At 37.8% G+C, this 141,223-nt stretch overlaps 1 protein-coding gene across 1 annotated transcript; it reads left to right on the forward strand.

Moving 5' to 3' along the window:
• Window positions 1-38,220: 38,220 nt before the first annotated feature.
• Window positions 38,221-106,219, forward strand: LOC149806229 (palmitoyltransferase ZDHHC6-like). The gene is made up of 9 exons (XM_089951182.1): window positions 38,221-38,786; window positions 45,025-45,116; window positions 46,624-46,780; window positions 66,155-66,286; window positions 74,991-75,044; window positions 77,450-77,611; window positions 89,380-89,567; window positions 92,177-92,223; window positions 98,463-106,219. Exons 1-9 carry the CDS (start codon window positions 38,550-38,552, stop codon window positions 98,561-98,563), a joined length of 1,170 nt encoding a protein of 389 aa, XP_089807308.1. The 5' UTR covers window positions 38,221-38,549; the 3' UTR covers window positions 98,564-106,219.
• Window positions 106,220-141,223: the final 35,004 nt, after the last annotated feature.

The raw sequence follows: 141,223 nt of genomic DNA on the forward strand, positions 1-141,223 counted from the left end.
AGCAATTGCTGTTATACTCAGCGATAAGGCAATGTTACTTGAAGGTGTTGGTGGCCGAATGAGATTCGTTAACGCACCAGTGGAAAACATGTAGACAATTAGATCATTCTTATCTAAATAAATGTCGTCCAATTATGTTAATGTCACTCTGACTCCTGGTCAGGTGAAAAAATTACAATCGAAAAACGCTAGCGCAGCCGGGGCAAAAATAACTTTGAAACAAGATCAAATCGCTAATGGTGGCCCAAACAAGTTATCGCTGACTAAAACCCAACTAAAACATTTCAATAAAGCGAAGCAAGCAAAGACTGGTGTTCAACTTGATTTCGCTCCAAAAGCCATCAAGGATATGGTGGTATATTTCCACTTCTCGCAGCAATACCAGCACTGATAGCTGCTGCCGCCCCAGCTGTCGGAAAAGCAGCCGCGTTAGGAGCTGTTGGAACAGCTGCTGAAATGGCATTGAAAAAGGCGACTGGGCGAGGATACAAAAAAAAGGACACGGCCTAAGACTTCCAGGAACTCCGCCCTCATGGTACCCCAAACGGTTTTGAAAACCAGTGGTTTTACACCGATGTCAAATTTTGATTTACTCGATGCCGATAAACAATTAAATATAACAAATTTCAGAGGCTTTCTGCGAGATCAATTATCACAACAACCGAATAATCCAGAAACTGGAATTATTAATCTCGATAACAACTATGGTCCAGGAACTCACTGGGTTGCTTACGCGATACATCCACGTGGAATTATCTATTTCGATTCGTATGAGTTAGCACCGCCAGTTGAATTTCTAAAATACGTACAAAATACTCCATCCACAGTTTGGTACTCAACGCTACCAACACAAACACTAACCGATCCGCCAATATGTTGCCGTGAAGTAATTAATGTACTTGACGCGATATCAAAATCAATCAAACCACCTCACAAAGTCGTGCACGAGTATACCGCGGGTCGATTTAAACAATCGTTAAAGAATAATGGTTGATATTTACGGAAGATCTCTTCTCAACAGAAAAGTGAAGCGCACCGATATAGATTTATCAAAATATGCGACCAAGGATGAAATCGACAATCTTTTATCGTTATCCGCGATAGACCCAGATGAGGTTGTTATTTTTCAGGACAGACACGGAAAACTAAAAACCAGCGATATCAAATGGCATGAAATAATTCGTAGGGTTATTGGAGCTACTCCGGGTAACATCCCTGTGTTCACTGACAGCGGAAAAATCAAGGATTCGCTGATATCAATCGCGGCGTTAAGAGATGATACGCAGAAAGCTGCAGGGGAACGCGTAAAAAAGACTGGTGATACAATGACAGGTGAACTCAGCATGAACGGAAACAAAATAGTGGTTTTAAGAGATCCAACATCCCCGGAAGATGCCGCGACAAAAAATTATGTTGACACCGTTGACGGTAAATTATCCACGTTGCAGGCCGAGTATGACGTTCACGTCAACGCGTTTGCAAATCTTCGCAGAAACTTTAGAAAAATTAATGAAACCGCAGAGGAATTCTTTGGTACTCCGCCCACCTCTGATATCAAACTTTCTGATATCAAAACTAACATCGACACGATCAAAGAAACACAGCAGGATATCGTAAGTGGGATTCCTGATATCGTTAACAAAACCAGTTTGATTAAAATCCCATCTGGAGTTACTCCCGGGCATATTACCAACATAGTATACACGGTATCATCTGGATTCGCAACATGGTCTAAACAAAATAATACCATCAAATATACCGCAACAGTCACTGGTGTGTACAGGTTGTCTGTGTTCAGTGCCGCTAAATTTGAGATATTTACAACGTATCCCTGGCGACATTCCACCGACAAGTTTTCCGGGGTTGTGGCTATCATATTAAACAAGGAAACCGAAGAAACATTTATACTGGAAGCAGCTGATAAGAAATTAACCGCAACGTCTTACTGGTGGTGTTTGGAATTTGTAGCTGAAACGCCTCAACTGGTTACCGCGTAATGTAAATAATGGCGTTAAAAGTAAAGTCAGAGTCAACGACAACATTAGATGCGCAGCAATATAGATACGATCAAGTACGCGAATGGCAGTCAGAGTTAAAAAATACCACTGACAAATGCACCATAAAAGTAAAAAAATACAACCGGCGTGTAATCGTGTTGGATGCTATAGTATACTCAGTATCCGCGACAGTTTTATCCGCCGCAGTAGTATTATCAGCGCTAACACCAATAATCGCAGTAACAATTACCGTTTCATCATCAGCGGCAATTGCATGTGTTTTTAATATAATCGTGAAAAAAATATCTTCATGCGCGAGCACAAAATTAAACGAATATGACAGGTTAAACAACGCGGCCACGAGCGCCTACTCGAAATTATCGTCGCTGATACCATCAAGCCTCGACGATACAGCAATATCAGATTCCGAATTCGCGCTAATGGTTAAGTTGTACGAAGACTACACCAGTCATTTGAAAAGACAAAAGATAAATAATGACAGAATTACTTCAACAGATAGCTGCAAATACATATCAGACAGTCGCGAATACAAACCCCGTGAAAACTTCTTTGATAACAGTAATCTCGACTGAACCAGAATTTAGTATTAATTTTCCAACTGCGATTCCAGTAAACGAGATCGCATTAGCACAATTACGAATATATTACAGTTGGCCAAATATTAGATCAAAATCGTTCGGTGGATTACCAGCAAATAATTCGTTTGTGTTTGCGTGGAAAAATAAACAAGATGGCACTCCCGACTGGAACGTCATTTGGTTACCAACCGGGTCTTATCAAATCAAAGAAATCAATGAGGAATTACAACGTCGAATAAAAAATATCACAGGAAAAGAATCCAAGATAACAATAACCGTTCATGAACCAACACTGTCTTCTGCCATCGAAATAAACTCTCCAGACTATATATATCAGCTTGATGAACTTCATTTGGCACACTAACATTGAAATGTGCAAAATTAATTTTCTTAGGGCGCGGTAGATAAATTTGCCATATTGCCTCTTTGGATAACAAATCTGCTGCAGTATCACGTGTGACTTTTGCTGCTTCAGCGAGTTTACTAATTGCTGCGCTACCCCTCCAGTATCCTCTTGGGGAATAATAAATCGACTCCATTATAATTAATTACCAGCACCTAGCGCTAATTTACCTTTCATTGCGGATTTTATTAACCAACTAGCTAACCTCTCCTTGAAAGATTTATCAGTGATGGAATTTAGCGCGTGAATTAATTTAACATCCGAGAGATGCCTATCTTGTAGATTTTTACTTTATAAGCTACATCATGCGCGTGACACGCTTTATCAATATCGTTTATCGGATACTCACCTGGTTTTGGTTGATCTTGGTCATCAAGTCTGATATCAAGTCTGGTTCCAGGACCACAGTAATTATATCCTGGAAGATGTTTTTCTCCTGGATATTTAGCCCATGGAGTCCCTGGTAATTTTGTTAATTTTGCTGCAATATCACCTCCTCGTTTTGTTTTTTACTTGGCTTTGGTTTATCACCTGACTGCACTGACTTGTCAGTGGAGATAAATTTAAATTTCTTTGTACCGCATCGTTCACACTTGCCTGTAAGTGCGGATCTGTTATTTTTTGTTGTAACAGTTGTTGTATCTGTTGTTGGGATACGTGCTCTACATTTTACACAATATAGATCCATATTTATATTATATTATATCTAATGGAAATCACTGACTTTTGTGCAACAAGGAAACGAGAACCAGTTAAGCATCACGCAGCGCTACCAAATTCAGTCCGTGCAATTATAATTGGACCATCTGGAAGTGGTAAGACACAGTTGTTACTTAATTTAATAATGAAGTGGATGAAGTGGGATAAGTTGTATTTGGTAGCTCCATCTGTGGACGATCAACGATGCTACAAAGTGTTAAAAGATTTTAATGAAAGTGCAAAATCGTTAAATGAATGCGGAGATGATGTTGTTGAATTTATAACTGACATTAATGAAGCGCCAAGTATTGATGATATTGATGGATTTATTAATAATTTAGTCTTGTACGATGATGTCATGTTGGATAAACAATCGAATCCTGCCAGGATATTTTCCAGAGGCAGACACAAAAACACAGATGTGATTTATGTAACCCAGCGGTATACACAAATTCCTAAAGTGATCAAGGATAACTGTAATATTCTTACTGTCTTTAACGGAGTTGATACTCACACGTTACGAAATATTCATCAGACCTGGTGTAGCGGTGTTATGGACATGAATAAATTTTAAAATTTCTTTAGTTGTGCTCAATCAACCCCACACGGATTTATAACAATAAATTTACACTATCCTAGAACACGGTATCGAATCGGGTTAGATAAAAATTTTGGATAATAGCAGCAGGGAGGCGCGCCTCCAAATTGTCACCGACGATCGCGTATTTTTCCTTCGAAAAACATACCGGCGATAACAGGTAAACCAATTTGTCATCGACGGAGTTGTTTTACGTTGGATATCGCATTTTTTTAAACGATTTTTGCGTTCTCGTAGGAAGGCTTAATTTGCGAAAATACAGGTGAACCAATTAGAGGTTGTTCGCATTCCCTGCTGCTCAGTGACAGACCATACAAAAAATACTTGGCACACCTATCCATAACCATGTGTAAGCATCACGAGCCAACATGTAAGCAAAGAACAGTTACGAGTATATATACAACATTTAGGCAATCAAAAGCTACAAGCACTTGTTGCATATATTTAATTAGTATGTTGTTGCTTTTTTTTGGGGGGGTTTCCATATATATATATATATATATATATATATATATATATATATATATATATCCTCTTCAACTGCATTGGTCTTTCTATTTCCTCCTTCTAAAGCTGGACATTATTTAATTATAATTATATTTCTTTATGCTAGAGCCTGATATAGACTTATTCAGAACATTATTTTCTACCAAATATTGGACCAAACTATTTTTTTCTTGCTTCGTTAAATATGGCGTCGCCTCAGTATGTTCATATGGTCTGGCAAGATGAAGTAATTCATCCTTTTTCAAAGACTCTAACCTTTCTTGTGTAGGATTTAAAATAAAATTCGACACTTTTGATGACATTGTGAAAGTTTGTTGGTCTAACTATTTATTTTTCAAAATAAGTGAGATAATACATGGGGCTTAGACAGTTCTGAAACAAAGTGAATTTAAATTTCAAAATAAAGTTTTCTGAAATAGTTTAGAGATATTCTGCCCGAACTCTAGGTTGTATGCACTGTGTGCGACTCCTCTCCAGTGACCTACCTCATCGGTAGAGCTAAGACCTCCCTTCACGGATGCACAATGAGTGGCTTCCTACCTCATCGGTAGAGCTAAGAACTCCCTTCACGGATGCACAATGAGTGACTTTGGTAAACTCAGGAATGTTATCAAGGGTCATAATCATGTCTGCGGGCCAGGAGAGCTTTTGTGGAATCCAATTTGCCGTTGTTGTTGTTGTTGTTGTTGTTGTTATATGGTTTAAAGACATTTTTCAGCACAATATAGGCTATACATGGCAGCAAGTATAAATGGAAGAGGAAGAACCCAGGAAAACCCGGAAAGAAGAACCGACCCACGAGGAGCTACTGGCAAGCTTTCTCGTGTACCCACGTCGAATTTGCCGTAACTTCGAGCGATTTAATATACATCTCAAATGAGTCCTGTCCGTGGTATAACATTGGCGGCTCATCTGCTCCATCACATCATATATACATGTAGCAAAACCTGAATGGAACCTATTCGGCAACTTGTGTTGTTTTACATTTAACCTATGGACTGGCGTCGGGCAGTGAAATTTTCACCGACGACCTCTGCTCGTTAACGGGAACACTTAAATATTCGAAATCAGCATACATAATATTAGGGATACACATCTTCTGCTTCACCGTGGTGACTTCAAAAACATTCTTACCAGGGTCTGGCATGACGCCGCTGTGACTTCTCAATGACTGGTCCGCAGTGAAAATCATACTTGTCGAGCTACTCCTGGATGCTAAATATATGCAGGAGCTGTCGACATGGAAACGTTTACCCTTGTGCTTGTTTTGCCTGCAGACATTTCGGGGAAATTCCTTTATCCACACCTAATAAAGCTGCGCCTATGAACTATCCATGTTACTCAGTAACAGCAGATCAGTCTTGATCCGCCCGTAAGTGGAGGCTTTGCTTGCCACGGTGAGTAATCGTTTCACACAAAAGTCTTTGTTCCAAGGGAACGCATTAACGGCGAGACTGGAGTTGAGTTCTTAAATGTTTTCAGTGTGGGGTCAGAAATTTGTACATGGAATGTTACCCAACACGAGTTCATCCAGGTGCTGTCGGAATTGTCCAGGCTGATTTGTATGATCTTCCGTAAGATACATCGCCGATAAGACAGGCCCATTCAAAAAGCCGACTGTCATCATTTCTTGCGTTTGTCAACGACCGGTTTGAACATACTTGAACCTTCTGAGCATATAAGTGTCAAGCTGCCCACGGATTGATGCAGAACCATTATAGATTCAACCATTGATGGCCCCTGTGTCTTCATGGTTCAAGACAACGCGGACACCAGTGCGAAAAGTCTGCACAGCCGTTCAAGCCCATTGTTGGATCATAATATTTTCGCGGCGGAAAACGGCTTAGAAAAAGTCTGCAACGAGAGGAATGTTCATCTTGCATACGGAGGTGACCGAGTGCTGTAATTTTAATACGAATACCGGATGCATATTTGAGAGACTCTTCGCATCATCTTTCCTAAGTTTGTATGCGCATGGAATAATTGCCTGGTGATCTTCGAAATCACCATAGCGCCGGCACAACTTGAATGTGGAGGTTTGGGCTTATTGATGTACAAACGCGGAAGCGATACGATGATTGTCTTGTTCATCACCGACAATCCGAGTGGTGTAGGCACGCTTGGCTTGTAAAATAATTTCAATTCGTAACTGCGCTGCTGTTTACCGAAGTTGCCTTACTGTTGGACACTGCTCATCTAGAGCAATACCCAATAGTGTAAGTACACCTGCCTTTGAATAAACTCTCGGTATCCTTAGTCCACGTTCTCACGCGGATTATTTAAGTTGACTTACAGTAGGCATAGCCATATATAGTGGAGAAACCATTGCCTAATTGCTTATTCTGGCATTGAATTACTTTACTAGAATAGAAAACCGCAGTTGTTTTAATCTTGGATATTATCTCATTGATGTCATTGTCCTTTTCCTCGAAGACATCGTTGCGCTTTTTTGCAACGCAGTTTCACATTCGTGCTGGCAAGACTTCGCTGCCAACGTGATAGTAACGAGCAGATGTGATTTACAATGTTCATCGTATCACATTCTTCCGCAGAGTTCACGTTTTCCAAGTCATATGTCTTTGTGTTAATTGCGTTGCAATGTCATTGAACTTCATATATTCACACAACGTTATTTAACTGGTTGCTTTTCTGAGTTGTCTTCAATTTGTCTTTTCTTATATACAGAGTGGTATCAGAATCCGGAGGTCCAAATCATAATTATAGAATAGAATTTCACGCGACATAAAATATGTTTTAGTTATGGTAATAAGAATATCTAGAGCAGGCTTTTGCAAAGAAACATTCTTGTTTTTTACTTAATCATAAAATTCGCTTGCAAACATGTGTAAAAATTTTCTCAAGCTAGACTCCGCCTAAATGAACTCAAAAAATACATTACCATCTATTGCACAATTACAATGAGGCCAGATTTTGTACGTTTTTAGCCAACAATATCAAATGTCTTGAAATGTATGTATATCTCGGCTATAAATTTTGCTTCATCGGACTTAGAAATGGCCTGGGAGAATTTCCCCCATTGATTGTGCTGCTTCGTTTCTTCAGCGTTGTGGATGAATTGGTATACCTTACGTAAGTCTGGTATGGATTTTATTGCTATATTATTATGAAAATTGGTATACCTTATGTAAGTCTGGTATGGATTTTATTGCTATATTATTATGAAAATTGGTATACCTTATATAAGTCTGGTATGGATTTTATTGCTATATTATTATGAAGATCATTTTTCCAATGGAATCGACCATTTCTTTATTATTCACGGGTCATTTTGATCTCGCTGCCTTCACTGATCATTTCAATGTCGTCGCTGGGTTTGCTCACATTCGACTCAATCAACATCAGCTTAATGCTTTCTTGCATAATATCATATAATAACTTTTCATGCTTTTTGCTCCACCTTTCGCTAAGTTTCCTCGTGCTTTATCCAAAACCATCCCTAATTCGATTAATTGATCAAGTTGTTTCGGATACGTATTTGAAAAATCACTCATCTTTTGAGCCTCTTTGACAAATCAGTATGACACATTTAGGTGAAATAGTTGTTGTTGTTGTTGAGTATAACTGGTGGAGGAAGAACCCGATAAATATCCCGGTAAGAACCACCGACCCACGAAAAGCTGCTGGCGAGCTTTCTCATATATCCACATAAGCTGAGCCGTAGGCTCGAACTCACGCAGAGACGAGATTGCAATGATATGTAAAGGCAATCGCTTTAGACCACTCCGTTACCCGGGTTTGTAAAATAACAATTTAATTTCTTCATGGCATTACACACATACCACTGCACTGGAAATTTAATTCCCGCATTAACTACATTACGAATCGTTTCAAAATAATATACGTGTCAATCGGCAAAACATTCAACATGGTATTTATACCCCTGCAGTGCACTGATATAATATTCTCTCGCCATAGGAAACATTATCCGTTCAAGTTGTGGTTGTGAAGCATATTTCTTTGAGAATTATTGGCCCTCTGCTATCTAAGATTTTGAACATTCATTTCTGAAAGCCATTAGATGTGACCTAGTCAATGTTGATTACTGCAGAATTGATTTGCAACATTGAATAAGCAATTAGAGTGTCAAGCAACGTCCTAGAAAGTTCAGATCTTGCTTTAAACTAGATCACGTCTCCAAGAATTCGAAGTTGTAATCAACATTGATAGTTGATCATCAGATTTTATTTTCATATTATATACAGCTCAACATAAACAACAACTTGTCCTCAACATGTCGAGTGAATGGATACAAAGATATGGTCAAAATATCAAATCGAAAAATATATGAACGCGTTCAACAGATAGTGTGGCAATTGCAACCTTGTTAGAGTATACAACGAAATAACAGTAGCAGAAAAAGGGCTGTAAAGCACTGGCGTATAGAAACAAGCACTACAAGCAATATTTCAGACACAAATACCACAGTGATGAAACTTAGACGAATTCATTTGACGAGGACGGAATCTTAGTCCTGCATAGTACGCCTGATATAACATAAACAATTGACTGTATTCAGTTCATATAAGTATTTCGTACATGGTTGAAATATACAAATTGAATTTTTTCATTATAACGATTTTGAAATTATTCAAATTGAATTCCTTCATTATAACGATTTTGAAATTATGCAAATTGAATTTTTTCATTATAACGATTTTGAAATTATGCAAATTGAATTTTTTCATTATAACGATTTTGAAATTATGCAAATTGAATTTTTTCATTATAACGATTTTGAAAGTATGCATCCTTTGCTTTCTTTGATCCAGAATATCAGACGAAATTCTTTTACCGGACTAATACAAGACACAAGAGGCAAAGCGAGATCAGATATAAAAAAACGACAAGATTCGATCAAAACAACTAATTAGGAAACACAAATGGAATTCGGTGATTTCAAAGCAGTTCATTTCATTTTTGCTAAGGTACTCAACCATATTTTCCACTTTCAATGGATTATTTCTACAGATTGTACAGCTTGTAGATTGTCTCTTTTTTGGTTTCTCGTGCACCTTACAAAACATGAGACAACTATACAAAAAGCAATGCCATTTACAGGTGCAGTTTTGATTAGCGCTAATGAATTTATCGCCTGGTAGTTGGTGCACCTTTATTATTTGTGCGAATTGTAATGGGGGTGGGGTGGGGGTGTACATAGGGATGTATCTTAGAACTGCGTCGTAAGTATGTGAAGTCTCCAGATATGTCTCCAAGGATTTTACATTTGTTCTTGTCAATATCTTAACATCGCAGATAGCGACAGATCATGTAAATTGTTCTTGTCAATAGATCAACATCGCAGATGGCGACAGATCATTAAATTGTTCTTGTCAATAGATCAACATCGCAGATGGCGACAGATCATGTAAATTGTTCTTGTCAATAGCTCAATATCGCAGATAGCGACAGATCATGTAAATTGTTCTTGTCAATGGCTCAACACCGCAGATGGCGACAGATCATGTAAATTGTTCTTGTCAATAGCTCAACATCGCAGATGGCGACAGATCATGTAAATTGTTCTTGTCAATAGCTCAACATCGCAGATGGCGACAGATCATGTAAATTGTTCTTGTCAATAGCTCAACAACATCGCAGATGGCGACAGATCATGTAAATTGTTCTTGTCAATAGCTCAACAACATCGCAGATGGCGACATATCATGTAAATTGTTCTTGTCAATAGCTCAACATCGCAGATGGCGATAGATCATGTAAATTGTTTTTGTTAATATATCAACATCGCAGACGGCGACAGATCATGTAAATTGTTCTTGTCAATAGATCAACATCGCAGATGGCGACAGATCATGTAAATTGTTCTTGTCAATAGATCAACATCGCAGATGGCGACAGATCATGTAAATTATTCTTGTCAATAGATCAACATCGCAGATGGCGACAGATCAAGTAAAGGATTTGGAAATGTATGAAAAGCATAAAGACGTTGATTCAGAAACTTCTTGAACTTTTACAACTGATTCGTTTATGTCAATATCGAACGTATCTCAATTGAAAATTTATCTGAAAACCGAAATGAAACGAAAAAAGCTATTTGATCTTCGTCATTGCCAAAATTACATTACACGACTTATTTAGTAAGTACTGTAGTACTGCATTTAAACTGCATGGGGAAATAAGCATTTGGCTGGAACTAGAGAGAAGAAATGGTGAGGACAAAAACAAATGATTGACGCGATCTCTTAAAGGGAAGCCAAAATGAAGTTAGCTGGTAGTAAGTACTTCTTAAAAGGTCTTTCAAAGACATTCTGAAAATTAAAGGCAAAACTAGACAAATAGATAACCCACCACACGAAGGTGACAACAAAGAATAAATACATTCTTAATATCCATTATAACCCGTTCTTACACAAATAGATAACCCACCACACGAAGGTGACAACAAAGAATAAATACATTCTTAATATCCATTATAACCCGTTCTTACACAAATAGATAACCCACCACACGAAGGTGACAACAAAGAATAAATACATTCTTAATATCCATTATAACCCGTTCTTACACAAATAGATAACCCACCACAAAAAGGTTACAACAAAGAATAAATACATTCTTACTATCCATTATAACCCGTTCTTACACAAATAGATAACCCACCACACGAAGGTGACAACAAAGAATAAATACATTCTTAATATCCATTATAACCCGTTCTTACACAAATAGAGCAAAGTTGGAGATTTCAATGCAGCTAGTTCCATTTTAAATATTTTAATTTTTTCACGCTTCTTGTGTTGGGAGACTTTGTCACTAAGGTTTACAAATTAGAATTGGTGATTTGGTATTTCTGCTATCTATACTATTCAGATATACATGAGTAGTATATGGGGCACTTTAGCGACAATGGGACCTTAATGTTAAGGGGGGTGGGGAGCACTTTAGCGACAATGGGACCTTAATGTTAAGGCGGGGGTGGTGTACTTTGACGAGAATGGGAAATTTAACATGGGAAAGGCACCTGGTGGTCAATTGGAATTCAACATTGGTGACGTCGTGGGGTTTATAGGGTAAAAAAACTATATGGTGAACTGCATTTATAGGGGAAAAGGTTTATAGGGACATAGAAATACAGAAACAAACCAATATACATCCAAATAAAGAAGATGGAAACACATAAAAAGAGGACAGAGATATTTCAAAGAAAGACAGATAGAACAGAGACTCTAAAACTAAAAGTCTATTGTATGGGTAGAAAACATTTATTCAAGTATATACATGGGCTCTCTGGCCTGTGCTTTGGTCTAAGCACTATCCATTTAATACATAAAAATTTGGACATAAAGCAAACCTGTTTACAAGTTATTTAATCCTTGGTTCTAGTAAACTACTTTTTAAAATTAAAGTTAATGCCTTTGAAACAGCACTTCATATACAACGTATTTTCATTTCATAAAAGAATGCCATTTTCATTCACGCCACATTAAAAGTCCATTTTTAAGAAAAAGCTAAAACAAAATAAGAAACCGACAATTAAATAGGAAAAGTTAATGTTTCTCTCTTTATTCATCATACACGTTATTTAAAATCTGGTCAGCTACCACTTGTGTCGCAGCGTAGATGTTTCGCATCACGTACTCCCCTTTCGTTCGTAAATCTGCTGTTGTCAATCTTGCTAGGTACACTTATCGTAAGCAGATCAAGTGCAGTCATTGCCTTCTTCTCATGGAGGTACAACGTATGCCTTTTGAATGGTCACTTTTCCATCGGTGATGCAACATTTTTCTCTCAACGTCTGCACGTTTTCAATAACCCTTAAAAGTTTGGAAGAAATTAATTCTGCAGGTATACTAAACCCAAAACGTACAGGAGAGTTCAAACTGTCGTGATACATGGAGAGGTTCAAACTACCTCGACCTTTGACTTGGCACTGACGCTTGAGTTCCTCTAACAGTGAGTCAAATAAGTCCTTAATAAAACCTGCTGCTTCCTCGGGTGGAATGTCGGATGCGAAGTCTTTAAATTTCACCGTGTAGGTGTAAGTTGTCCTAAATTGTCTCGAAATCGCTGTCCGAGTCATTTGGATACTAAAATACTCCTTTAGGTCTACTGAATACTTTTCAGTCTTGGACGCACATAGTTGGAACGGTACGTTGGTGAAAGAGGTCAATGCTGTTTGTTATTTCTCTTTTTTCATCTGCTTAGAGTGATTCATCTTCTTCGGTGTTTATCCTCGCAATGAAGTGTTGTTCTTGGAAGTCGTCCCGTTTTTATACTGGGTGATATCAGCGTGTCCATAAGGAAAAGTCTTGTAGTCTAGAAGTCGCACTGGTTGAACATAGTTTTCTATGGCGTTAGTAAATAAATAAGATGTGGTACTGCATTAATGATGTAATCGTGAGGCACAATATCACACTCGAGTTTCTCATTGGACTTGAGTCTCTGGCTCGATACTTGTTGTGTGGAGTGATTCATCTTCCTATCTTGGCGTTTATAGTCGCAATGAAGTGTCGGTCTTTGAAGTTTTCCCCTTTATATGCTGGCCAATATCGGCGTGTCCGCACAGTAAAGTGAAGTAGTTGGGAATTCTCATTTGATACCGGTTTTCCAACGGTTGACTGACGATTTGGTGTGTGGGTAATTTTGTGCGGTTCGTAAGTGGTCACTCTAAAGTGTTGATCCTCTCCAGATTGCAAGGCTTCTTTCAGCATGCTAAAGTTCACCACTGGACTCCTTCGATAATTTAGAGTCAATCCTTTTACTTTACACTCGGCGTGCACCTCTCCTTGTTGGTTCCAGTATTTTTAGCCGCAATTTTTAGGACCGCCGCTAGCAAAACTTACAATCTTGTCGTCGGGGTGTTCTCCGTTCCAGGCTCCTAAACGGTCTCGAGAATGGGCTGTAACGTAGGCTGCAATAATGATATTTCCAAATTCGTCGGCTTCCATAAACTCGAGTCTTCTTCGTAATTGACTAAGATCAAGTCTTCACGAACGACGTCCTCATGTTTCATGTATTTGTTTTTGTCGTGAATCAACTAGAAGTAACGGGAAGGTTCTAGGTAAGTACGATCGTTGTGCCATTTTTCTTCACAAGCAAATCAACATCACTTTGGCCAACGATCGTCCTATTTCGTTTTTCTCGACGTAGTCTAAAGTGATGGCTTCACGGTCAAAGTAATTCTCTTTGAATTTCTCTTGATCTTCGGGAGTTTGACACCAGGAAAGATAGCCGCTGCCATGAACGGCAAGTGGGGCGACCGCCCCAGGCCCCGCTCTTGAGGGGGCCCCGCGCTTCAGGCCTAAGGTCGTCCTTATGAGTTTGTCAAGCTATATTCTCCGGAAATTTAGAAACGCTTATACGGGCCGCACGTAATGCACGCGAAAAACTAATTTCGTGCGCCAAATTTTCAAAATAGGTAAACTATGCAGCACACACGTCAACGCCGAAATATGACTGGCTCAAAAGGTTACACTTGAATGTGCACTTTCATTAATTTAACACATTCAAATGATTCCTAACATGATGCGATCATGTTATTACCTATTTTTGCTGGGATACAATAGTCTTTATCGTGAAACGATTCTCTGATCCATGGATGTTATTTAAGTATACCCTTTTGAACCAATCATATTTCGGCGTTGACGCGTGTGCCGCATATAGAGTCGCATGTATACAATGTATGTGCAGTGAAGAAGACAATGTTTAAGTCTTGCATGGAACAGGATTCCTAAAGTTGAATCGAGTTAATGGTAAGTGAAAAACTTACTTTTGCATCTACCGCTGTTCTTTAGTAGTTCAAGAAGGGATGCACCATAAAGTTGTAAACATTGTCCATATAGTTCTTGTCACCGGTTTTCACATGTGCACGCAAGTGTCCACAATGATAAAATTCGCGAAGATCGCACGTTTTGGAACCCATAACTTCAGTCTGTACAACGCAGAAAAGTCAATGATGGCTTGATGGATAGAAAAATCTCAGGAGTAAAACAAGCCATATAGTATGGTCGTGTGCCTTTAAAGACGGAAATAGCAGAAGGAAATCGAGGGTGATTGATGGAACGAAGTATTTGGAAGTTCCGTATCTTCTCTCTTATATATTATGATAGAGAGGGTCCTAATTCAGAACGGGTCATGTGGGTAATCTAAGGTATATTTTGTCAATCTGTATGACTTTTTTCCTTCAGATTATTGTTTTTTTTTTCCTCAACATCAAGCTAGCGTCGAGCACCTGTGGAAAATATCTGAGTCTTGTCGCCCTTGTGGTACTGTTCTATTTTGGGAAAGTGGTACATTTCGTCTGACCATTGGTCTAGAGATTTAAACAGTTCTACGCCGACTCATGTTCCTGTCAATGCTCGTTCTTCCTGAGTGCGATGACAAGGTTGGTCTTGGTTATATGTTTCGACATAGGTGCGACACAAAGGAAACATCATATTTCATTAACATAATTTTGAACACTGGCCAGTACTTTAATATTTGTTGATTCTGTGACATTTGACCTTAATATATGACCTTACCCCTAACATTCTATTTGCACCGTAGACCACTAGCCATCAAAATTTATGAAAACATCATAAGAGATGGCCTTCAAATTCAGTTGTTGCAACAAACAGTACCCGTGGTCATCAACATTTTACAACAACTAGACCACTTAATCTCAGGCTGATTGTATGTCACTAGTCTTCAGACTTGTTCTTCTTCTGCTTCTGGGTCATTTAACATCGACCTTCCTTTAGAATGGTTTAAGCTCACTTCTTCCACACAACGAACACCACCTTCAGCGAACACCTTTAAGTTTCTTTTAAAAACTATCTTTTGTTTGTAGAAATAATTATCATATTTGTAAGCATAGTAAAATAAACAAAAATGTTGTACAAGGTAGAACTGGCAAATGAAGAACTACCTATATCAACGGAAGGGCTGGAAGTCTATTTAGTACCTAAGGAGCGTTATGCGGTAGTAGTAAGTAGGGGCACCCTACGTACAATGGAAATTAGCATTACAGACCCCCCTGGGCAAATCTACGTACAATGGAAATTTAACATGGCGAAAAATCGTGGGCAAATCTACGTACAAGGGGAATTTAACATGGGAATAAATCGTGGGCCACTTTACGTACAAGGGGAATTTAACATGGGGAATAGAGTTTGGGCTTGTTTAGGGACAAGGGGAATTGAATATGGGATTTTTTTTTATTTTTTTTTAAATTTTTTTAAAAAAAGGGGTAGGCAATTGAAAAGTCATTCTCTTTTCGAGAAATATGGCTGGCCCTGAAAAGGGCCTTTGGGTTTTTCTTCTTCTTCTTTTAACTTCTTAACTTCTTCCACCATCCTCTTATTTTGTCCATCATTCCTTTCTTCTTCTTTTCTGTTTCCGGCATCCAGTCCGGGTGTCCCATGGCCCGGAACTTCTCTTGGATTTTCATCCAGTTTGAGTTCAGTTTTTCTAGTTCTTCCTTTTTTTTCTATTTTCTTCTTCTTTTCTTTCCTTTGACCACTTTTCTTTGATCTTCTTGACTTCTTCGGTCAGCACATTCCTCATTACTTCTTCCGCTTTCTTAAGTTTGTCTAACCCCCACTTCGCGAAAGACCAATCTGTCCATTCTACAATGTCTTCTAGAAAGCACCTTGCACTCGTCACATGAACTATCGCTTCTTTTAACTTACCCACTTTCACATACGGTGGGTTAAATAAACCTCTGATTCTCTTCTCCTCATCCTCTATCATTTCTTTTACAATATTTACGGATAAGTGGAGGCTGGTTACTTGTCTTGAGACGAAGTCTTTTGTCACTGCATACCTCCATTCCTGTTCAACCCTTTCTGCTACACTCAATCCATCCACCATCCAATACCAACTTCCCATAAGATCGTTGTATAAAGCTGAAGCTGCTGGCATCTTCTTGTTTGCTTATTCCGTAGAATGGGCTCCAATGAATGAATGAATATTGAATTATAGACGCTTACGTACTAGTACTTTTGCGTCTTGTTAATGCCTGATGACCAGGCTATTTATTTGATCGGGTTTGTAGGAATGGTGCCACTACATCCCCGTGTTTATATGCGATGACCGCATTACTTAATTAAAATGTCTGTCCGTGGCAAAGGAGGGAAGGCATGAGTCCAGGAGGAGCCCGACGTCACAGGTCCATGTTGTTAGAAACGCCAAAGCCTATTGTTCAAATCGAGTCCAGTTGTACTAGTGCACGTTAAATATATCAATGTCGTGTTAGCCACTGTAATTATCCTGATCTTGATAGTTGTTAGATTTGTTTATGTTAACCTATAGCAGTTTTCTTTTCTTTTGTTTATGTACAGAGTGTACTTTTGTGTATGTATATAAAAAAAAAAAAAACATAAATTATACCAATCAATTAGGTGTTTGTCACCCGTTACTTTCAGTTCTTGTATTGTAATTTTTAAGTTTTGAATTTTGATGGCGGTGTCCAAAAATGATCATATTGAATTAGGGCCACAAAAATTTGGTATGTCTGAAGAGCCCTCTAATAGCCAATGTGAGAGCTTCTTTTGAGGCAATTGACCGATGTCTGTGTCTTCTTTCTGTCATCGTTGTTGTGAGTTGCTGGTCTTTTCTTGTTGGAGTCCCCTTCTGCTCAACTGCCACACACCATTATCTTAATTATCATTGTGCCTCAAACTCTAATATAATAATAATATTTTTTTTTTTTTTTTTTTTTTTTTTTTAATAGTTAAAATTGTCAGCACGTGGTCTGAAAAAAGTCCTGTGCTCCCTGTGTAGTGTGTTATTAATGATAAGTTTTGTTGTGACTTTAGTTTAGTTCCGCCTTGTGCGGAGGGTCCTGATGACTGGGCTTATGTCACCTTATATATCTAAATTTAGGGAGTTAATGTATTCTGTTCTTGTTGTCAGACCTTGGCCAACACTGTTAGTTTTATACTGAAAGCGCGGACGTGAAGGAAAACATCCCCTAAAAACATAACATTCATCTTACCTAGATCATGACCAAGCAACGCGCGGACGTGAAGGAAAACATCCCCTACTTTTTTCATTTCATATAATAAAACCCAAACTATACTCTCCACATACGCTAAGAAACCCATAATCTACTATTCACACAAACATACCTGAGCTCTTACAAACACTAACACACAAACACATACCCTCAAATTTTTTTAAAAAGAGTTAGTGTTTATATTCACACTACTCTACCTACACACATTGGCAAATTGATGGTTATTTCTTTTCTTGAGTATTGGGTAGCCCTTAAAAGGGCTGGGTTTTTTTAACTCCAGATGCACCTATCTAATGATGGCACCTTCCTGGCCTGTCGCCACACACGCATCTTCTTTCCCAGTCTCCTTTCACCTTTCTTCTGGGGAGCGCAGAGGGAGGATGATTCGCTTCAGCACCCCAATCCTCTGTCTCGGGAATATTGTACGACATCCTCTCTCCTATTTTCGTTTCCTCCTCTTCCCTCTGTCTTCTCTCCTCCTCTTCCTTCTTTATTCTTTCCTCTTCTACTATAGCCTCCGCGGCCAGTTCATTTAACAGGCGCCTGACATATTCCAGATGTATCTGGAGTTCAAGAAGTTTGCTTATTCTGCTATTCATTCTTGTGTTGATCAATCAACAAGGGTAGCTAGACTGCCCAGCGAGTTTCAATTTATAGTGAAAGCGCGGACGTGATGGAAAACATCCCCCTAAAAACATAAAATTGATCTTACCTAGATCATGACCAAAAAACAACGCGCGGACCTAAAAGAAACACTCACTCACATTTTATGCTACCCATTCCTATTCTAAAATTTTTTCATGAATCACTTCAATAGACTATCCACATACGCAAAGCAATCCAATCTAACCCCAAATATACACCTCAAACAGCCAAAAAAACAAACATCATTTTAATCTACTATCCATACCAACGTACGTGAGCACTTACAAACACAAACACATACCCTCACATTTTTTTAAAAAGAGTTAGTATTTATATTCACACTACTCTACCTACACACATTGGCAAATCGATGGTTATTTCTTTTCTAGTGAAAAGGGCTTTTTTTTGTTTTTTGTTTGCTATGGCAATCTTTTAGTTTCTAAGAATCCGATGTCCTCTGAGGATAGACTTTCTGGCGATAGGTCTGCTTCTTCGGAAAGAGAAGAAGAACTCTTTGGTGTCGATACGACAATCGACAAAGCCTCTGTCAGGTTCAGGTTGCTGCTGCTGTTGTTGTTGTTGTTGCTGCTGTTGCTGCTGCTGCTGTCTCTGAAGTCTGTACTTCTCTGTCCATTCTTCTTTCTCTCTGTTCACTTCTTCTCTGAAGAGCTCTTCTATCAGGTCTTCAGTGACTTTTAACATTCTCACATTCTCTATTTCTTCTGGCTTCGGTATCAGACTGTGTCTGACCCTATGCAAATTCACGTAGGCTTCGTTGAGCTTAGCTAGTTTGGAGCACATCTTCGTAGGAGGATGAGTCGACAATGGATGGTTAGACTGGAAACAACCCCCGGTTCTTAAAGTCAAAGCGCGGACGTGAAGGAAAACATCCCCACACGGTTTTCGAGCCGCAACGTTCAGTGAGTGTCATGAGAGGGATAGTAAGAAATGAAAGAGCATGAATCCAACATTCTTATAGCTAAACAAACCACAAAGGCATTTTTTTCAAAACACAACATTTTTTATTCAAACATCACTTAACACTAACCAACAACAACTCTAACATATTTTAAACAATAATCCAACATGATAACATCAAACATTTTTTCTTCAAATACAGTCTACTTTAAACAGGGCTGACAACGTTGTGAATGAAATTGTGATTTCCACTGTTGGAAATCATTAGGCCATTGATGGACACTACGTTTCCTAGCTTGAGACAAAAGAAGCATAATGGTCACAAAACCATCGATCTACTTTCACATCGTTTCTAGTAGAAGAACGAGGATCAAAATGAGTCAATAAATGTTCTAAGGAATAGCCCAGGCTGCGATGATGCAGAAAATACACACAGTACTGTCCACACACCAAGGAATCTGTGCCTTGTAATTTCACATTATTGAATCGGGTGGTTTGAGCATTTCTTCTCATAAAGTCGATGATATCGTCTTCCAAAGGGGGCAATCCGTACGAATCGAAATATTCCACACATCCTTCTTGAGGAAAGTAGACGGCTATCCAGTGGGTTCCTGGGAGATGACTGTCGTCCGTGTTGATCACGTAAGCTAGATGGTCTTGAGGTTTGCGATGAGGAAGTTCATCTTTAGCACAGACAACAGGATTCCAAGAAGCCATATACGAAATGTGGTTCAAAAGGTAATAAAGTTCCCAGGTATCCATGTTTTGTGTGTTGTTTTCTTCTTCACAGATAATAATAAGTCGTCAATTCGATCCTGACTTTTTGCTTGAAAATGTCTGACAAATAACCGTTTCTTCGTTTCGTCTCCTCACTCTGATTCAGGAGAGCTTCGATACGATGGATCTCTTGAGTGGTTAATGGTGGACAAGAATGTTCACGCAAGTCTTTATACCAGTGATGCAACACGTCTTCGTCCGAGATGAGACTCCAAGCTTCGTCCAGGTACTCGTCCAATTTTTCTTCTTGACTTAACATCAGGCATTTATCGTGTTGAATTTGACTGGGATGAGCGTTTTGACATCCATAGCAATTTTTCTTGATCAATTCCGTCATTTTTTCCACCAAGTGTTTGGCAAAACAGGAGACTAAATGGGCTTCTTGTTCTGGCCATCTCGACTTCATCATGACAACTTCTTCGTCTTTGTCTTGAGATTCCTCTCCTTCCACGGTCTCCTCACATTCCATCTCCAACGTTTCTCCACTAGGTAAAGAGGGATAACAGTCTTCCATGGCTTCTAATAATCTAGAATGACTTCTCTCAAACTGTTGATTTCTATGGTATTATCGAATTCTGCATACAGGATGACGTTCACTGTTGTTGACAGTTCTTTTGCAAACTGAAGTTCCACACGAATCTGGCCAGATTTTATAGGGTGGAAATGTCCCTCGTCGCTGCCTTGGTCTGGAGTGAAATCGAAAGCCCACAAAGCATAGCCTCCTGCGTAAACTTCGTACGTAATGCCGTGACTGGTGTTGGTTCCTAACTATCCGGTGGCTTCGTACAGGGACAAGTACGATCTCAAGTAATTCATCTTATTCTCGTCGTCACTAAAGACAGGTTCGAAAGGTCGGGTACACAAGGTCTTGCCATCGCGACTGACTTCGATTTTCTTCACATAAAAGTGTTGAAAGTTGAAAGGATTTTGAGCGAAGGCTCCGTTGAAGGATGAATTCGAGACCATACCAAGGATTAAACGCTTGGGTAACTGTCCTTGAAACAGATGATCTTCGATCATGGAATGCTGTCCAGCAGGAATGGTGAACGTTTTCACTTCCACGCGTCGTATGGGATACTTGGCGGTCGTTCTGTTCAACGTCTGACTGATGTCGTTTCCCACTTTAGGTAACACTTCCACGCGTCGTACGTAGAGTTTGGCCTCCTCGATTTTGCTTTTAGGATTGCCAGCAGCAATATCAGCCAACAAATGGAAAGCGGCACTGCTACGATTCAGTCTCAGGCGAACATTGACACCGTTCAGCAAATATTTCTCTTGCAACCACATGTCCAAATGCAAACGATCCATCAGTTCTAAACTCTTTCCATTTGTGATTTTCTTTCGTCTTTCCTCAAAGGCGTCATTGTCAGTTGCGTCAAACGTGCTCGCTTCGTCAGGTTCCCATAGCACACAAGCATTGAGATGAGTATTCTTGGCATCTATTCCGTACGTCAAGAGATTTTCCAGGTAGGTACGGTAAGGGTAAGTATCCATGCTGCTGCTGACCAGTTTGTTGTTCAAGTACAAGTCCACTGAGCTGAACAAGGAATGCATGAAATTGTTGACGGGAGCTATATTCTCACTGTCTTCTACTGTTTTATTTTCCTTATCTAGAACTTTGACTTTCAGGTACAAGTAACTGCTATTCAGATCGATGTAATCTTCGGGTTGTCCTTTGATTTCAAACTCGATGGGAGCGGAATCGGTCAATGAGGAGACGGGGTGAAATTCCACCCACTGGGATTCTTGCATCGTCATCATGGTGGGGGCATGGCAAACAGATCCAGTTCCGTCTTGGAACAAGCGCAAGATTCTCGGTGCATCATTTTGTTCTGTTCTTTCTCAATAATCGAAAACGTCTAAGTCTCGAACGGTTCTTCTTTTCTTGGCCTTTCTCGCTTGAAATCTGGTGAAAGGGTGTTTTCTTCGTCGTCGTCGTCTCTTTCTGCCTTGTCCTTGCTGAATGCTTGACTCGGTAGCGTGCAGGGCATTTATAGGTGTGTCTCGTCGGCCCAAAAGGTCTTTGCCCGTTTGCAGCAAAACATTTTTGCCTGTCCTCATGAAGGCTTCTTTAGGGTTTTGTTTGTCGATGATGACATTTTGGAGAAATTCTTTGCCTTGCGTCAGTGCCGCATCTTTCAAAGCGTGCAATCCGCGTGTCACCATCGGTTTCAACACCGGGGCCACCGAACGAAAGGCCGATTTTAACATATCTCCTAAACCGTGTCCTCGCTGTCGAGCAACACCTCGGTACACTGGATACATGACTTACGAGTCGTGAGAAAACCGTTTTCGAAAATGGAGTTTCACCGTGACTTTTCCTTTGGTGAATGAAATATTTTGTCCCAAATCTCCTTTTATAGCAATGTTGACCGTGTCCAAATACGACTTGCTGACGGGTAAATAATGAGGATGGACAAATTCGCGGTGGACGTGGTAAGTGTTCCCACCTTCCTCGTCAGTGGCCGCGGCAGAATTTACTTTGAAAGGAATGACACGCAGTAATGGTACGGAGGTGTGTCCCACCACGTTGTACTCCACCACATCGGAGTACACGAAGATCAAATTCAGTCCTTGGTTCAGTTCTACCGGGTAACGAAAATACCTTGCAAAATGCATGTCGTTCTCAATATCTGCCATTTTAATTTTTTTGGTGTCCCTATCCGTGACCATTTTAAGGTCTCCACCCAAAATGTCATACAATTCAGGGCAAAATTTAATACGTATACTTCTTTCCTCACTTTGAAATTTGATGAGTAGACGGTGAGACAGTTTGTGGTACTCGATGGTGACACGTTTACCTTCTTTGGTCAGAACTTTGTCAAAGGTTGCATAGAATTTGTCAGCGATGGCTTCCACCAGATGTTGACCACTAAAATAATGGCCTGGGTTAATTTTAAAGCGATAAACGAAAAGAGGAGGAGAAGAAGAGTCACTGCTGCGGGGTAATAGGTCCTTTGCAAGATGTGAGTTATGTTGAGGACTGCCCGTCATCTTTTGCTTCAGTGCTGGGTCCAGAATTTCGACGTCAAAATTGTTTTGAGTATCAGTGATGTTTTTGATTTGTGTTGGGTGAATCATTTCTACCAAAGCCACTTCCCAATGGGCTTCGTGATCTAAGGGGATGGCCTGAGGTAATTTGGCCGTGTAACAGCACAACGTGTTGTTGGGAAACACCTCCATGGAACTGTCACTGGGTAAGGTTAAGTAAAATTGGTTTTGGTGACTCATAATTCCAGAGTTCTGTGGCTGTCCGAAGGGTTACTGGACGTCAGAGGCGTGTCTCCGTCTAAAATGGGGTTCTGGTTGTGGTTGGACTGGTGACTGGCAGTGTCACTGGACACAAAGTTCCCGTGGTTCCCGTTCGAGGAGAATTTCAGGGAGGGATTGGGAAGTAGGTAACCGATGCAACTGCTCAATAAAATGGTCCACAATTGTTTGTCTCCTTGTTGCAAACTCAAATTGGCAATGGCTGCCCCGATGACACAATACACCACGAAGATTTGGCAGAAAAAGACAATTTGCGTTTTAGGCACACGTTCTCCGCACCACACCCACAAGGGTTGTTTTTGTAAATCTTGCACAGAAGAACTAGGTGAAGGAGGAGTGGTCGACGTAGCTGCGTCTGCTGTGTGAAAGGGCATGATGGTCACTTCTTTTTATAGTCGATGACTTGCGAAGCGTCGATCCAAGAATCAAAACTGGGTGGATATCCTTTCCAACGTACTTTGACTTCTTTGACACGTCGTTTGCCCACTTTACGGGTTCTGCGTTCGAGAATGCTTTCGATGTCGTACACGTCGTCTTCTTTTTTGGTCACACGTTGTAACTCGGGCAAATAAAACGTTCCTTTGAGCACTTCTCCGTTCATGTCTTCCAATTTATAGATGGCAGGATGACGGCCATGCACTCGTCCAGTGACGCGAAACAATTCGGTCGTCCAGTTAGGTAAGTAACCTTTGTCGAAAGTGCGTTTGGTTTTGCCAATGCGCACCCAATCTCCTACGACCAACTCTCCACTTTTCTTGGGGACAGCCCTCGTCGGGGACGTACCAAACAGGCGCTCAAACACCAACACTTCGTTCTCGGGAGTCACGTCTTGCGGGGCACGTCCTATGCTTCGATGGTAAGATTGGTTGTACGCTTGCACCAGGTGCGGTAAGATGTCGATGTACTTCAGAGTGTGGTGATGCGTAAAATATTTCCACATGCGTTCTTTCAAAGTGCGTTGAAAACGTTCCACGATGCTGGCTTTGGTTTCGGGATTCTCGGTGGTAAAAAAATGAATGTCACGTTTCTTTAATTCTTTTTTGGAAAGCTTGGTTCAAAAATTCGGTGCCTTTGTCCGTTTGCCATCGAAGAGGGTGACGACCGCTTTGTTTCAGCACTCGTTGCAGGGCTCGTACTAACTCGCTGCTCGATTTGGAAGTCAAGGGCACGACCCAGGCAAATTTGGAAAAGACGTCGATGACACAAAACAAATATTTGTAGCCACGATTGTAGCTGGCCAAATGAGAGACATCGGCTAAATCGGCTTGCCATTGATGATCGATGCCTTCCACTCGGGTGCGACTTCTGGCAAACTTGCGTCGAATGGGTGTGTGCAAAGTGTAGGTAGCTTGTTCTTGTAACCATCGTTACACTTGAGGTAAACGGAGACTTTTCAGTCGAGTTTTGGCAGCACGATACAATTTTTGAACTCCTGCGTAACCTGCAGGATGGGAGGGATCGTAGTAAATGCTGGCTAAGACTTTTTCCATTTTTTATTTTTTTGTGTTGGTTGGTTGGTGTGTTAATAAGGCACCCACTCTTCGAAGAGGCTACTCTTTTTCTCTTGGGGTATTTTCTTGGATTGCAATGCTTTGCGTGTGCGACCGGCAATAGGTTTGAAGAGGAGGAGGATGTCTGAGCGGGGGATATCGGTTCTTGTTTCACTTCTGTCTTCACTTTCTTTTTCTCTTGTGATGAAGAAGGGGTGGCCATCATCTTTTTAATCCATCCAATTCTGGAGGTAGGTGGTGTTGTTAACTTGCGTACTTTTTCTGGTGGAGTTTGAAACCCTTCTTCTTCTTCTTCTTCTTTTCCTTTTTCTGTCTTGGTCACTGGTAGTGGTGGGACTGGTACTGGTACTGGTGATGGTGCTGGACTTTTCATCAAGGTCTTAAAATCTTTCAGAGTGGGTAGAGCTGTTTCGTCTAAAGCTTTCTGGTGAAAGAGTTGCAGTCGTTGCAAGAGTTGACCGTACTTTTGCGATTTTTCTGTTTCGGACAAATCTTGGCGATCCATCAAGGACTGCAATTCGTGTTGTAACTGGGACATCTCGCTCAAATTGGGATTGGGAGGTAAATGCGGGTGCGTTGTTCTTGCCACCGATGGTATTCCATCCATCGTTTGTAAGGCACTAAAGCTAGTTTTCGTCCTTCCATGGGGTTGTCAGGGGTGGATTCTGCGATCTTGGGACTTCCGAGGGCCTTTTTATCTTGCTCCCACCAGTCCTCCCAACATGGTTCCCAAGACTCCTTTCAGTATGGGGCCTAACAAGAGAGGCAAAATGCCTCCACGTTGGACTAACATCTTCTTCTTTTGACGAATGGGAATTTTCTTTCGAACCATTTGGCGAAGAACGTGACGATGTTTGCTTAAGCATTGTTTCTGGTGTTTGGACAAAGGGATCGTGCCTTTCAAAACGTTCAAACAACATTCGCACACGGTATCGATGACCTCTTTGGAGGCTGATTGAATGAGTTTTTTTCGTAGAGGTGAAGAAGCTTTGGACAGGACAGATAACATGTCCCCATGTTTGACTAAACGTGGTGGTAGTCCTTTTCTTTTCTTTCCTTGGGGATTTCTGGAGGGTGACATCTTTGAGTCTTCAGGAGCACCAAAAAACACTGATACCCCCGACTTGGTCACACACCTTTTTTATACTGGAACGCGTCGCCACTGATTGTCTTTACGTCGTATCAGTTTGAGGACAGGCATGACACGTCGTGCAGGGGTACGCAACGGACTAAATCGAGCCAGTTCTTGCTTGGACAAATCCAGTAAACTTTGTAACATGCCCGATCTTTCATGGACTTTGATTTTGGGAGAAGGTACTTTGTGAGCAGCAGCCACTGCCGCTAAATTAGAGGGTCCTGCCACTGGGGAAGTTCTTTTTGGGGTCATCAACGGAGATGTTCTTGGTGTGATCAACGTCTCCAAGTACTCTTCAGTTCTTGGTGTCATTAATGGAGAAGTGGATGAACGTGAGGCTGCCGGAGACGCAGTCACCGCCGTGGCAGGTCGTGGTTTGCGAGTGTAAAGTTGCGTCCTGGCCGAAGTGCCTCTCTTGCGACTAGTTTTCTTCTGTGGACTTTTCTTTTTCTTGGGGCTTCTTTTCTTTTTCCGGGGTGGTGTCTGGTCAGAGGAGGGTCCCGCCACTGGAGAAGTTCTTCTCTTTGGGGACCTGGTCTTTTTCTTTTTCTTCTTGGGGCTTCGTTGGATTTTTTTATTGGGGATAACTTTGGGGGCATTAGGATCCCATCTTAAGAGTGAGCGAATGATGACCCCTCCTAGAGTACCGCTCCCTCCAGGTTTCAAAATGATTTGTTTTTTGGTTTGAGTGTCGATGCGGGGATCGGCCAGTTGGACCAAAGCGACTTTGTTTCGATCGAAAAAGCATTTGGTTTGATGAGGAATCTGAATGATTCCTTGGAGTATTTGACGTGCCGTCACCGTGAACCATCGTAAGACTTCTTTGAGACTAGCTTCTAAGACACGAGCTCGTGTTTGTGGATTTTTTTCTCGACTGATGCCATACAAGGCACGAATCAATTTGACGGGAAGATGCGATTGAAGGGACGTCATGTTCACACTGTGTGTGAGACAGACAAAAAGGGTCTGAGGGTTTTATAGATTTTTTATGGGGAGTGAAATGAAGTCGAGGACGGAGACGTGTACAGGACAGGCCCTCCGTCTTGGCACCAGTGGTGAAACAAGTGGGTACGAAATCGCAAATCCTCGGGGGTGGTAGGTTTCAAATCGACGAGTAAATAGGCGTGTGGAGTTTGAGTGGCATCGTCGTACGCCTGAGTCAGCCAAGGCGTTCCTAACTGTTTGGCTAAGACTTGCACTTGCGATTTATCTCGAGGGCTTTTAAACAAGACCACGTAATGCGCATTGAGACTGATGGTGCGATGGGCTTTACTTTGTTGAAACAAATTTTGGGTGATGTAAACGACACTGGCATTACGGTGATGCCCTTTGCGCGTGAACCACAGTTTAATTTCTTCTTCGTCTTCTCCTAACATGTCGTCAAAAAATGACCAAATGGGTTTGACGGGAATCAGAGACGATGCCGTCGTCTTCTTTAGGAATGCCTTCCACAAACACGATGGAATCGCCTTGACTTTCTCGCAAGAGGCTGTACGCCGATTGCCACTCTTTGTAACACCACACGATTCGTTGAGGTGGCCGATCGATCAAATGATGTTTATGTTCGATCAAACGTTTGACGAATTCGGTTTTGCCTGAACCGCTAGGTCCAGCAATGAGCATGTTAAAGGGATGGCGAAGATACAAAGCCTCCCAACTGGCACGATCTAAGTGTTCGTCGATGACTTTGACAGTAGAGGAAGAGAGAGCAGAGACAGCAGAGGTAGCCATGGTGTGAGAAATGTCACTTGTGACACGAAAAACAAACAAGACAAGAGTTTATATACTTTTTCAGAACACGTTTTGGGTAAAGTTCTGACCAGTTCTATAGGGGTAAGGTCACACAAGTGTCCTCCCGAAAGGGTCTTTCAGGCCTGTCCACGACAGTCCCGTCCTGGGTGACGGGTTCTTCTGGCACCGTCACGAACACGGGTTGAAAAGTAACTTTTTTCCTTGAACAACTCTCGTGCATACTGGGCCACTTCTTGGGTCCAAGCCTCAAAATCCCATTCTTTCCAGGCACGGACATCTGTCCAATGGGGATGTAAGTCACAAGCTACACACATCGTCATACACGTCTTGGGTAGCTAAAAGTTGACAAATCTTTTTTTCCCGTAGAGGTCGAGAAGTATCCAGATGAAACCGCAAGGCTTTGAGCAAAAGGAGTTTTCGTGACCATTTAAGGCCATTGAGGTGGTAAGTACTGATCGTAAAGAGTCCACAAGGAATCGACTGGTAAACGAAATCCCAGAAAACAAGTCACTAAGACACACACCACTTGTCGTCCCAAATTGAATGGATACAGTTCTTGTAATAATCGATGGTAATGATCCACGGTTTGAATATGGTCATTGAGTTCCTTCCACGGAATCTGTTCAATGACATGTGACATAATCCATGGCATGGCAGCCTAATTTTATAGTCTCTTTGTTTCGGAAGCAATACAGCTCTCGGTAAATCCTTTCTCTCAACTCCTCAGGCAAGCCCAAAATGTTCTCTTGTAAAGTATCCATAAGTATATACACTGTTTTTGGAATCGTTGGGTGGTGGCCAATGGCCTCGTTTAACTTTGTGCCTAATGTAATATCCACTCATAATCAGTCTTCTTGTACTTTGGAACAAAGCATAATTTAAAAACGGTTGAATAACTTTGCGTTTGCGATTCACTTGTATTTTGATCAGTTCTCGGTAAATGCTTTCTCTCAACTCCACAGGCAAAGCACGAATGTTCTCTAGCAAAGTATCCATGAATAGGTCATACTAAATCCTCTTTGTTCTGACACAAGAAATGTACTCTTTGCACAAACATGGTTTTACTTCAGTGTCGAATTTAAATCGTTTAGTCACTAATCTACACATTACAATTCGTTCAGAAGTTTCCTCTTTCACTAAGTTGACATTGTGTTCAAGATGTTGGTAATTCGTTAACTCTTCCTCTGGAATTCGATGCAGTAAGTTTACAATGATGTAGTAGATAGAATCGTCCAAAACAAACCAATCCTTTTTAAAACCAGGGGATCGTTGATCAATGTCTGTCCAATGGAACACTTTCAATTGAATCAGTCCTTGTATAGCCTTCAGGTACCAGTGGTTCAAACACCGGTGACGTAACGGATGCAATTGTTCTTTACGTTTCACTTGTATTTTCACCAGTTCTCGGTAAATGCGTTCTCTCAACTCCACAGGCAAAGCACGAATGTTCTCTTGTAAAGTATCCATGAACAGATTATGGTAAGTTGCTTCAATGTCTCGGTCCCACTAAGGGTAAGTAATGACAATTCGGTGACCATCGAGCATGTTCTACGTAGGCCGAATCTTGCGGTTCCCAGTGGTGAAGTGACAAACCGCAACTGAAGCACTTGACTTTATCTCCTTCGCCCAAGTAGAAAAATCCGGCTCTGGCTAATTCTTCGGGGGTCGGTCCTCTCAGATACTTAGGCCATTTTCCTTTGAACGATTGAAGACGATTTTCAAAATCGCAGTATTCCGACAAACGCACAGGAAACGAATATTCGTCTTTCACAGGTTCGTTTCGATGAGGGTTGAGTGACATGGGCAGGAGTTTGCTCAGGGCTGGATGACATCCGTAGGGAGGCAGACGTGAAGGTGAACATTCCCCTTTAAAACGAAACCCAGTAAAATGTCCAAGAGGACGAGCGGCATCGCTTTCGCATCCCTCAGGTTTGACACGCACAGCATCACTTTCCATGATGGGGTAGTGACACTAAAGTTCCCATGATGCTTTACGGCATCGCTAAGGTCACAACGTACAGCATCGTACCCATCGCAAGGCTCACAATCGCATTCCACTTCCGAAGCCTCATACTTGAATTGTGCCTTTCTAAACAACTTGTTCTGTGTTTCTCTGAAAGTATTCATCTTGTTTGCTCGGTCTTGGTAGTCACAATGAACTATCGATCTTGACCATAGCCCCCTTTTTATACTAGTCGCAATGCAGTCTCCAGCTTGTACATCTTTCCTTTTTTACGTTTTTTATGTCTTGTTTCGGAACTTACCGTCTCTAAGGTACCGTCAACATTGTACCGTAGTGTGATGGGTGGAAAGGCCATAGAAAGGTAAGGGCAATGCGGACACCATCGAGTATGTTCCAGAATAGCTGAATCTTTATAGATACATAGATCCATTCGTAACTTCAGTCCGCAAGCGAAACACCGTACCTCGTATCCCAATCCTGAATCAGGTCCCAAGTAGACAAATCCTGTTCTAGCTTAAACATGCGAAGAAGGTAATCCTTCCCTATCCGTAGGCCATTTCTGAAACGTGTCCAATCGACGGGCACAATCACAATAGTCAGGTAAGAAGACTGGAAAATGGTATGGTTTGAACTTGGAGTTCTCATCGGGTTTCTCACTCGATTCTTGCTGTGGCGAAGTCATCCTTCTAGCGTGTGACTATCCTCTTACAACCAATGTTTTATACCAACGTGTCCATACGGCAAAGTAAAGTGGTTGAGTAGTCACACTCGCTTCTGGTACACGATTTGATAGACTTTTTCCAAGGGTCGACTGACGATGTGGTGAGTGGGTAAACGTACAATCTTGTTCGGTTGGTGAGTGGTCACTTTAAAGTTTCCATCCTCTCCCGATTGCAAGGCTTCTTTCAATACCCCAAAGTTGACCACACGACTGGTACGATGATTCAGAGTCAGTCCTTTCACTTTGCACGTCGTGTGCACTTCTCCTTGTTTGTCCCGGTATTCTTAGCCGTAATTTTTTGGGCCGCCACTGACGAAACTTAGAATCTTGTCGTCGGGATGCTCGTCTGTCCAGGCTCCTAAACGGTCTCCTTCGATGTCAGGGTGCTGTTGACTCGGGTGATGGATGTAAATGCAACTGTCCGTGTCAAAGTACAGGACACGTTCTCCTAACAGTTCTAAAGCTTCGTACAATTTTAAGCTAGCATGAGCTGTCACGTAAGCCGCAATGATGACATTTCCTAAAGGGTCGTCTTGTACAAAGTCCAGATCTTCTTCGTAATTGACCAAGATCAAATTCTCTCGAACGACGTCCACGTGTTTCATGTATTTGGTTTTGTCGTGAATCATCTGGAAGTAGCGGGAAGGTTCTGTCAAATATTCCGTCTTGGGTAAACACGGTCGTTGTGCCATTTTACCCCACAAGCAATTTAACATCACTTTGGCAAACGATCGCCTGCCTTCGTTTTTCTCCATGTGGTCTAAAGAGATGCCTTCTTGTTCATAGTATTTCTCTTTGAATTGTATTTGGTCTTCGGGAGTGTGACACCAGGAAGGATAGCCGCTGGCTTCTTGTTTCAGTTTCAAAAAGGCATCCACGTAGTCGGCGAAAATGCCTTTCTGCGTGGGATCACCCTGTGGTATTGTTGTGTCTTGGGAAAGTGGCAAATTTCGTACACTTCTAACAGTTGGTATCCCATGTCCAGAGCTTTGAACAATTCTACGCTGACCCAGGTTCCCGTCAAGGCACGTTCTTCCTGGGTGTGCTGACAAGGTTGGTCTTGGTTGCACGTTTCGGCACAAGTACGGCACAATGGAAACATCAGTTTGCCTTGACAATGGTGAGGTAAGACGGGATGGTATAGGTTCGTGGGAGGCAAAACTTTACACATGATCAAGCCTTCGTATTGTCGAATGTTTTTCAGGTCGATGTGTTCCGTCAACAATTGTGGGTGCCCTACAGGAAAGCGACAATATTTGCACACGTAGGGATACAGCGAACACACGTCCAAGTATTTGATTTCTTCTCCTTTCTCTTCGTCGGCTTGGTACAGCAAACAGGTGGCATTGGTCCTTCCTCCGTACAAACTATCCCTCGGGTTCAACGGGTCCATGAACTGGTAACTTTCCACGATGCGTTTAAACTCGGGATCGGTTTTCATACGGTGATCGTACTCGTGTTCCCACATTTCCACCACTTGGTATCCTTGCTGTTCTAACTTTAGGCGCCGCTGACAAGTGTCCTGGTACAAGTCTTCCATGGTCCGTTGCAAAAACTGATTTTTAGTGCTACGATCAGGGTAACAGACGGGACATCCGTGAAATAAGCAACCGTTAAACTCGTACACGATCTTGGGGTTTTCTAAGTCCCAGCCATCGACCGAATACGTTCCGATGGTTTTTTCACCCCCTCCGTTGCGGGCATGCTGAATCCATTTGTCTTCCTTGTCACACAAGTAATGTAACCAACGTAGGGCTTTGACCGAGTATTGACGTTTGACAAAGTGGGTCGTTTGAGGGCTGATGACAGCCACGGTGTTTTCAGGCATGAATCGTTGTCGATACACTAAGGAACACGCTTTGGCAATGGTGCAAGCTTCTTTCAAAGGATCGACCCCTCCGTGTTCCATGAACAGTTCTCGAAATTTTCCACAGCAACGCCGTAAAATGTCCACGTCGGAACGACAATACTTTAGCATTTCTTCCTGAAAGTCGAAAGGATCGAAGGCGTGAGTCTGGTACCAAGCGTAGAAAGCTTCTCGTTGTTCGGTACGCATGTTGTCGGGGTCGTAATAGTGAGCCTCAGGCAAATGGGGTAGAACGGCGTGTTGATTGGCTTCCGTATTGAAAAAGTGAGGAAAATAACCTTTAGCCATTTCTGTCATTCCGAACGTTTTAGGCATTCGACTCAAAGGCATGGCCAAATAGCTCATCGAATCTTTAAACTGCACTTGTCCCACTTGCATGAAAATGATTTTGGCTCCGTTCAAAGTGACTTTAGGACGTTCGGTGCCATGTTCTGTATAGTACCTCAAAAGAAACTGTCCATCGTATCCGGAGAAATTGTGAGCCATCACTGTGGCATGACGATGACAATCTCCGTAACGTTCGATGTCCTCTTGGCTCCACGTCTTGTCGATGGGGTCTAAGACCCATTGGGCAAAATCGGCTAACGTGTTTGGTCCCTGAAAGATTTTTTCACGCCCTCCAGGAATCTTGCTGCAGTGAGGGCAATGACTGAAGATAGGTTCTTGAATGCACTTCTCGCACGCTCGATGAGCCACGCAGAAATTAGGGATGTGAATGCCGGTCTCTTGCATGCAATCGAAATCGAAAGCGATGAAATTGCCTTTCTTCTTGTAACTGTCCTCTTTCTCTGGTGGGGGTTGGTATTTTTGCACGTAACATTGATGTTCCAAGTCCACGATGTGGTGACAAATGTGACATTTTTTCTTTCCTCGACATACGTGTGCCTTGGCAGTATTGGTACATATGCCTTGTCCACAGGTAGGGCACAATCTCAGCAGTTGACAAGCGCATTTCTTCTGTGAACCTTGCGTTTTCAAATGTTGTTGGTAACAGGTAGGGCTGGCAAACGTGCGCAGACAAGTTGAACAAGGCACTTGTTCTTCGCTCAGACAGGGTGGAGAGGCCAAACATCCTGGGCATTTCATTCCACAATGCTTGTGTTGCTCTCGATTGTTATAACCATAATCACATTTCTCACAATAATAACTGTATCCCAGGAATCCGGTGATACTGGTAATGGTATCGAAATGGTCATCGTGATAATAAACATGAATGTATTTTCCGTCCTTAAAATCTTGGCCTCGAAACAACAGAGGCCCGCGCATTTCTTGAGGGTGCACTTTTAAGGTGTAGCGTGGAGCTAGGACATCTTGCAATTTTTGCTTCTCAGGAATGCCACAGGGTGTGTCTTTGGACAGGCCAGCTTGTTGCAACAAGAGTTCTGCTTCGTTTCGTTGTTTGGCTCGAGAGGAACGTTGAATAGTGTTCCAGGTTCTTTTCCATTCTACCGTGTCGTTCTTGTTGGCATAGGTTCGTCCCACCACGATGGCACGGGCTAAACACATCTGGTCATGAGTGTTGTTAATTCGGACGAGACTCGTTTTGGTGCTGCGAAGATCGTCCACCAATAACATCCTTTTGCGTCCAGTCCCTTGAGGAGGAGAGACGTGGGCCATTTTCAGTGTGACTTTACCATCGGTGATGTCAAACTGGTCATTAGATTGTTGTACGTGTTGAATCTTGTCCATGACTTTGGAAGGGGTTAGTTCTGCGGGTCTGCTAAACTCGATCCAAGCAGGGGATTTCAAGCTGTCGTGATCTATGGATAGTGTCAAGCGATCGTCTTCTTTGGCTTGACATTGTCGCTTGAGTGAGGTGAGCAAAGAATCCCACATCTCGGTGATAAACCCTTCTGCTTTCTCCAATGGTACGTCAGCCTTGAAATCTTTAAAATTCACTGTGTAGGTGTAAGCCGTGGTTCTAAATTTTCTAGAGGAACGCTTTTCCGTCTCTCGAATGGAATAGTATTTTTCAGGGTTGACTAAGGGTGACGAACTTGGTTTAGAGGGTTCGGATTCTGGTTCACTCATGTCCTCTTCAAAATCACTGGCATGAATTTGTGCCAAGATTTCAGCTCTGGTACGAGGCGATAGATCACGTTTCTGCCTCTTACTTTCTTCTTCTTTCTTCTCGAATGAATATGATCGTTTCATCTTGAGTGCAAGACGTCAAATGACTCAAGTTTAAACACCATGGACTAATTTATAGTCATGGCAAACCAGCGTATATAAAAGGGTGTGCGTCTTGTCCTTTCACTATTCATTTCACTCTCAAGCCGAGCACAACGATGGAAGAGACTAACCAAATCGAACGTTTCGTCAGAGCTTTGCGAGGGGTCATTAGAAAATTCTCTTCAGACCAGCCCACGGACTACTCTCCTTCCTTTCGAGATAAAAGTCAAGATACTTGCTATATCTGTCAGAAGAAAGGGCATTGGTCTTCAGAGTGCCCAGACCGTCAAAAAAGAAAAAAAAACAGGGACTAAAAAAGACAAAAGTCAAGATACCTGTTATTATTGTAAAGAAAAAGGACATTGGTCTCCAGATTGCCCAAAAAAGAAACAAGAGGAGTCAGAAGAAAAGGATTCTTCAGAAGAAGAGAGGGATTCTTCGGAAGAAGAGAGGGATTCTTCAGAGGAAGAAGAGGAAGAAAGAAGACAATTCTATTTACAAGAGGCAAAGAAACAGGAGAAGAAAAGAAGAAGGGAAGAAAATGAGGAAAAGACGGTGAAGAAATTCAAAAAAAATAGAGAGACTAAACAAGGAGGCAGAAGAAGTCAATGAACTTTTTATTAAAGTGTTGTGTTGTGAATTGTGAATTGGATTGTAAAAAATGGATAAAAGAATAAATTAATGATATAAGGTAAGTGTCTTTGAGTTTTGATTTTAAAATAAGAAGCTACACTCACGCACTCATACAAAGACACGTACTATAGAGGGTAAAATGGGCTGTTTACTATTTTTTTTGAGTTATTGGCAAATTGAAAGGGCTATCTCTTTTCGAGAAATGTGGGTGGCCCTGAAAAGGGCCTTTTTTTCTTTATGGTGTAGGGGTGAGTTTAAGCAATCAACTTTAACTGCCTTAAGCCTTTGCCACGGCCAAGGCCTACTTCTGGACTGCGTAATGTTGATGATGATTGGGTTGAAATCACTAAGGGTGGTACGGTAGGCTTAGTCACAGGGTTGACGTGTTTAGCTCGGGAAGGTCGTATTCTCTTCGGTCGTAATAAAGAAGTCTGATACATTTGTTTCAGACTCCTTAACTCCGCTAAAATGTCCAACAGTACCGTGACCGTTTGATTTTCACCCTCTTGTTTCTTTGCTGTTGCTGCTACTTCTTCTTGCTGTTGTTGCTGTTGTTTTTTTCTTACCTCTTCTTCTTGCTGCTGTTGCTGTAGGAGAAAAGCTTGTTCCGCTTCCTTTTGTCGTTGTATAAATTTCTCCAATTCTTCTTTCTGTCTCTGTCTAAAATTCTCCACTTGCGGTAATGAAGAAGGTAACGAAGGTTCCGGAACAAATTCTTGCGAGGAGAGAAAATCCACAAAATCCCAATTCACCTCTTCTGAAAGTAAGTCCGGGTTCCCTTGGGTGGTCTCCCCTGTTGGTGCACCCCAATGGATCGTTTTCTGAATTTCCGTCGGGTTGAATCACTGTCGCATAGATTGACTGCACACAAGCGCTAGCGAATCTATATAGACCAACTGACGTCACAGACTATTCTCTTCGGATTGGATGCGCGCTGACTGAATTTTGTAACGCGTGTTCGGATTGGTCAAAAAAACTCAATCCGTTTCAATCCTTCCTCTGCCTATAAATAAGAGCAGTTCACTGCATTGATTCACCTGTTCTCGTCGCTTCAAGATGTGGACCGATGTGCAGTCTTCTACGTTTGTGTCTTCCATGATGTTCCGGACGGACATACTCATGTATGTCCGATCCAAGTGGACCGTTGTCCACAGGACAAACACCAGTCTGTGGATACGTAGGATCTACGTAGAAAGACAAGGATGCCTCAAAAGAGTGCTGATTTACGGGCCAACAGTGAGACGCAGCCTAAGGACAAGAAGAAGACCAATGCGGTGCCCTTTATGTTAATGGATACATTAACATAAACCCAAAGGCCCTTTTCAGGGCCAGCCATATTTCTCGAAAAGAGAATGACTTTTCAATTGCCTACCTCTTTTTTTAAAAAAATTTTAAAAAAAAAATTAAAAAAATCCCATATTCAATTCCCCTTGTCCCTAAACAAGCCCAAACTCTATTCCCCATGTTAAATTCCCCTTGTACGTAAAGTGGCCCACGATTTATTCCCATGTTAAATTCCCCTTGTACGTAGATTTGCCCACGATTTTTCGCCATGTTAAATTTCCATTGTACGTAGATTTGCCCAGGGGGGTCTGTAATGCTAATTTCCATTGTACGTAGGGTGCCCCTACTTACTACTTGCGGTGGAAGAGCACACTCTATAAGGTTCCGCCTCTAAGCCTCTACCAATCTCGGAGGATGATTTATTTTCTCATCTGTTAGGTACTCTTGGGGAACAAAAACATGCACACTAAAGCCGACGTATTTTATTTTTCTCTATCGGATTCGTTGTGATACCTAAATAAAGTGGGCAGGTACGACTCGTAAGAGAAACCTGCGAAATAACCACAATGTCATGGAGTTACCGTGATCCCCGCTGTACGCATGTGCGGCAGTCACAAATACGAAAAGAAACCCAATTACAGTCAAAGAACAGCAGCATTCTTTGTCCAGAACGAATAAATTACTTTAGTAAAAGGCGCATTCTAGCCCAAATATTTATAAGCTGCAACCAAGAATAGAGACTCTGCTATCTAAGCCATTACACGAACACTGCACTGCTACTGAACTTGAAGATAAAATAATTTTTGTCACTGATTGTACATAGTATGCAATACAACAGAGACGTCTCTTTAGTATTATCAATATTTTTTCCCCATTTATAAACACCTTAATTCATGTTAACAATTTATCTGCATTATATCAGCTGAAGATAATATTATTATTTTTTTCGGGGGGGGGGGGGGGTTAACGCCATGTTTATCAGTACATGATAGACTATACATTGCTGCCAGTATAGCTGATGGAGGAAGAACCACCCACCCACGGGAACCTACTGGCAAGTTTTCTCACATACAGAAGCTGTGCGAGCCTGGGACTCGAACCCATGCAGGCAGAGGCTAGATGTCGGTGATCTGGAAAGACGAGTTGAATATATATCAAATGCATGACGCATTTAGAGGTTTTATATATTTCATTACTTTGTTTGATTGAAGGCAGCAGTGTCCCTTGTGGATCTTGACTAGTTAATAAAACATTTTACTTTTTAGTTTCCTATCCTCATATTCTCGACGCCAATGCAGTCGGGACAGACCTAGTCGTGGTATAACAATAATTAACAAGTTTATATGGAATAAAAAGGAATAATAACACTTTAAAACACCAAACACCTATTTAGTTTTAGAAATTCTGATTTTCCATATGGCATACCCCTAATAGAAAAGACCAGCTAAAGAATTCAGAAATCTTACAGATACACTGGATAGTAACGATGTGCATTTGAGCTATATTTGGTAACATACGCATATATTTGTTTATACTATTTTGCATTATATCTATGTTTACATTGGTAAATAGCCACAGCTTATAAATTGTTCAGTTCATTTATTACTTGATTTCATTGGAAATAGCAAATTAATACTTCTTTATTGCCAACGCATTTTTTTTTTTATTTTTTTTTTAATTACTAGTGCTGCATGCCTGGCTTCGTGTGCGGAGCATCATGGGAGTTCAGAGTCCCAGGCTACATAACCCCAGGGTATGAATTTAATTCATCAAACTCCATCTGCAGAGAAAAGCTTCTGGATAACCAGGATCTTTTTATACTTCCGGGTGTGTCTGCTACGAACAGACATGTCTAAATTGATGTTGCTATGCTATCGATTCACGTTAGAAATATTCTGGTGTATCTTTTAATCGTGCTTTCCTTAATGCCACATAGTATCTGTATTTACAAATTTATTTGGATCACTTGTACGCCCTTTCGTTAACTCGAGTCTGGGGCACAGGAGCAGGGATCTGGGGGGTCTGCTTTAAACTTCTTCGTGTCGAGAAGGTGCAGACTTACAAGTAGTAGAAATAGAGTTATTTAACTTAATACAGCAATTCTTCAACAACGACAGAAATGACTGTTTTGAAGAAGATAAAACAGCTTATTCACTGGGGCCCGATCATTGCCCTGTCTATCATCTTTTTCGTCGCCAACATGGCCATAAAGTGTGATTTGAGATGGTGGCCTGTATCACAATCTGGAGGATTTTTGAACCTGGTGATATTTGTAAGCTGGGTGGTCTTGACATTGTATAATTACTTTCTTGCTGCATTCAAGGGTCCAGGATTTGTTCCACTGGGATGGAAACCAGTAAGTATGTGTATTCATATTGGAAGTCTCCGATTTGGACTTAAACAGGGCATGATTCCGATAGAATTAAAAAATTATTTACAAATAGAATGTTTTCTCAGTAATTTGAGTTTGCATAAATAAAAAAAAATGAACTCACTGTTATGTTTGAAATTCTTAGGAATATGGTTCTAAAGGATGCCCAAAATCTGTGTAAAAGAACATTTAATGCATGAAAATGCATGATGCATGAAATATCGTATAACTGAGTCCTTGATATGTTTTTGTTGGTAAACTCATTTTTTTCATTTGGTCTGTTCATTAAACATAAGTAGGTGAATGTTGATCCTAGCTGTCCTCAGTAAATTCAATTGCTGATTTCCATTTGTTCGTGTTTTAGAACCAATGATACTCAGAGCTACAGAGCTGCCATTTTCAGCACACTTAATTTCTCCCAGGGTATCAGTTCTAATGCATATCTTACTAATCTTATTAGGTGTTTTGATCTACAGAAACCTGTCTCTTGTTATCTTCTGCCCGGGGGAATCTTTCTTGTGTCTGATGGTCTTGGACCAAAACTCCCTATGAACCTTGTTAGTGAGGCCTTCTTTCAATACATCACACTCAGAATTGTTTTTACTTGTTCTAGCATCTGCGAGAAGATGCAGCAAGATTTATGCCTTGTACATAGATACATGCCATCTCTGGTTTAAGGGAAATTATGATTCTGTTTTTCCCCTTTGTGAACTGGGATTTTAGGAAAAAATCAGCTACCTTCTGTATCTCTACTACCTACAGAAGTCACCATTTCAGTCAAATCTGTGCTGGGGATAAGCAGGATAGACTCTTATGCCCAGTTAGGGCATTCTGTTTCTGTTTAAAAGCATCTAAAGAAAAAAGGAAGGGTAAGAAACATCTTTTTCTGACTCTTAAGGGAACTGTAGAGATTTCTGCTGCTACTGTCTCGTGATGGGTTGTCATCACAATTAAGATTTTGTATCAGACACTTACCGATCAAGACTTCTTCATTATGAATCTAAAAGCCCACGAGGTTTGAGCCATTGCTACCTCATGGGCCTACCTTAATCACTTTTCCTTGGACAATGTCATTAAGGTGGAATTTTGGCATTTCCTTTGTTTACTTCCGCTCATTAGCTCAACAAAGTGCAGGGATTTTTTTCTCTGGGACCTATTGTTGTGGCACAATATGTGGCCCAAAGATGTAAATATTCTCTCATTGGTAAGTACATTCCAGTTTTCTCTCTGTTATCAGTTGTAACAAGAGATCATCAACCTACCTACCTATCTGACAAACTCAGCTATACATTAGTGATGGATAATGGTACTGTTAAAATATGTAGTTGTTTTTGTTGTCGATAAAGCTAATTTTAGTTATGCAATATTTACCCATTACTGTTGCCAAATGCCCTCCTCCCACCCAACTCTGATGTCCTGGTAAAATCATCTGTGAAAAAGATGTTCATTTTACACAATGACCTTAAAGTTAGATGCCTTATTGGATTGCATCATCCTGACAATTTCCACTTGTGGGAGGATATATTCACATCAAACAGACGGTGGTATTTCGACATGAACAAGCATAATGCTGTACAATAGCCATGGGTAAGTATTGCATAATTGAAATTAGTCTCCCCCCCCCACAGCTACATTGGCACATCATAAGGTACTGACCTTTAACAACCCACCTAATTTAGGTGAGTAAAGACATTTGTATAATATTGATTATCCACAAAAGACAGATCAGATTTGTCCATTTTTGATTACACACATCCAGTGACGCTGGATCCTGCCTGGATGGAATATATCATGGGTACTAATATGACTGAGGAAGAGACCATTTGAACCACTGTCAAGAACTTCATTGATTTAGCTCTCATATAAGACCTGGATTCTCACTGTTTTGATGAATGACAGGCACAATCAAGAAATGCCTTCATAGTCAGGGTTTTACCTGGCTTTAAAAAGGTTGTCGCCAAAAAATTTGCTAACTTCAATACTTTTTGCTGATTTTCAAGCAAATGTCACCATTTTCATAATACAGTACTATCTGTTTGTCTCATCATCCTCGAGACCAAGGTAATATTGTCAATATAAGCAAATATTTAGATAAGTAAGGAGGAGGCTGAAAATAAATTGAAATTTTGCATACTAGGGAAATTTTTAAGCGGATACCTGTTATCAGTGACTATGATTAAACAGAAAAAAAAACAATGGAAGGTCAGTGATTAGGATTACAAAGAGAAAGAAAAAATACAATGGAAATTTTGATTAAATGAAGACAACTGGTCTGAAATAAACTTGTATTTTGACAACTTACATTTTTGTGTAGTACACTCCACAATGTATTAGATAATGCACATGTATAGTAGACCCTTCAAGATGCAGTTAGGTCAGTATCACTCAGGACTTTTGTTGCCAGGAGTAGGCTAGACTTTGTTACTAATTCCTGTCTATACTTCATCTCTCAGTCATCTACAGGACCCAGTGTGAATTCTTAAGTGATACTAATGGAAGCCGGAGCCATTGTGTGAAAGGATATCATGCATCATCTTACTCATCACAGGGGGAAAGGATGACATATCAACACGAATGTTTTTGCCCCGGATAACGTGGGTTATATGTTCTCAGAGGTCTCGGAAACACTTAATTACACATATTTGGATGCAAAAAAAATTCTGGGTTGTAGAAAGTCATTTACACAGGAGTCCTTCATATGCACGCAATAGCTCTCTTTTGCAGATTCAATGGCTTGCCAGTCCTGCTTCAACTACCAGCTGAGTGGGAAAATGTGATGATCAATTTGATCATTTTAGCTGTGCTAATATTTATAGCGGCAGAATTCAGTGGCTGAAAGGCCCCCAGATGTACATGTTGTCATTATAAGAGTACATCAAAACATAATGCAATAGCTGGGTGGCAAGTTCAAAGACTTATACTAGCTGCTGATTGGTGGGAAAATGTGCTGATATTTATGACTAAATTCAGAGGCAGAAAGGGCCAGAGATGTACATGTAGTCATTATAAGAGTACATCAGGTGAACAACTTTAGCTTTCATTATCTTGTTCATTTCCTAGTGTAGCCAAAAAAGTAGTGCATGTGACCCTGAAATGAAGGCATATCAAGACTTGAACAAATTGCCATTTGCAAATTTGGATATTAAGTATTTTGGGGTTAAAGGGCAGTTGACAAAGACTTTTATGAGATTCAGAAGAGTACTAAAGTTGCTAGAACTGATAGTTTACATGGAGCAGTAGCCAAGTGTAAGAAAGTGTTTGATATCTGGCTTAGTGTTTGGAAGAAGGCCTCTCCTTGATTTGACAAAATTCAGTCTGATTTTAATGGACAAACAAGAGCTATATGTCAGTGGTGTAAAGACTTTGGAAACATAAGCTTAATGACAAAGATGGACATTTAGCCACTTCAGGTATGCCCAGTATGCTTATTGGAGGGAACTTCAACTTTTGCTGATGGGACTCCTACATTTACCAAAATAGGAGTCCTGAACATCTAATTGTAAAATCCTAGCAAGACCTCTGGTTCTGCATATCAGAAATAAACCCACACCAATGAATTTGCTTCACTTCCAGACTAAAAAAATTAGGATTGTTGCTGCAACATTAAATTGAGCAAAATTGTTCATTGTTATTTTTTGTGCTATGGTATAGAGATCTAAGTACAATTCTCCAGCTTTTATCTCAGAAGTCTTTCATCCTAAAAGGCTCAACTTGGTGGTGCAAAAAGTTATCTTCTTGGGTCATATGACAGCTTCACAAGGTCAGTGTTTCTTAACTTTTCTAGTGTATTTTCCAGTTGGGTTGTCTAGAGGCTCTCTCACAGACCTTAGGGGACCAGAGATGGTTCCTCTTGGGTAATCAGATGTATCTCCCTCCATCTCTTAACAAAGGTATCATGATTGGATACCACATTTAAAGAAGAAACCAGTTTTGTTCTAATTCTATATATGCTTCTTCAAGAATACTTACCTGATCAAAATACACATACACTCTCCCATCCTTCCTACAGTTACATCCATATTGAGAATGTGCCTTCTGCTCCAGTTGTAACTGAAGAATTCACAGGATTTGGCAATGTGAAATGAATGAATTAATACATTTGATTCTTATATATCACTTAAGTGCTTGCACTGCTTTTGCTTAGAGATGTCTTCATTATAAAGTTCTCATTTTAGAGATATCAACCAATATGGTTAATGAACACTTTTTACAAAGTCTATCAACCAATATGGTTTATGAGCACCTTTTACAAAGTCTATCAACCAATATGGTTTATGAGCACTCTTTACAAAGTCTATCAACCAATATGGTTTATGAGCACTCTTTACAAAGTCTATCAACCAGTATGGTTTATGAGCACTTTTTACAAAGTCTATCAACCAATATGGTTTATGAGCACTTTTTACAAAGTCTATCAACCAATATGGTTTATGAGCACTTTTTACAAAGTCTATCAACCAATATGGTTTATGAGTACTTTTTACAAAGTCTATCAACCAATATGGTTTATGAGCACTCTTTACAAAGTCTATCAACCAATATGGTTTATGAGCACTTTTTGCAAAGCCTATCAACCAATATGGTTTATGAGCACTTTTTGCAAAGTCTATCAACCAGTAGGAAGAGGAAGGATAAGAAACATCTTTTCCATCCTCTTACTGGCTCCATTGATATTGCGGCTACCGCCATCTCACTGTGGATTACTAGCATAATCAAAAAGAACTATCAGCTGTTTAAGTGTAATGTTTTTGTGGGGAGGGGAGTAAACTAATTTTAATCCTGCAATACCTACTTTACACTATGGGGGCCCCAAGTGGTCTAAAGCGCTCACCATTATAGATCACTGCCATCTCACCTCTGTCTGTGTGGGTTCGAGTCTTGGGCTTGGCCAATGTATGTGCGTGAGAAAGCATGCCAGTAGCTTCTCATGGGTCTGTGGTTCATTCTGTGGTTTTCCCGGGTTCTTCCTCCATCAAGTATACTGGCCACCATGTATAGCCCATCTTGTGCTGGAAAATGGCATTAAACCCTACAGCAACAACAACAACCTAACACTATTGTCAGATGCTCACCTCACCATGTTCTAATGTCTTGGTGTAATTGTCATCTATAAAAAGATGGTTGTTCTGCACATGGGTATGAAAGGTGCACGAGTCCTCCACTCCACTGGAGGATGTATTCATATTAAAGGGATGAATTTTTGTTTTTATTTATTGGAAAAAGCATAGCTACATGCTAGTATTGCATAATTAAACTTATTTTCACCCCTCCCAACCCATCCAAAAGGTGCATACTCCCCCTGTGACTTCAGCCATCTTAATCATGTTGCCAACATAACACACCATAACATGCTTTAAATAAATCTACTTATGCCAACTCCAACACAACATAACACACCATAACATGCTTTAAATAAATCTACTTACACCAACTCCAACATGGCATAACGCACCATAACATGCTTTAAATAAATCTACTTATGCCAACTCCAACACAACATAACACACCATAACATGCTTTAAATAAATCTACTTACACCAACTCCAACATGGCATAACGCACCATAACATGCTTTAAATAAATCTACTTACACCAACTCCAACACAACATAACATAATGCACCATAACATGCTTTAAATAAATCTACTTACGCCAACTCCAACACAACATAACACACCATAACATCCTTTAAATAAATCTACTTACGCCAACTCCAACACAACATAACACACCATAACATGCTTTAAATAAATCTACTTACACCAACTCCAACACAACATAACACACCATAACATACTTTAAATAAATCTACTTACATCAACACAGTTTATTGTTTGATTCATCTCAGGCTCACTAATAAAAAAAAATGTCTATTTGAGTTGTTTTCAGTTAGATTCAGAAGTTGAGATAAAATTGAGACAAAATTTGTACTTTTATTATGTAAGTTGATTCTGGTGGGTCAGTAAGTCTTGTAGGTCATATGAAATGTTACATTGCTTTAATAATAAAGCCCAAATCTGTTACATTGTTTTAATAATAAAGCCCAAATCTGTTACATTGTTTTAATAATAAAGCTCAAATTTGTTACATTGTTTTAATAATAAAGCTCAAATCTATTGTTTTAATAATAAAGCTCAAATCTGTTACATTGTTTTAATAATAAAGCCCAAATCTGTTACATTGTTTTAATAATAAAGCTCAAATCTGTTCGATTTTCTTTCAGGCAGAGCCATCAGAAGCCAAATATCTCCAATACTGTGACCTGTGTGAGGGCTACAAATCTCCACGTTCTCACCACTGCCGAAAGTGTAACAGGTAAGCTATACATTATCCGTGTAATTTCATGATGTATTTTTAAATGGAGAAACTTGGAGGATATGAATTGAAAAGGCTGCCTTATTCCTATAGCACACAAAAATGAAGAACTTTACTTTTGACTTGATGTTTGAATACTAAACCAGAAACCTAGCTAGCCTGAATATTCAGGAAGCAGAAAAGTATTGAAAATAAATTATTAGAAATGTCTTTAGGCATGCATGATAAATTTAAACATATTTTAACAGTACTGAAGAAATTGTATTCAGACATTACCATTAAACTTAAACATATTGTAACAATATTGAAACCAGATGTGATAGGTTTGTTTGATTTAAATCATTATTAAAATCACTCCCAAAAATTATCATTTACATTTGATGATAAGAACTACACAGATTTTGTAACCTAAATCACTTATAAATATCATTAGAATGTTTTAAATTCCAAAATTGAGTCTAAATAAATGGATCTGCTCAGCTAATTTTAATTATGTTTGATCATTAAATTATCCAAATGTTCAATACATTAGACTGTTTAAAAGAAACACATAGAGTGATGCAATCTGCTCAGCTAGTTGTCAGTTGTGTGTTTGAAGCTTGAACACTCCAGTATTGACTATAAAGCAGGCATAGCATTTGTATGTGTAAGCTGCAGTTTCATTGGGTTTCATACCATTAAGCCTTGGCTGATCTCTTGGATTGGATATAGTGAAAACACTAAACTTGATTATGTTTATGAGAAGTTTATCTATAATGCATATGAAATCATGCATATAATGTTCTAACATGGATATAACACAATGATGTACACAAAGTTCAGTAATGGATTTTAGAAATAATATTGTTCCTAAAATTGTTAAGTCTATGTGGGTTGATTGGTTACATTATTCCATGCTAACACTTCACATCAGTTCTAAGATATAAATCAAACAAGATGCCAACAACCTTTTGCATGGAACTTAATTCCACTACTTTTAGAAAAAGAAGTAGTCAGTTTATTTCAGTGTTACCCCTATCAAAACATAAACTCTGCTAAAAGAACACCAATGACAGCAAACCACGCCTTTTCCAAACAGTATTTCTATCTTTTCCATATGTAAACATTTCAGTTAGAAACAAGTTTCATTGTCTCAGCTATTACAGTACTGCATAGATAGTGATCAAAATGGGGGAAACTTGAAAGGCATCTCTCACAGTTTGATGTTTTTTTAAACCACATTGCATTTCTTATCATAACAACAATATTTAGAACTTTTCCTTGTAATAATATAGTATTACTAGTATGGTAATGATGTGCCATTAAACCCTATATATATATATATATATATTAGCACACACACATCCCTGGTAAATATTGTCATCATAGAAAATTGCTTGTTTTGACTGATTGGAGTAGAACCAGGTAATCCTGTCATACTAGCTAGGGAACTTCAATTGCATATGTTTGTTATTATTATTATTATTATTATTTGAGAATATTATAGCATAATTTTATTGCATTCCAGATGCGTAATGAAGATGGACCATCACTGCCCCTGGATCAACATTTGTTGTGGTCATTTCAACCATGCTAACTTTGTCTATTTTTTGTTCTTTGCTCCTGTGGGTTGTATCCATGCTCTTTTAATCATGATTCCATCCATCTACAGAGCACTAAATGTGGTATGTACCCTGATGCATTAAGCCCTAAATCTCCTACATGTGGTATGTATCCTGATGGATTTAGCCCTAAATCTCCTAAATGTATTTATCTTGATGGATTTAGCCATAAAACTCCTAAATGTGGTATGTATCCTGATGCATTTAGCCATAAAGCTCCTAAATGTGGTATGTATCCTCATGTATTTAGCCATAAATCTCCTACATGTGGTGTGTATCCTGATGTATTTAGCCATAAAACTCCTAAATGTGGTATGTATCCTCATGTATTTAGGCATAAATCTCCTAATGTGGTACGTATCCTCATGTATTTAGGCAATATACTCCTAAATGGGGTATGTATCCTGATACATTTAGCCATAAAACTCCTAAATGTGGTATGTATCCTGATGGATTTAGCCCTAAATCTCCTAAATGTATTTATCTTGATGGATTTAGCCATAAAACTCCTAAATGTGGTATGTATCCTGATGCATTTAGCCATAAAACTCCTAAATGTGGTATGTATCCTGATGTATTTAGCCATAAAACTACTAAATATGGTATGTATCCTCATGTATTTAGCCATAAATCTCCTAAATGTGGTATGTATCCTCATGTATTTTGGCATAAATCTCCCAAATGTGGTATGTATCCTCATGTATTTAGGCATAAATCTCCTAAATGTGGTATGTATCCTCATGTATTTAGCCATAAATCTCCTAAATGTGGTATGTATCCTCATGTACTTAGGCAATATACTCCTAAATGTGGTATGTATCCTGATACATTTAGCCATAAAACTCCTAAATGTGGTATGTACCCTGATGGATTTAGCCATAAATCTCCTAAATGTGGTATGTACCCTGATGCATTTAGCCATACTATTCCTAAATGTGCTATGTATCCTGATACAGGGTTCGTACGGTCTTTGAAGGTCTTTGAGAGTTTGGGAAAAATGAGGTAGCATTTTCAAGGCCTTGAAAGTTTGGGAAAATCGAGCATATTACCCTGAGGTCTTTAAAAGGCTTTGAAAATTGAAATAAACCTAAAAAATTTGTAATTTCTTTCCAGAATCACAAATAAAATTATTTGAGGTTGTTAGATTCGGATGTAATCTAGTTATCCTGGTTTCATTCTTTTGATGACCCATTCAGTTTCATTGCCGCCGCAATAACAAAAGAGGCTTTGTTTGGCCATCCGAAGTTGGCCTCGGCAGCGACTTCAATAACATATGTACTCTTCATCAAAGCAAGACGGATACACACTTCGTCAAAGGAAGTCACAAATAAAATTACCTAAGGTCGTTAGCTTCGGATGTAGCTGGTTTTCCTGGCTTCTTTCTTTTGACGAATCGTTCAATTTGATTGGACGAGTCCATCAGCTTTGGCCAATCAAAATGTTTATTACACTAATTCACTCTACGTAGAAAGTGCGCGAAAGTATTACGCTCAAGGATTCAAAATTTGTTAAGTCGATTTACATCTTCAGTGTTTAAAAATGCCAGGTCTTTGCTCTTTCAACGATATCTGGCTTGAACAAGAGAAATACAAGGAATGGCTGCAAAAGGATAAATTATGTAAACGAAAGGCGTTGGGTACATTGTGTAAAAAGACGATCAACTTGGCTTCAATGGGAGAAGGAGTCCTACAAGTCATGCCAAAGGTAAGTTGCAAATTAGCAACTACATACTGTTCATTTAGTGGAACAAAGATGCAGAAGTATAAGCTATTGGTAGTTTTGGGCAAAATAATGGTAACTCATTACTTTTCGGGTATAAAATAAGATATTGTTTAGTTTGATGATTTGGGAGATATGGCAAAAGAGGGCCCGTTTAAATTTATACCGTCGGTTTATTTAACACGTTTGAGGGACAAAAATCATTTTCGAAAATTTTGTTCTACATAATAATGTTCCTTGGTTTAATATAGAAACATCCACTGTAATAAATTCAATTCACGGATAAACAGTTTCAAAGTGCGCATGCGTACACTATAGTAGAGTTAAGCAAAAGTTTTTGTTCTTGAATTGCGAGTAAAAAAAAAATGGCGATAACGTGTGCTGTGAAGCTTTAACTGTAGGAAGTCAAGTCATTTGATATATTCAAATAAAAAAAAAAAAGAATGAAAAAATGTGTTTCCAGTTGACAGAATGTCCCCGTTTCTCATTGCCGACCCTCGACCTTTTTCCCCAGTGGTATTAAAAAATAAAATTTTTAAATCACATTGCCGAAATTGATTTGTGTATCTATAGTCTGACTATACATTCTTCCTCTGTACAGAAAGCAGAAGAGGCAGAGTTAAAAGGACTCATTGTGCTTGTCACAGAGTCAAATGCTCTTAGGAGAAGAGCAGAGGAAAAGATGACAGTGGTGGCATCTCTTTCCAAAATGATTGAAGAGAAAAAAAAGCAAATATAATAATGCATTTAAAGCGGTGCTGATGTCTGTTAAGAAAACAATTTATTTTGTATTAAATCTGACACGTATATTACATATTTCTGAAAAAATAACAAATATTAACCTATCTTCCAGATCATTATAATGCTATTTTAGGAAATTAATTATAAACAATACTGTAGTATTTGGCATTCGCTGTTTTCTCATATAACCTGTATACACAATGTTAGCAAAAATAGGTCTTGGAAATCTCCGTGTGTGGTCTTTGAAAGTTTGGGAGAAGTCTTTGAATTTATCATTCATAGTTCAGTATGAACCCTGTGATACATTTAGCCATAAAACTTATAAATGTGGTATGTACCCTGATGGATTTAGCCATAAATCTCCTAAATGTGGTATGTACCCTGATGCATTTAGCCATACTATTCCTAAATGTGGTATGTATCCTGATACATTTAGCCATAAAACTCCTAAATGTGGTATGTACCCTGATGGATTTAGCCATAAATCTCCTAAATGTGGTATGTACCCTGATGCATTTAGCCATACTATTCCTAAATGTGGTATGTATCCTGATACATTTAGCCATAAAACTTATAAATGTGGTATGTATCCAAAAGCATTGGCAATATAGCTGATAAATATAGTATGCATTTCAATAGACCTGATAATGTGACTGCTAAATATATTTATCCCAATATATTTCACCATTACTGCTCAATATGGCATGTATTCGAGTACTTACATTACTGTTAAATATATTATGTATTACAAGATATTTGGCCATGTAACCCTTAAATGCACTATATTTTCCAATACTTCATTGCCATGTTACTGACAAATGAGTTATTACAAATACATTGTTGCCATGTAACTGCTAAATATAATATTACAATACATTGTTGCCATGTAACTGCTAAATATGGTATCAATATACATTGTTGCCATGTAACTGCTAAATGAGGTATTATAATACATTTGGCCATGCAACTGCTCAATGCTGTATGTATTACTATACATTGATGCCATGTAACTGCTTAATATAGTATTACAATACACTTTTGCCATATAACTGCTAAATATAGTATTACAATATATTGTTGCCATGTAACTGCTAAATATAGTATTACAATACATTGTTGCTATGTAACTGCTAAATATGGTATCACTATACAATGTTGCCATGTAACTGCTAAATGCTGTATGTATTACAATACATTTGGCCATATAACTGCTAAATGCTGCATGTATTCACAGTACATTTTGCCGTGTAACTTCTAAAGATGGTCTTCATTCCAATCTATATTTGGACCAATCCTGTAGCCTAAGTGGTTAGAGTATCTGCCTCTGATGCAGGAGATTGCAGGTTAGAATTCCAGCTGAGTCATGCATTTGTTTATTTAGTTGCTAAATACCATATGTATTCCAATATATTTGGCCATTTAACTGCAAAATGTTGTATTTCAGTACATTTGACCATATAACTGCTAAATATGGTATGCAGTCCAGTATACTTGGTCATAAACTACTAAATATGGTATGCAGTCCAGTATACTTGGTCATAAACTACTAAATATGGTATGCAGTCCAGTATACTTGGTCATAAACTACTAAATGTGGTATGCAGTCCAGTATACTTGGTCATAAACTACTAAATGTGGTATGCAGTCCAGTATACTTGGTCATAAACTACTAAATGTGGTATGCAGTCCAGTATACTTAGTCATAAACTACTAAATATGGTATGCAGTCCAGTATACTTGGTCATAAACTACTAAATATGGTATGCAGTCCAGTATACTTGGTCATAAACTACTAAATGTGGTATGCAGTCCAGTATACTTGGTCATAAACTACTAAATGTGGTATGCAGTCCAGTATACTTGGTCATAAACTACTAAATATGGTATGCAGTCCAGTATACTTGGTCATAAACTACTAAATATGGTATGCAGTCCAGTATACTTGGTCATAAACTACTAAATGTGGTATGCAGTCCAGTATACTTGGTCATAAACTACTAAATATGGTATGCAGTCCAGTATACTTGGCCATAAACTACTAAATATGGTATGCAGTCCAGTATACTTGGCAGTCCAGTATACTTGGTCATAAACTACTAAATATGGTATGCAGTCCAGTATACTTGGTCATAAACTACTAAATATGGTATGCAGTCCAGTATACTTGGTCATAAGCTACTAAATATGGTATGTAAGCCATTTAACTGCTAAATGTATTCCAATACATATCTCCTTCGAATACATTAACATTAGAAATATAAGCCCTACTACCTCCCAAACCAGCCCTCCCAAAAATGGAAATTTGTTTTTTGTCTCTGTTATATAGACAAAGGGCAATAACTTGCTCATTACCTCCTCTTGTTGCCTACTGGCAGCACTAGTTTTGAACTGGGTACATCATTCAGTTTGCCACCCAAAATGCATTAGAAATTTTTGCTACTTTTCATTCCATTCTTTGAGGATTTTGTTATTTCAGATTATTAAGGATTATTTTACAGGTGTTTTTACCTATTCAGACTTAATTTTCTTCAGTCTCTGACTGCATGGCTCTATACAGCTATGTTGTGAAAGAACATTTTAAGATCATGTTAACATTCACTATTTATTATAACCAATGACATTTGGACCACAGTTAACTATGCATTTCTTTATTTTCTTATCATTTCAGAATTTACTACATCATTATAAGCTAAATGCAAGAATGCAAAGCCAGCAAAAAGTCTCATGAAAGGCGTCTTGCATGTACAAACTGTACATTGTCAGTTGTATGTAGTACATGTGTTAGTTGGTTGGGGAATATGCAGTCAGCCATTTTAAGCAAATCTGCAAGAAACAGGGAGTGATAAGGAAAGAGAGTACTATATTTTGAACATTCACCTTATACTGAGTCTTTCTCCAGCCTGGTGGGGATGCCATTACATGGAATAGAGAAGCCTGTGACTTCTCTATCATCTTCACCCTCTTTGGAGTTACAGGTGTAACATTTAGTACAACAGAGTTGGTTAGATCTGGCCAATTTGTCCCCTTCCTCCATTTTAGTCAAAATTTTGATTCTTTTGGGGAGTTTCCACCCAATTCTAGGCAGCCCAAGTGTCAAAAGTCCACTCACATGTCTGAGCATGTCCTTTGGGCCTGCAAGTCTGGGCTCATGGGATTTGTAAACGGCTTGAATGAGCCTTGCTTTCAAGTCACATCTCAGTTTTAATACTGTAATCAGCATCAGACCATACTGTCTGGCCATCTGGCTTTTGATTCATACTGTCTGGCTTTTGATTCATACTGTCTAGCTGCAGATCAGTTTTGATCCTGTATTTGCTGATGACCATACCTTCTAGCCATCTCACTTTTAATCTTCACCATTCAGTGACCATATGGCTTCCATTGGATATCATCCTATGCCTCGTCAAGTTGAGTTATGAAATGTTAATGTTACCAAGCATCTTATTGACAGGTCCATCAATCCACCTAATATTTTCATTACAGTATGGCAGTCTACACTGCTATTCATAAGCCCAAGACCAATACTGATTGTTTTTTATTTTGACAAGCCATCCATACCAGTTGATGGCTACATCCTGTGGATATGGCAAGCCATTAATTCAGGCTTACCAACATGGGTGTGTAATGTGACAGAGACAATGGTCATACCTTGTATATGCCTCTAGGAATGTATTATATGGATATCATAGGAATGTATTATATGGATATCATAGGAATGTATTATTTGGATATCATAGGAATGCATTATATGGATATCCTGACCAGGACAACCCACACACTGAATGTATTATATGGATATCCTGACCAGGACAACCCACACACTGAATGTATTATATGGATATCCCGACCAGGACAACCCACACACTGAATGTATGATATGGATATCCTGACCAGGACAACCCACACACTGAATGTATTATATGGATATACCGACCAGGACAACCCACACACTGAATGTATTATATGGATATCCCGACCAGGGCAACCCACACACTGAATGAATTATATGGATATATTGACCAGGACAACCCATGCACTGAATGTATTATATGGATATTCTGACCAGGACAACCCACACACTGAATGTATTATATGGATATCCATTCCAGGACAACCCACACACTGAATGTATTATATGGATATTCTGACCAGGACAACCCACAATCTGAATGTATTATATGGATATATTCACCAGGACAACCCACACACTGACTGTATTATATGGATATCCATTCCAGGACAACCCACACACTGAATGTATTATATGGACATATTGACCAGGACAACCCACACACTGAATGTATTATATGGATATCCATTCCAGGACAACCCACACACTGAATGTATTATATGGATATCCTGACCAGGACAACCCACATACTGAATGTATTATATGGATATCTAGACCAGGACAACCCACACACTGAATCTATTATATGGATATCCATTCCAGGACAACCCACACACTGAATGTATTATATGGATATCCTGATCGTGACAACCCCCACACTGAATGTATTATATGGATATCCCGACCAGGACAACCCACACACTGAATGAATTATATGGATATCCCAACCAGGACAACCCACACACTGAATGTATTATTTGGATATATTGAACAGGAAAACCCACACACTGAATGTATTATATGGATATCCTGATCCTGACAACCCATGCACTGAATGTATTATATGGATATCCCGAACAGGACAACCCACACACTGAATGTATTATATGGATATCCTGACCAGGACAACCCACACACTGATTGTACTATATGGATATCCAAGCCAGGACAACCCACACACTGAATGTATTATATGGATATCCTGACCAGGACAACCCACACACTGAATGTATTATATGGATATACTGACCAGGACAACCCACACACTGAATGTATTATATGGATATACTGACCAGGACAACCCACACACTGAATGTATTTATATGGATATCCTGACCAGGACAACCCACACACTGAATGTATTATATGGATATACCGACCAGGACAACCCACACACTGAATGTATTTATATGGATATCCTGACCAGGACAACCCACACACTGAATGTATTATATGGATATCCTGATCAGGACAACCCACACACTGAATGTATTATAATGATATCTAAACCAAGACAACCCACACACTGAATGTATTATATGGATATCCCAACCAGGACAACCCACACACTGAATGTATTATATGGATATCCTGACCAGGACAACCCACACATTGAATGTTTTATATGGATATCCCGACCAGGACAACCCACACACTGAATGTATTATATGGATATCCAGGCCAGAACAACCCACACACTGAATGTATTATATGGATATCCTGACCAGGACAACCCACACACTGAATGTATTATATGGATATCCTGACCAGGACAACCCACACACTGAATGTATTATATGGATATCCCGACCAGGACAACCCACACACTGAATGAATTATATGGATATCCCAACCAGGACAACCCACACACTGAATGTATTATATGGATATCCTGACCATGGCAACACCCGCAATGAATGTATTATATGGATATCCTGATCCTGACAACCCACACACATAATGTGTCATATGGATATCCTGATCCTGACAACCCCCACACTGAATGTATTATATGGATATCCTGCCCAGGACAACACACACACTGAATGTATTATATGGATATCCTGACCAGGACAACCCACACACTGAATGTATTATATGGATATCCTGATCCTGACAACCCACACACTGAATGTATTATATGGATATCCTGATCCTGACAACCCACACACTGAATGTATTATATGGATATCATTGGAATGTATTATATGGATATCCTGACCAGGACAACCCACACACTGAATGTATTATATGGATATTCCAACCAGGAAAACCCACACACTGAATGTATTTTATGGATATCCCAACCAGGACAACGCCCACACTGAATGTATTATATGGATATCCCGACCAGGACAACCCACAAACTGAATGTATTATATGGATATATAGGCCAGGACAACCCACACACTGAATGTATTATATGAATATCCTGACCAGGACAACCCCCACACTGAATGTATTATATGGATATCCAGGCCAGGACAACCCACATGCTGAATGTATTATATGGATATCCTGATCAGGACAACCCACGCACTGAATGTATTATATGGATATCTAGACCAAGACAATCCACACACTGAATGTATTATATGGATATCCCAACCGGGACAACCCCCACACTGAATGTATTATATGGATATCCCGACCAGGACAACCCACACACTGAATGTATTATATGGATATCCAGGCCAGGACAACCCACACACTGAATGTATTATATGGATATCCATTCCAGGACAACCCACACACTGAATGTATTATATGGATATCCAGGCCAGGACAACCCACATGCTGAATGTATTATATGGATATCCTGATCAGGACAACCCACACACTGAATGTATTATATGGATATCTAGACCAAGACAACCCACACACTGAACGCAGGGATCGTCCTGGGCTTCGCCAATGTCGCAAATTGTGATTTTTTTTCCTTATTGACGACAAAAATATCCCATCTGGCGATTTTTTTGGTGACAGACTTTTTGGTTATTTAATTTGTACATACAATCATGGATTTGGACTGGATAAATTAAAAGGGAGAATGAAAGGAAGCCACAAACTTGACTAAGCAATGCATTGGAATCAATCTGTTACACAAACGATCCTTTGTTCGTATTGACAACCCCATCTTTACAGTGCTGCTTATGCTGACATCTGAGCGGAGTACTGTATGCTTTGTTACAGTCAATCATGCTACCGAACTATACCTACAACTGACCGACTTCTGAAGACACGAATAGAACAGATACAATTAATTTAATGGCTAATCCTTCTGCTGTTTTTTTTTTTTTTACATATACCAATACAGTAGTTTTGTTGAACCTTCATAGAAAATTGATAACCTTTGAAGTACCGACTACTGAGTATAAATGCAAAGCAAATGGAAAAAATCTCAATCACAATTATATCTGTTGCCAGTACAGCATTTTACTTATTGATCTTTTCCTATTGCCACCAGTCCGTGTTACGGCTGCAGAGACTTAAACTCTGCAACAAGAAATAGCAAAAAAAAAAAAAACAGTTTTGCATAATTAATAATAATTATTTATTTCTCAAAATACAGGAGTGAAAGAATCCCTAAATTGGGTGTGAATTTATGCTTATATATACGGTCCAATATTGCCAGGTGTTGACTCGTGTAAGTTTCATTCGTGGGAATGGAGATCCTATTTTGCTTGTCGAGAAAATTTAAACAGCATTCAGTGATCATTCTTGGGATTTAGGAAGCAATTCACTACAAGCTTTGTGAAGCTAGCCATGGGGGAGTGCTGCTGAGAGACTACTGGTGTCACCTGTCAGCACTGTAGACTGTGAACATGGATTCAGTAAGATGAACCTCATAAAAACTGACATCAGAAATAAACTCTGCATCTCATCTGTCGAGAATTTAATAAGAATCAGCATGTACAGATGTGAAAAATTAGACTTTGAAACTGCATTCAACAAGTGGGCAGCCCTAAAATCACAACGGATCTTCATGTAACACTTTGTAACAATTTGTTAATGCTTGTTGTAATTAGAGTATTAACTAACCCATCTTTTGTAATTTTCATTGCCTGTTATATTAATAGACTAAATTAACACTTGAAAAAAATGTACACTACTTGTTCTGGCGACACTTTTTGAAAATTGGCTACAGAATATTGAGGTTGGCGATTTTTTTGGCGACAGCTTTTTAAAAGCCAGGACCATCCCTGGAATGTATTATATGGATATCCCGACCAGGACAACCCACTCACTGAATGTATTATATGGATATCCATTCCAGGACAACCCACACACTGAATGTATTATATGGATATCCTGACCAGGACAACCCACACATTGAATGTTTTATATGGATATCCCGACCAGGACAACCCACACACTGAATGTATTATATGGATATCCTGACCAGGACAACCCACACATTGAATGTTTTATATGGATATCCCAACCAGGACAACCCACACACTGAATGTATTATATGGATATCCAGGCCAGAACAACCCACACACAATGTATTATATGGATATCCTGACCAGGACAACCCACACACTGAATGTATTATATGGATATCCAGGCAAGGACAACCCACAATCTGAATGTATTATATGGATATCCTGACCAGGACAACCCACACACTGAATGTATTTTATGGATATCCTGACCAGGACAACCCAAACACTGTATGTATTATATGGATATCTAGACCAGGACAACCTGCACACTTAATGTATTATATGGATATCCTGACCATGGCAACACCCGCAATAAATGCATTATATGGATATCCTGATCCTGACAACCCCCACACTGAATGTATTATATGGATATCCTGCCCAGGACAACACACACACAGAATATATTATATGGATATCCTGACCAGGACAAACCACACGCTGAATGTATTATATGGATGTCCTGACCAGGACAACCCAAACACTGAATGTATTATATGGATATCCTGATCCTGACAAGCCCCCACACTGAATGTATTATATGGATATCCATTCCAGGACAACACACACACGGAATGTATTATATGGATATCCTGACCAGGACAAACCATACGCTGAATGTATGATATGGATATATTCACCAGGACAACCCACACATTGAATGTATTATATGGATATCCATTCCAGGACAACCGACACACTGAATGTATTATATGGATATCCTGATCCTGACAACCCCCACACTGAATGTATTATATGGATATCCTGCCCAGGACAACACACACACGGAATGTATTATATGGATATCCTGACCAGGACAAACCACACGCTGAATGTATTATATGGATATATTCACCAGGACAACCCACACACTGAATGTATTATATGGATATATTGACCAGGACAACCCACACACTGAATGTATTATATGGATATATTGACCAGGACAACCCACACACTGAATGTATTGTATGGATGTCCTGACCAGGACAACCCAAACACTGAATGTATTATATGGATATCTAGACCAGGACAACCTTCACACTGAATGTATTATATGGATATCCTGACCATGGCAACACCCGCAGTGAATGTATTATATGGATATCCTGATCCTGACAACCCACACACAGAATATATTTTATGGATATCCTGATCCTGACAACCCCCACACTGAATGTATTATATGGATATCCTGCCCAGGACAACAAACACATGGAATGTATTATATGGATATCCTAACCAGGACAAACCACACGCTGAATGTATTATATGGATATATTCACCAGGACAACCCACACACTGAATGTATTATATGGATATCCATTCCAGGACAACCCACACACTGAATGTATTATATGGATATGTTGACCAGGACAACCCACACACTGAATATATTATATGGATATCCTGATTCTGACAGCCCACACAGAATGTATGATATGGATATCCATTCCAGGATAACCCACACACTGAATGTATTATATGGATATCTAGACGAGGACATCCCACACTGAATGTATTAGATGGATATCCTGATCCTGACAACCCCCACAATGAATGTATTATATGGATATCCTGACCAGGACAACCCACACACTGAATGTATTATATGGATATCATGATCCTGACAACCCCCACACTGAATGTATTATATAGATATCCTGCCCAGGACAACACACTCACGGAATGTATTATATGGATATCCTGACCAGGACAAACCATACGCTGAATGTATGATATGGATATATTCACCAGGACAACCCACACACTGAATGTATTATATGGATATCCATTCCAGGACAACCCACACACTGAATGTATTATATGGATATCCTGATCTGACAGTCCACACAGAATGTATGATATGGATATCCATTCCAGGATAACCCACACACTGAATGTATTATATGGATATCTAGACCAGGACATCCCACACTGAATGTATTAGATGGATATCCTGATCCTGACAACCCCCACACTGAATGTATTATATGGATATCTAGACCAGGACAACCCACACACTGAATGTATTATATGGATATCCTGACCAGGACAACCCACACACTGAATGTATTATATGGATATCCCAACCAGGACAACCCACACACTGAATGTATTATATGGATATCCATTCCAGGACATCCCACACACTGAATGTATTATATGGATATATTGACCAGGACAACCCACATACTGAATGTATTATATGGATATCCTGATCCTGACAGCCCACACAGAATGTATGATATGGATATCCATTCCAGGATAACCCACACACTGAATGTATTATATGGATATCTAGACGAGGACATCCCACACTGAATGTATTAGATGGATATCCTGATCCTGACAACCCCCACAATGAATGTATTATATGGATATTCTGACCAGGACAACCCACACACTGAATGTATTATATGGATATCCTGACCAGGACAACCCACACACTGAATGTATTATATGGATATCCTGATCCTGACAACCCACACACTGAATGTATTATATGGATATCCTGACCAGGACATCCCACACACTGAATGTATTATATGGATATCCTGGTCAGGACAACCCACACACTGAACATATTTTATGGATATCCCGACCAGGACAACCCATGCACTGAATGTATTATATGGATATCCTGACCAGGACAACCCACACACTGAATATCCTGACAATGACAGATCAGAAAAATTCCCAGCAGACTCAAGGTCTGACCAATTCTGTCAAGGAGGGAACAAGAATTGTATCTCCATCTGTCCGTCATCCATCAGATTTGCCAGCTATGATGATTAAACTTGTTACAGTTTACAACCATCTGGAATCACAAACTGTCCAACATCATTTCCCCATTACCAGGTCCTGAGGCTTGGTCCGTTGACACATGTTCTCTCAGTTTGTATGGTCCATGATCCTTTGCCTTAGTTCCTTTGATTATACAGAATGGCAGGGCTGAAAGTGCAAAATAACTCTGATGGCCTCTCTCTGCTGGGACAAATTCTAGGCCAATGATCTTCTCAATTCAGTAATCTTCCCAGGAAGATCCCAATGGCCTCTCTATGCTGGGACATATTCTAGGCCAATGATCTTCTCAATTCAGTAATCTTCCCAGGAATATCCCAATGGCCTCTCTATGCTGGGACATATTCTAGGCCATTGATCTTCTCAGTTCAGTAATCTTCCCAGGAAGATCCCAATGGCATCTCTGTGATGGGACATATTCAAGGCCAATGATCTTCTCAATCCAGCAATCTACCCAGGAAGATCCCAGCCAGGCCAAATCTTTTCAAACAGCCTAGGATTGGATCCACGTATTTCATCCTTGCCTGGACCGTTTTCTCCCACTTAACTCTTGTCCAGAAAGCCTTGCAGCAGAAATTGTTCAACCATTCAGTCATGGAAAGAATTGCATGAACTAGGAGGCCCTCAACTTTAAAGTGTTATGAAGGGAAGTGGCATGTTTTCAGGGACTGGTGCAAAGTCAGAAACATCGTCCCTTTGAGTGCCACTGTCCCACAAGTATTTTTTTTCTTCTTTGGTTGTTCAAGTAGAAAACATTTGGCTCTGATTACTAATTATGGCACATTTCCGTCATCATGGCAGGGAGGACCTTGGTCATAACAAAGACATTTCTGATTTATTGTCCAAGTGCATCAGCCTAAATCACTCACTGTTTTCCTAGTTGGAATATTTCCTGGGTTCTGATTTGGCTGAATCAAAACAAATTTGAGCTTGTAGCCAGGACTGTGCTGAGGCTCTTTACATACAAAACCTGTTTTCTGATAGTGTTCACATCAACATGCAGAGTCAGTGAATTACATCCCCATTCTGTTTGTGTTGACCCAGCCTGCCATCAGTTTGTCAGATGGCTTGGCAGTCCTTATGATTCTTCACCAGGAATTGGTTGACGTCAGTGGGAAATCATAACCATCATATGACCTCTCTTCTGTATTGATACAACCCAAGAGGCTTTTGAAAAGGACCCAGTATGTGTACTCAGACTTTATCTGAAACCAGTTGTGGAGCTTACCTTTTTTTTCCAGTTAAACCTTGGAAAAGAACATAAATCCCATAAGCCATTTCATTATTGGTGAAGTGGGCAATAAACATAGCATAATCTGTCATAGTACTAAAACAGAGTAGCCTCAATGAAAATCTCTGCTAATGAGATAAGAATAATCTCTGCAAGCCATGAAAATCTCTGCTCATGAGATGAGATCAATCTCTGCAAGCCATGAAAATCTCTGCTCATGAGATAAGATCAATCTCTGCAAGCCATGAAAATCTCTGCTCATGAGATAAGATCAATCTCTGCAAGCCATGAAAATCTCTGCTCATGAGATAAGATAAATCTCTGCAAGCCATGAAAATCTCTGCTCATGAGATAAGATAAATCTCTGCAAGCCATGAAAATCTCTGTTCATGAGATAAGATAAATCTCTGCAAGCCATGAAAATCTCTGCTCATGAGATAAGATAAATCTCTGCAAGCCATGAAAATCTCTGCTCATGAGATAAGATAAATCTCTGCAAGCCATGAAAATCTCTGCTCATGAGATAAGATAAATCTCTGCAAGCCATGAAAATCTCTGCTAATGCGATAAGATCAATCTCTGCAAGCCATGTACAGGTACCCTTATACTGCAGCAGTAAGCTCTGTATATAGTAGCACCAGTTTCAGTTGCACAAGTGTCTACCAAACCCAGATGGGCACTCTGTGCAGCTTTCACTGGATTCACCTGGAAATTGTATGTGGTAAGAAGATCTCATTATTTCTTCTTCCCAGACATAAGCACATTGCCTCTGGTTGTGCTGCTCACAAATTGGGAGAGTGGGTAAAAATTCATATTGGGAATCCAAGCTTCTGCCCTAAGAGGTTAATCAAGGTATAGGTAGGGTGTTTAACATTCCCTGTGTCTATTACTTATTCTCCTAATTTTAATGTATCTTGGAACATATTTGATGGAGAAAGCAAATTTTTAAGTAAATTATGTTTCACAGAGAATTCTTACCTGATCACATCACTTTCATACCCTCCCATCTTCCCCGCAGTGCAAGCATCCGTTTACATGATGTTCTGTTCAGCTTAAAACTGGTGCCACCTGTAGGTGACATAGGGAGGTAATGGGCAAGAGTTATTGCCCTTAGTCTATATCGTATAGACAGAAAAGATGAGTTTTTATTTTTTTTATCTTTGGGAGGGCTGTATTTGGTAGGTACTTTGGTTTATATTCCTAATGTTAATGTGCTTGGGTAAGTATTGTAGGAGAAAATAATTTATTGAAAAATTTTGCTTTTTGTCCTGTAAATGTTAAATGTGGTATTTATTCCAGTACATTTGGCTAATTGACTGCTAAATGTAATCTGCATTACAACACATTTGGCCAGTATAACTGCTAAATGATTTGAAATATATTTAGTTCATGGATACTGACATACATAACCATGTCTAGTTAATCAGTAAATCATTATCCATGTGAAAAAAATTAGCATGATGACTTTGTAGAGCATAAATTATGCTTTGGCTTCATTGAATATTTTTATTGATGCTAAATACATGCAGATTTATTATTATTTGGCTTATATAATGTTTAATTTAGTATTTCTAAAATAATTGGCCACATAATTTTTCCTATGATTTTTGTCTTACATGAATAGTGAGATGCAAGTATTGGGATCAACATCATCCATTTCAAATATTTTTCATACCGCAGTTTGCAGGGAGAGCCTTTAAGAGTTTTATATTAGTGAAAAGGGTAACATTTAAAGGTTTATATGCAAGAAAAGGATAACATTTAAAGGTTTATATGAAAGAAAAGGGTAGCATTGTTAAAAGGTTTATAATGTGTAAAAGATGATAATATTATTCATTTTTTAAAAGATGGTAAGTGTTAAAAAGTTTATATGTGTGAATTTTTGTGCAACTGGCCAGATAAATGTGGTAATTCAGGGGCTTAGGAATGATTTGGAAAGTTGGCCAGATAAATGTGGTAATTCAGGGGCTTAGGAATGATTTGGAAAGTTGGCCAGATAAATGTGGTAACTCGGAGGCCTAGGAATGATTTGGAAAGTTGGCCAGATAAATGTGGTAATTCAGGGGCTTAGGAATGATTTGGAAAGTTGGCTAGATAAATGTGGTAATTCAGGGGCTTAGGAATGATTTGGAAAGTTGGCCAGATAAATGTGGTAATTCAGGAGCTTAGGAATGATTTGGAAAGTTGGCCAGATAAATGTGGTAACTCAGAGGCCTAGGAATGATTTGGAAAGTTGGCCAGATAAATGTGGTAATTCAGGGGCTTAGGAATGATTTGGAAAGTTGGCTAGATAAATGTGGTAATTCCGGGGCTTAGGAATGTTTTGGAAAGTTGGCCAGATAAATGTGGTAATTCAGGGGCTTAGGAATGATTTAGAAAGTTGGCCAGATAAATGTGGTAATTCAGGGGCCTAGGAATGATAATGATTTGGAAAGTTGGCCAGATAAATATGGTAATTCAGGGGCTTAGGAATGATTTGGAAAGTTGGCCAGATAAATGTGGTAATTCGGGGGCCTAGGAATGATTTGGAAAGTTGGCCAGATAAATGTGGTAATTCAGGGGCTTAGGACTGATTTGGAAAGTTGGCCAGATAAATGTGGTAATTCAGGTGCTTAGGAATGATTTGGAAAGTTGGCCAGATAAATGTGGTAATTCAGGGGCTTAGGAATGATTTGGAAAGTTGGCCAGATAAATGTGATAACTATGGGGCTTAGGACTGATGTGGAAAGTTGGCCAGATAAATGTAATTCAGGGGCCTAGGAATGATTTGGAAAGTTGGCCAGATAAATCTGGTAATTTAGGGGTTTAGGAATGATTTGGAAAGTTGGCCAGATAAATGTGGTAATTCAGGGGCTTAGGAATGATTTGGAAAGTTGGCCAGATAAATGTGGTAATTCAGGTGCTTAGGAATGATTTGGAAAGTTGGCCAGATAAATATGGTAATTCAGGGGCCTAGGAATGATAATGATTTGGAAAGTTGGCCAGATAAATATGGTAATTCAGGAGCTTAGGAATGATTTGGAAAGTTGGCCAGATAAATGTGGTAATTCAGGTGCTTAGGAATGATTTGGAAAGTTGACCAGATAAATGTGATAACTCTGGGGCTTAGGACTGATGTGGAAAGTTGGCCAGATAAATGTAATTCAGGGGCCTAGGAATGATTTGGAAAGTTGGCCAGATAAATGTGGTAATTCAGGGACTTAGGAATGATTTGGAAAGTTGGCCAGATAAATGTGGTAATTCAGGGGCCTAGGAATGATAATGATTTGGAAAGTTGGCCAGATAAATATGGTAATTCAGGGGCTTAGGAATGATTTGGAAAGTTGGCCAGATAAATGTGGTAATTCGGGGGCTTAGGAATGATTTGGAAAGTTCTCCAGATAAATGTGATAATTCAGGGGCTTAGGAATGATTTGGAAAGTTGGCCAGATAAATATGGTAAATCAGGTGCTTAGGAATGATTTGGAAAGTTGGCCAGATAAATGTGGTAGTGGTAACTTAGGGGCCTAGGAATGATTTAGAAAGTTGGCCAGATAAATGTGGTAATTCAGGGGCCTAGGAATGATTTAGAAAGTATGCCAGATAAATGTGGTAATTCAGGGGCCTAGGAATGATTTAGAAAGTTGGCCAGATAAATATGGTAATTCAGGGGCCTAGGAAATGATTTAGAAAGTACGCCAGATAAATGTGGTAATTCAGGGGCTTAGGAATGATTTGGAAAGTTGTTTTAAAGGTGTATCATCACATGAGTACAGCTACCATGTAGATGCCATCAACATGTATAAATTTGTAGTTGCCATCAACATGTATAAATTTGTAGATGCCATCAGCATGTATAATTTTGTAGTTGCCATCAATATGTATAAATTTGTAGATGCCATCAGCATGTATAATTTTGTAGTTGCCATCGATATGTATAAATTTGTAGATGCCATCAACATGTATAATTTTGCAGTTGCCATCGATATGTATAAATTTGTAGTTGCCATCAACATGTATAAATCTGTAGTTGTCATCAATATGCATAAATTTGCCAAAAGGTTTGAACTATAAATATGGAAGTTATTGTAATGTTGAGTATATGGCTTCATTGTGATTTTCTTCTGACCTAGAGCTTCCTTTCTTCTGTGTAAAACCAGTGATAAAAAGTACCTTGCAGTAATATTGTACACAGCATAAACCATTAATATCATACACAGCATACACCAGTAATATTGTACACAGCATACACCAGTAATATTGTACACAGCATACACCATTAATATTGTACACAGCATGCACCATTAATATTGTACACAGCATACACCAATACTATTGTACACAGCATACACCAGTAATATTGTACACAGCATACACCATTAATATTGTACACAGCATACACCAGTAATATTGTACACAGCATACACCAATACTATTGTACACAGCATACACCAGTAATATTGTACACACCATACACCAGTTGTTGTAGTTCTAGGGTTTAACGCCATTTTTCAGCACAAGATAGGCTATACATTGTGGCCAGTATAACTGGTAGAGGAAGAACCCTGGAAATCCCAGGGAAGAACCACCGACCCACGAGAAGCTACAGGCAGGCTTTCCCACTTACCTACACTAGCCAAGCCTCGGACTCGAACCACGCAGACAGAGGTGAGATGGCAGTGATCCGGAACAGTGAGTGCTTTAGACCACTCGGCCACTCAGGGCCCTGCATACACCAGTAATATTCTACACATCATACACCAGTAATATTCTACACAGCATACACCATTAGTACAAGACGATCCATTTAATATTAAATCCTCTTTATGCTGGTATCCTGAAAAATGTGATACTGGATTTCCAATTTTTATTTTCTTTTTCAGCAATGGTATATCATGTCAGATCAAAACTACCCAATTGTGTACCTGGGAATCTGGGAGTTTATTATGTGCATGTTTGCCATTGGTCTGGCATTTGGGGTGATCATCGCTGTTGGCATGCTTTTCTTCATTCAGGTAACTAGGATGCCTCAGGCACTTCTCAACAGCTGCTTCTTACAGTCTTTTTGCTGTACTCACATATATAAGTTGGGTGGGTTCTTAGAGACTTTCTGCTGTACTCACATGTATAAGTTGGGTGGGTTCTTACAAACTTTCTGCTGTACTCACGTGTATAGGTTGGGCGGGTTCTTAGAGACTTTCTGCTGTACTCATCTGTTTAGGTTGGGTGGGTTCTTACAGACATTCTATTGTACTCACATGTATTGGTTGGGTGGGTTCTTACAAACTTTCTGCTGTACTCATATAAGTTGGGTGGGTTCTTACAGACTTTCTGTTGTACTCACATGTATAAGTTGGGTAGGTTCTTACAGACTTTCTGCTGTACTCACATATATAAGTTGGGTGGGCTTCTTACAGACTTTCTGCTGTATTCACATGTATAGATTGGGTGGGTTCTTACACACTTTCTGCTGTAGTCATGTGTATAGGTTGGGTGGGTTCTTACAGACATTCTACTGTACTCACACATATCGGTGGGGTGGGTTCTCACAAACGTTCTGCTGTACTCATATAAGTTGGGTGGGTTCTTACAGATGTTCTGTTGTACTCACATGTATAAGTTGGGTGGGTTCTTACAGACTTTCTGCTGTACTCACATATATAAGTTGGGTGGGCTTCTTACAGACTTTCTGCTGTATTCAAATGTATAAGTTGGGTGGGTTCTTACAGACTTTCTGCTGTACTCGCATATATAGGTTAGGTGGGTTCTTACAGACTTTCTCCAAACTCAGATATATATAAGTGGGCTTCTTACAGAATTTCTCCTGTACTCACATTGATATTTTTTTTGTAGGGTCCTTACAGACATTTCTGCACTCTCTTTTAAGGTTGGGTGGGTTTCTTACAGACTTTCTCCTGTACTAACATATATATGTTGGGTGGTTGGGTGGGCTTCATACAGAATTTCTCCAATGCTCACATATATATATACATACATATACATATATATATATATATATATATATATATATATATATATATATATATATAGGTTGAGTGGGGTTGGTAGTTTGCAAAGCTAATTGTAAGTTGTATCCACTTTCTTTAGAGAGTCCAGGTGGTCTGAGCACTGACCTTTAATGGTCACTGCCATCTCACCTGTCCGTGTTTGAGTCTCTGGCTTGTTAATTGTGGGTATATGAAAATAGCTACTTGTTGGTTGATCATTCTTAGGCTAAAGAGAACAGAAAGCTGAGAGGCAGAATCATCCATCTTGTACTTTGTTGCCACATTGCTATTTACAATTTGAACTGATGTTTAATTTTTTCCCTTATCTAGGTACTAAGTTGATGTAATTATTGATAGTGTGATATACCTATGGAGGGTAGTACATCATTCCTAATGCTTACATATAAAAGAGTGAGAATAGAAACAAGATAATTAAACTCTTACGAAACAAATGGTAAAAGTAATAGTAGTTGCTGTTTTCACTTTAATGCCATTGCACAGTGCAACATGGCTATGATTGAAACATTATTTGGCAACCCTATGTAAACTGTAGAAAACAACAAACAAATGTTTTTAGCTGTGCAATATTACATTAAGATGACTTAGAGATTTACTGAAATGGCTGAACTCACAACCATTGGTATCACAGGTAGTTCTTATTCATTGTTATGCTATGTATGTAAGCATATGCATATAGAGAGATAGTGCTAATAAGTTAATGCTTTCTACTGAATCCCCCAAATCATATGTTTGTAATTGGTTTATCTTGGTCTTGTTTCATATACAGCTGTACTTCATTATCCCGGTCTTTGTGTCCTACTGGGGTGGGTTTATCTTGGTCTTGTTTCATGCACTTCATTACCCAGGAATTCATGTCCTACTGGGTTGGGTTTATCTTGGTCTTGTTTCATGCACTTCATTACCCAGGAATTCATGTCCTACTGGGTTGGGTTTATCTTGGTCTTGTTTCATATACTTCATTATCCCGGTCTTTGTGTCCTACTGGGGTGGGTTTATCTTGGTCTTGTTTCATATACTTCATTACCCAGGTCTTCATGTCCTACTGGGTTGGGTTTATCTTGGTCTTGTTTCATATACTTCATTACCCAGGAATTCATGACCTACTGGGGTGGGTTTATCTTGGTCTTGTTTCATATACTTCATTACCCAGGAATTCATGTCCTACTGGGGTGGGTTTATCTTGGTCTTGTTTCATGCACTTCATTACCCAGGAATTCATGTCCTACTGGGTTGGGTTTATCTTGGTCTTGTTTCATATACTTCATTATCCCGGTCTTTGTGTCCTACTGGGGTGGGTTTATCTTGGTCTTGTTTCATATACTTCATTACCCAGGTCTTCATGTCCTACTGGGTTGGGTTTATCTTGGTCTTGTTTCATATACTTCATTACCCAGGAATTCATGTCCTACTGGGTTGGGTTTATCTTGGTCTTGTTTCATATACTTCATTACCCAGGAATTCATGTCCTACTGGGTTGGGTTTATCTTGGTCTTGTTTCATATACTTCATTACCCAGGAATTCATGTCCTACTGGGTTGGGTTTATCTTGGTCTTGTTTCATATACAGCTGTAATTCATTACCCGGTCTTTGTGTCCTACTGGGTTGGATTTATCTTGGTCTTGTTTCATATACTTCATTACCCAGGAATTCATGTCCTACTGGGTTGGGTTTATCTTGGTCTTGTTTCATATACTTCATTATCCAGGTCTTCATGTCCTACTGGGTTGGATTTATCTTGGTCTTGTTTCATATACTTCATTACCCAGGAATTCATGTCCTACTGGGTTGGGTTTATCTTGGTCTTGTTTCATATACTTCATTACCCAGGAATTCATGTCCTACTGGGGTGGATTTATCTTGGTCTTGTTTCATATACTTCATTACCCAGGAATTCATGTCCTACTGGGGTGGGTTTATCTTGGTCTTGTTTCATATACTTCATTACCCAGGAATTCATGTCCTACTGGGGTGGATTTATCTTGGTCTTGTTTCATATACTTCATTACCCAGGAATTCATGTCCTACTGGGTTGGGTTTATCTTGGTCTTGTTTCATATACTTCATTATCCAGGTCTTCATGTCCTACTGGGTTGGATTTATCTTGGTCTTGTTTCATATACTTCATTACCCAGGAATTCATGTCCTACTGGGTTGGGTTTATCTTGGTCTTGTTTCATATACTTCATTACCCAGGAATTCATGTCCTACTGGGGTGGATTTATCTTGGTCTTGTTTCATATACTTCATTACCCAGGAATTCATGTCCTACTGGGGTGGGTTTATCTTGGTCTTGTTTCATATACTTCATTATCCAGGAATTCATGTCCTACTGGGTTGGGTTTATCTTGGTCTTGTTTCATATACTCCATTACCCAGGTCTTCATGTCCTACTGGGGTGGGTTTATCTTGGTCTTGTTTCATATACTCCATTACCCAGGAATTCATGTCCTACTGGGGTGGGTTTATCTTGGTCTTGTTTCATGCACCTTATTACCCAGGTCTTCATGTCCTACTGGGTTGGGTTTATCTTGGTCTTGTTTCATATACAGCTGTAATTCATTATCCCGGTCTTTGTGTCTTACTGGGTTGGGTTTATCTTGGTATTGTTTCATATACTTCATTACCCAGGTCTTCATGTCCTACTGGGTTGGATTTATCTTGGTCTTGTTTCATATACAGCAGTAATTCATTATCCCGGTCTTTGTGTCTTACTGGGTTGGGTTTATCTTGGTCTTGTTTCATATACTTCATTACCCAGGTCTTCATGTCCTACTGGGTTGGGTTTATCTTGGTCTTGTTTCATATACTTCATTAACCAGGAATTCATGTCCTACTGGGTTGGGTTTATCTTGGTCTTGTTTCATATACTTCATTACCCAGGAATTCATGTCCTACTGGGTTGGGTTTATCTTGGTCTTGTTTCATATACTTCATTACCCAGGTCTTCATGTCCTACTGGGTTGGGTTTATCTTGGTCTTGTTTCATATACTTCATTAACCAGGAATTCATGTCCTACTGGGGTGGGTTTATCTTGGTCTTGTTTCATATACTTCATTACCCAGGAATTCATGTCCTACTGGGGCGGGTTTATCTTGGTCTTGTTTCATATACTTCATTACCCAGGAATTCATGTCCTACTGGGTTGGGTTTATCTTGGTCTTGTTTCATATACTTCATTACCCAGGAATTCATGTCCTACTGGGTTGGATTTATCTTGGTCTTGTTTCATGCACTTTATTACCCAGGTCTTCATGTCCTACTGGGTTGGGTTTATCTTGGTCTTGTTTCATATACTTCATTACCCAGGAATTCATGTCCTACTGGGTTGGGTTTATCTTGGTCTTGTTTCATATACTTCATTACCCAGGAATTCATGTCCTACTGGGGTGGGTTTATCTTGGTCATGTTTCATATACTTCATTACCCAGGTCTTCATGTCCTACTGGGTTGGGTTTATCTTGGTCTTGTTTCATATACTTCATTAACCAGGAATTCATGTCCTACTGGGTTGGGTTTATCTTGGTCTTGTTTCATATACTTCATTACCCAGGAATTCATGTCCTACTGGGTTGGGTTTATCTTGGTCTTGTTTCATGTACTTCATTACCCAGGTCTTCATGTCCTACTGGGTTGGGTTTATCTTGGTATTGTTTCATATACTTCATTAACCAGGAATTCATGTCCTACTGGGTTGGGTTTATCTTAGTCTTGTTTCATATACTTCATTATCCCAGTCTTTGTGTCCTACTGAGTTGGGTTTATCTTGGTCTTGTTTCATATACTTCATTATCCCGGTCTTTGTGTCCTACTGGGTTGGGTTTATCTTGGTCTTGTTTCATATACTTCATTACCCAGGTCTTCATGTCCTACTGGGTTGGGTTTATCTTGGTCTTGTTTCATATACTTCATTAACCAGGAATTCATGTCCTACTGGGTTGGGTTTATCTTGGTCTTGTTTCATATACTTTATTACCCAGGTCTTGATGTCCTACTGGGTTGGGTTTATCTTGGTCTTGTTTCATATACTTCATTACCCAGGAATTCATGTCCTATTGGGGTGGGTTTATCTTGGTCTTGTTTCATATACTTCATTACCCAGGTCTTGATGTCCTACTGGGGTGGGTTTATCTTGGTCTTGTTTCATATACTTCATTACCCAGGAATTCATGTCCTACTGGGTTGGGTTTATCTTGGTCTTGTTTCATGCACTTTATTACCCAGGTCTTCATGTCCTACTGGGTTGGATTTATCTTGGTCTTGTTTCATATACTTCATTACCCAGGAATTCATGTCCTACTGGGTTAGGTTTATCTTGGTCTTGTTTCATGCACTTTATTACCCAGGTCTTCATGTCCTACTGGCTTGGGTTTATCTTGGTCTTGTTTCATATACTTCATTACCCAGGAATTCATGTCCTACTGGGGTGGGTTTTTTTTTTTAATTCTTGTTTCATATACTTTATTACCCAGGTCTTCATGTCCTACTGGGTTGGGTTTATCTTGGTCTTGTTTCATATACTTCATTACCCAGGAATTCATGTCCTACTGGGGTGGGTTTATCTTGGTCTTGTTTCATATACTTCATTACCCAGGAATTCATGTCCTACTGGGGTGGGTTTATCTTGGTCTTGTTTCATATACTTCATTACCCAGGTCTTCATGTCCTACTGGGTTGGGTTTATCTTGGTCTTGTTTCATATACTTCATTACCCAGGAATTCATGTCCTACTGGGGTGGGTTTATCTTGGTCTTGTTTCATATACTTCATTATCCAGGAATTCATGTCCTACTGGGTTGGGTTTATCTTGGTCTTGTTTCATATACTTCATTATCCCGGTCTTTGTGTCCTACTGGGTTGGGTTTATCTTGGTATTGTTTCATATACTTCATTATCCCGGTCTTTGTGTCCTGCTGGGTTGGGTTTATCTTGGTCTTCTTGTTACTTGTCATTACTCATTCCTCACTCCATTTTAACATTCTGTTTTGATGCCCATCACAAAATGTGCAAGGTTGGCAGTAGACTTACAAAAGAAATCTCAAACTTTTGCTCTGAATAATAGTGATATGTTCAATTATTTAGATTGTTGGAAAAAGGCCTCACTCATGAACACTGATATGTGCAATTATTTAGTGTATCAGAGAAGGGCTGCCTTCTGGAATACTGATATGTTCAATTATTTAGTATATCAGAGAAAGGCTTCACTCTGGAATACTGATATGTTCAATTGTTTTAGTGTATTTACAGCTATGAATTCTTCACATTTGGAAGAAACACTTAGTAAAAAATAATAATAATAATAATAATAATAATGTTCTTGTTGTTATGCTTGTTGTTATTCAATTACTAATAGGTAATCATGATATTATGCTGCTTATTTGTGTAAAATGAAAAATTTGAACATTTCTTTTTTTAAGACAGTATGATATAATGTACACTACACAGTATATATTTTATAAGACAGTATGATATAATGTGCACTACACTATATATTTTATAAGACAGTATGATATAATGTGCACTACACACTATACATTTTTTAAGTCAGTATATGTGTACTACACAATATACATTTTATAAGTCAGTATGATATAATGTGTACTACACACTACATTTTTTAAGTCAGTATATGTGTACTACACAATATACATTTTATAAGTCAGTATGATATAATGTATACTACACAATATACAATTTTAAGTCAGTATATGTGTACTACACAATATACATTTTTTAAGTCAGTATGATATAATGTATACCACACAATATACATTTTATAAGTCAGTATGATATAATGTGTACCACACAATATACATTTTTTAAGTCAGTATATGTGTACTACACAATATACATTTTATAAGTCAGTATGATATAATGTGTACTGCACAGTGTACATTTTATAAGTCAGTATGATATAATGTGTACTACACAATATACATTTTGTAAGTCAGTATATGTGTGCTGCACAATATACATTTTATAAGTCAGTATGATATAATGTGTACTACACAATATACATTTTATAGGTCAGTATGCTATAATGTGTACTACACACTATACATTTTATAAGTCAGTATGATATAATGTGTACTACACAATATACATTTTATAAGTCAGTATGATATAATGTGTACTACACAATATACATTTTATAAGTCAGTATGATATAATGTATACCACACAATATACATTTTTTAAGTCAGTATGATATAATGTGTACTACACAATATACATTTTTTAAGTCAGTATATGTGTACTACACAATATATATTTTATAAGTCAGTATGATATAATGTATACTACACAATATACATTTTATAAGTCAGTATGATATAATGTGTACTACACAATATACATTTTATAAGTCAGTATGATATAATGTATACCACACAATATACATTTTATAAGTCAGTATGATATAATGTTTACTACACAATATACATTTTTTAAGTCAGTATATGTGTACTACACAATATACATTTTATAAGTCAGTATGATATAATGTATACTACACAATATACATTTTTTAAGTCAGTATGATATAATGTATACTACACAATATACATTTTATAAGTCAGTATGATATAATGTGTACTACACAATATACATTTTATAAGTCAGTATGATATAATGTGTACTACACAATATACATTTTATAAGTCAGTATGATATAATGTATACCACACAATATACATTTTATAAGTCAGTATGATATAATGTGTACTACACAATATACATTTTTTAAGTCAGTATATGTGTACTACACAATATACATTTTATAAGTCAGTATGATATAATGTATACTACACAATATACATTTTATAAGTCAGTATGATATAATGTATACTACACAATATACATTTTTTAAGTCAGTATGATATAATGTATACTACACAATATACATTTTATAAGTCAGTATGCTATAATGTGTACTACACACTATACATTTTATAAGTCAGTATGATATAATGTGTACTACACAATATACATTTTTTAAGTCAGTATGATATAATGTGTACTACACAATATACATTTTATAAGACAGTATGATATAAAGTGTACTGCACAATATACATTTTTTAAGTCAGTATGATATAATGTATACTACACAATATACATTTTTTTAAGACAGTATGGTATTATGTATACCACACAATATACATTTTATAAGTCAGTATGATATAATTTGTACTACACAGTATACATAACTTTCAGTTTTACTTCTCATTACATTTGCCGCAACTGTATGCTTCCACCCAAGTTTTTTTTGGCTCTGTTTGAGGTAGTCTTATTTATACTTTAAAAATTCAAAATATATATTAAGGATTTTGTGTTTTACTTTTATCTTTTTATGTACTTTGTACACAATTTTAATGTTTTTATATTTTTACTTTTATTCTATAGTACTTAACATTTATGTTTTTGAGAAGGCTTTATCGTCCAATATAGATTGTTTTTTTGCAGTTCTTTATTTTTACAGTTTTCGAACTTTACTTTAATTGCATCATAGTCAGCATCATGCTGATGTGCCATTCATCCCTGTAACCACACACACACACACACACACATGCACACACCAGCCTGATCATGAGCAATCAGTGTTGTACTGTTAAAATTTGATACACTTTAACTCTAAAATGGAACAATGAGAGAGAAAACATTTTTTTAACATATCCTTTTTCATCTTGCAGTTGAAATCCATATTGAAGAATGAAACTGGTATAGAGACATGGATCATAGAAAAGGTAAAACTGTCAATCAAACAAACCGTCAGACCTTTGTACCTAATCAGTGTCATGAACCTTGCATTTTTAATCCTCCTTAGAAACTAATGTTGGCATTAAATAGAATGATCCAATTTCCAAATTTGACAATGTTTAGAAGCCATGCTACAATTTTGATCAAATATTTACATTAGCTCAGAGTTAAAGTTCATTTAACATTTTTAATAGTAAGCACACAAAAAATATAAATTTATACTACATCAGTTTATCACAAAGATCAGGAATTTTAAAAACCTTTTATAAAAAGCACAAGTCAGTTGATTGACCCCAGCATTTCTAAAGATCACTACCAAGTGTCCCCCATAAAGCTCTTGTTACGTATGCCCTTATCTTCAAGGTAAGTGTTATCAATAGGGTTTTATCGTTATAAGGTGTCATAAATGGGTTTCCATATTATAAGGTATTGTCAACCATGTTTTATTATAAGCTATTATCAACTGTGTGTTTTATTATAAGCTATTATCAACCATGTGTTTAATTATTAGGTGTTATCAACTGTGTGCCTAATTATAAGGTGTTATCAACTATGCATTCATATGATAAGGATTTATCAATAGGGTGTTTATTTTATAAGGTTTTATCAATTGGGGATTGATATTATACCACTCCCTCGATAACTCATGCCCTGATAACTCGCAAACCCGCTTATAATGCAGTGTCAGGCATAGATCCCATTTTTTAAACCTGAAAATACCCCAAAAATTTATTCCTATTTGTTGAGCTTGAAGAAAATCGCGATCAAAATTGGTAACAGAAGCTTTGCTGTATCGCTTGTTTTATCGTTGAAAACGGTAGATAGGACCTGGAAATTTTAATCAGCACTATGAAATGTCAAATTTAGAAATAGCTCATACAATTTTTTACATTTTCTTTCTAAACGACATTCCTAGTACACCGCAATTAACGATATGTAAGGAAATTTTGATCAATGAAAATGTCATGCCGCATGGAGGCAGTACTTTAATAAATAAATACAAATTAAATAAAAATTTTATCAAATGAAATTTGTGTTCTAGATGCATCTTTTAGTTCCTTTTAAGTGTGATCATCATAAATGCAATGTGTCCTCTTGTAATTAAACGTAAAATGCATCAATCTACCGTAACAGCTATGATCGTGAGCATTTCTCTGAGAACCTAATTAAGTGCCAGCCGTGTTTTGATAACTGACTTGCGGAAGTATCTGTTGTATTGTTGCACTGAATTTAAAGCTGGCCACCTTTGTATTATCACGTTAATTATGTCTTTTGAATAGAAAAAAAGAGGTGGAATAAAAGAAAATTTAAAAGAAACAAAATTTGGACTAACTTAAAATCTAGCGGCCTTGGTCATATGTCAGGTGAACTCACTTCATTTGATCAATTGAACACTGTAATAAACGTTATTGTGTATGTAACAGAAACTGCCTTAAATTCACAGACTCTTTCATAACTTGATAAAAAATAGCAAGGCAGCCAAGCGAAAAATGAATACTTCGTAAAATATAGAGCTTGGTTTCACAGATACGGACCATTGTGGGCAAGCGAGTTTCAGAGAATTCTTGAACTGGCATTTAGAGATATCCTCAAGGATGATAAGCAATTTCATTATTACTTCCACTGAAGTCACGACATTAACATTGTACTAACTGAACAATAAAAAATTGAGTTTCGACATAGATGTGTCGCATGTTTTTAAGAAAGAAAGGAATCTTGTTTGGTGGTGTATCAACAGTTAGTCTGGTTCCCAAATTATGGACTACCGATTTGGCAAGATACTATTAAACACCATTACCGGAACCAGACTCATCAAGAAAACAAAAAACAGTGATGCAATACACAGATTTTTCGCGTACACGTAATGGTTCAAACCAATTGGAACGATCTTTCATATAATGGATATTTTGAAGATTTTTTTAAAATATTTAAACAGAATAATGAACAATTTAATTAGAAAAGCGCATTTTAAAAAATTATTATTGACGTGATTGTAAAATGAGGATTCAGTCATTAAACAGCCCAGTTCCCTAATGCGCACCCACCCTGCCTGGTTTTCTCGATGTCAAAGTGATTTCTTTTTAACTTGCACCTCGCTTATAATGCCGTCTATGTTTGTGGACCCTGTTGTGCATGAGTTATCGAGGGAGAGATGTATAAGGTTTTATCAATACAGTGTTTATTTTATAAGGTTTTATCAGTATGGTATATATTTTATAAGGTTTTATCAATAGGGTATTATCATTGTTGTGTTTCAGTGTTAAGGTATTGTCAATGAGGTATTTCTGTGTTAGGTATTATCAATGAGGTGTTTCTGTGTTAAGGCATTATCAATGATGTGTTCATATTATAATCTTGAGGATGTGTATCTAAGCATGCTTTTACCCAACAGGCAGAGGAACTTGACAGGGATGAGGAAGAGGGAAAGTTTGTGTACCCATACCACCTGGGATGGTGGAACAACCTGAAGTATGTCTTCTCTTTTACTAAACAGAAACACTCTGATGGATTCTCCTGGCCTGTCGTTGAGGGCTGCAACCAGTATACATTTACAGTAAGTACACAACCAGTACACATTTACAGTAAGTAAACAACTAGCACATATTAATAGAAAGTACACAACAGGTACATATTAACAGTAAGTACACAACTAGCGCATATTAATAGGAAGTACATTACCAATACACATTTACAGTAAGTGCACACCAAGTGCATATTAATAGGAAGTACACAACAGGTACATATTAACAGTAAATACACAACCAATACACATTGACAGTAAGTACACAACTAGCACATATTAATAGCAAACACAACCAGTACACATTTACAGTAAGTACACAACTAGCACATATTAATAGGAAGTACACAACAGGTACATATTAACAGTAAGTACACAACTAGTACATATTAATAGGAAGTACATAACCAATACACATTGACAGTAAGTACACAACTAGCACATATTAATAGCAAACACAACCAGTACACATTTACAGTAAGTACACAACTAGCACATATTAATAGGAAGTACACAACAGGTACATATTAACAGTAAGTACACAACTAGCACATATTAATAGGAAGTACATAACCAATACACATTTACAGTAAGTACACGCCAAGCACATATTAATAGGAAGTACATAACCAGTACATTTACAGTAAGTACACAACTGGCACATATTAATATGAAACACAACCAATACACTGACAGTACACAACAAGTATGTATTTGCAATAAATACACAACAGGTACATATTAACAGGACGTACACAACAAGTATATATTAACAGTAAATACACAACAGGTACGCATTTACAGTAAGTACACAACCAGTACACATTTACAGTAATTTCACAACTAGCATCTACTAGCAGTAAATAAAACAACAGAAATATGTCAAAAACCGAACTCAGTAGCAATTACAATGAGTAATTAATTGTTATGACTCAATGGTCTAAAACAAATTAACAGAAAAGAGTGAAAATCAAAAAGTTTTGTAAAATTTAATTATTAATATATTTCTCTTGAATATAAAGTGACAGTGTAATAAAAAAAGAACTTAAGGTATTGCAAATTAAATTCCATATAATACTTGAATTACTAGATTTAAGGATTTTGTCTGTTTGACAATCTAAGTTATAATTGTTTATTTAATAATTCAGAGAACATCATGACAAATAGGCCTGTCTAGTTTGTGCAAATGATGTCAGAGAATGTGATGACATAAAGGCCTGTCTAGTTTATACCAATGATGTCAGAGAATGTCATGACATAAAGGCCTGTCTAGTTTATACCAATGATGTCAGAGAATGTCATGACATAAAGGCCTGTCTAGTTTATACAGCTGATGTCACAGAATGTCATGACATAAAGGCCTGTCTAGTTTATACCAATGATGTCACAGAATATCATGACATAAAGCCTGTCTAGTTTATACCAATGATGTCAGAAAATGTCATGACATAAATGCCTGTCTGGTTTATACAGCTGATGTCACAGAATATCATGACATAAAGGCCCGTCTAGTTAATACCAATGATGTCAGAGAATATCATGACATAAAGGTCTGTCTAGTTGATACCAATGATGTCAGAGAATATCATGATATAAAGGCCTGTCTAGTTTATGCAAATGATGTCACAGAATGTCATGACATAAAGGCCTGTCTAGTTTATGCAAATGATGTCACAGAATATCATGACATAAAGTCCTGTCTAGTTTATACGAATGATGTCACAGAATATCATGACATAAAGTCCTGTCTAGTTTATATGAATGATGTCAGAGAATGTCATGACATAAAGGCCTGTCTAGTTTATACCAATGATAATGATCTGCTGTCAGACATGGCCACCATTACAAAAACAGAAAAATGTGCCAGTTGTCCATAAACAATTGCTGTTTGTGGTGACTAAAAAACTGTTAGACTAGTTTCAACTTGGTACAAAGTACTCTAGCTAGCCTAGTTTCATCATGGTACAAAGTACTCTGGCTAGACTAGTTTCAACTTGGTACAAAGTACTCTAGCTACACTAGTTTCAGCTTGGTACAAAGTTACCTAGCTAGACTAGTTTCAGCTTTATGTTGGTAAAAGTACACCAGCTAGACTAGTTTCAACATGGTACAAAGTACTCTAGCTAGACTAGTTTCAACATGGTACAAAGTACTCCAGTTTTTCATATGTTACAAGTGATGATGACCTGCCATCGAATTTGACCACCTAAAAATGTATTGAAATTTTTATATACATCTTTTAAAAATCCATTGAACAGAATTTGACAGAAAACATAAGCTGATGAAGACCTTGAAAATTGTGTACAAAAAATGACACCTATCTGCATTCAGATATGGTCACCATAGCTAAAATTGAAAACTTTTAAATGAATATCAATGAGTACAAACTGGTCATAGTACTGTCCTGCCACAAAGATCTTTTGAAAGTTGTACAAATTATATTAATGTACCTAAATATATGGTTACTATTATGCAAAAAAAAGACATCGACTTTAAAATAATTCTCAGACACTGTTTAGTGGAATTGGACCCAATTCAACAGGAAGCATTCTAGCATTAAGGGTTTTCAAAATTTATACAAATTATGTTGATTCTCCATAAAATATGGCCACCTTTACTGACAATGGAAAATCATTTAAATAACTGATTCTCAAAACAAAATTTGAACAAATTTTCAGAAAATGTTCCCTCATGCAGACTTTTTAATGAATGTTTTTAATACTGTAAATCTGCCATAAATACATAGACTACTGTTACAAGGAAAGGTTGAAAAACTTCTAAACAAGAGTGTATACGAGTTTGATCAAAATTTGACAGAAAATGTCATAAATGTCTTTCAGATTTATACATTGACACCGTTCTGTCTCCTAAAAACGGGGCCTTGATAAACAGTTGAAAAGCATTTGCACAAGTTCATCTCAGAAACACACTGCGCAGAATTAAAGCAACTTTGACATAAAGTATCCTGGCATGGGGGTCAGTCTTTATTTGTCAGATAAACTGATGTAATACCAAAAATTGGTTGTTGTTGTTATTAATGGATTAAACGCCATTTTTCAGCACAAGAGTGGCTATACATGGCTGCCAGTATTAATGGTGGAGGAAGAACCCGGGAAAACCCCGGAAAGAACCACCGACCCATGAGAAGCTACCGGCAAGCTATCTCACATATACATATTAGTCAAGCCCCAAGACTCGAACCCATGCAGGCAGAGGTGAGATGGCAATGATCCGTGACAGAGAGCGCTTTAGGCAACTCGGCCACCCAAATATTGGTAAAGATACCAAAACTAGAGAAGTCTTGAACCAGTTGATTTCATAGCATATGTAATCAATGACATTGAAGAAAAAACAGAGGGATTATCCTACTGATCCTTATTTCTTCCATTTAGACACGAACTGAGAATGGAATACAAGACTGTACATAGCATAAGTAAGTGTGGTCCACTGAAATATCTTGGCCTTCTTTTGGTTACCATATTTCTCCTATGACAATCCCATAGAGTCCCAATACATTTATAGTTGTCATACAATACAGCATTCTGTCATTAAATTATTGTTGAAATTGTGTAAAAGTGACATCATAAAATACAACATTCTGTCATTAAATTATTGTTGAAATTGTGTAAAAGTCACATCATAAAATACAACATTCTTTCATTAAATTATTGTTGAAATTGTGTAAAAGTCACATCATAAAATACAGCATTCTGTCATTAAATCATTGTTGAATTTGTGTAAAAGTCACATCATAAAATACAGCATTCTGTCATTAAATTATTGTTGAAATTGTGTAAAAGTAACATCATAAAATACATCATTCTGTCATTAAATTATTGTTGAATTTGTGTAAAAGAGACATCATAAAATAAATCATTCTGTCATTAAATTATTGTTGAAATTGTGTAAAAGTGACTTAAAATACAGCATTCTGTCGCTAAATCATTGTTGAAATTATATTAAAGTGACATCATAAAATACGACATTCTGTCGTTAAATCATTGTTGAAATTGAGTAAAAGTCACATCATAAAATAAGCATTCTGTCATTAAGTTATTGTTGAAATAGTGTAAAAGTCACTTCATAAAATACAGCATTCTGTCATTAAATTATTGTTGAAATTGTGTAAAAGTGACATCATAAAATACAGCATTCTGTCATTAAATCATTGCTGAAATTATGTAAAAGTCACATCATAAAATACAACATTCTGTCATTAAATTATTGTTGAAAGTGTGTAAAAGTCACATCATAAAATACAGCATTCTGCCATTAAATTATTGTTGAAATTGTGTAAAAGTCACATCATAAAATACAGCATTCTGTCATTAAATTATTGTTGAAAATATGTAAAAGTGACATCATAAAATACAGCATTCTGTCATTAAATTATTGTTGAAATTGTGTAAAGTGACATCATAAAATACAGCATTCTGTCATTAAATCATTGTTGCAATTGTATTAAAGTGATATCGTAAAATACAACATTCTATCATTAAATTATTGTTGAAATTGTGTAAAAGTGACATCATAAAATACAACATTCTGTCATTAAATTATTGTTGAAATTGTGTAAAAGTCACATCATAAAATAAAGCATTCAGTCATTAAATTATTGTTGAAATTGAGTAAAATTCACATCATAAAATACAGCATTCTGTCATTAAATTTTGTTGAAATTGTGTAAAAGTGACATCATAAAATACAACATTCTGTCATTAAATTATTGTTGAAATTGTGTAAAAGTCACATCACATCATAAAATACAGCATTCTGTCATTAAATTATTGTTGAAATTGTGTTAAAGTGACATCATAAAATACAACATTCTGTCATCAAATTATTGTTGAAATTGAGTAAAAGTCACATCATAAAATACAGCATTCTGTTTATTAAATTACTGTTGAAATAGTGTAAAAGTGACATCATAAAATACAACATTCTGTCATTAAATCATTGTTGAAATTGAGTAAAAGTCACATCATAAAATACAGCATTCTGTTTATTAAATTACTGTTGAAATTGAGTAAAAGTGACATAATAAATACAGCATTCTGCCATTAAATTATTGTTGAAATAGTGTAAAAGTGACATCATAAAATACAGCATTCTGTGATTAAATTATTGTTGAAATAGTGTAAAAGTGACATCATAAAATACAGCATTCTGTCATTAAATTATTGTTGAAGTTGTGTAAAAGTGACATCATAAAATACAGCATTGTCACTAAATTATTGTTGAAATTGAGTAAAGGTGACATAATAAATACAGCATTCTGGCATTAAATTATGGTTGAAATTATGTAAAAGTCACATCGTAACATAAAACATTCTGTCATTAAATTATTGTTGAAATTGTGTAAAGGTGACATCATAAAACACAGCATTCAAATTAAATTATTGTTGAAATTGTTTAAAAGTGACATTATAAAATACAATATTCTGTCATTAAATTATTGTTGAAATTATGTAAAAGTCACATCATAAAATACAGCATTCTGTCATTAAATTATTGTTGAAATTGAGTAAAAGTCACATAATAAAATACAACATTCTGTCATTAAATTATTGTTGAAATTGTGTAAAAGTCACATCACATCATAAAATACAGCATTCTGTCATTAAATTATTGTTGAAATTGTGTTAAAGTGACATCATAAAATACAACATTCTGTCATCAAATTATTGTTGAAATTGAGTAAAAGTCACATCATAAAATACAGCATTCTGTTTATTAAATTACTGTTGAAATAGTGTAAAAGTGACATCATAAAATACAGCATTCTGTCATTAAATTATTGTTGAAGTTGTGTAAAAGTGACATCATAAAATACAGCATTGTCACTAAATTATTGTTGAAATTGAGTAAAGGTGACATAATAAATACAGCATTCTGGCATTAAATTATGGTTGAAATTATGTAAAAGTCACATCGTAACATACAACATTCTGTCATTAAATTATTGTTGAAATTGTGTAAAGGTGACATCATAAAACACAGCATTCAAATTAAATTATTGTTGAAATTGTTTAAAAGTGACATTATAAAATACAATATTCTGTCATTAAATTATTGTTGAAATTATGTAAAAGTCACATCATAAAATACAGCATTCTGTCATTAAATTATTGTTGAAATTGAGTAAAAGTCACATAATAAAATACAACATTCTGTCATTAAATTATTGTTGAAATTGTGTAAAAGTCACATCACATCATAAAATACAGCATTCTGTCATTAAATTATTGTTGAAATTGAGTAAATGTCAGCTCATAAAATAAAGCATTCTCTTATTAAATTATTGTTGAAATTGTTTAAAATTGACATCATAAAATATGGCATTCTGTCATTAAATTATTGTTGAAATTGTGTAAAAGTGACATAATAAATACAGCATTCTGTTTATTGAATCTTTATTGAAATTGTGTGAAAGTGACATAATAAATACATCATTCTGTTTATTAAATCTTTATTCAAATTGTGTGAAAGTGATATCATAAAATACAGCATTCTGTCATTAAATTATTGTTAAAATTGAGTAAAAGTCACATCATAAAATACATCATTCTGTTTTTAAATTATTGTTGAAATTGTGTAAAAGTGACATCATAAAAAACAACATTCTGTTACTAAATCATTGCTGAAATTGTGTAAAAGTGACATCATAAAATACAACATTCTGTCATCAAATTATTGTTGAAATTGTGTAAAAGTGACATCATAAAATACAGCATTCTGTTTATTAAATTATTGTTGAAATTGTGTAAAAGTGACATCATAAAATACAGCATTCTGTCATTAAATTAGTGTTGAAATTCAGTAAAAGTCACATCGTAAAATACAACATTCTGTTATTAAATTATTGTTGAAATTGTGTAAAAGTCACATCACATCATAAAATACAGCATTCTGTCATTAAATTATTGTTGAAATTGAGTAAAAGTGACATAATAAATACAGCATCCTGTCATTAAATTATTGTTGAAATTGAGTAAATGTCACCTCGGAAAATAAAGCATTTTATTATTAAATTATTGCTGAAATTGTGTAAAAGTGACATCATAAAATATGCCATTCTGTCATTAAAGTATTGTTGAAATTGCGCAAAAGTCACAACATAAAATACATCATTTTGTTTATTAAATTATTGTTGAAATTGTGTAAAAGTGACATCATAAAATACAGCATTCTGTGATGAAATTATTGTTGAAATTGTGTAAAAGTGACATCATAAAATACAGCATTCTGTCATTAAATTATTGTTGAAATTGTGTAAAAGTGACATAATAAAATACAGCATTCTGTCATTAAATTATTGTTGAAATTGTGTAAAAGTCACATCACATCATAAAATACAGCATTCTGTCATTAAATTATTGTTGAAATTGAGTAAATGTCAGCTCATAAAATAAAGCATTCTGTTATTAAATTATTGTTGAAATTGTTTAAAATTGACATCATAAAATATGGCATTCTGTCATTAAATTATTGTTGAAATTGTGTAAAAGTGACATAATAAATACAGCATTCTGTTTATTGAATCTTTATTGAAATTGTGTGAAAGTGACATAATAAATACATCATTCTGTTTATTAAATCTTTATTCAAATTGTGTGAAAGTGATATCATAAAATACAGCATTCTGTCATTAAATTATTGTTAAAATTGAGTAAAAGTCACATCATAAAATACATCATTCTGTTTTTAAATTATTGTTGAAATTGTGTAAAAGTGACATCATAAAAAACAACATTCTGTTACTAAATCATTGCTGAAATTGTGTAAAAGTGACATCATAAAATACAACATTCTGTCATCAAATTATTGTTGAAATTGTGTAAAAGTGACATCATAAAATACAGCATTCTGTTTATTAAATTATTGTTGGAATTGTGTAAAAGTGACATCATAAAATACAGCATTCTGTCATTAAATTAGTGTTGAAATTCAGTAAAAGTCACATCGTAAAATACAACATTCTGTTATTAAATTATTGTTGAAATTGTGTAAAAGTCACATCACATCATAAAATACAGCATTCTGTCATTAAATTATTGTTGAAATTGAGTAAAAGTGACATAATAAATACAGCATCCTGTCATTAAATTATTGTTGAAATTGAGTAAATGTCACCTCGGAAAATAAAGCATTTTATTATTAAATTATTGCTGAAATTGTGTAAAAGTGACATCATAAAATATGCCATTCTGTCATTAAAGTATTGTTGAAATTGCGCAAAAGTCACAACATAAAATACATCATTTTGTTTATTAAATTATTGTTGAAATTGTGTAAAAGTGACATCATAAAATACAGCATTCTGTGATGAAATTATTGTTGAAATTGTGTAAAAGTGACATCATAAAATACAGCATTCTGTCATTAAATTATTGTTGAAATTGTGTAAAAGTGACATAATAAAATACAGCATTCTGTCATTAAATTATTGTTGAAATTGTGTAAAAGTGACATAATAAATACAGCATTCTGTTTATTAAATCTTTATTGAAATTGTGTGAAAGTGACATCATAAAATACAGTAATCTGTCATTAAATTATTGTTGAAATTGCGTAAAAGTCACATCATAAAATACATCATTCTGTTTATAAAATTATTGTTGAAATTGTGTGAAAGTGACATCATAAAATACAGCATTTTGTCATTAAATCATTGCTGAAATTGTGTAAAAGTGACATCATAAAATACAACATTCTGTCATTCAACCATTGTTGAAATTGAGTAAAAGTCACATCATAAAATACAGCATTCTGTTTATTAATTTATTGTTGAAATAGTGTAAAAGTGACATCATAAAATACAGCATTCTGTCATTAAATCATAACATCATAAAATACAGCATTCTGTCATTAAATCATAACATCATAAAATACAGCATTCTGTCATTAAATTATTGTTGAAATTGAGTAAAGGTGACATAATAAATACAGCATTCTGTCATTAAATTATTGTTGAAATTGTGTAAAAGTCACATCATAAAATACAGCATTCTGTCATTAAATCATTGTTGCAATTATATTAAAGTGACATCATAAAATGCAACATTCTGTCATTAAATTATTGTTGAAATTGTGTAAAAGTCACGTCATAAAATACAACATTCTGTCATTAAATTATTGTTGAAATTGTGTAAAAGTCACATCACATCATAAAATACAGCATTCTGTCATGAAATTACTGTTGAAATTGAGTAAAAGTGACATAATAAATACAGCATCCTTTCATTAAATTATTGTTGAAATTGAGTAAATATCACCTCGTAAAATAAAGCATTTTGTTGTTAAATTATTGCTGAAATTGTGTAAAAGTGACATCATAAAATATGGCATTCTGTCATTAAAGTATTGTTGAAATTGCATAAAAGTCACATCATAAAATACATCATTTTGTTTATTTAAATTATTGTTGAAATTGTGTAAAAGTGATATCATAAAATACAGCATGCTGTCATTAAATTATTGTTGAAATTGTGTAAAAGTGACATCATAAAATACAGCATTCTGTCATTAAATTATTGTTGAAATTGTGTAAAAGTGACATAATAAATACAGCATTCTGTTTATTAAATCTTTACTGAAATTGTGTGAAAGTGACGTCATAAAATACAGTATTCTGTCATTAAATTATTGTTGAAATTGCGCAAAAGTCACATCATAAAATACATCATTCTGTTTATTAAGTTATTGTTGAAATTGTGTGAAAGTGACATCATAAAATACAGCATTCTGTCATTAATCATTGCTGAAATTGTGTAAAAGTGACATCATAAAATACAACATTCTGTCATTAAATCATTATTGAAATTGAGTAAAAGTCACATCATAAAATACAGCATTCTGTTTATTAATTTATTGTTGAAATTGTGTAAAAGTGACATCATAAAATACAGCATTCTGTCATTAAATCATTTCATCATAAAATACAGCATTCTGTCATTAAATCATAACATCATAAAATACAGCATTCTGTCATTAAATTATTGTTGAAATTGAGTAAAGGTGACATAATAAATACAGCATTCTGTCATTAAATTATTGTTGAAATTGTGTAAAAGTCACATCATAAAATACAGTATTCTGTCATTAAATTATTGTTGAAAATATGTAAAAGTGACATCATAAAATAAAGCATTCTATCATTAAATTATTGTTGAAATTGTATAAAAGTGATGTCATAAAATACAGTATTCTGTCATTAAATCATTGTTGCAATTTGTTAAAGTGACATCATAAAATACAGCATTCTGTCATTAAGTCATAACATCATAAAATACAGCATTCTGTCATTAAATTATTGTTGAAATTGAGTAAAGGTGACATAATAAATACATCATTCTGTCATTAAATTATTGTTGAAATTGTGTAAAAGTCACATCATAAAATACATCATTCTGTTTATTAAATTATTGTTGAAAATATGTAAAAGTGACATCATAAAATACAGCATTCTGTCATTAAATCATAACATCATAAAATAGAGCATTCTGTCATTAAATTATTGTTGAAATTGAGTAAAGGTGACATAATAAATACAGCATTCTGTCATTAAATTATTGTTGAAATTGTGTAAAAGTCACAACATAAAATACAGCATTCAGTCATTAAATTATTGTTGAAATTGTGTAAAAGTGACATAATAAATACTACATTCTGTCATTAAGTCATAACATCATAAAATACAGCATTCTGTCATTAAATTATTGTTGAAATTGAGTAAAGGTGACATAATAAATACAGCATTCTGTCATTAAATTATTGTTGAAATTGTGTAAAAGTCACATCATAAAATATATCATTCTGTTTATTAAATTATTGTTGGAAATATGTAAAAGTGACATCATAAAATATAGCATTCTGTCATTAAATCATAACATCATAAAATACAGCATTCTGTCATTAAATTATTGTTGAAATTGAGTAAAGGTGACATAATAAATACAGCATTCTGTCATTAAATTATTGTTGAAATTGAGTAAAGGTGACATAATAAATACAGCATTCTGTCATTTAATTATTGTTGAAATTGTGTGAAAGTCACATCATAAAATACAGCATTCGGTCATTAAATTATTGTTGAAATTGTGTAAAAGTCACATCATAAAATACAACATTCTGTCATTAAATCTTAACATCATAAAATACAGCATTCTGTCATTTAATTATTGTTGAAATTGTGTAAAAGTCACATCATAAAATACAGTATTCTATCATTAAGTTATTGTTGAAAATATGTAAAAGTGACATCATAAAATACAGCATTCTGTCATTAAATTATTGTTGAAATTGTGTAAAAGTGACATTATAAAATACAGCATTCTGCCATTAAATCATTGTTGCATTTATATTAAAGTGACATCATAAAATACAACATTCTGTCATTAAATTATTGTTGAAATTGTGTAAAAGTCACATCATAAAATACAGCATTCAGTCATTAAATTATTGTTGAAATTGAGTAAAAGTGACATAATAAATACAGCATGCTTTTATTAAATTATTGTTTTAATTGTGTGAAAGTCACATCATTAAATACAGTATTCTGTCATTATTGTTGAAATTGTGTAATATTGACTTCATAAAATACAGAATTCCGTCATTAAATTATTGTTGAAATTGTGTAAAGGACTGTGATATAACTATCATCAGTCTTGGGATAATGGTAAGTGAAATATATTAGACTAGTTTGTTGCCGGAAGATGATGAGGTCACTATGTTATGCCACTGTTTGTTGCCAGAAGATGATGAGGTCACTATGCTATGCCACTCTTGTTGTCTGATTGTAGATAGAGCAGCTGAAACAGAAAGCAATGAAACGTGAGAGAACTATCCAGTACATAGTAATGGATGATTACCATGGGACCATGCTTCCAATCTCCAAGGGTTTTGACATGTGCTGTGGGATCCCATGTACTGATGAACCCAGGATACCCGTAAGAAAAGGGGACAGGGTGGACGTCACACGATGGAAAAGGTTAGGAGTTGTACAGTCTGTGTTAAGCGCCATTCACTAAAAAATGTGTTTTGTAGAAAGGCACATAAGTTTGTACTCATCGTTGTTTTGGGATTTAATGGAACATATATTTTAATAGCGATAATATATTAGCTGTTTTTTTTATTGCAGTGCTATCAATTTTCCAGGCATTAATCCCCAGTCAGAGATGGATTATCTCCTTCCTTTTGTAAGTGGAGATCTTGGAACTAATTCCAAGCTAATCCCAAGTTGATACTGAGTTTTTTTTATTTTTTGGAACTAAAACAATATAATCCCCAGCTGATGCTGAGTTATTTTAATTATTTGGAACTAAAACAATATAATCCCAAGCTGATGCTGAGTTATTCTAATTATTTGGAATATTATCCTGTTTTCCTATGACTTCATGTGGTTCTCATATGTCACTTGGCACTAGATGATTTTCATAATCTGAGTAGCCTTTTGGCATAACAACTTAAATTGTATGCATTTTTGTGTTTGTCATTCTCTTCCTAGTCCTTGTGTAATTTGCATTTATCTGTGTCATTTTAAGTTTATTGTAAGAACTGTTGTCACTCACTGGCTATGTAGTGCTTAATAGTACAATTACTAATAATAAGACAAATAATACTGATACTAATAATTATTTTTTTTCAGAGGGTATAACAAAATGTTCTGTACATGTACTATATATATATATATATATATAGCAAATTGTGATTATGGGGATCAAGTGTATGCAGATAGCTTTTCCAGTGCATTGATTCTCAGTTTTAGTATTTTTGGGGAAACATAGTTTTGATGATGTTGAGGAGTACATCAAGGTAGTATCTATCCAATCTGTAGCCACCACCACCCCACTTTTTGCTAAGTCCAAGTAGGTGTCAAACAATGCCTTTTTGAAATGCTTGGTTGGACCTACCAGAAGGCACCCAAATCCTTTCTACAGTAAAAGAGCATTGTCGGCTTCACTTCCAAGACCCTTCATCTCAATCACAGACCCTCATTTGGTTTCACCAGACTGAACTGGACTCCCACAAGGAAGATGTATTTACCTGTCTATGGAAGCATGGGGGATTTTTCGGACTTGGCCATATTTCATACAAAATAAAATGTCATAGACATTCGATCCAGACATGGATGGGCGGTCCTCATTGAGTTGTTCTGCACCAGTCAGTAATAGAGACACTTTTTTCAATAGTGGGGGAGGCCATTTGTAGACTTTTTTGTAATGAAGTTTAATAGTAAGTTACCTCTTTATTTCTCTCTATCTCCATGATGACTTAGTCTGATGTCAAATTGATTATATACCTGTGACATTATAGAATAATCCATCAGATTCTTCACAATGTTAAGACCTTTGCATCAAAACTCTTCCTTATAGCCCCCTTGTTTCTCCAATGGTTATGATTCAGTGATCTCAGCCTGTTGGTAGACACCTCTAATGGTTATGATTCAGTGATCTCAACCTGTTGGTAGACACCTCCAGTGGTTATGATTCAGTGATCTCAACCTGTTGGTAGACATCTCCAATGGTTATGATTCAGTGATCTCAACCTGTTGGTAGACACCTCCAATAGTTATGATTCAGTGATCTCAGACTGTTGGTAGACACCTCCAGGGTGCTCATCACTTACATAGAATCTTTTGTCTCACACACAGGATGTCTCCTGCACAACAGTCCGCAGTTTTTCCATCTTCACATCTTGTATACATCAAAGTTTTTGTGCAAGGTTGCCAACTGATTGCTTGAAAATATTGTTGTCACAACTCCTTCTGAATAAATGGCATATCAGGATGAGGTTTTCACAGAAAGCCTTCTTTTGATGTCTAGATGGTTCTTAATGAAAATGGTATTGATCCAACCTCTATGACATGCCACAATATCCGTTTTGAAAATTTAGTTATGACTACTTCTCCAAGATGGTTGGTCATATCGACATTGTGCTTTCACCAAAATAATTTTTGAGTTCATACCAAATAGAAAAGTTTTGAATCAGATGTTGAATGTGACCATAATGGCATGATGCTGGTCGTCAATGAAGATGGCGCCAAGTTGACATCAAATCTGTCCACCACATTCAAGGCTAATTTGAAAATCTTACAAGTGAAGAATATCAAAGATGCTTTCAAAACACTCTGCATTTAAAATGAATAAATGGTATTAAGTTAAATTGCTGGAAATTCTTTTTTGCCAGAAGAGCATCATTCCCATCAAGGGACTCTTGCTTACGGTTATCATAATCACATGGTAGAATATTGATATAACACTTAAAGTTATCATAATCACATGGTAGAATATTGATATAACACTTAAAGTTATCATAATCATATGGTAGAATATTGATATAACACTTAAAGTTATCATAATCACATGGTAGAATATTGATATAACACTTAAAGTTATCATAATCACGTGGTAGAATATTGATATAACACTTAAAGTTATCATAATCACATGATAGAATATTGATATAACACTTTATTCTGTGGAATATTTTTCAAGTATGTTTGTGTCTTTATGTTTAGGAAATGGCTGTATGGAACACAAATGTTAACACTTTATTCTGTGGAATATTATTCAAGTACGTTTGTGTCTTTCTGTTTAGGAAATGGCTGTATGGAACAAAAATGTTAACTGGAAATGAAAAGGAAGGTAAATATGCTATTGTGTCAATTTCTTTGTGTCTTTTTTAAATTAAAATTATCTTGAGCTGCAGGAGATGAATGTGTGTGTGTGTGTGTGTGTGTGTGCAAAGTATATTTTAGTGGAAAAGTAACTTCTCAGCAAAGTGAGATGTAACAGTCATCCTTCTGTCAGCAATTAATTTTTAGGTTTAATTAGGTATGTTTCTCTTGCATGTATTTCATACCTCCTTGATGGATTCTCTTGATACAGGAATGGTTCATCGTTAAACTAGGACAGAATTAGTTTTATTCTGCAACACTTGCTTGCCCATTGATTGTTAGGGCAAGTTCACAGGGTTTAAAGTCATGATATGAGTGTCATATTGACATGCAAGGAGTGGCCCCCCCCCCCCATTTTCTCATACAGGCGACATAGCTATTTCCATGATTGTCCGTACACATTTTCATTTCCAGAGCACAACTGCAAATCCATACAAGGTATTTCAAACAAATTTGGTATAGATGTCAAACAAATTACACACAAAGTATTTCAAACAAACTTGGTACAGATGTCAAACAGGTTACACACAAGCTATTTCAAACAAACTTGGTACGGATGTCAAACAAGTTACACACAAGGTATTTCAAACAAACTTGGTACAGATGTCAAACAAGTTAAACACAAGTTATATCAAGTAAATTTGGTACATATGTCAAACAAGTTGCTTAGAGGTGGTATTTATGCTTTGAACATTGTGCATTCAATACTTTATATGTTGTCATATGATTATGATTCTGATTAATCATGCTGGTGACATAATTTATGCTTCTAGTTAATAATGCTGGTGACATCATTTTGATTCTGATTAATAATACTGGTGACTTCATTATGCTTTAATTAATCATGCTGGTGACATCGTTATGATTCTGATTAATCATGCTGGTGACATCATTATGATTCTGTTTAATCATGCTGGTGACTTCATTATGCTTTAATTAATCATGTTGGTGACATCATTTATGTTTCTGATTAATCATGCTGGTGACTTCATTATGTTTCTGATTAATCATGCAGGTGTCATCATTATGATTCTGATTAATAATGCTGGTGTCATCATTATGCTTTAATTAATCATGCTGGTGACATCATTTATGTTTCTGATTAATCATGCTGGTGACTTCATTATGTTCCTATTAATCATGCTGGTGTCATCAATATGCTTTAATTAATCATGCTGGTGACATCATTTATGTTTCTGATTAATAATGCTGGTGACTTCATTATGTTTCTGATTAATCATGCTGGTGTCATCTATATGCTTTAATTAATCATGCTGATGACATCATTTATGTTTCTGATTAATCATGCTGGTGACTTCATTATGTTTCTGATTAATCATGCTGGTGTCATCATTATGCTTTAATTAATCATGTTGGTGACATCATTTATGTTTCTGATTAATAATGCTGGTGACTTCATTATGTTTCTGATTAATCATGCTGGTGACTTCATTATGTTTCTGATTAATCATGCTGGTGTCATCATTATGCTTTAATTAATCATGTTGGTGACATTATTTATGTTTCTGATTAATAATGCTGGTGACTTCATTATGTTTCTGATTAATCAGGCTGGTGTCATCATTATGATTCTGATTAATAATACTGGTGTCATCATTATGCTTTAATTAATCATGCTGGTGACATCATTTATGTTTCTGATTAATAATGCTGGTGACTTCATTATGTTTCTGATTAATCATGCTGGTGACTTCATTATGTTTCTGATTAATCATGCTGGTGTCATCATTATGACTCTAATTAATCATGCTGTGTCATCATTATGCTTTAATTAATCATGCTGGTGACATCATTTATGTTTCTGATTAATCATGCTGGTGACATCATTATGATTCTGATTAATCATGCTGGTGTCATCATTATGCTTTAATTAATCATGCTGGTGACATCATTTATGTTTCTGATTAATCATGCTGGTGACATCATTATGTTTCTGATTAATCATGCTGGTGTCATCATTATGCTTTAATTAATCATGCTGGTGACATTATTTATGTTTCTGATTAATCATGCTGGTGACTTCATTATGTTTCTGATTAATCATGCTGGTGACTTCATTATGTTTCTGATTAATCATGCTGGTGTCATCATTATGATTCTGATTAATAATGCTGGTGTCATCATTATGCTTTAATTAATCATGCAGGTGACATCATTTATGTTTCTGATTAATGATGCTGGTGACTTCATTATGTTTCTGATTAATGATGCTGGTGACTTATGTTTCTGATTAATCATGCTGGTGTCATCATTATGATTCTGATTAATAATGCTGGTGTCATCATTATGCTTTAATTAATCATGCTGGTGACATCATTTATGTTTCTGATTAATAATGCTGGTGACTTCATTATGTTTCTGATTAATGATGCTGGTGACTTCATTATGTTTCAAGGGGCCCCGAGTGGCCGAGTGGTCTAAAGCGCTCTTCGTTATGGATCACTGCCATCTCACCTCTGTCTGCGGCGGTTCGAGTCTAAGATTCAGCCAATGTGGGCATGTGAGAAAGCCTGCCAGTAGCTTCTCGTGGATCGGTGGTTCATTCCGGGGTTTTCCGGGTTCTTCCTCCACCATTAATACTGGCCGCCATGTATAGCCTATCGTGCTGAAAAATGGCGTTAAACCCCACAACAACAACAACATCATTATGTTTCTGATTAATCATGCTGGTGTCATCATTATGATTCTGATTAATCATGCTGGTGTCATCATTATGCTTTAATTAATCATGTTGGTGACATCATTTATGTTTCTGATTAATAATGCTGGTGACATCATTCATGTTTCTGATTAATAATGCTGGTGACTTCATTATGTTTCTGATTAATCATGCTGGTGTCATCATTATGATTCTGATTAATCATGCTAATGTCATCATTATGCTTTAATTAATCATGTTGGTGTCATCATTATACTTTAATTAATCATGCTGGTGTCATCATTATGCTTTAATTAATCATGCTGTGACATGATTCTGATTAATCATGCTGGTGTCATCATTATGTTTTAATTAATCATGCTGGTGACTTCGTTATGTTTCTGATTAATCATGTTGGTGTCATCATTATGTTTCTGATTAATCATGCTGGTGTTACCATTATGCTTTAATTAATTATGTTGGTGACATCATTTATGTTTCTGATTAATAATGCTGGTGACTTCATTATGTTTCTGATTAATCATGCTGGTGACATCATTTATGTTTTGATTTCTCATGTTGTTGACTCCATTATGATTCTGATTAATCATGCTAACAAGGTTATTTCATACCAGATATATAATTAATCTTTCTTAAGTGGTCTTTGCTTAATGAAGTTAACTATTTTTTTCCCAAAAAATGTTAAATGTAAAAAGTGAGAAAAATGTGTACAAAATGTAACAATTCCTATAATGACTTTAAAATATAATTTGATCATCTACATGTGGATACAAAAATCCCCATCAAAATTAATTTGTTTGTCTCAAGTGGTTTTTGATTAAGAAGGATTTGTAAAAAATACAAAAATGAATAGTAAGGTGGCCAGAAACTTTAATAAGATCATTTACATATAAATACAAATACACCAATTTCATTTTATTTGTCTATCCCATGTAAATTTTGATTAATAATGCATAAAATGGTCCAGAAGTTGAAAATGTTTATAAAAATAATGCAGAGCAATAACTGTAGTGGTCAGAAAATCTAATCAGGTCATCTCAATAGGCATACAGGTATGCTGAGCATACTTGTTGTCAATGCTACCTTGCAGTCTTGTTTACAACCTTGTTGTGATAGAACGATGAAATAGATCAAGAGACCCACTATTCAAGCATTTGGGGCATTAAAGTAGACAGTTACATGTACAGCTAGATGAGTTACAAGTAGAATTAATATTGTTTGAACAACTGAAATTAAAGGCAATACCCGTTACATATGCAACTATTCAAATACTGCTACAAACCTACTCAAAACTGGTTTACATCCAACCTTCCAATGACTTCTACACACTTATTCAAAACCGGTTTACATCCATCCTTCTGACGACTTCTATAACCCTACCCAGAACCTGTTTACATCCAACCTTCCGATGACTTCTACAACCCTACTCAAAACCTGTTCACATCCATCCTTCTGATGACTTCTACACACCTACTCAAAACCAGTTTACATCCATCCTTCCGACGACTTCTATAACCCTACTCAAAACCTGTTTACATCCAACCTTCTGATGACTTATGCAACTCTACTCAAAACCTGTTCACATCCAACCTTCCAATGACTTCTGCACACCTACTCAGAACTGGTTTACATCCAACCTTCTTATGACTTCAACAACCCTACTCAAAACCTGTTTACATCCAACCATCTGATGACTTCTACACACCTGCTCAAAACCGGCTTACATCCAACCTTCTGATGACTTCTACACACCTACTCAAAACCGGTTTATATCCATCCTTCAGACAAATTCTATAACCCTACTGAAAACCAGTTTACATCCAACCTTCCGAAGACTTCTACACACCTACTCAAAACCAGTTTACATCCATCCTTCCGACAACTTCTATAACCCAACTCAAAACCTGTTTACATCCAACCTTCCGATGACTTCTACAACCATACTCAAAACCTCTTTACATCCAACCTTCTAATGACTTCTACACACCTACTCAAAACCGGCTTACATCCAACCTTCTGATGACTTCTACACACCTACTCAAAACCAGTTTATATCCATCCTTCAGACGAATTCTATAACCCTACTCAAAACCTGTTTACATCCAACCTTCCGATGACTTCTACACACCTACTCAAAACTGGTTTACATCCAACCTTCCGATGATTTCTACACACCTACTCAAAACCAGTTTACATCCATTCTTCCGACAACTTCTATAACCCAACTCAAAACCTGTTTACATCCAACCTTCCGATGACTTCTACAACCCTACTCAAAACCTGTTCACGTCCATCCTTCCGACGACTTCTACACACCTACTCAAAACTGGTTTACATCCAACCTTCCGATGACTTCTACACACCTACTCAAAACTGGTTTACATCCAACCTTCCGATGACTTCTACACACCTACTCAAAACCAGTTTACATCCATTCTTCCGACAACTTCTATAACCCAACTCAAAACCTGTTTACATCCAACCTTCCGATGACTTCTACAACCCTACTCAAAACCTGTTCACATCCAACCATTCAAATATTGCTACAGCTCTGCTAAACAGCTGCTCTTTACCTAATCTGTATCATTTGTTACATGTTTCTCCTTTGAAATACATACTGAAATATTATATTATTGTACCAGTTGTACTGCTCAAATCATCCTCTTCTCCTGTTTTCCTACTTAAACACTACTTTTTTCCCCGATTGATCCCTGGGTACCTTTTGCATGTGAGATATTACACCTGACTTAATTTACCATTAGTATGTGAGATATTACACCTGACTCAATTTACCATTTGCATGTGTGATATTACACCTGACTCAATTTACTATTTGCATGTGACATATTACACCTGACTCAATTTAGCATTTGCATGTGAGATATTACACCTGACTCAATTTAGCATTTGCATGTGAGATATTACACCTGATTCAATTTAGCATTTGCATGTGAGATATTACACCTGACTCAATTTACCATTTGCATGTGAGATATTACACCTGACTCAATTTACCATTTGCATATGTGATATTACACCTGACTCAATTTACCATTAGCATGAGAGATATTACACCTGACTCAATTTACCATTTGCATGTGTGATATTACACCTGACTCAGTTTACCATTAGTAGGTGAGATATTACACCTGACTCAATTTACCATTAGCATGTGAGATATTACACCTGACTCAGTTTACCATTTGCATGTGAGATATTACATCTGACTCAATTTACCATCTGCATGTGCGAAGTTACACTTGATTCAGGTTAATTGCAGTAACATTAAAGGCCTTTCTTATTCTCATCATTCTTGCTATTTCAAGATTTAACATTTTTGCTGAAATCTTCCTAAAGTAGACAAAAACCCACTGATGATGAATTTAGTAAGCTGATCACTGTTTATCAAATTGAGTGATGTATTCAGTTTGCTTATCCATATTAACTTTTCTAAATGCCTTGTACTTTACAATAAGAGTTTCAGTAATTGCAGAAGAGTTTTAGAAATAATCCTGTCTGTGTTACAGGTAAGAAACGAGTACGAGGCTGGTTCCCTCGACGGTGTGCGCAGGAGTTGACCCACGAAGAGATGAATGGGGTTATGTCTGACAGCAAGAAAGACAACTAAAGTCAAAACCGATATGTGACATCTACACTTCTCTCCCTTGTTGTTGTAATTTTGAATATGCATAGCTCTAAATAACAGAGCTCTCTGTTAATATATATGCATGATATCCAGGACTCGCTTGTGTAGTGTTGCCTTGGATAATCCCAAAATGATCTTCTCTTTTATGAAATCTGCCTTATAGAATGATTAATTACTTGCATATGATCATATGTTTTGGAAGTCTGTGCAAGATTTTAGTCTTGAGTCAGTCATTAATATTTAGGAATATGAAGTTTATTAATGTGTTTTAGCTGTGTCAGTTTTATTTAATTTAGTTCTCTGATTTAATAGTCAGTATTTGATGCAATTGACAGGAACTTAAAATGAGTTGTGTCAAAGTAATATACCAAACTTCTTGTTATTTGGGAAACTGGATATTTTTATTAAAATATAATGATTTGTATATCTGACAACAGGCAGCTCGATTATTTGTTCTAAGGAATGTCATCTCATACTTGAAACAGTTAAGACAATATTGTTTTCACCAGAATTGGTGATATTTGGACTAGTATGTGTCGCATGTACTGGACGCTACTTGTCCCTCAGCAACCCTAGTTGTTTCCCTTGGAAGGAGGTTCCTATCAGTGAATTTCTTGCAATCTTTTAAGACAACAGTTCATCACAAAGTTGTCAAGTCAGGGAAATAATTAACTAGACAATTATTTATATTTGTTAAATATATGCTTTTTCTAGTTTAACTGAGACCTTTGCATGATGAATTTTAGTATGTACATGGTTTGTAGAGATTTAGACATAATTAGCTACTCCAGTATAGTCCTCATCTATTTATGAACATTAGCTTTACTCCATAAACCACTCACTCCATAAACCACCCACTCCATAAACCACCATGCTAAGATGAATTGGACAGTGTATTTTGTTTTAATGTTAATGTTGGTAGATTAGGAATATAGCACCTTTTTCTTTAAAACAATAGTGATAACAGTGCTTCAGTACATTTGGTGTAGGAAAGAAATACCTTGTAATTTATTTGCTTCCTGCATGTATTTTTATGAACATATATTTTTCATGACAGCATTTTAACAAAAATATTTTCCTCAGATCATTAAAATGTTTGTTCAGCTGCATTTTAAATCTCTTAATTCCTGCTGGAAATTATAAAGATCCATGATTTTCACTTGATGCATTCAACAAGATGAAATGTGATACTTGTATTGTGCACTTTTAAAAAGCCTGCCACAAGGCAGAGCATATTATTTTTTGATGGTATCCATTTGGTAATTCATCCATATTATTAAATAATGGCATCCATTTGGTAATTTGTCCATATTATTTTATGATGGTATCCATTTGGTAATTTGTCCAGATTATTTTATGATGGTATCCATTTGGTAATTTGTCCATCTTTTACCAATTTGGTTCTGCATAATAATGTCTACCGTCTAAAATTCCGAAACTTTGTGGATGGCTTTTTCTTAAAGTAACCAAGAATTCTGTATATTTGTCAGGCTCAACAGCTCAGAGGTCAGGGTAACTGACTGAAAGAAAGAAAACGGTTTCAGCACATTAACTAGAGCTCTCCACATCACCAGTTACCATACTTAGTGGATAGCTTGCATTTGTGTTAAGAAAAAACCCATTTGATTTCTGTTGAAAAATGGTTTTTGCATAATAACTTTAGTTCTTCATCATCATTGGTTATCAAACTATGTGGGCTTCTTGGACATAGTGGATGGAAAAAAACATTGATTTCAGAGCGAAAAGATGAAAGTTCAAGGTCACTGTGACTGAAAGAATTTTAAAAACTGTTTTATATTCAATATTATTAGTTCAAAATGAGATACCTCAACCAAAAAATTTTGTTGGCATGTACTTCGGGTAAGGAAGGAAACTGTTGATTTGGGCTTGCTGACTGAAAAGAATATTTTTTTTGTGCACAGTACTATTAGTTTTAAATCCAATTCTTAGCCCAAACTATAACTGGTAGAAAGAAGCTTAGTGATTTTGGGTCAAAAGGGCAAAGGTCAGGGTCAATCAGGGAGAAGAAAATGGATTCTGTGCAAATTGTCAGTTATCTACTTAGATTACCATTAAACATGGGGCAGGCATATCAATTGCCATTCAAAAAATTCTTGTTCACTTCTGTCTGTGAATGTGACATTAACATCAGATCAGAAAACGTTATGCAGAATTTGTTTTGGTTCAAAATGCACTGTACCAGTTGTAATTCCATGCTTCTAATTGCTATTATTGAAGGTTTTTATTTTCGTCATCGTAAGCGCTTGCTGTTTGCATGTTGTGGCACTTCTATTCCCCCATAGCAATATTTAAGAAGCATTAGGGCTATGTTAGCTATAATGATGAATATAATGGGTCACAAACAAATGAATCATTGGTAGTATAAATATTAAAAAATGTAAGATTGTGGAATCAGCATAGAAAAAATTAAAAATGTAGTGCTGTTCAAAATTCAAGTGTGTATGTGCATGTGTGTGTGTGCATACATGCATGCATGCATGTTTGTGTGCAGGTGAGTGCATGTACATGAAAGAAAAAACATGCAGCATTGTCTTTACTTTGAAAATGGGGGTAGAATATGGACTGTAATTTAATTTGTTGCAGACCAAGCAGAATATATCCTTCTCTTCACCTCAATAAATATCCCTCCCTCTTCCACCTCCCTTTTGATATATAACTAAATTTTATTGAGTAATTCACTCTTCCTATTTTTCTCTGGATGGAAAAGTCACTTATTTCATTTTTCTACCTAAAGTTTGAGCCTTGTGCACATAAAAGATTTGGAACCATTTATTTTAATGTTCTAAATTTTAAAAATGTCCTAGTTGTTGTAAAAATCTACACAGTCTTAGATAAAATCAGTATGCAAATAAATTGTTTTATCTCAATGATGGAATTAGTTCCTGTTAATGATGAATTTACAGAAGAAGTTAATGGTTTAGGAAGTTAATAAATATGTGAATGAATGAGTGAATTGTATTTCACTTATTTTTCTGGATCATTTAAATCACGAATTTTCTTTTGCTTTTAATCACAAATGATGTTGAACAATGTAGCAGATGCCTTAAAGGTCAGATATGGAGAAAAGCCTTATAAGTAAATTTTGTTTACTTTTAGTGATCAAAAGGTGTTAAGTTAATTTCCGATTCTCTGGTACAGCTTATTCCCATCTGATTCTTGACATTTAGCGCTAAAATTTAGAATTATCAGTTAAAGTGAATCTGTTGAATCATGTACATTCGAATGCTGTCTTTTTAGGGTTCTGTTGCATTATGTACATTCAGACGCTGTCTTTTAAGGGTTTTGTTGCATCTTGTTCATTTGGATGCTGTCTGTTAAGGGTTCTATTGCATCGTGTACATTTGGATGCTGTCTATTAAGGGTTCTATTGCATCATGTACATTTGGATGCTGTCTTTTAAGGGTTCTGTTGTATCGTGTACATTTGGATGCTGTCTATTAAGGGTTCTGTTACATCCTATACATTTGGATGCTGTCTGTTAAGGGTTCTGTTGTATCGTGTACATTTGGATGCTGTCTGTTAAGGGTTCTATTGCATCCTATACATTTGGATTTTGTCCGTTAAGGGTTCTCTTGCATCCTATACATTTGGATGCTGTCTGTTGAGGGTTCTATTGCATCCTATACATTTAGATGCTGTCTGTTAAGGGTTCTATTGCATCCTGTACATTTTGGATGCTGTCTGTTAAGGGTTCTATTGCATCATGTACATTTGGATGCTGTCTGTTAAGGGTTCTGTTGCATCCTGTACATTTGGATGCTGTCTATTAAGGGTTCTATTGCATCATGTACATTTGGATGCTGTCTGTTAAGGGTTCTGTTGCATCGTGTACATTTGGATGCTGTTTATTAAGGGTTCTGTTACATCCTATACATTTGGATGCTGTCTTTTAAGGGTTCTGTTGCATCCTATACATTTGAATGCTGTCTGTTAAGGGTTCTGTTGCATCATGTACATTTGGACGCTGTCTTTTAAGGGTCCCGTTGCATCCAGTACATTGAGGTGTTTTTCTCTGACCCCAAATATTCTTTGACTGTGTATCCTGCTGATTCTCAGTAAGTATCCCATCATCCAGCTTTAGAAATTGTAAATTTAATGGATGTACATTTTCCCCAGTAGGTTACAAAGGAAATGAATGGATAGAAATTACAAGTACTTAGTTAGTTAGGATGAGTATTTTCAAGGATAAAATGGATAATTTGAAAGAAAAAGTCTTGCTTCACTAAAAGGCACATTCCTCATTTGTCTGAGTGTTCAGTTAAATTGAATGAAATCCATCTTTGTGGAGATTTTTTTTGTTGATATTGTAGCTCCTATGGTTGCAGACCAGAAGAGCTGCACTGTAGGTTTGCAATCAGCACCCATCAACCAGCATGTGACACCCATCAACCAGCATGTGACACCCATCAACTGGTATCTGACATGTGGTAACTAACATCTGACTTCTATTAGCAGTTATTCTTTTCACTGGACATCTTGAAAATCTTATTGCTGCTCTTGAATGGATGTTCATATTGACATGGATGGTCATATTGACATGGGGTTTCACGGAACTACTTTCTCTGACATGATTATTAAAATAATGAAAATTGTGCTGATTTGGCATCCAACATGGCTGCCATGGTGGCCATCTTGTAAATATAGCTATCACTACTCCTCATGAATAGGTCATGGTTTTTAAAAACTTCATATAACTTCTAGATGGTCTGGAATGAGAATAGTGTCCCTGTGATGTCCAGTATTGTTCTTGCTATTGAATAGTGATGGAGGACATCATGAATGAATGGTCACATAGATTTTTTACCTAATGACTTCTTATGATCTTACGATGAAAATGTTGCTGCTTAGTCAGCAAGTATGGCCACCACTTGATATTTTTATTGCTACTCCTTCCAAATGTATGATGTTGTTGACATGGGGTTTCATAAGAGAATTTCTTGTATCTTCTTGGTCCAAAATAATAATTGTACTGATCTGATATGCAGTATGGTCACAATTGCAAGCAGCTTTAAAAACTTGTTATCAATACTATTTCTGAAAGGATGGTCATCCTGACATGAGGCTCACACTAAAAGACTTCTTGTGATGTCTAGTTGGTCTTAAGAGAAAGGGTGCCCTGCAGACATCCAATATGGTTTCCATCTTAAAAGCCTTCTTGTTGCTACTCATAAAGGCATGATCATATCAACTTAACAACTTCTCATGGACCTAAATAAAAATAGTGATGTTCATTATGGCTGACACAGTGGCCATTTTGATGTTCATTATGGCTAACACAGTGGCCATTTTGATGTTCATTATCGCTGACACATTGGCCATTTTGATGTTCATTATGGCTGACACAGTGGCCATTTTGATGTTCATTATCACTGACACAGTATCCATTTTGATGTTCATTATGGCTGACACAGTCACCATTTTGATGTTAATTATGGCTGACACAGTGGCCATTTTGATGTTCATAATGGCTGACACAGTGGCCATTTTGAAAATCTTTTTTTCGCTACTCCTTTTCAGTGGATGGATGCATTGAATTGGATTTTCACTAAAAGACTTTTAGTGATCTGTATATGAAAATGGTGCCAATCTGACTTCCAGTATAGCCACAATAGTAGTTGTTTTGAAAATCGTGTTATTGCTACTCTTCCTGAATGAAAGGTCACAATAATATGGGGTTTTCACAAAAAACATTTTTATGATCAATAGTTGTTTTTAAATGAATATGGTGCAGCTCAGATATCCTGTATGGCCACCACAATGACCATCTTGAAAAAAAATCTAGTTAATGCTACTCCTTTGGAACATACAGTCACATCACATGGAGTTTTCATGAAAGCTGTTTTTAAAATGTCTAGTTGGGCCTAAATGTAACTTGCACTGATCTGACATCAATATAGCCACTGTGTTGTCCATCTTGACAATCATGATGTTGTTGGTAAAATCAACATCACTGAAAATGCTCTTAAAATGTAATGTTGGTTCTTAGTGGCACTTATCTGACATGTTATTGCTGTCATGGCAGCCAGGTTGACAGTCTTGTTATTGCTGTCATGGCAGCCAGGTCGACAGTCTTGTTATTGCTGTCATGGCAGCCAGGTTGACAGTCTTGTTATTGCTGTCATGGCAGCCAGGTTGACAGTCTTGTTATTGCTGTCATGGCAGCCAGGTTGACAGTCTTGTTTTTGTTGTCATGGCAGCCAGGTTGACAGTCTTGTTATCGCTGTCATGGCAGCCAGGTTGACAGTCTTGTTATTGCTGTCATGGCAGCCAAGTTGACAGTCTTTTTATTGCTGTCATGGCAGCCAGGTTGACAGTCTTGTTATTGCTACTCCACTACAGAGGGTCATTTGAAATGGACTTATTATGATATGTAGCTGGTCCTGAAACAGACCTATTATGATGTGTAGCTGGTCCTAAATGGACTTATTATGATGTGTAGCTGGTCCTAAATGGACTTATTATGATGTGTAGCTGGTCCTAAATGGACCTATTATGATGTGTAGCTGGTCCTAAAACGGACCTATTATGATGTGTAGCTGGTCCTAAATGGACTTATTATGATGTGTAGCTGGTCCTAAATGACCCTCTATGGTCACCCAGGTGGCCATCATGCTACTTTTGTTAACAATGCTCCTTTTGTATGGATGATTGTAGATACATGGGGTTTTCATTAAAAGACTTTTGATGTCTGTCTGGTACTAAAAGAAGATGGTTGTGATCTGGCCTGCAACATGGCCATCAGTAGTGTCATAGCTTTACCAACCACTATGTAGTGTCATAGCTTTACCAACCACTATGTAGTGTCATAGCTTTACCAACCACTATGTAGTGTCATAGCTTTACCAACCACTATGTAGTGTCATAGCTTTACCAACCACTATGTAGTGTCATAGCTTTACCAACCACTGTGTAGTGTCATAGTATTACCAACCATAGTGTATTGTCATAGCATGATCAACCATTGTGTGGTATAATAGCATGACCAAATGTGTGTCATAGCACAACCAACCACTGTGTAGTATGATAGCATGACCAATTTTGCATAGTGTCATAGCATGACCAATTGTTGTGTAGTGTCATATCATTACCAACTCCTGTGTAGTGTCATATCATTACCAACTGCTGTGTAGTGTCACAGCATGACCAATTGTTGTGTAGTGTCATATCATTACCAACTGCTGTGTAGTGTCATAGCACAATATATGTATCATTATATTATGATATATCACTTTTTGAGACACTGGTCTTTTTGGATGGTGGGGTAGACAGGTGGGTGGAACCTAATTTACAGGACCATAATAAATATAAATTTCTATACATGATTATATTAATAAGCATTTCATGTCTTCAACAGGTTTAAATCACACTTTAATTTGATATAGTGAACTAGAGTTACAATTTTATTAGAGCAAAATCCAACATGAAACAGACACATAGCTGTCAATTTAATGACTTATTTTCCAGTGTATAAGAAGTATGCTCAACATAACATGATTGTTTTGGACCGAGTTACCACAGATATTCAAGTCATGTGCCTGTCTAATAATTCATACAGTTTCACCATGTATATTTATCAAATGTGATTTTATATTTTAATAAAAGTCTTGAGTTATGAAATATGTATTTATATTTATCATTCCTATTTCCCATAAAAAGCATTTATCATATTGGATATCAGTGTTGTGGCACATAGTTCATTCCATGTCAATAATGCTGTTACTACTAATACTATTACTACTACTAATAATAATGATAATGATAATTATTATTATAATTATAAAAGATTTTATACAGGGTGACTCATTTAGTAAAGTGGCTCTTCTTCCTTGAGGACCTCTTAAGAGAAGTTTAACAGTCTGCATGGTATTAAAGGCACTAGTAATTCCTATTTGTTTTAACAACTCTTGTATTGTAAATACTGAATTAAATAATGATGTGTTATGTAAATCTATAATTTCTGTAAAGTTGATTCATGATTGTAAATTGCAGTGCTTATATTTATTTGAAATTTTGTACACGTATAGGCTCTATTTTTGGATGTTAAGAATGTCAGATTGCATTAGATCTATAAATAGATGTTTATTTACATGCTATGTAAATTATTAGTAAATATGTTGACAAGATTTGGGCTGATTCCAATTGGACAGGTCAGTCAGGTTAGTTCTTAGAAGAATTAAGTAATTTCCCATTGGATTGGTTAGATTGTGTGAGTGGTTTACGATGTTGTGGATTTGCAATTTGTTATGCAACAAGTCTGGGCGAAATGCATGTTTTACCTTTACACCTGTATATAAGTGCCTGTCATTGACAATTTTCTTCTTATTTCTTGTAATTCTTGTTGTAACATCAAGTATATAGACATATTTTTATATTGAATTTAGATATTATTTGAGAGGAAACGTTTAGATTATTCAGTGGAAATATAAAGTGCTCATTGGACTATACTATTCTCATTGGACTATACTATTAGTATGAGACTATTGTGAATTATTCAGAGGAGTTCTTGACCATACCATTTTGGTTTTTTAGGCAGGTCTTTTCTTTTAAGGATTTGAAACTTGATTCAGAGCATTCAGTTCTTTTTGATTTGGATAGTACTTTGTTAGGATTATTTTGGATTCAGTTCATAGTGCTGTATTTTCTTATATTTTGATTTTATGACATTGATACTTAAATTATTTGTTATGTTTTACAAAACTTTTTTTTTAACTTCTCAAACTATTTATTCTGAAGTGGCTGAGTGGTCTAAAGCACTCACCAGTATGGATCACTGCCATTATTAACCCCATAATAGGTTGACCACTGGATTGGGGAACCATCCCAAGGTCACCTTACAATCAAACATTTCTGGTTATCAGATAATCTAGGGATAATAAATATAATCTACAGAAAAAGAAAAAATACACACGCATACACACGTGCATATGGCACACAATCTAGGTGACATGGACTTTGTGATATTACAGTATTTTGTTCCTGTTTATCATCGGATCAGATACGAATTACATATTCATTATTGAGGTCCATTTCTGAAGAAATTGGTCCTCTTTTTTATTTACCTTAGCAGTGTATTTTTCGATGTTCTTATGCAATGCAACTATTTGCTTAAAAGCATAAATAGAAGGATTTTTCATTTTGAATCTGCAAGTTTAAATATAATATTTTGCCAAAATAAGCAAGAAATTACGTAAACTGTTCACTTCCTAAAAACATTTCTTTTTTGGACAAATGTACAATATTTGGACAAAAGGTTCAAAAGTTCAATAGAATGGTGCCAAAACTGAAGTAATATTGCAATCATAGAGGAGATGCTCAATACTTTCATTTTCACTCTTACAGAAAGTACGTTTGTTGTCATCTAATATATTAATTCTTTTCAGAAAATCATTAGTAGCGATAATTCTATGGATTAATTTTAAGTTAAAAGAGATCACCTTGGTATCATTGGTACAGCATTTCGCCCGGCTATAAATCTCAGATCACTTGTCACTACTTATATTTTTATTAAATACTTGCTAAGTTTCTTGCTTAGCAGTGTATTGCCTTTTAGCATTTTTTAAAAGACCTTTGTAAACAAACTTGAGTTAATTTTGTTTTTGCAAGTTCATTATTTTATCTTTCTGTTTATCAGAATTATTATGTACTAAATGTTTTTTATGGCGTCGTTCCATGCTTTTGGAATTTTGGATATTAAGGTGAAGTATTTCAAGAAATCATCACTTCTAGCTTTTTTGTTTTATTATTTCAATGGGAATTAAATTACTGTGATCATCTACTAGATAATTCAGAATTTCAAAACTGGCTTCTTTCCAGGATTTGTATTGATAGAACATTTTAAGGGGGACAAAATTTAAAATACTCATGGATAGATACTCAATTGGACTTTGCACTTCCTCTTTCCAATTAGATACTGCCAGTTACATCCTTTCAAAAAATGTTTTTAATGAACTTACTAAATTCTTCTAATTTCCTTCTCCCTAAATTCCAAATATCCTTTATATTTCTGAGATAGTTGTATTGACTAAGTTCTGCCACATTCCATTTTCCTTTTCCAGCAATATTTTAACCCATCATATCTTAATATACCTAATGAAGGAAAATATGTGTATCATATTTAGTCCTCCCACATTTTCTGGGAATACTAGTATATTAGGTTTTATTCTCTCTACTTTTCCACCGCATACAAATTTAAATAATGTGCAGTTTAGTTCTGCTTCAACTTTTGCTGATGGATTTAGAAGTGCTGAAAAAAGATGAATGAATATGGGCAAAACAAGAGTTTTTACAACAATTACCTTACCAACTATTGACAGATGTCTTTGACTCCCACTTGCCAGTATTCATTTTGCCTTTGTTAGTTTCTTCATATAATTAATTTCCACCATTTGTTGTAAATCTGGAGAAAAATCTAAGCTAAGGAGTCTAAAGTTAGAAGAAGGAAAAAACTTGCAAGATATTCATAGTTGCTTTAAGAGAAAGTTGAGATCCATCAAGAAGAATAAAAGCGACATTGGCATAGTGACCCAGTTTATATTCACTGACGTCAAAGATCAGCCCCTGTACATCCACATTTGCTTTAAAGTTATAGCTAAAATCTCATCCTCAATAATAAACAAATAAGGTGCAAAGGGATCTCCTTGATGACATCCTCTTTCAAGTCTAACAAAATATGGCATATGCCTATTATTTATAACACAACTTTTAGAGTCATTACAAAACAGTTTAAACTACTTGCAAACGGAATCGCCAAAGTTAAAATATTGTAAAGCTTCTTCCACAAAGGTCCAGTTAATTGAGTCAATGGCTTTTTCAAAGTCTATTAACAATAATAAACCATACCTATGTTCATTCTGAAGTTGGTCCATGATATCGAATAATAGCCTGGTATTTTCTTCAGTGTATCTACCCTTCATATATCCTTTTTGAATATCACTGATTATTGATGGAAGAACCTTTTTAATTTTAATCCTAGCTGCAAAGGCTCCCAAAGCAATCTTTTAGTCAATATTTTTAAGTGATATAGGTCTCCAGTTTTTAAAATATCTTCTGTCTTTTTCTTCCTTTGGTAGACATGTGATGACTCCTTGAGTCTGAAAATCTGAAAGTTTTCCTACAGTATATCAGTAATTTATTGATCTACATATAAATCCCCCAAGAGACTTCCAAAAGAATTTATAGAACACTGCAGAGAATCCATCTGAGCCAAGACTTTTCCATTTTCCATCCGTTTTAGATACATACCGTATTCATTAATTGAAAGCAGGCCCTCGCATGATTCTCTTTCCTTATAACTAAGTTTAATATTGTGACTAAAAAATCTATTTCGAGTTTCTTGAGTAGCCTCATCATCAAGCTAAGGAATTCTACCTTGTACTATTCCATATAAAACTGTTTTTTGAGCTTCAAAAATATCAGTTTGGTGAGATATATTTGTCCCATTATATAAATAGTTTCCTTTATTTTCTTATTGACATAGTTTCTTTTTCCAAGATTTAATAAGTACTGTGTGCTTTTTTTACCCCAAATTTGTACAATCTAGCTTTGGATCTTAATATAACACCTTCTATGTATTTTTTCCTACATTCCTGTAATTTTGCTCCTTTTTCTTCTTCTAAATTTTACAGAGTTTCCCGATCTGTTATTCGACAGCTCCCCCCCCCCCCGAATTTCTATTATTTCCTACTCAATTTTCTTTAATTTTTCCCATTTCTCCTTTGTTTTCCTAATAGAATAACATATAGTTTCAGATCTTATTTTCATTTTCAAAATTTCAAAGAACATTTGATCATTACAGGAAAGAGAAACGTGGAGCGAGTCATCTTTATTTCCCCCTACATAATATTCATTTACAGTGTCAGTTATACACTTTCTGACCAAATCAGTATACTCAATGTAACTAGCTCTTGATGCGAGATTAGTAGTCCACAAGGATTAGCTTATGATGCGAGTTTAGTAGTCCACAAGGACTAGCTTATGATGCGAGTTTAGTAGTCCACAAGGACTAGCTTATGATGCGAGTTTAGTAGTCCACAAGGACTAGCTTATGATGCAAGTTTAGTAGTCCACAAGGACTAGCTTATGATGCGAGTTTAGTAGTCCACAAGGACTAGCTTATGATGCGAGTTTAGTAGTCGACAAGGACTAGCTTATGATGCAAGTTTAGTAGTCCACAAGGACTAGCTTATGATGCGAGTTTAGTTGTCCACAAGGATTAGCTTGTGATGCGAGTTTAGTAGTCAACATTGACTAGCCCATGATGAGAGTTTAATAGTACACATTGACTAGATCATGATGCGAGTTTAGTAGTCCACAAGGACTGGCTCATGTTGCGAGTTTAGTAGTCCACAAGGACTAGCTCATGATGCGAGTTTAGTAGTCCACAAGGACTAGCCCATGATGCAAGTTTAGTAGTCCACAAGGACTAACTCATGATGCAAGTTTAGTAGTCCACAAGGACTAGCTCATCATGCAAGTTTAGTAGTCCACAAGGACTAGTCCATGATGCAAGTTTAGTAGTCCACAAGGACAAGCTCATGATGCAAGTTTAGTAGTCCACAAGGACTAGCTTATGATGCGAGTTTAATAGTCTACATTGACTAGCACATGATGCAAGTATAATAGTCCACAAGGACTAGCTCATGATGCGAGTTTAATAGTACACATTGACTAGATCATGATGCGAGTTTAGTAGTCCAAAAGGACTAGTTCATGATGCGAGTTTAGTAGTCCACAAGGACTAGCTTATGATGCGAGTTTAATAGTCCACATTGACCAGCACATGATGCAAGTATAATAGTCCACAAGGACTAGCTGATGATGCGAGTTTAGCAGTCCACAAGGACTAGCTTATGATGTGAGTTTAATAGTCCACATTGACTAGCACATGATGCAAGTTTAATAGTCCACAAGGACTAGCTCATGATGCGATCTTAGTAGTCCACATTGACTAGTACATGATGCAAGTATAATAGTCCACAAGGACTATCTCATGATGAAAGTATAATAGTCCACAAGGACTAGTTCATGATGCAAGTTTAGTAGTCCACATTGACTAGCACATGATGCAAGCATAATAGTCCGCAATGACTAGTTCATGATGTAAGTATAATACTCCACAAGGACTAGCTCATGATGCGAGTTTAGTAGTCCACAAGGACAAGCTCATGATGCGAGTTTAGTAGTCCACATTGACTAGCACATGATGCAAGCATAATAGTCCGCAATGACTAGCTCATGATGCAAGTATAATAATCCACAAGGACTAGCTCATGATGCGAGTTTAGTAGTCCACAAGGACAAGATCATAATGCGAGTTTAGTAGTCCACATTGACTAGCACATGATGCAAGTATAATAGTCCACAAGGACTATCTCATGATGAAAGTATAATAGTCCAGAAGGACTAGTTCATGATGCGAGTTTAGTAGTCCACATTGACTAGCACATGATGCAAGCATAATAGTCTGCAATGACTAGCTCATGATGCAAGTATAATACTCCTTAAGGACTAGCTCATGATGCGAGTTTAGTAGTCCACAAGGACTAGCTCATGATGAAAGTATAATAGTCCACAAGGACTAGTTCATGATGCGAGTTTAGTAGTCCACATTGACTAGCACATGATGCAAGCATAGTAGTCCACAAGGACTAGCTCATGATGCAAGTATAACAGTCGACAATGACTAGCTCATGATGCGAGTTTAGTAGTCAACAAGGACAAGCTCATGATGCGAGTTTAGTAGTCCACATTGACTAGCACATGATGCAAGCATAATAGTCCGGAATGACTAGCTCATGATGCAAGTATAATAATCCACAAGGACTAGCTCATGATGCGAGTTTAGTTGTCCACAAGGACAAGATCATAATTCGAGTTTAGTAGTCCACATTGACTAGCACATGATGCAAGGATAATAGTCCACAAGGACTAGCTAATGATGGAAGTATAATAATCCACAAGGACTAGCTCATGATGCGAGTTTAGTAGTCCACAAGGACTAGCTTATGATGCAAGTTTAATAGTCCACATTGATTAGCACATGATGCAAGTATAACAGTCCACAAGGATTAGCTCATGATGAAAGTATAATAGTCCAGGACTAGTTCATGATGCGAGTTTAGTAGTCCACATTGACTAGCACATGATGCAAGCATAGTAGTCCACAAGGACTAGCTCATGATGCAAGTATAACAGTCGACAATGACTAGCTCATGATGCGAGTTTAGTAGCCCACAAGGACAAGCTCATGATGCGAGTTTAGTAGTCCACATTGACTAGCACATGATGCAAGTATAGTAGTACTCAAGGACTAGCTAATGATGGAAGTATAATAATCCACAAGGACTAACTCATGATGCGAGTTTATTAGTCCACAAGGACTAGCTTATGATGCGAGTTTAATAGTCTACATTGACTAGCACATGATGCCGGTAGAATAGTCCACAAGGACTAGCTCATGATGTGAGTTTAATAGTCACATTCACTAGCTTATGATGCGAGTTTAGTAGTCCACATTGACTAGCCCATGATGCGAGTTTAATAGTCCACATGAACTAGATCATGATGCGAGTTTAGTAGTCCACAAGGACTAGCTCATGTTGCGAGTTTAGTAGTCCACAAGGACTAGCTTATAATGCGAGTTTAGTACTCCACAAGGACTAGCTTATGATGCAAGTTTAGTAGTCCACAATGACTAGCTTATGATGCGAGTTTAGTAGTCAACATTGACTAGCCCATGATGCGAGTTTAATAGTACACATTGACTGGATAATGATGCGAGTTTAGCAGTCCACAAGGACTAGATCATGTTGCGAGTTTAGCAGTCCACAAGGACTAGCTTATGATGCGATTTAGTAGCCCACAAGGACTAGCTCATGTTGCGAGTTTAGTAGTCCACATTGGCTAGCCCATGATGCAAGTTTAGTAGTCCACAAGGACTAGCTTATGATGCGAGTTTAGTAGTCCACAAGGACTAGCCTGTGATGCGAGTTTAGTAGTCCACAAAGACTAGATTATGATGCGAGTTTAGTAGTCAACATTGACTAGCCCATGATGCGAGTTTAATAGTACACATTGACTAGATCATGATGCGAGTTTAGCAGTCCACAAGGACTAGCTCATGTTGCGAGTTTAGTAGTCCACAAGGACTAGCCCATGATGCAAGTTTAGTAGTCCACAAGGACTAATGATGCAAGTTTAGTAGTCCACAAGGACTAGCTCATCATGCGAGTTTATTAGTCCACAAGGACTAGCCCATCATGCAAGTTTAGTAGTCCACAAGGACTAACTAATGATGCTAGTTTAGTAGTCCACAAGGACTAGCTTATGATGCGAGTTTAATAGTCCACATTGACTAGAACATGATGCAAGTATAATAGTCCACAAGGACTAGCTCATGATGTGAGTTTAATAGTCCACATTGACTAGCTTATGATGCGAGTTTAGTAGTCCACATTGACTATCCCATGATGCGAGTTTAATAGTCCACATTGACTACATCATGATGCGAGTTTAGTAGTCCACAATGACTAGTTCATGTTCAAGTTTAGTAGTCCACATTGACTAGCTTATGATGCGTGTTTAATAGTCCACATTGGCTAGCCCATGATGCAAGTTTAAAAGTCCACATTCACTAGCACATGATGCAAGTATAATAGTCCACAAAGACTAGCTCATGATGCGAGTTTAGTAGTCCACAAGGACTAGCCTATGATGCGAGTTTAATAGTCCACATTGACTAGCACATGATGCAAGTATAATAGTACACAAGGACTAGCTGATGATGCGAGTTTAGCAGTCCACAAGGACTAGCTTATGATGCGAGTTTAATAGTCCACATTGACTAGCACATGATGCAAGTTTAATAGTCCACAAGGACTGGCTCATGATGCGAGTTTAGTAGTCCACATTGACTAGTACATGATGCAAGTATAATGGTCCACAAGGACTATCTCATTATGAAAGTATAATAGTCCACAAGGACTAGCTCATGATGCGAGTTTAGTAGTTCACATTGACTAGCCCATGATGCAAGCATAATAGTCCACAAGGACTTGCTCATGATGCAAGTATAATAACCACAAGGACTAGCTCCTGATGCGAGTTTTGTAATCCATAACGACACGCTCATGATGCGAGTTTAGTAGTCCACATTGACTAGCACATGATGCAAGCATAATAGTCTGCAATGACTAGCTCATGATGCAAGTATAATACTCCTTAAGGACTAGCTCATGATGCGAGTTTAGTAGTCCACAAGGACAAGCTCATGATGCGAGTTTAGTAGTCCACATTGACTAGCACATGATGCAAGTATAATAGTCCACAAGGACTAGCTAATGATGGAAGTATAATAATCCACAAGGACTAGCTCATGATGCGAGTTTAGTAGTCGACAAGGACAAGCTCATGATGCGAGTGTAATAGTCCACATTGACTAGCACATGATGCAAGTATAATAGTCCACAAGGACTATCTCATGATGAAAGTATAATAGTCCAGAAGGACTGGTTCATGATGCGAGTTTAGTAGTCCACATTGACTAGCACATGATGCAAGCGTAGTAGTCCACAAGGACTAGCTCATGATGCAAGTATAAGTCGACAATGACTAGTTCATGATGCGAGTTTAGTAGTCCACAAGGACTCGCTCATGATGCGAGTTAGTAGTCCACATTGACTAGCACATGATGCAAATATAATAGTCCTCAAGGACTAGCTAATGATGGAAGTATAATAATCCACAAGGACTAGCTCATGATGCGAGTTTAGTAGTCCACAAGGACTAGCTTATGATGCGAGTTTAATAGTCTACATTGACTAGCACATGATGCAAGTATAATAGTCCACAAGGACTAGCTCATGATGCGAGTTTAATAGTACACATTGACTAGATCATGATGCGAGTTTAGTAGTCCAAAAGGACTAGCTCATGATGCGAGTTTAGTAGTCCACAAGGACTAGCTTATGATGCGCGTGTAATAGTCCACAAGGACTAGCTCATGATGCGAGTTTAATAGTCCACAATGACTAGCTTATGATGCGAGTGTAATAGTCCACATTGACTAGATTATAATGCGAGTTTAAAGACATCAGGTGTGAAGTTGAACTTTTTCTAGACTGCACTCCGAATTATTGAGACTGGTTCAATACAAGTGGGAATTCGTATGATACCACTTAAACATGTTGAAGTAAAACATGATTTTATCCTTGACAAGGATGGAGTTGCAGAGAATGTACTTTGATGTTAAGTTCGAAAGGTTTTATGTTATAATTCAAGATTCTAGAAATTCGTAGCCATGTCCTACCTATTGAAAGACCATAGTTGTAGAGTTTAATGGCACAGCAGGATAATGTTGGCATATGATGCGAGTAAAAAGTAATGTTGTAAAATTGTGAGTATTAAGAATCACGCCAAAATATATATTGGAAGGTATCTCTTCAAAAAAAAACATCAAGGGCTAAATGATACAAGGCAAAAGGTAAAAATGCTAAACTATATAAATGTTAAACAATGTAAATTATAGAGGTAAAATATGTCAAATCCAGAAGACATTGACAAAACTTGTTGTATAACCTACATCCCCTCTTTATATTTTCCTGGCATTATATCATCCCATTTTCTTCTTTGAGCTCACATCAAAATATTTTTATCTCAAAGAGTGGAAATCGACAAACTCAACTAGAATGTTTTACCCTGTTCACATGCATGGTATGCACTCCGAACGACATTCGTTCCTGAGGAGGTTTGCATGTCATGCATATGTGGCTGAAATGTGGTCATCACAATGCTTGTGTTTTTTATTGTTTAACAGCCTGACGAGTAGCACCAGCAGTCTGTGTTTAGAGACTGACAGTAGAATTTAAGCTTAGTCTAAACGACTCACTGACTTGTTTTATAAATAGTATTCTTATATTCATCAATGCTAATAATTATTATAGCCATTTCACTTTGATTTCCACTAATATTTATTAAGAACTTTAATCATTAGGACTTGCGTCTGTAATTCTAGGATTATTTGGAATTTAATTCGCAGTACTGTAAGTTCCTTTTTTCACATTTTCAAATGAAATTCTAGATAAATAAATATTTTTTTTGAATTTTACAAGCTTGTTGCTTCTCGCTCTTTTCTGTTACTTATTTTAAGACCATGGAGTCGTAATACCAGTTAAATTTATTTCATCTGAATAGTCAAGCCACATTTGATAATAAACAATACAGTATTATTGTGTGTGACTAATCGTTATATATTACTTGTAATCATGATGACGAGGAATTGTTGGAGACTATGCTACATTGTTTTAGTTCAGTGCTATTGCTAATTGGATTCAGTTTTATCAGGTGATGGAATAGCTCATTAGAACAGGCTTAGAACTAATCAGATAGGTTCAACAAGCTAAGGATTAGTTTGATGTTTCAAATGCCTGTAGGATATACCGCAATTAATTGCTGCTATCCATATTGTACAATTAACTGATTGTGTCAAAATCTCATATTAGATGATAGTCTGCATCCTTTCACTAGGTTTTCTATATGAAACTATATCGTGAAATTATTAAAAATGCGTTACAAGCTCAATATTATGTATATAAATTAGTTACCTCATAAAATATATTTAAAATATCAAGATTGGTGTCATCAATAATCAATACGTCAATAATCAGTACCATCGGTAATCGGTATCATCGGTATCAACAATAATGGTCATAATCAATAATCGGTAAGATTAACAATCGGTATTATTAGTAATCGGCATCGTCAATAATCTGTTTAAAATATAATCGGCATCATCAGTAATCGGTCTGATCAATAATCGGCATCATCAGTTATACGTATCATCTATAATCGATATCATCAATAATAGGTATCATCAATAATCGATATTGCCAGTAATCGGTATCATCAGTAATCGGTATCATATGTGCCCATTGGGTTTCTAAATCTAGTCTGTATTCTGCCGTTATGCATTAGATTTTGTCAACCCATTATTTAGATAACACACACACACACACACACACACACACACACATGAAATTTTAGTGCATGGGTGTGTGTTTGTGTGTGATTAGAATCTTTAAATATTGTGTCCTTTTCTAAAATTAGAAATATAATTTTTGTCGCTGCTGATGTCTGTGGCATAGATAAAATTACTTTTATTCCACAGAAGCTTATAATATAAATCAATAAGTGTCTACAACATGAATGCCTAATCTGGATTTATATTAAAATGTTTTCATGTATGTCAGGCAAGCATATATGAATTATACAGTTCATGTATGTCAGGCAAGCATATATGAATTATACAGTTCAGAACAGCAGCTTTGAATTCGTTTGTCCCGTAATCGTTCGTATCTTCTCCAAAATAATATAAGACAAGAATATTCTGTTTAGATACATAAGGCATCAATTGTGCATTTGCTTGGAAATGTGTTGATGGCAAAAATGTGTACCGTTATATGTCGATTCGACGAATTGAGTTGATGGCAAAAATGTGTCGATTCGACGCATTTCTTTTATTTCACTATACCTAACAATCAGTTGGTTTGGATTTATAAGAAATGTTGTAAATCTCTAGAGGCTATTCCATTTGAATTGATGGTTGTCTTAATTATCCAGGCATATATCATGCTGACTGATTTGTCTGTTTCACTGTGTTCAGAGTTCCATTACCACGATACTGCACAGTAAAAACATTCAGTTCTGTGACCGACGAATATACCTGCTTTAGATTGGTACGACACTATGCATTAGAGTGACCTAACGACTTGCATTAGACGGGCATAGCTGTATATATATATATATATATATATATATATATATATATATATATATATATATATATATATATATATATAATTTTGTTCGTGACTTTAAATTGTCGGGATTATCTATAAAGAAAATATTACTTAACTAATTGTGTACACGATATAGATGTTTTAAGATATTACAGTACTTGTAGATTGCACAGGATTCGTAAATAGATGTCAAGTTTCTAATAATAAAATCTGGTGGCAGGTCTGGGATAATTTCTCATTGGCTGGTAGGGTCAGGTGGGTTCTTAGAAGAATTAGGTTATTTTCCATTGGATGAGTTAGATCACATGAATAGGTTCTGTGAAATCTTAGACTGAGATGTACGGTCCGTCACCTGGGGCATGTTGCAATATTTAGTCGGAATAAATACTTAGAGATGTATGTAATGAGAGAACTGAGCAATTAATTAATTCCTATTTCGGATTCTTGTTTCATATGTTAATATCAGTCTGCAGACGTGTTTACTGTTGTAGTAAGATAAATGAGAGGAGACCCTTGTTTGGATTATTCATAGGAATTAAAAAGAATATTATTTTGGGACGATTGTGACTCAAATAAATTTTGGAAAATGCCATTGTGATACGTACAGTCGAGGATCTGAAATTCGGATTACTTGATTCATTTGGACTTAAACATAACCTTTTAGGATTATTTTAGATTCAATTCATAATACTGTAAGTTCCTTTAAATTTTCATTAATAAGTTTGATAATTAAAGTATATGTTAAGTTTTACAAAACGTGTTGGTTTCGCTTCTTTCTTTTACTTAGTTTATGACCACTAGACTCGTAACAATAACAACTTGTATTAGATTGGAAAAGCAATAATATTTAGACATGGTAAGACAATAATGGTATCAAAGCAAACCATCGAAAGTGGAGCTCTTTGTGGGACGAGAAAAATTATGTTTGATGCATGTGATAACTTGTTCTGCTTAGTAAATTTAGAAAAAAACATGACGTCGGACAAGGTGAATAATGTAAAGGAAATGTAAGTTTGAATATACTGAACTCAAAACAGAAACTCTTCACTTTGTAAAGAGAAAACATCGAATCGTTTAAACCATATTTCCTGCCATTGAAACAGTTAATTACCAGGTATATTAAACATTTCTATATATCTTCCTGGATGAACAGTAGTATAGGGGGCCACCCTAGCCTCAATGGGAATTAGCATTACAGGACCCCCTTGGGCCACTCTAGCCTCAAGGGAAATTTAACATGGACAAAAACCCTGGGCCACTCTAGCCTCAAGGGAAATTGAACATGGACAAAAACCCTGGGCCACTCTAGCCTCAAGGGAAATTGAACATGGAGAAAAACCCTGGGCCACTCTAGCGTCAAGGGGAATTGAACATGGGGAATAGAGTTTGGGTCTGTCTAGGGACAAGGGGAATTTAAATTTTATTTTTTTTTAAATTTAAAAAAAGGGTAGGAATCGAAAGTCATTCTCTCTTCGAGACCTATGAGTGGCCCTGAAAAGGGCCTTTGGGTTTCTTCTGCTTCTAATTTTTTCTATTTCTCCACCAACTTCTTATTTTCTCTCCTACACTCTTTCTCTTCTTTTCTTCCTTTTGTTCTCTTCTTTCTACTTCTCTTCTTCTTTCTTCTTCTCCTCTTCTTTCTTCCTCTTCTCATTTTCTTCTTCTTTTTCAATTTTTTCATTCCATATTCTTATCCTTATCCTTTCCTCTTCATCCTCCTTCTCCTCCTTTATTTCTTTCATCACAGCACTTATTATTTCCTTTTCTTTTCTTAAGTTGTTAATCTCCATCTTTACTCGATGGGGGATATAAGAATAGTGCTCTTCATTTAGTCTCACTAGCATTTGTTCCATCATGCCCAAATTGTCAAGGACATCTTGCAATGTTTGCATTTTATCGATGTGATTTGAAGCCATCTTCTCTGTAGAATGGTTTGAACGATGAATACTGTGGGTTCTTATAGTGAAAGCGCGGACGTGATGGAAAACATCCCCTAAGACATAAAATTGATATTACCTAGATAATGACCAAACAACGCGCGGACGTGAAGGAAAACATCCCCTACTTTCTTATTTCATATAATATACTATTCACATAAGTGAAGCAACAATGAACAAACCCCAAATCTACTATTTACACACGCAAATCATTAAAACAAAATTCATAATCTACTATCCACACAATCGTACGTGAAAGGTTACAAAACCCGAACTATACTCTCCACATACTCTAAGAAACAATAAACAAACCCATAATCTACTATTCACACAAACGTACGTGAGCGCTTACAAACACAACACAAACACACAAACACAAACACACAAGCACAAACACATACACTCACATCACAAAAGAGTCAGTGTTTATATTCACACTACTCTACATACACACATTGACAAATCGATTGTTATTTCTTTTCTAGAGTATTGGGTAGCCCTGAAAAGGGCTGTTTGTTTTTTATAACTCCAGATGCACCTATCAAATGATGGCACCTTCCAGGCCTGGCACCGCACACACATCTTCTTCCCCAGTCTCCTTTTACCTTTCTTCTTGGGAGTGCAGAGGCGGGATAAGTGGCTTCAGAATCCCAATTTTCTGTCTCTGGGATTCTAAAAATTTCTCTCTCCTTTTCCTCCTCTTCTTTTTTTCTTCTTACCTCCTCCTCTTTCATTCTTGCCTCTTCGACAATGGCCTCCGCGGCCAGTTCATTTAGTATGCGCCTGGCATATTCCAGGTGCATCTGGAGTTCTAGCAGTTTCACAATTCTGGTATTCATTGTCTTGTCAACGAATGAACAGGGTAGCTAGACTGCCCAGCGAGTTTCAATTTATACTGAAAGCGCGGACGTGAAGGAAAACATCCCCCTAAAAACATAAAATTGATCTTATCTAGATCATGACCAAACAACGCGCGGACCTAAAAGAAACACTCACTTTTTTATACTACCCATCACTATTCTAAACAATTTTCATTAATCACTTCAATATACTATCCACATACGCAAAGCAATCCAATCAAACCCCAAATCTACTCTTCTCACACCTCAAACAGCAAAAAAAAAAAACCATGATCTTAATCTACTATTCACACCAACGTACGTGAGCACTTACAAACACACAATCCTATACACAAACACATACCCTCTCTCACTATAAAAAGGAGTCAGTGTTTATATTCACACTACTCTACCTACACACATTGGCAAATCGATTGTTATTTCTTTTCTAGAGTATTGGGTAGCCCTGAAAAGGGCTGGGTTTTTTTGTTTGCTATGGCAATCATTTTAGTTTCTAAGAATGCGACGTCCTCTGAGGATAGACTTTCTGACGATAGGTCTGCTTCTTCGGAAAGAGAAGAAGAACTCTTTGGTGTCGATACGACAATCGACAAAGCCTCTGTCAGGTTCAGGTTCCTGTTGCTGCTGCTGCTGTTGTTGTTGCTGTTGCTGCTGTCTCTGAAGTCTGTACTTCTCTGTCCATTCTTCCTTCTCCCTGTTCACTTCTTCTCTGAAGAGCTCTTCTATCAGGTCTTCAGTGACTTTTAGCATTCTCACATTCTCTATCTCTTCTGGCTTCGGTATCAGACTGTATCTGACCCTATGCAAATTCACGTAGGCTTCGTTTAGCTTAGCTAGTTTGGAGCACATCTTCGTAGGAGGATGAGTCGACAATGGATGGTTAGTCTGGAAACTACCCCGGTTCTTAAAGTCAAAGCGCGGACGTGAAGGAAAACATCCCTCTACGGTTTTCGAGCCGCAACGTTCAATGAGTGCCATGAGAGGGATAGAGAAACCACAGAGGCATTTTTTTTCAAAACACAACATTTTTTATTCAAAATCACTTAACACTAACCAACAACTATAACAATTTTAACAATAATCCAACAATATAACATCAAACATTTTTTTTTTCAAATCACAAACATTTTTTTCAATTCACACTCTACTTTAAACAGGGCTGACAACGTTGTGAATGAAATTGTGATTTCCACTGTTGGAAATCATTAGGCCATTGATGGACACTACGTTTCCTAGCTTGAGACAAAAGATAAGCATAATGGTCACAAAACCATCGATCTACTTTCACATCGTTTCTAGAACAAGAACGAGGATCAAAATGAGTCACTAAATGTTCTATGGAATAGCCCAGGCTGCGATGATGCAGAAAATACACACAATATTGTCCACACACCAAGGAATCTGTGCCTTGTAATTTCACATTATTGAATCGGGTGGTCTGAGCATTTCTTCTCATAAAGTCAATGATATCGTCTTCCAAAGGGGGCAATCCGTACGAATCGAAATATTCCACACATCCTTCTTGAGGAAAGTAAACGGCTACCCAGTGGGTTCCTGGGAGATGACTGTCGTCCGTGTTGATCACGTAAGCTAGATGGTCTTGAGGTTTGCGATGAGGGAGTTCATCTTTAGCACAGACGACAGGATTCCAAGAAGACGTATACGAACTGTGGTTCAAAAGGTAATAAAGTTCCCAGGTATCCATGTTTTGTTTTTTTTTCTTCTTCACAGGTAATAATAAGTCATCAATTCGATCCTGACTTTTTGCTTGAAAATGTCTGACAAATAACCGTTTCTTCGTTTCGTCTCCTCACTTTGATTCAGGAGAGCTTCGATGCGATCGATCTCTTTAGTGGTTAATGGTGGACAAGAATGTTCACGCAAGTCTTTATACCACTGATGCAACACGACTTCGTCCGAGATGAGACTCCAAGCATCGTCCAGATACTCGTCCAATTTTTCTTCTTGACTCAACATCAGGCATTTATCGTGTTGAATTTGACTGGGATGATCGTTTTGACATCCATAGCAATCTTTCTTGATCAATTCCGTCATTTTTTCGACCAAGTGTTTGGCAAAACAGGAGACTAAATGGGCTTCTTGTTCTGACCATCGGGACTTCATCATGATAACTTCTTCTTTTTCCACGGTCTCCTCACATTCCATGTCCAACGTTTCTCCACTAGGTAAAGAGGGATAACAGTCTTCCATGGCTTCTAATAGTCTAGTATGACTTCTCTCAAACTGTTGATTTCTATCGTATTATCGAATTCTGCATACAGGATGACGTTCAACGTTACATCAGGGTCTCGGTCTTTAAACTGAATTTCCACACGAATCTGGCCCGATTTTATGGGGTGGAAATGTCCCTCGTCGCTGCCTTGGTCTGGAGTGAAATCAAAAGCCCACAAAGCATAACCTCCTGCATAATCCTCGTACGTAATACCGTGACTGGTGTTGGTTCCTAACTGACCGGTGGCTTCGTACAAGGACAAGTACGATCTCAAGTAATTCTTCTTGTCAAAGTTGCGTTCGAAAGGTCGGGTACACAAGGTCTTGCCATCGCGACTGACTTCGATCTTGGACGCGCCAAAGTGTCGAAAGTAGAAACGATTTTTAGCGATAGCTCCGTTGAAGGCTTCATTCTCGACCATACCAATGATTAAACGTTTGGGTAGTTGTCCTTGGCACAGATGATCTTCAATCATGGATCTTTGCCCCTTGGGAATAGTGAAAGTTTTCACTTCCACGCGTCGGATCGGATACTTGGCGGTCGTTCTCCTCAACGTCTGACTAATGTCGTTTCCCACTTTGGGTAACACTTCCACGCGTCGTACGTAGAGTCTGGCTTCTTGGATTTTGGTTTTGTAATCGTCAGTATCAGCCAATAAATGGAAAGCGGTACTGCTACGATTCAGTCTCAGGCGGACATCCACCCCGTTTAGCAAATATTTCTCTTGCAACCACATGTCCAAATGCAAACGATCCATCAGTTCTAAACTATCTCCACTTTTGATTCTGTTTCTTCGTTCTAGAAATCCCTCATTTGTTGATTTTGTTTTATCCTTTGTATCAGTTTCGAATGTTTCAATCTCGTTAGCTTCGTCAGCTTCCCATACCACACAGGCATTGAGATGAGTGTTCTTGGCGTCTATTCCGTACGTCAACAGATTTTCCAGGTAGGCGCGATAAGGGTAAGTATCCATGCTGCTACTGACTAGTTTGTTATTCAAGTACAAATCCACTCCACTGAACAAGGAATGTATGAAATTGTTGACGGGAGCTACTTTATCACCTCCTGTCTTATCTAGAACTTTGACTTTCAGGTACAAGTAACTGCTATTCAGATCGATGTAATCTTCAGGCTGTCCTTTGATTTCAAACTCGATGGGAGCGGAATCGGTCAATGAGGAGACGGGATGAAATTCCACCCATTGGGATTCTTGCATGGTCATCATGGTGGGTGGCATGGCAAACAGATCCAGTTCCGACTTGGAACAAGCGCAAGACTCTCGGTGCATCATTTTTTCTCTTTCTCAATACTCGAAAACGTCTAAGTCTCGAACGGTTCTTCTTTTCTTTGTCTTTCTAGCTTTAGACGTGTGAAGTCTGGTGAAAGGGTGTTTTCTTCGTCGTCTCTTTCTGCCTTGGCCTTGCTGAATGCCTGGCTCGGTAGCGTGCAGGGCATTTTAGGTATTTCTCGGCGGCCCAAAAGGTCATTGCCCTTTTGCAGCAAGACATTTTTGCCTGCCCTCATGAAGGCTTCTTTAGGGTTTTGTTTGTCGATGATGACATTTTGGAGAAATTCTTTGCCTTGCGTCAGTGCCGCATCTTTCAAGGCGTGCAATCCGCGTGTCACCATCGGTTTCAAGACTGGGGCCACCGAACGAAAGGCCGATTTTAACATATCTCCTAAACCGTGTCCTCGCTGTCGAGCAACCCCTCGGTACACTGGATATATGACTTACGAGTCGTGAGAGAACCGTTTTCGAAAATGGAGTTTCACCGTGACTTTTCCTTTGGTGAATGGAATATTTTGTCCCAGATCTCCTTTTATAGCAATGTTGACCGTGTCCAAATAAGACTTACTGACAGACAAATAGTGAGGATGTACAAATTCGCGGTGGACATGATAAGTGTTCCCACCTTCCTGGTCACTGGTCGTGGTACTATCCACTTTGAAAGGAATGACACGCAGTAACGGCACGGAGGTGTGTCCCACCACGTTGTACTCCACCACATCGGAGTACACGAACATCAAATTCAGTCCTTGGTTCAGGTCTACAGGGAATCGAAAAAACTTGTAAAATTCCGCATTGCTGTTGATCTTCGGCTTAAAATTTGGAGCCAGTTTTGTGTCTCCACCTAAAATATCAAACAAGTCACGATTAAAACTGATGGACAACGTTTGGGTGTCCTGAAATTTCATCAGTAAGCGACGAGCCACTTTATGGTACTCCAGGGTGACACTTTTTTTGATTCTGTTCAGGGATTTGCCAAAGGCTAACTCGAACCTGGAAGCAATGGTGTCCACCAAATGTTGGCCACTAAAATAAAACCCTGCCGGAATTTTCAAGGTGTAGATATTGAAGGGTGAATTGCTGGCTGGTCTTGTGTCCCCTGAAAACCCGATTTCATTTATGGTTTCTTGCAATTGTTGGTTCAGGATTTCGACCTCAAAAGTGTTTTGCTTTTCAGTGATGTTTTGGATTTGTGTAGGGTGAATCATTTCTACCAAAGCCACTTCCCAATGGGCTTCGTGATCTAACTGGATGGCCTGAGGTAGTTTGGCCGTGTAACAGCACAACATGTTGTGGGGAAACACCTCCATGGAACTGTCACTGGGTAAGGTTAAGTAAAAATGGTTTTGGTGCCTCATAATTCCAGAGTTCTGTGGCTGTCCGAGGGGTCACTGGACGTCAGAGGCGTGTCTCCGCCCAAAATGGTGTTGTTGTTGTTGTTATTGGAGTGGTGACTATCACTGGCACAGGACACAAGGTTTCCGTGGTTCCCGTTCGAGAACAATTTCAGGGAGGGATTGGGAAGCAGGTAACCGATGCAACTGTTCAATAAAATGGTCCACAATTGTTTGTCTCCTTGTTGTAAACTCAAATTGGCAATGGCTGCCCCGATGACATAATACACCACGAAGATTTGGCAGAAAAAGACAATTTGCGTTTTAGGCACACGTTCTCCACACCACACCCACAAGGGTTGTTTTTGTAAATCTTGCACAGAAGAACTGGGTGAAGGAGTGGTTGACGTAGCTGCGTCTGTGTGAAAGGACATGATGGTCACTTCTTTTTATAGTCGATGACTTGCGAAGCGTCGATCCAAGAATCAAAACTGGGTGGATATCCTTTCCAACGTACTTTGACTTCTTTGACACGTCGTTTGCCCACTTTACGGGTTCTGCGTTCGAGAATACTTTCGATGTCGTACACGTCTTCTTTTTTGGTGATACGTTGTAACTCGGGCAAATAAAACGTTCCTTTGAGCACTTCTCCGTTCATGTCTTCCAATTTATAGACGGCAGGATGACGGCCATGCACTCGTCCAGTGACGCGAAACAATTCGGTCGTCCAGTTAGGTAAGTAACCTTTGTCGAAAGTGCGTTTGGTTTTGCCAATGCGCACCCAATCTCCTACGGCCAACATTCCACTTTTCTTGGGGACAGCCCTCGTCGGCGACGTACCAAACAGGCGCTCAAACACCAACACTTCGTTGTCGGGAGTCACTTCTTGCGGGGCACGTCCGATGCTTCGATGGTAAGATTGGTTTTACGTTTGCACCAGGTGCGGAAAGATGTCGATGTACTTCAGAGTGTGGTGATGCGTAAAATATTTCCACATGCGTTCTTTCAAAGTGCGTTGAAAACGTTCCACGATGCTGGCTTTGGTTTCGGGATTCTCGGTGGTAAAAAAATGAATATCACGTTTCTTTAATTCTTTTTGGAAAGCTTGGTTCAGAAATTCGGTGCCTTTGTCCGTTTGCCATCGAAGCGGGTGACGACCATTTTGTTTCAACACTCGTTGCAGGGCTCGCACTAACTCGCTGCTCGATTTGGAGGTCAAGGGCACGACCCAGGCAAATTTGGAAAAGACGTCGATGACACAAAACAAATATCTGTAGCCACGATTGTAGCTGGCCAAATGAGAGACATCGGCTAAATCGGCTTGCCATTGATGATCGATGCCTTCCATTCGAGTGCGACTTCTGGCAAACTTGCGTCGAATGGGTTTGTGTAAAGTGTAGGTAGCTTGTTCTTGTAACCATCGTTGCACTTGAGGTAAACGGAGACTTTTCAGTCGAGTTTTGGCAGCACGATACAATTTTTGAACTCCTGCGTAACCTGCAGGATGGGAGGGATCGTAATAAATGCTGGCTAAGACTTTTTCCATTTTTTTTTGGTGTGTTCATAAGTCACCCACTCTTCGGTGATGCTACTTTGGGTGGGTCGAAAGGGTGGTTTAGAAACGGATTTACGTGTCCGATGGGCTACGGGAGTTGAAGTCGAAGGTAGTGGTGGTGGAGGTGGCAATGGAATGGCTTTGGTTTTCTTTTCTTTTTTCACTTCTGGTTTCCCTTCTTTCTTTTTCACTTCTGTCGAAGGAGGAGCGGACATCATCCTTTTAACCCAAGCTTTCATTTCTTCTCGTTGGGATGTGGGGGACGGGGTCAACAAGGATGCTGCAATCTTACTTGAAATGGGAGCTGCTGACGGTGTTTGAAACACTTCTCGCATCTCTTCTTCCTCAGGTCTTCGTGGGGTAGCATCTCTGGTGACCCCTGGGGATGGTAGTAGTGGTGGTGGTAGTAGTGATGATGGTGCCGGACTTTTCATCAAGGTCTTAAAATCTTTCAGAGTGGGTAGAGCTGTTTCGTCTAAAGCTTTCTGGTGAAAGAGTTGCAGTCGTTGCAAGAGTTGACCGTACTTTTGCGATTTTTCTGTTTCGGACAAATCTTGGCGATCCATCAAGGACTGCAATTCGTGTTGTAACTGGGACATCTCGCTCAAATTGGGATTGGGAGGTAAATGCGGGGTGCGTTGTTCTTGCCAACGATGGTATTCCATCCATCGTTTGTAAGGCACTAAAGCTAGTTTTCGTCCTTCCATGGGGTTGTCAGGGGTCGATTCTGAGATCTTGGGACTTCCGAGGGCCTTTTTATCTTGCTCCCACCAGTCCTCCCAACATGGTTCCCAAGACTCCTTTCAGTTAGGGACCTAACAAGAGGGGTAAAATGCCTCCACGTTGGACCAACATCTTCTTCTTTTGACGAATGGGAATTTTCTTTTGAACCATTTGGCGAAGAACGTGACGATGTTTGCCTAAGCATTGTTTCTGGTGTTTGGACAAAGGGATCGTGCCTTTCAAGACGTTCAAACAGCATTCGCACACGGTATCGATGACCTCTTTGGAGGCCGATTGAATGAGTCTTTTTCGTAGAGGTGGAGAAGCTTTGGACAGGACAGATAACATGTCCCCATGTTTGACTAAACGTGGAGGTAGTCCTTTTCTTTTCTTTCCTTGGGGTTGTTTAGAAGAGGGATGTTTTCTGGAGGGTGACATCTTTGAGTCTTCAGCACCAAAAACACTGATACCCCGACTTGGTCACAGGCCTTTTTTATACTGGAACGCGTCGCCACTGATTGTCTTTACGTCGTATCAATTTGAGGACAGGCATGACACGTCGTGCAGGGGTACGTAACGGACTAAATCGAGCCAGTTCTTGCTTGGACAAATCCAGTAAACTTTGTAACATGCCCGATCTTTCTTGGACTTTGATTTTGGGAGAAGGTACTTTGTGAGCAGCAGCCACTGCCACTAAATTGGAGGGTCCTGCCACTGGGGAAATTCTTTTTGGGGTCATCAACGGAGATGTTCTTGGTGTGACCAACGTCTCCAAGTACTCTTCAGTTCTTGGTGTCATCAACGGAGAAGTGAATGAACGTGAGGCTGCCGGAGACGCAGTCACCGCCGTGGCAGGTCGTGGTTTGCGAGTGTAAGGTTGCGTCCTGGCCGAAGAAGTGCCTCTCTTGCGACTAGTTTTCTTCTGTGGGCTTTTCTTTTTCTGGGGACTTTTCTCTGTTTCTTTTTCTGGGGGCTTCTTTTCTTTTTCCGGTGTAGTGTCTGGTAAGAGGAGGGTCCCGCCAGTGGAGAAGTTCTCCTTGGGGGTTTGGTCTTTTTCTTCTTGGAGCTTCGTTGGACTTTTTTTTTGGGGAGAAGTCTGGGGGCATTAGGATCCCATCTTAAGAGAGAGCGAATGATGACCCCTCCTAGAGTACCGCTCCCTCCAGGTTTCAAAATGATTTGTTTTTTGGTTTGAGTGTCGATGCGGGGATCGGCCAGTTGGGTCAAAGCGACTTTGTTTCGATCAAAAAAGCGTTTCGTTTGATGAGGAATCTGAATGATTCCTTGGAGTAATTGACGTGCCGTCACCGTGAACCATCGTAAGACTTCTTTGAGACTAGCTTCTAAGACACCAGCTTGTATTTGTGGATTTTTTTCTCGACTGATGCCATACAAGGCACGAATCAATTTGACGGGAAGATGCGACTGAAGGGACGTCATGTTCAAAATGTGTGTGAGACAGACGAAAAGGGTCTGAGGTTTTTATAGATTTTTTTATGTGGAGTGAAATTAAGTCGAGGACGGAGACGTGTACAGGACAGGCCCTCCGTCTTGGCACCAGTGGTGAAACAAGTGGGTACGAAATCGCAAATCATCGGGGGTCGTAGGTTTCAAATCGACGAGTAAATAGGCGTGTGGAGTTTGAGTGGCATCGTCGTACGCCTGAGTCAGTCAAGGCGTTCCTAACTGTTTGGCTAAGACTTGCACTTGCGATTTATCTCGAGGGCTTTTAAACAAGACCACGTAATGTGCATTGAGACTGATGGTGCGATGTGCTTTACAATTGTTGAAACAAGATTTGGGTGATGTAAACGACACTGGCATTACGGTGATGCCCTTTGCGCGTGAACCACAGTTTAATTTCTTCTTCGTCTTCTCCTAACATGTCGTCGAAAATGACCAAATGGGTTTGACGGGAGTCAGAGACGATGCCGTCGTCTTCTTTAGGAATGCCTTCCACAAACACGATGGAATCGCCTTGAGCAGAGACAGCAGAGGTAGCCATTGTGTTAGGAATGTCACTTGTGACACGAAAACAAACAAGACAAGAGTTTATATACTTTTTTCAGAACACGTTTATGAATGTTTTAAACATGAATACGAAAGACAAAAATACATAAAAGCCAAAGGCTTAAGTACAAGGATAAAAGGCACATGATAACCATTAACGAGGAATAAAAACAAGTGTCTGTACAACATGTTTTGGGTAAAGTTCTGACCAGTTCTATAGTAGGGGGTAAGGTCACACAAGTGTCCTCCCGAAAGGGTCTTTCAGGTCTGTCCACGACAGTCCTGTCCTGGGTGACTGGTTCTTCTGGCACCGTCACTAACACAGGTTGAAAAGTAACTTTTTTCCTTGAACAACTCTCGTGCATACCGGGCCACTTCTTGGGTCCAAGCCTCAAAACCCCATTCTTTCCAGGCACGGACATCTGTCCAATGGGGATGTAAGTCACAAGCTACACACACATCGTCATACACGTCTTGGGTAGCTAAAAGTTGACGAATCTTTTTTTCCTGTTGAGGTCGAGAAGTATCCAGATGAAAACGCAAGGCTTTGAGCAAAAGGAGTTTTTCGTGACCATTTAAGGCCATTGAGGTGGTAAGTACTGTTCGTAAAGAGTCCACAAGGAATCGGCTGGTAAACGAAATCCCAGAAAACAAGTCACTAAGACACACACCACTTGTCGACCGAAATTGAATGGATACAGTTCTTGTAATAATTGATGGTAATGATCCACGGTTTGAATATGGTCATTGAGTTCCTTCCACGGAATCTGTTGGATTACATACGACATAAGTCGCGGCATGGCAGCCTGTTTTTATAGTCTCTTTGTTTCGGAAGCAATACACGTACTTTCTAGCCAGAGATCTTCGTTCTCCAGTGGGGAATCTAAATGTTGCATACTGTAACCGAAACGTCAGACTTTGTTTAGAAGTTTCCTCTTCCGCTAAGTAGATTCCACGTAAAATATGTCGGTAATCCTTTACCTTGTCTTTCTCAATGTGTTGCACTAGGTGAATCTCGAAGTAACCAAAATGATCAACACGTGGATCATCGGGGGCCTGGAAGTATTGAACAAGGTCTGACCACTGAAACAATTTCTGACGAATCAGTTCTCTTATACCATTCAGGTACCAGTGGTTAAAGATCTGGTGACGTAACGCATGCAATTGTTCTTTACGTTTGACTTGTATTTTGACCAGCTCTCCGTAAATGCGTTCTCTCAATTCCACAGGCAAAGCACGAATGTTCTCTTGTAAAGTATCCATGAATAGGTCAGTCCGTACAATTCACAATCTTCTCCTAGAGCAAAAGTAATCCACATAGTGAGTAATTTCTGACCACTGCCATGCAGGGTAACGTCCAAGAATGTCACTGAACTCTTTTGATGTAAACGGTCTAGAGTAATACAATAGGACGAATGCACACTTGACCCAAAGGAATCTAACACACTGGTTGACTTTTTTCACTTTCCTTTGTGAATTTCACGGCACAAAAGTTCTACAGTGACCCATTGAGATTTCACTCTGGCAAGTCCCTGCCAAACTTCCTTGCAAATCTTCTCTTGCAGTTCTTTAGGTAATGATTCAATATCGTTTTTGAAATGAAGTTTAAATACTGGTCTCGGTGATGTCCAACATTTGACTCCTAGCCAAACTGGTTTCTTCTTCGTCAACGACATGGTAAGTTACTTTAATGTCTCGGTCCCACTAAGGGTAAGTAATGACAATTCGGTGACCATCGAGCATGTTCTACATAGGCCGAATCTTGTGGTTCCCAGTAATGAAGTGACACACCGCAACTGAAGCACTTGACTTTATCTCCTTCGCCCAAGTAGAAAAATCCGGTTCTGGCTAATTCTTCGGGGGTCGGTCCTCCCAGATACTTAGGCCATTTTCCTTTGAACGATTGAAGACGATTTTCAAAGTCGCAGTATTCCGACAAACGCACAGGAAACGAATATTCGTCTTTTACAGGTTCGTTTCGATGAGGGTTGGGTGACATGGACAGGAGTTTGCTCAGGGCTGGATGACATCCGTAGAGGGGTAGACGTGAAGGTGAACATTCCCCTTTAAAACGAAACCCAGTAAAATGTCCAAGAGGACGAGTGGCATCGCTTTCGCATCCCTCAGGTTTGACACGCACAGCATCACTTTCCATGATGGGGTAGTGACACTAAAGTTCCCATGATGCTTTACGGCATCGCTAAGGTCACAACGTACAGCATCGTACCCATCGCAAGGCTCACAATCGCATTCCACTTCAGAAGTCCCACACTTGAAGTGTGCCTTTCTAAACTTGTTTTGTGTTTCTCTGAAAGTATTCATCTTGTTTGCTTGGTCTTGGTAGTCACAATGAACTATCGATCTTGCCTAGAATTCCTTTTTATGCACAGACCAATACCGACGTGTCCATACGGTAAAGTGAAATGATTGGGAAGCCGCACTCGCTTCTGGTACACGATTTGATAGACTTTTTCCAAGGGTCGACTGACGATGTGGTGAGTGGGTAAACTTACAATCTTGTTCGGTTGATAGGTGGTCACTTTAAAGTTTCCATCCTCTCCCGATTGCAAGGCTTCTTTCAGTACCCCAAAGTTGACCACTCGACTGGTATAATAATTCAGAGTCAATCCTTTCACTTTGCACGTCGTGTGCACTTCTCTTTGTTTGTCCCGGTATTCGTAGCCGTAATTTTTTGGACCGCCACTGACGAAACTTAGAATCTTGTCGTCGGGATGCTCGTCTGTCCAGGCTCCTAAACGGTCTCCTTCGATGTTAGGGTGCTGTTGACTCGGGTGATGAATGTAGATGCAACTGTCCGTGTCAAAGTACAGGACGCGTTCCCCTAACAGTTCTAAAGCTTCGTACAATTTTAAGCGAGCATGAGCTGTCACGTAAGCCGCAATGATGACATTTCCAAAAGAGTCGTCTTGTACAAAGTCCAGATCTTCTTCGTAATTGACCAAGATCAAATCCTCGCGAACGACGTCCACGTGTTTCATGTATTTGGTTTTGTCGTGAATCATCTGGAAGTAGCGGGAAGGTTCTGTCAAATATTCCGTCTTGGGTAAACACGGTCGTTGTGCCATTTTACCCCACAAACAATTTAACATCACTTTGGCAAACGATCGCCTGCCTTCGTTTTTCTCGATGTGATCTAAAGTGATGCCTTCTTGTTCATTGTATTTCTCTTTGAATTTTATTTGGTCTTCGGGAGTGTGACACCAGGAAGGATAGCCGCTGGCTTCTTGCTTCAGTTTCAAAAAAGCATCCACGTAGTCAGCGAAAATGTCTTTCTGCGTGGGGTCACCCTTTTGGTATTGTTGTGTCTTGGGAAAGTGACAAATTTCGTACACTTCTAGCAGTTGGTATCCCATGTCCAGAGCTTTGAACAATTCCACGCTGACCCACGTCCCCGTCAAGGCCCGTTCTTCCTGGGTGTGATGGCAAGGCTGAACTTGGTTGCACTTTTCGGCACAAGTACGGCACAAAGGAAACATCAGTTTGCCTTGGCAATGGTGAGGTAACACGGGATGGTACAAGTCCGTGGGCGGCAAAACTTTACACTTGATTAGACCTTCGTATTGTCGAATGTTTTTCAGGTCGATGTGTTCCGTCAGCAATTGTGGGTGCCCTACAGGAAAGCGACAATATTTGCACACGTAGGGATACAGCGAACACACGTCCAAGTGTTTGATTTCTTCTCCTTTCTCCTCGTCGGCTTGGTACAGCAAACAGGTGGCATTGGTTCTACCTCCGTACAAACTATCCCTCGGGTTCAGGGGGTCCATCAGCTTGTAACTTTCCACGAGGCGTTTAAACTCGGGATCGGTTTTCAAACGGTGATCGTACTCGTGTTCCCACATTTCCACCACTTGGTATCCTTCCTGTTCTAACTTTAGGCGTCGCTGACAAGTGTCCTGGTACAAGTCTTCCATGGTTCGTTGTAAAAACTGGTTTTTAGTGCTACGATCAGGGTAGCAGACGGGACATACGTGAAATAAGCAACCGTTAAACTCGTATACGATCTTGGGGTTTTCTAAGTCCCAGCCATCGACCGAATACATTCCGATGGTCTTTTTGCCTCCTCCGTTGCGGGCATGCTGAATCCATTTGTCTTCCTTGTCGCACAAGTAATGTAACCAACGTAGGGCTTTGACCGAGTATTGACGTTTGACATAGTTGGTCGTTTGAGGGCTGATGACAGCCACGGTGTTTTCAGGCATGAATCGTTGTCTGTACACTAAGGAACACGCTATGGCAATGGTGCAAGCTTCTTTCAAAGGATCGACCCCTCCGTATTCCATGAACAGTTCTCGAAATTTTCCACAGCAACGCCGTAAAATGTCCACGTCGGAACGACAATACTTTAGCATTTCTTCCTGAAAGTCGAAAGGGTCCGAGGCGTGAGCCTGGTACCAAGCGTAGAAAGCTTCTCGTTGTTCGGTACGCATGTTGTCGGGGTCGTAATAGTGAGCTTCAGGTAAATGGGGTAGAACGGCGTGTTGATTGGCTTCCGTATTGAAAAAATGTGGAAAGTACCCTTTAGCCATTTCTGTCATTCCAAACGTTTTAGGCATTCGGCTCAAAGACATGGCCAAGTAACTCATCGAATCTTTAAACTGTACTTGTCCCACTTGCATGAAAATGATTTTGGCTCCGTTCAAAGTCACTTTAGGACGATCGGTGCCTTGTTCCGTATAGTATCTCAAAAGAAACTGTCCATCGTATCCGGAGAAATTGTGAGCCAACACCGTGGCATGCCGATGACAATCTCCGTAACGTTCGATGTCCTCTTGGCTCCATGTCTTGTCGATGGGGTCTAAGACCCATTGGGCAAAATCGGCTAACGTGTTCGGTCCTCGAAAGATTTTTTCACACCCTCCAGGAGTCTTGCTGCAGTGAGGGCAATGACTGAAGATAGGTTCTTGAATGCACTTCTCGCACGCTCGATGAGCCACGCAGAAATTAGGAATGTGAATGCCAGTCTCTTGCATGCATTCGAAATCGAAAAAGATGAAATTGCCTTTATTCTTCTTCTTGTGACCGTCCTCTTCCTCTTGTGGGGGTTGGTATTTTTGCACGTAACATTGATGTTCCAAGTCCACGATGTGGTGACAAATGTGACATTTTTTCTTTCCTGAACATACGTTTGCCTTGGCATTATTGGTACGTATGCCTTGTCCACGCGTAGGGCACAATCTCAGCAGTTGACAAGCGCATTTTTGCTGCGAACCTTGCGTCTTCAAATGTTGTTGGTAACAGGTAGGGCTGACAAACGTGCGCAGACAAGTTGAACAAGGCACTGGTCCTTCGCTCAGACAGGGTGGAGAGGCCAAACATCCTGAGCATTTCAATCCACAATACTTGTGTTGGTCTCGATTATTATAACCATGGTCACATTTCTCACAGTAATATCTGTATCTTAGAAATCCGGTGATACTGGTAATAGTATCGAAATGTTCGTCGTGATAATAGACATGAATGTATTTTCCGTCTTTAAAATCTTGGCCTCGAAACAACAGAGGCCCACGCACTCCTTAGGGTGCACTTTCAAGGTGTAGCGTGGAGCTAGGACATCTTGCAATTTTTGCATTTCAGGAATGCCACAGGGTGTGTCTTTGGACAGGCCAGCTTGTTGCAACAGGAGTTCTGCTTCGTTTCGTTGTTTGGCTCGGTCCGATTGTCGAATAGTTTTCCAGGCTCTTTTCCATTCTGCCGTGTCGTTCTTGTTGGCATAGGTTCGTCCCACCACGATGGCACGGGCTAAACACATCTGGTCTTGAGGGTTGTTAATTCGGACGAGACTTGTTTTGGTGTTGCGAAGGTCGTCCACCAATAAGACCTTTTTGCGTCCAGTCCCTTGAGGAGGAGAGACGTGGGTCATGTCCAGTGTGGCTTTTCCATCGGTGATGTCAAACTGGTCATTAGATTGTTGCACGTGTTGAATTTTGTCCATGACTTTGGAAGTGGTCAATTCTGCAAGGGTGCTAAACTCGATCCAAACAGGGGATTTCAAACCGTCGTGTTGTATGGAAAGTCTCAAGTGATCGTCTTCTTTGGGTTGACATTGTCGCTTGAGTGTGGTGAGCAAAGAATCCCACACTCCGGTGATGAACCCTTCTGCTTTCTCTAACGGTACTTCGGACTTGAAATCTTTAAACTTCACCGTGTATTTGTCAGCCGTGGTTCTAAATTTTCTAGAGGAGCGCTTTTCCGTCTCTCGAATGGAATAGTATTTTTCAGGGTTGACTAAGGGTGGCAAACTTTGTTTAGAGGGTTCGAATTCTGGTTCACTCATGTCCTCTTCAAAATCACTGGCATGAATTTGTGCCAAGACTTCAGCTCTGGTACGAGGCGATAGATCACGTTTCTGCCTCTTACTTTCTTCTTCTTTCTTCTCAAATGAATTGGATCGTTTCATCTTGAGTGCAAAACGTCAAATGACTCAAGTTTAAACACCATAAACTAATTTATAGTCATGGCAGACCAGCGTATATTAAAGGGTGTGTGTCTTGTCCTTTCACTATTCATTTCACTCTCAAACCGAGCACAACGATGGAAGAGACTACCCAGATGGAACGTTTCATGAGAGCTTTGCGAGGGGTCATTAGAAAATTCTCTTCAGACCAGCCGACGGACTACTCTCCTTCCTTTCGAGATAAAAGTCAAGATACTTGCTATATCTGTCAGAAGAAAGGGCATTGGTCTTCAGAGTATCCAGACCATCAAAAAAGAGAAAAAGGGGCTAGAAAAGACAAAAGTCAAGATACCTGTTATTATTGTCAAGAAAAAGGACATTGGTCTCCAGATTGCCCAAAAAAGAAACAAGAGGAGTGAGAAGAAAAGAGGGATTCTTCAGAGGAAGAGAGGGATTCTTCAGAGGAAGAAAGCGGCCAGGTAAAGAAAAAGAAACAGGAGAAGAAAAGAAGAAGGGAAGAAAGTGAGGAGGAAGAAGAGGAAAAGCCTGTGAGGGTGAAGAAATTTAAAAAACAGAGAGACTAAACAATGAGACAGAAGAAGTTTATGAACCTTTTAAAGTACTCTGTTGTGAATTGTGAATTGGATTGTAACTATTGATAAAAGAATACATTAATTATATAAGGTAAGTGTCTTTGAGTTTTGATTTTAAGATAAGAACGTACACTCACGCACTCATATACACGTACTATAGGGGTAAAATGGTTTTTTTTTTTTTTTTTTTTGAGTTATTGGCAATTGAAATTGTATTTCTTTTCTAGAGACGTGGGTGGCCCTGAAAAGGGCCTTTGGTTTTTTTGGTGTAGGGGTGAGTTTAAGCAATCAACTTTAACTGTCTTAAGCCTTTGCCACGGCCGAGGCCTACTTCTGGACTGCGTACTGTTGATGATGATGATGATTTGGTTGAAATCACTAAGGGTGGTACGGTAGGCTTAGTCACAGGGTTGACGTGTTTAGCTCGGGAAGATCGTATTCTCTTTGGTCGTAATAAAGAAGTCTGATACATTTGTTTCAGACTTCTTAACTCCGCTAAAATGTCCAACAGTACCGTGACCGTTTGATTTTCACCCTCTTGTTTCTTTGCTGCTACTTCTTGTTGTTGTTGTTGTTTTTTTCTTACCTCTTCTTCAAACTGCTGTTGCTGTAGGAGAAAAGCTTGTTCCGCTTCCTTTTGTCGTTGTATAAATTTCTCCAATTCTTCTTTCTGTCTCTGTCTAAAATTCTCCACTTGCGGTAATGAAGAAGGTAACAAAGGTTCCGGAACAAATTCTTGCGAGGTAAGAAAATCCACAAAATCCCAATTTACCTCTTCTGAAAGTAAGTCAGGGTTCCCTTGGGCGGTCTCCACTGCTGGTGCACCCCAATGAATCGTTTTCTGAATTTCCGTCATGTTGAATCACTGTCGCATAGATTGACTACACACAGGCGCTAGACACCACGTGACGTCACAGACTGTTCTCTTCGGATTGGATGCGGGCTGACTGAATTTTGTAACGCGTGTTTGGATTGGTGAATGAACTCAATCCGTTTCAATCCTTCCTCTACCTATAAATAAGCGCAATTCACTGCATTGATTCACCTGTTCTCGTCGCCTCAAGATGTGGACCACAGTTGAATCATCCACCCTTGTGTCTTCAATGATGTTTAGGACGGACATGCTAATGTACGTCCGATCCAAGTGGACCGTTGTCCACAGGACAGACACCAGTCTGTGGATACGTAGGATCTACGTAGAAAGACAAGGATGCCTCAAAAGAGTGCTGATTTACGGGCCAACAGTGAGACGCAGCCTAGGGACAAGAAGAAGACCAATGCGGTGCCCTTTATGTTAATGGATACATTAACATAAACCCAAAGGCCCTTTTCATGGCCACTCATAGGTCTCGAAAAGAGAATGACTTTCGATTGCCTACCCTTTTTTTAAATTTTAAAAAAAAAAAAATTTAAATTCCCCTTGTCCCTAGACAGACCCAAACTCTATTCCCCATGTTCAATTCCCCTTGACGCTAGAGTGGCCCAGGGTTTTTCTCCATGTTCAATTTCCCTTTAGGCTAGAGTGGCCCAGGGTTTTTCTCCATGTTAAATTTCCCTTGAGGCTAGAGTGGCCCAAGGGGGTCCTGTAATGCTAATTCCCATTGAGGCTAGGGTGGCCCCCTATACTACTATGAACATTTTCAGAACTAAAGAAGTCTCAGTTTTCGTTATTGGAGATAAACGATCATTGCCAGGGCAGAAAACGTGTGCATCAGATCTTGTTGAAAGTGATACAGATAACTGTTTCCTTGTATTCTAACCATGATACTATTGAACCATTGTCGTGTTGGGGACCATTTGATGTTTATATCAACACAAATGGTCGTGTTAGGAACCATTTGATGTTTCTAATAACACAAATTTTGTTTTCAATTAACCAATGATGTTCAGGTCTAAATCTGCTTCAATGTAGTCACCAAATAATGAGTAAATGTATGTATACTGTATGTATACTTTCGACTGCTGATGAGAGCAGGTTAGAACGATAACAGAGTGGAATATGTATTTCACAAACACAAATTTCTGTTCTACCTATGAACACCTTTAATATAGAATAATTAATTATGACCCCATTAAGGTGTCCCAATTTCTCCTTATGAACTCCTACAGTCCCCAAATTGTCTCATGTTACTACAATGTTCTCCCAAATGGCAAGCAATCGTGAGCATTTATATTATAACTCTAAACTGATATTTACGTTTACTGTGACCATCCTGTTTTCTAAATACAATACAGTTTACTGAAAAGAGTATTTAATTCGAGACTAAAATATATTCGTTACAAGAAAACAGTGGTAAATATAATTTGTGCGTACAATTTAGTATAAAAAATGAAAGAATATCCATAACATGTTTATGGAATCAAAGGAATTTTTACGGGTGTCAATTTTTTCAGAGACAATTTATATTTTAATGTTGGTGTTTCTGAACGATTTAGAAAATTGCTTGGCCGAGTCATACCAAAGACTTACAAAATTGGTACTAGCAGCTACCTCACTTGGCGCTCAGCATTAAGAGGTTAGTTAGGATTGGTTGGCCCGGTGTCATGATAATGTGACTGGGTGGGACATGATGCCACATGTCTGCGGCTTATCGCCCTAGTGCTAGACATCACTATTAACTGCCACACTGCAAACACTCCTGCGATATGACTCAAATTATTAAAGCTACGTTAAAAATCCGAAACACACACACGCACTCTCTCTCTCTCTGTCTCTCTCTGTCTCTCTCTCACACACACACACACATATATAAAATTGCTAAAGATCATCTATATTGCAAATTTCTGGAAGTGGGTGGGGATTGCGGGATATCATAATTAAAATTCAACCAACATATTTAAATAAAAGAATAATAATAACAATACTGATATAAACCATAAGAACAATGGTCAATATTTCAAAAGACAATATTAGCGTAGATGATGGTCTATAGGCCACACATAAAATACATTATTGGTGTAGATAATTTTCTGCAGGTTACAGACAAAAGACAATATCAGTATATATGGTCGTCTATAAGGCACTGACAAATGAGAATATTAGTGTAGATGATATTCTATTGGGCAGACAAACTACAATATTAGTATAGATGATGGTCTAAAGGTCATTCACAAAAAGACAATATCAGTGTAGATGCTAGTCTATAGGCCACAGAAAAAAGACAATATTAGTGTAGATGATGGTCTATAGGTCACGGGAAAGAGACAATATCAGTGTAGATTATGGTCTATAGGCCACGGAAAAAGACAATATCAGTGTAGATGATGGTCTATAAGCCACGGAAAAAAGACTGTTAGTATAGATGATGATCTATATGCCACGGAAAAAGACAATATTAGTATAGATGATGGCCTATAGGCCACGGAAAAAAGACAATAATAGTGTAGATGATGGTCTATAGGCTACGGAAAAAAGACAATATCAGTGTTGATGATGGTCTATATTCCACGGAAAAAAGACAATATTAGTGTGAATTCATGTCTTTATTCCCCATTAGTTATTGTGGCACTAAGGAACATAATGGCACTGATGAGAAAATGGCGCGACTATTTACTGATAGGACTTGGAAGAAATAAACTCAAGGACAGTGCTTTGATAAGATTACATTCCTAAATGTCCGCCGATCTTTATTGTATTCTAGGTTTAACTCAGTACCTTGTACTTGTTATCTAACTATACTTTTCTTTCTTGATAAGATTTTTTATCTGTATCTTTCTTACTCTTCTTCGTGTAAAAATGCCAATAATTTTTAATTATTTCTTGGTAAAATAAAGTTAACAAGCTTTTATTTGAATTTTATATACTGTATCGTGTGGCGTTGTGCCAGCTTTTACTTTTCTGTAAGGATTTTCATCGACCTTTTTTTTTATCTAAAAA

This window comes from Sinohyriopsis cumingii, chromosome 2 (genome assembly GCF_028554795.1).
Source record: "Sinohyriopsis cumingii isolate HCF-2022 chromosome 2, ASM2855479v2, whole genome shotgun sequence".
Lineage (NCBI taxonomy): Eukaryota > Metazoa > Mollusca > Bivalvia > Unionida > Unionidae > Sinohyriopsis > Sinohyriopsis cumingii.

What these genes read in the sequence shown, in the direction of transcription:
- LOC149806229 (XM_089951182.1), top strand. Translation starts at nt 38,550, where the DNA reads ATGACTGTTTTGAAGAAGATAAAACAGCTTATTCACTGGGGCCCGATC. An exon ending in AGACATGGATCATAGAAAAG is followed by an intron (nt 75,045 to 77,449) that starts GTAAAACTGTCA and finishes TTTACCCAACAG; the next exon opens with GCAGAGGAACTTGACAGGGA. An exon ending in GCAACCAGTATACATTTACA is followed by an intron (nt 77,612 to 89,379) that starts GTAAGTACACAA and finishes GTCTGATTGTAG; the next exon opens with ATAGAGCAGCTGAAACAGAA.